Genomic DNA, 121,896 nt, shown 5'->3' with positions numbered 1-121,896 from the left:
TTCGATTTCATTCATTCATTCATGAATCCCCAAAAAAACACAAATTATGGTCATTTAAAAGTACACTAATTTCATGGTTAATCAGTCCAGACATTTATGTGATCATATCCGGGCCTGATAACGTCATTAAAGTCTCCAGGCGTGAAAGGAATGTTCTCCATCAGACTGGAATCAGCTGCAGAACCGCCTGGAGTCCGGTTTAATTATCCTGATTGATATGTTTGGCATGTTGCTAGGCAACCCGTATATGTTTACAGAGAGTGAATCGACCCCCAGATGTGAGGCGCATCTGTGTGAAAACAGAACCACACATGTGTGTATTTATGGGACAGAAATGACATTTCAGCCCATGATTACGTTCCCTTCCAGAACTGAGGTTCTAGTTCTGGTTCTGGTTCCTGCTGGTTCAGGGTGATGGCTTCAGGTTTCAAACCAGATGTGAGGCGTGAGAAATGCTTCCAAAAGCTTCACAACACGAAGATGATTCGGAAGCGAAGCCTGAACTAACATGTCGGACAGGTTTACCTTGAAGGAACGGATCTGAAGCTCAGGATAAAGATCTAAACTGAACCAAACTGGTTGAATGGGTTCAGTCTCAACTTAAAAATGATGCAGGGAAGGAATCCAAATGCTGAATGTTTGGGTTTTTTTTGCTTAAATTGCTTTTATTAAGCTGGAAGTTTCCTCTCAGCGTCTGAAAATATGAGATTAATATATTTCAGTTTAGAAATTTGTTCAACCAAGAAATTCAATGCTAAATTTCTTATTCTGGTTGCGCAAACGTCATCATCTGGAAGATGAAGGAAGACATCATGTTGATGTTTTAACAAAATAAAATGAATCAAGATTGAATATCAAATGACCTTTTTTCACTTAAAATGTTAAACTTTACATTTAGACGTTGCAGTGAATCACAGTTTCACGTCTGATTTTCTACTTTTGTTGGTTTTCTGGCTGAAACAGGATCAGCAGGATTTTAAACCTTCTGTAAAAGCTTCACGGAGCAGAACAACCGCATGAATAACGCGTGATCCCATCGACCAATTGGATGACGGACGGATCTCAGCACCCCCTGCAAACCCCCCCCCCCTTCATCATTATATGTAATAGTTAGATAAATTAAAACATGAATGGACAGGAAGTGTGGAAATTGATCCCAGAAAAAAGACACCTTTGTGTGTGTGTGTGTGTGTGTGTGTGTGTGTGTGTGTGTGTGTGTGTGTGTGTGTGTGTGTGTGTGTGTGTGTGTGTGCTGGTTGCAGTAATTCAGACCCTCAGCTGATTGATGTGTTTCTGATAACTACAGCTCCTCTACTTTTCAGCCTCGACCTCATGTTGAACGCGTTTCTGCAAATAGATTTCATGAGCAGAATTTACCCAGAATGCCTGCTGCTTCCACTCAGGAGAAGACATAGACTCAACACCAGCGGGGATCCTGACCAATCAGGACTCATTAGCTCATTAATCCCCATCCCCCACCCCCCCGTGGTTCCGTTCAGATGATGCTGAAGCAGGTCTAATGTCACGCGCTGCCACTTCTACCCACCTGCTGACCTTTGACCTCTCCTATCTGCTCCAGGTCAATCCACCGCTGAGCCCAACGAGAGCCTCCCCATCCAGGCGTCGGGTGGCGTCGACCTGGGGGGCCTCAGGTCCGTCCTGGAAGACACGGTGTCGCCAGCGTTCGGCGCCACCATAATCATCATCATCATGGTCATTGTGTCCAGCAGCGCCTACCTCTGCTTCCTCAAGTACGTCTGCGGGGGCTGCTGCAAGGCGGCACGCGTGGCCCCCACCGCTGACGCCGACCCCAACAGGGTGGAGGAGCAGGTGTAGCGAGGCGGCCATTCGGGGCGGCGGGGGGTTCAGCTGGGGACGCTAAACGGTATCGATCCGCTGATCAGCAGCCGCCACTGAGCTTGGACTCACCTCTCAAGGAGCAAAGCATTCTGGGTTACGATCGCCAACCGTCTATGCAGAGACGGGGTTGTTTTATTAGTCCTGGGGTAATAAACCTGTGATTCACATCAAGATAGGAGGGCTATATAAGAACAAACTCCAAACTCATAGGAATAAATGACTTTACCTCACCTGGTCAAATCACCATGACGACGCGTTTGATGTTTCAGTTTCCTGGTGTAATTGGTGAAATAAACCTGTTGTTTGTTTGTTTGTTTGTTTGTTAGCAGAAGTAAACAACAAGTCGACCATGAGTTTGGCAGGAAGGGCCACCAATCAGATGTGAGTCCGGAGGTCACCTGACTCTGTGGGTGTGGCAGAGAGTAGACGACTAATGATGATGTCACTCTGAGGAAACCCTCCTGCCATCTTTGTGCTGAGTCATAGTCCATGTGTTAACTGATGTGGATTGTTTACATTTGTTTACAACTTATTTTTTTGAACATAATGCCTTTTGGTTGTGAGACGTCTGAACTCCAAGCGGCTCCTGAACGCAACACGCTGTGTTTACTGCTGTGACGGTTTGTGAGTCAATAAAGTTGAAGAACAAAAAAATTAATGAATACAGTTAAAATAAATCTGTTCTCTGACGTGAGTTAAGAACTTTACTCGGAGATGCGGTTGCCATGGTTATTATCCATCATGCTGGGACTCTGCTCATATCCAGATGGAGGCTTATTTTTGATTGATTGACTTGATTTTTTTTGTAAAGGATCCAGAGACAAAACAGGAACTCAAGGTGCAAAGCCGTCAAGGAGACGGTTTCATAAAGTACGACTCTGTGTGTGTGTGTGATGAAAACAGGAAGTGTGACGACTTGCGGTTTATTGAGATTTTAAAACAGTTCACACATTAATAAAGACAGATTATTTTTAATCTGGTTTCAGACTGACCCGGGATCCAATTGAAACCAATCCGGTGCTGATCCAGGTGTATTATTATTAATAATTCACACGTTCATGCTTCAGAGAGGAAGACGATGACACGCCTGCTTCCCACCACCCACGAATATTCTTTAAATGAAGAAGCAGCAGAAGTGAAGGACAGGAGACACGAACACATCAAGAACAGGTTCGGAGCGGTTTCATCGTCGGAGCCAAGTGTTTCCGGCCCGATCGGTTCCCCTGGGGGGGGAATTGGTGATAGGGCCTTCATCCTCTCAGACTAATCAGACCGCTCCCTGCAGGAGGAAGAGGAGGGGGGAGGAAGGAAACAGAGAGCTAGAAGACGGAGGGAAGTCGATTTGTTTGAATCATGGAGGAGACGAGTTTGAATAAAAACAAATGAAGAATCAAATTTTTCATTTTGTTTGTTTGTCTCCTCATCATAAAACTTCCCCCCCCTCTCTCCAGCTCTGGGTTTACTGTCAGCCCCTCCGGACCACCTGCTGGCTGGGCTGGGGGGCATAGGATGGCTCCTCCGGATACATGTCCGTCTCCTTCGTCTCCTTAGGAGCTGCACATAAACACAAACAAGTAAACAACCATCCTCAGGCTGTTGTGTGCCACCCGTCCTGCAGGAGGCGCTCATCTGACCCCCACCTTTCACTTTGCCTCATCCCTTGGTGCTTTTCTTCTCCGGCTGCTCCTCGCCTTTGAACGCGGCGCGGATCTTCTGGCCCATGGACCTGCCGGCTGCAGAAACATCAGAAAATGTCAAACTGATGTGGAGTCATTTTTCTTTTTTTTGGGTGAGTTTCTATTGTCAGGAAACATTTTATTGACAAACAGCTGTTAATAATAATAATAATAATAATAATAATAATAATAATAATAATAATAATCTTTATTTAACTGGACGTCACAGCCGTTCTACACAGGTGAGTTTATTCCTATTGTCATCTCCTTTGTGCATCTGGAGCTTTTCCCAGTGATTATGTCATCATCATATCTATAAGGGCGTGGAGACGACTGACTAAAATCCCGCTCCACAAACTGGAGTTACTGGTTTTCCACATACTGTACGATTCCTGGCCAGGAATCACATGATTTCCACTGAAACACACCAGGTATAAGAGGAAACGTCTAACAAGTGGGAAAAACAAACACCAACCTGTTCATTAGGAGTTGGAATTAAAATAAAACCTCAAAAACATCAGTTTAAATATTGACTTCTTGCCAGCAGCACAAACCGTCATCTTTATTTTTCTGTCGCTCTTTGTTCGCTTCCAGAGAGAAAAATGCTGAGTCACTTTCTTTCTCTTTTTTTTTTTTCTTGGTTGGTGTAATTTCTGTATATTTAGTTTAATTTTTCATTATTATTTTCTTACTATTATTTATTTTTGCATGTGACTTCTTTTTTTGCGAGTGTGACTTATTTGCAATTTTGTTTTTGTGAATAAATGTGCTTTTTAAAAATAAAAAAAAAGTCCTCTTTCTTTTTTTTTTTCCACAGTGGACTAAAATAAAATAATGAAACTTTCTCACCTTCTTTGATCCGTCAAGCCATTTTCCGGCGGTGTGTGTCGATCTGTGGCGTAGAAAACAAGCGAGGCTTCAGAGGACGATCAGGTTCTGTCGGCTGTCAGCTGTGCTCTGCTGCTGGAGCTCTTCCTCCTCAGGTGAACACCTCCTCGTGACTCCTCCCCCCTGCTCCAGGGGGCGTCGCCCTGCAGGAGAGGGGTGTCGAAGGTTTACTGGAACCGCTGTGCTGTGAAAGGTGTTCCTGCAGGGGAACGGGGTCACAGATTGGGGGTCAGAGGTGCCTTTGGAACCGAAAGCTGAAGAAGTTAATGGGATTTGGGTTCTAATGTTTATGTCAACAAAAACATGTTGACACGTGTTGTGAAGGTGAACAAACGTATAAACGTCATTACTTCCTCACAGCCTACGTGAAGTTGCTGACTCAGCTGTGTGGCCGAAGGAGAAAGAACTAGAAAGCATCTGAGTGTTTACCCCATTATAGAGAAGCGTCGCCCCCTCAGAGTCCTTAGGTGATTCCATTAGCGTTCAGACCTTCAAAGGCAGAAAAATGCGTCCTGTGAGAACAGAGGAATGCATTTCATTTTGGTGTCAATGGAAGCACATATTATCTTAACAACAGAATAATGGAGCCATTATCGCACCAATAATCTAATTTATCAACCCTGATGTTAGTAATAGCAGGAATCATGTCATGTCAGTATGTATGAGTCATACACAACAGACACGTACTCATGGTGTCCAGCTGTCCAGCTGAATGTCAACAGCACAGAGACAAAAAATTAATTAATAGAGTAATGAATAATCAAATAAAATTATAATAAATAAAATAATTATAAAAATAATAAAAATAGTAATGATAATAAAAATAAAATAGTTCAATACTGTATTTTGTATTGTTTATTTACGTAGATGTAGTAGACTTTTCTCTTTATTTTCTTTTTTAACGGGAATAATCAGTAAATATCCTGTTTCTTTTAATTTGGTTCGTCTTCATAAGAGCGTATTTTATATGTAGTTCCACCGGTAGTGATAGGGGTCAGTGTTGCATTATTGAGTTGTTAGCAAGCTGTTATTATTACTCACGAAGAAGAATATACCAAAAATACTCAAACGAAGAAGAAGCGCTAACTCAGGCTTGTCAATGGAAAGTGAAAGCAATCTCAGCCTCTGGACTTGAGAAGGTGACGATAAAATATAAACCATTTTATTATTCTGGGTTACAACGCAGTCTAGTGTGTATTTAAATCAAAGGTTGTCGTTTGTTAACCATTTTCTAGCTTCATACGTCATCTATGTGAACAGGTCGGCTTTAGCCGGACAGTAACTTCATGTCATGTTAGCTAAAAAAAAACCTGCCTAGCTCCGACATAAACAGGAGATCCCGGTAATGATGCGGTTTAAACCCGCATCATTACCGGGTTATTTGACTGAATATATATTCTAATAATGTATTTGCTGTTGTGGTTTAGCTAATTTAGAGCTAGTTAAAATTAGCTGGATAAACCGGGTAACGTTACGTCTGCCATGGTCGAGTTGTGGTGCGAAATAAGGTTTATTAAATTAATTATTGAAGATATTTTTTGATTACTGAATATTATTTAGTTCTTAGAGCGGATCTAAGGAAATGTTACGTCTGTCAAAAAGTTATTTTTTTATTGCCAATATTTCACGTGGTTGTTCTATTTTGAGCATATCTTGAAATCTATAAATCCTTTTTTAAAAATAATTTTAGTTTTGATTTCACAAACAATCCGTTTTGATGTGAATCTGTAAGCTGGTTATCTCCACCTACGGCCATTGTTCAGTCTCGTCAGTTGTACCTTGATTTGTTCATGATTGTGACGTCATCTACAGGCCAAAGCAGAGAATCTGAGGAGCGGCGGGCGAAGCTGGCATCGACACAAACAGAGTCAGGAGGTCTGCTTCGTCTGTGCAGTGAAGGATCTGACACACACACACACACACACACACACACAGGACTGCAGATGGCTGGCTTTCTGGACAACTTCCGCTGGCCGGAGTGGGAATGCATCGACTGGGGGGAGAAGAGGAACGCTGTGGCTTCGATTGTCGCAGGAGTTCTGGTAAGACGTTTAAAGAGGGAGAGAAAATGACTGAAAGACACCAAAACTTGTCCCACCTTTGGCACTGCGGTCCAACGTGGACCCTCCGACCTGTGTCCCAGTTCTTCACAGGCTGGTGGATCATGATTGATGCAGCGGTGATGTATCCAACCCAGGAGCAGATGAACCACGCCTTCCACACGTGTGGCGTCTTCTCCACCATCGCGTTTTTCATGTGAGGTCTTCATGTCCATCTGTCTGTCTTTCCGCTGCTCTTCCTACTGTGTGTGACTTCTGTTTCCCCTCAGGATCAACGCCGTCTCCAATGGCCAGGTGAGAGGAGACACCTACGGAGAGGGCTGCCTCGGCAGGACAGGTGTGTTCCTCATCTTCTTATGTGTGTGTGTTCACTTTTGTGAAGAGCAGATTCTGAGGAGTAACATGAGGCTGATAAAGATGTGTGTGTCCCTGCAGGAGCTCGTCTCTGGCTCTTCCTTGGCTTCATGATGATGTTCGGTTCGCTCATCGCCTCCATCTGGATCCTGTTTGGGGCCTACGTGGTGCCCAGTGAGTGTCGTGCCCCCCCATCCTCAATTCCTTAAAATTTTGCCTTGTTGCCACTCAGTTCTGGAACTTTAGCATCTTTCAGCTCATTGTTTTGGCTTTGAAACTGAAGTGCTGGTGAACAGAGTGGAGTGTTTAGGAGCTACAAGGACAATCATTTGTAAAATAAAGGAGAGATATGGGGGGTTGTCCTCATGCAGGGTTTAAGAAAAAAAAAATATTCACAGCGTTTTGAGTCTTTGTGTTGACGGCAGCAGAAATAAAGCGTCCAAGTGATTCCTGCTGTGATTTTTCTGCTCTGTGTTCTTCAATCACGTCCTGCTGGTTCCTTCTTCCAATCTGATGAGTTTTATTAGTTCCATTATGATCATATCTAACCAAACTCTTATCTGTTTAGAGAAAGAAGTGGCTCCTGGGCTGGCTGTTTTCTTTCAGAACGCTTTTATCTTTTTTAGGTGAGTACAATTGACACTTGATGAACACTGTAGAGCCACGTTAAAAACATCCTGACCTTCAGCTGCACATTTAACGGCCGGAGGGAAAAAAATAAACCACAAGAGAAATAGATTTTTTTTCGCCCACACAGGGCTGTTTTCCTCTGGCAGCGCTGGCCTGATGGGCTAAAGGCCACGCATTACGGAACATAATAGGGTAGAAATCTTAACCGGTGGAGTTGTGGAGGTCTCAGCTGTTCAGGTTGTCACGTCCTCACGTGGAGTTGTTGTCCTCTGTCTCCCTGCAGCACTCTGATCTACAAATTCGGCCGGACCGAAGAATTATGGGGTTAAAACGTCTGATTTCTGCCAGTATTCCAGATTCCCGTTTTTGAGGAGCCTCGTTCACGTCACGCATTCACCCCCCCGAACCAGAACCGGAGTTTGGCGGTCCTTTAAAGCCATGAGGACCAGAGACGTAACGGAACGTAATATTTGTCCTTTTTAGAGCCGTTTGTGAGTTTTGGTTTGTAGATGAACACTAGAGGTGTGTGTGTTTTAAACCAGGGAGCCATCGGTTACGGAGACCAGATTCATGTTGTCTGAGGGAACCAGAAATGAACTAAATTAATGTAGAAATACGTTTTGATGCAGATGTTGTGGGGGAGAACCTCTCCTGCTGTCTACTGAAGCTGCTCATAGTGTATCCATCTCATGCACTGGATTATAACCTCTCAGATTGGGGAGGTTCCTTTTCCTGTTTGTCACCGCCGCTTTGCCTCAGGGCGAAGCGTTTTTAAACTGTTTTATCCTCTTTCAGCTTTTTTCTACCTGTAAAGTGAGATGTAAGTAATTTTTCTGCAGTATTTCGGTAGAACAAACCCAGTGATGCTAAAGAAAAGGTATTAAGGGACTACTTTACATGTGTTCACATCACAATGTGTTTTATAAGATGAACCCTCTACACTAGAACCGCCAGCAAGCTAACAGTCGAGACGATTTATTCACCAGTAGATTTCTTTGTCTTTTTTAGATGTGAATGATCAGATTTTATTCTTTTCAGTTTCGTTAAGACTGGTGTTAAACCAGAAAATGTGTCTGTTGTTGGTTCTGATGTGCATGGAGTAAAAATTCAGGGTCATGTTTTTAAATATTTGTCAAGAGTTTCAAACGTGAACAATAAAGAAACTGATAAACGCTTTTTCATTCAGCTGTTATTATCTTGATGCTAGCAATTGATCTTGCAGTCAAAGGTTAAAGGTCATCTGAACGTCCCACGTCCTCTTTCAAACTCAGCTTGGTGACCTGAAGGAGTTAGAATGAAATGTTGCTGAATGTATGAAACTAAATTTTTTATTCTTTTGACAAATCCTGCGATATGAAACCCACGATATCAAGTCACTAGCAGAGAAAAAAGAAGCTTCATAAGATGCAAAAAAGATCTAAATAAAGGTTTAGAAATAAACAATCAGTCGTTCTTCCTTCTTCCATCCCGTTAATGCTATAAAAGTTAAAGCTGATTCTGTGTCGCTGCTGCTGATAAAAGCGAAGAGTAAAAGACGTGCAGAAAGGGAAGAGCTGACTTTTAGAACCATCCAACATGAAATAATCCATCAGTCAGTGTTTTAGTCGACCAGAGGACTGCACAAAGAAATAATCACTTGTGCAGCAGAGGTTTGTTGCCATGACGATTTAAAATGTGATTTCATATCTGCTGATGCTTTTCCTGCCGAGCCTTAAAAACCAGAGTACCAGCAGCACAGGCGGAGGTGGAGCCGCGATTTGCTTGTCTTTAGCGGTAGCAGCTAGCTGACGGAGCAGAAGTGTTCTCTAGTTTAAAGTCCATCAATCGATGAAAACCACAGAATAAATTCCTTTTTTCTAAATTAATGCAATGACGTTACAGCTAATTTGTGAAAATATATCCACATTTTACACTTGTAGTAAATATAAACTGGAGCAGGTATATTGGAAATGTGTGGGGAAACAATTTGTCATAACCAGACTTATCTGGTTTCGAACAGCTGCTGAAATCAAGGGTCAAACTTTATCAACCTCGATTCTCTCAAACCAGTTTGAACCGGTTTGTGAGGCTGCGTCTCCACAGGGAACACCAAACCTGCTTTGGTGTGGACGTAGCATCCAGCGTGGAGCTCAGGTGTTCACGTGGACTCAGATGAACGTTGTCTAGTTATTAACGTCAACCTGTCACAGGGTTCAGTCTGTTCTCCCCCCGGGGAGGGGGGTTGTGGTTCTGACTCCGGCCAAGGGAGTGGGCCGCTAGCAGCAGCGTCTCCGACAGGAGGGGCCTCCAGCAGCTGCTCCCTGGTTTCTGTTGGCTCCCGTAGGGCGATGAAGGAAATGACGTCGTAATGCTCCTCACAGGGGCCGCTGACAGCGACGGGACAGCGACTGTCAGGAAACGACTCCAGGAAGTACTGGAGGAGAGAGGAAGACGTGAAGTTAGCCTGAACAGGCTCACCATGACTGAATGAGTCATCTGATGGCTGACTTACAGTAACCAGGAAATACACTGACTGTTTTCCAGTAAACACTGGGAGCCGGTTGTGTCTCATTCATATTTAAGTACAGCTAGTCCTCAACTTACAAACATTGGGAGATACGAACACTTCGCACCATATCCGACAATTGTCCTGCAGTTCCCCTTTCTGCCACAACCTGCGTTCATGAACACTCGTCTCCCATTCAAGTACTTGATTCTTTTTCTCCTTAAGGATTAAATTATAAGGATTAAAATTTATCGGAAACTAATCTGGATTAAAATGATCATGTGAATCACGAGTGATGCTTTACAGTAGATAATGGAACTAAATGTACATCTTTTAATATGATGACATGTTTTTATTCTGATTTATTGTACAGTAACAATACTATGAGCTTTTAATGGTTTTCTAGTGATTTTTAGAGTCCAGTATTTGTGGTGGACAGACATTAAATCCAGTGAAATTATGTAAACCTGATTTTTATTTTTCTGTGTATGTTTCTTAAACCGAAGTATAAAATAGTAATGACATTTAAATGACCTCAAATGGAGATTTTAGATTTGAATTTAATAAATAGTATTTCGGAACAATTCAGCTTACAAACAGCCTCTCTGAACCAATCGTGTTCTTGACGACTACCTGTACCCATGAGCGTTTGCACTCACGTCTTCTGGGATGTGGTATCTTGTTTCTCGTAGCCATCGCTTGATTCTCCCGCAGTGAAAGGCGAGGACGCAGGTGATCCCGACAGATAGAGTGGCCAGGAGGACCAGCACCACCACGGTGGGTATGATCCACGTGTGCCCAGGGAATCCGGCTGGAAAAGACACAAGGAGACAAAAGGAGCCGGGTTAAGCTTTTACCACGACCGATAAACGAACTAGAGGTCAGTTTATTTCCTGTCTTTGTGTTGTGTTCTCACCGGAGTCGGGGATGAGCTCGCACCGGGGGCAGCTGGGCAGGCCGACGGGCTGAGAGTAGCGAACATACTGCACCTTAACGCAGTACCGCTGCCCCACCTCAAGCCCGTCGATGGTCACTGAAGACACGTCCTCTTTAAACATCTGGAGAACAAAAGGTCGTAAAAAAAGTGAATATATTAGATCAGAAGTAAAACCAATGAATATATTAGATCAGAAGTAAAACCAATGAATATATTAGATCAGATGTAAAACCAATGAATATATTAGATCAAACTACAAGGAAACAACACGTAATTGATGCGACAGAGAGACGCGCAGGGGGAGGAGCTGCAGATCTGTCTCACCCTCAGCGGCTCGCCCTCCCTGCCGTAATAGACCCGGTGCTTTGCGTGGTCGGCGTACTCCTGGGCCAGGCTGTGGTTGCTGCTCAGGTGGACGGTCAGGTAACCGGGTCGGGCCGTCAGGCTGACGTCAGGAGTGCACCGGTCTCCTGGGGGGGCACGACAAAACAAATCACATGATCAATAGGATCAACGTCTTTGTTGTGATATTAAAAATATCCAATATTTATAATTTCCTGTTTTTGAATTTAATGATGTAATTTACCGTGTCGACTGCAGGCTTCTGCCGGGACGGATCTCAGCCCACGCCTCTCCGCCCGGACCCGCAGCATCACGCAGTCATGCTCGTCTTCGCCTCGGGTCGACACCACGTCACACTTCCTGTCGGGAATCTGCACGCAGGACGGAACATCCACCCACACGTTGCTCTCAGTGCTGGAAATGACAGGTTTGCATCAGGACGGCTCACGTCTGACAGGAAACCTGCGCGTGGCGGTCGGCCCTCACCTGCTGTACTGGACGGTGTAGGTGACTGTCGTCGTCTCCTGCGGGGGCGGCGTCCACGTCATCAGCCACCCATCAACGTGGATGTCCTGTGGTGGCGCCAGGGGCGCCTCGGACAGAACTGGGGCACATGGGAAACCACAAATCAGTTTAACCCTAACATGGTTTACACTGATTTCATGGTAGAAACAGATTTTTTGGGGGGGGAGTCAAGTGACTCCACAATATGAATATGAATAAATGACAACATTAAATTGTTTTCTACTTACACTTCCCTTCATTTAACATAAATGTCATTAGTATTGATTTTAAAGCCAGTCTGTTTTAATTGTAAAGCTGTTAGTTGGTGACTTAATGCGTCATTAATGTACATTTACAATTTTTTGACGTAACATTTCAGATCGATATGAATCATTTCGATGCTACGTCAAAAAAATGATAAAATAGATAGGCGTTGCTAACGCGACCAGCTAAAATGTAGAAAAACAATGTTAATAAATATTTTCACTGACATTCTGTTTAAAAATGTTTAGACGTAAAAATAAAAATTAATGTAAAGCACAAAACAGGGACTCGTTTGCTAGCATTGCCTAGCTAGCAGAGCAACATAAAGACGCTAGCGAATAAAAAACATCAACTAGCGATCGATAATTACCTGTAACGATGAATTGAAGGCATAAAACAATAAAAAAACATCTTGACAGCGTCATTTCAAACACTTATATGTCTGCCAGAACAGATTTACTCCCATTTTTAGCTCTAAAACACCCGTTTGATGGATAAAAACACAGACGGACGGACGTGCGAACCGAAACACTTCCTCAATTCAGGGAAGGACATTTGGGAAGCGACGTGACGTCACTTTTTAAAAATGTAAACTTGAACACGGAGAGAGACAGGCTTCTCCCGTCAGATCACCTGTAAGAATTTAACCGTAAGATTTAACCAGGAAATACAAATTTGAGTAATAATTTTCATTACAATTTCCATAATAAATTTAAAAAATAAAATAAATAAAACCAGACGCTCTATGCTAACTTACCTGTCTGAAGAAGGTCCCCAAACTTTACTCACCCCTGTGATCAGGACTGAATTACAACAAATATCCTTCAGGATGAGCAGATCATGACTGAATTAGAACTAACACACATCCCAAGAATTTCCACTTTCCTTCATGAGTCTTTCTGTATCCCTTTAAAATGTTTGAAGGATGAATAAGACACAAAACGAGTCAGCACAAGATGGTACAAGATGTGGTTTATTAAACTTCTACAATTGTCCATTAAAACACATGCAGGTTCACCAGCTGGTGACGTGAGAGCAGACACAACACCGACATCGCCACAGCTTCATACACTTTCGACGCACCTGACGACACATGGCGACACAAACACGTTTAAGCAATGCAGGAACTTCTGCAATGAGAAACAACCCAAATACCTCCATTTACTGGCAACCAAGTCAAAAGAAGATGGTTGGGGGCTTTTTAAAAAAAAAACTTTTTAAAATGAACAACTGAAGATTTCCTCCTTTTTTGTGTTTTTTAATACAACACGTCGCCTACACATCACAGCACCATGAACGTGTGAGAATAGATGATTAGTATTTGTGGTTATAAAGCAGATGGAAGCTGTTTAATAGAATACATGAACTGAGAGAACAGCATGTATTCACAGAAGGGGTTTCAGTGCTTCTTTAAGTGGACATTGATTAACGAATCGATAACCTAGGCGATGGTAGGAGCAGAAAACGCTGAGGCAGCATTTAAAGAAGCTGTAAGTACAAACAGAAAGAAAATATTTGACACAAACAAAATGTGACAAAAGAATTTAAAAAATGACAAGATTCTATAAGAATCATAAATGGAAGAGCAAAATCAATCCTAGTTTCCTTCAGATACAAAAACATCATTCCAAAAACATAAAACATGATTTTTGTTTTTGCTGGACATAAATATAAGTAAAAACTACCCAGTTTAAAATCCTTCATTTCAAACAGATCTTTCATGAAAACATCGGAGACAACGTTCCTGGTGGTCTCGGTCCGACGGACAGCGACCGGCACTGCCTAAGGCGTCCGATGGAAAGAGTCATCCAGCAAATGTTTGAGGAAATCACTTTAAGATAGGTGGGCTCCTTTTCATTTTTATAGATTGGAATTCAGTAATATTTCTTTAAATCAATGTTTTCATTTAAAAGTGTAAAATAAAAAAACATATTTTTGTCTGAATGATTTGAAAATTAAGTCCACCACAAGGTTTTCACTTTGTCACAAATTTACAATCTGTCAAATTAAAAGTTTCATCTCAAAATTGAGCCAATTATTTGAATAATTTAAAAATTTTCAAATAATATTTAGATGTTTTTAATATTTTATATGGTTTTACATCATGTTTTAATTCTCTGATGTATTTTGACTACTTTTCGTCATCTTTGTGCAACAATGAAAAAACTTAGTTACACTCAGACCTATTCAAAACTTCCTGTTTGTTTGCTTTTAAGTCTTAATGCTAACTAATTAGCATCCAAACGCTAGCTGTGTTAATGCAGCGTGACGATGGAGTGGCTCGGCTGAATGCTGATGCAGATGATGATGAAGCTGAAGCCTCGGTCGTTCTGCTGGAGGGACGGTGACGGGAATGTAAAGCACGTTTGATCCATTTTGGCATCCAAATTCAGTTCAGTACCGTTAAAACCAGATGAGGCGGCGTTAGCGCCGCCGCAGCGGATCAGGTCCTGGTGTGCGTCCGTCAGTCGTCGTCCTGCGTTTGTTTCACAGTGACGGCAGGAGAAAAGGCACGCTGCACATTTTCTACAAAATCTCCAGATCGTCTTCGCCTCACGCTCGTGTGACAGACGTGGTTCACCCTCCCTTCAAACGCTCACGTCTACGATGCCCTCATCTGGGATCACTGGGTGGGCCTTGAGCCCCGGGGTCATGTCCTGCAGGGTCAGCTGGTCGGGGTAAAAGGTGCTCTGCCAGGAAGTCTCCGCCTCCACGGAGGAAAGGTCGACGCCCGGCTGCTGCTGACCGAAGACGCTGCCGTTGGAATAAACGCCAGAGTCTCTGCTGCTGCTGCTGTCCTGACGGCTGTGTCTACCACTGGGGGGCGAGAGGGGAGGTATTATTATTATTATTTTATTCCATATGTCGCTACTCTGGAGTGATGAAACATCAGAGAACTTCCCCACCTGCTGTCTGGTGCCTGGCCTGATGGAGGCGCCACCAGCGCCTCCAGTGGAGGGTTGTGGATCTGCAGGACGGCCTCCGGGCTGAGGGTCACCTTATCACACAGCAGCTCCGACTCAGAGTCCGGGTGAAGGAGACGCGGGATGTCAGAGCCAGGAGAGTCACAAAAATACTGGGGGGGGAGAGAGAAGAGCAGAGAACATGAACCCCTCCTGCATGAAAACAGTGGATCTGTGGTGGGGGGTGTGTGAGCGCCAGCTGTTTCGTGAGACGCCACCAGATGGCGATCTCAACCAGTCCTGAAAAATTCTGACGACATTAAAGGCATCTTCAGCGTGTGGCTGACGTGTGTGAGCAATAAAAGAGACGTGAAGACGAGTGTGCTTCCTCACCTTCCTGAAATGCGGGGGCAGCTGGCTGGGGGGGTAGAATGTGGCTTTGACCATCCTGTAGACCCGGTAGAACCCATAGATGGCGGGCATCGCGATGACGAAGCAGCCGATCAGCGAGGCCAAGAAGTACAAGAAGATCTGCCACCAGGGGATGACACCTGTTCGTGTGTGAACATATATATGTTACCGTGGAAACCAACTGGGACCGCGCCGATCGCACTACCGCGTCTGTAAACACACTCCGTTACCTTCGGTCTGCATGCACAGCAGCGGCGAGAAGCTGCTGCTCTTCTTGTAGAAGTCGGCGCGGGACTGGACCCTCACGCAGTACCACGTCCAGCCCTTCAGGCGCGGCAGCGTCACCAAGTTGCTGCTGCTGTTCAACGACTCAACTCCCGAGGCCTGATGGGGGAAAAAAACACACGACACTCAATCATGAATCCGATGCGTCCCAGACGTCATTCGCGTCGAACTAAAAACACACCGGAACTCATTTACATTCAAGTTCTTCAGAAACATAACGGAGTCTGATTTATTGACATCAGGTTGAGGACTGTGTTGTTGTTGTCTTTGTGTAAATAAGGTCACATGACCGTCATGTCTGCTTCCTCTCTAGTGACTTTCAGGACGTTTACTTTTACATGTGAAACTACACCACAAACAGGAAATGCCTCAACTCTGCACGTCTGAAGCCACACAGCAGGTGTTCTGCTCACAGGACCTTACCAGGTGTGTTCAGGGACCTGACGCGGTTCAGGACACCACAAATCTGTTTGCCACGGCGGGTTCCGAGAGCTAACTTATGGCTTTCACTCACAGCTGAATGACAGGAATCAGAGGATGCTTTGTGCTAGCTGAAACGTGTTAGCTATCTCAGCTAATCCAGGGGTGGTTTCCCTACCGGCGCGCCCGCAGGGCCCTCCCTGTAGACGATGTGGTAGTAAAGCCCTGAAAGCTTCTCCTTCATGGAGACATTGTTGTTGGTCAGCGGGTCGGAGATGATCACGTCCAGGACGCTCCCGGCGGCAGAAAGCTCCACTTTACTGGGAGGACCCACGTCAGCTAGAAGGGGGAGAGAGAGAGAAGGTAAGGCCCGGGGATGGAGGGACGAGTCTAATGACAGATTCACAAATGAAAGCACGAGTTTGGAGCTTTGAGCCGTGAAGAAATCCACCGGAGACGAGGTGTTGACTGCGATTCTACTCTGTGGTTTTGAAGATGTTGCTGCTGAGCTGCACCTCCGGGCCGCTCGGTTCCTGCGGTCTGTGGTTGCAGGGTGGAGGAGAAAAAACAGCCTCATCTTCACCTTCGTCTCGCAGCTCTCACCGTGTTCGTCGGGGCAGAACACAGTCTTCACCCAGTCCGAGTGGCGCCCGTCCAGGTCGGCTCGCACGCGGATCACGAAGATGCCCAGGTACAGCAGGTTGGAATGAGTGAGGTCACATGACCTACGCATTGAGTTCTGACACACCACAGACCACTTCGGTTTCTTCGTCCTGTTCTGCAGCTTGTGCTCCCTGGTGGGACGAGAACAGAAAACAAACTCCACTTAAACATCCTGGATGGTTGCTCCGGCACGGCCAAATTCAGGCGTATCCAATAATAATAACGTGTTCACCTTCTTTATGATTTGAACTTGAAAACACAATCCCTACTTGAATCAAACTATTCTTACTGATAACCGTAAAAAAAACTTCAATTTGAAAAAACAAAATATCCGTGTTGTTTCCCAGTTGGGACGCGTCACTCTCTGTTCCTCTCGTCTCGTAGCAACATGCTACCAGGAAACACAAAAAAATCAACAGAAGCCAAATTCAAGATGGAGAGATCTATGATTTATGACTGAATCTTACTTCACCCATTCCAAAGACAATTACAGACACACACAATGGTATGCTGATCTGAGACCTGGGAGACAATCTGTATCAACACACAGATTCTAGCCTGACATAAAAACCCCATTGGAAACACGACCTCCTTCAGTTCTGAGTTTAAACATGCCGTTGCTCCTCTTCCGCGTGTGTGTCGTCTGAACGTGTGATCCACACTCACGCAATATATTGTGTGGTGAAGGTGGCAGCAGGATCCTGGTTCCAGTCCCAGCTCAGGGTGTAGTTTGTGTTCAACGTCACCAGGTGGACATTCTGCGGGGGGGTCAGCTCTGCTCCCTCTGAAACACAAAAAAAACCGCCATGTTGAAATTTTCCAGCAGATTTTAGTGATGACAGACGAGAAGCCATTATTATTGTTGGCCTGATAGAACATTTAACCCTGTCAATCAATCCGTCATTGATCGGTTATGGATTAGATAGATATACTTTATTTATCCCAAACTGGGAAATTTAAAATTATGTACGATTATGTACGATGAAGAAAAGCAGAGGTTTGGACTAACAGGCGAATCTTTCATTCAACTGTGCGCCGACTGTTTCTGTCGCCTCGGTATTGACGGAGGATCTTTCCAACTGTAACCGTTTGAACTTCACTCCCATGAGCCCGACAGAAGTCTGACAAAACAAGTGTGGAGCTCACAAACCGGGTTTCATGGGCCGGGCAGTGAAAACAGTCCACTTTCAACAAACACCCTATTTAAAGGCTGTCAGATCCGCAGCTGCAGGAAGAACACGACACGCAGTCACAGACAAACCTCACCACAAGAACCGAGAAACTGGATGTGAGATGGTGAATTCTGACCCTGTGGCAAGTTGGAAACGTTTCCTTCACGTTCCACCATTTAAAAAATCATCATAATAATTACTTAAATTATCTGCTCGTTTATAAGGAATACAAATATAACCAGTCTTCTTGAAACGCCAATTTTATGGAATAAAAGTAGAATGTTTGTTGCTATCAATCCTTCAATGTGATCAACAAAAGAAATATATAAAGAATGAAAAAATGTAAAATTCCTCCCATCATTATTTGTAAAGTTAAAAAACCAAGATAACAAAATAAGGAAAATGTTTTTGTTATGTGTGTTACATCTGACGAGACCGAAGGAAGGAGCAGAAGAACTACACCTGCAGCACTCCGAAAGAGGAACAAATCGACAACAACATCACCATGGACTAAATGTGTTTCTCCTGAGAAGGAAACCGTCTGATAGGGAATCAAAAGTAATTGTGAACACCTGTATGAAAATAGATGAAACAAGTTCCTCGTGACTGAGCCACTGCATGAAAACAGGAAGCACAAAATAAAATTGGGCAAATGGACGCTTTCATAAGGATTCAACAGGATGCCGGCTGAAGAAATGATATACTAGGGAAACTATTCCTGTCACTGACTCCATAATTCTTTTCCATTTATTGTGGAATATCTATCTAACAGCAAGTTCGCACCAGCAGAGCAGATTTCACCATACACGTCCTATTCCACCTTAAATAATAACCAAATTGTTCCGTTCTCAGGCTTGATCTAACTCAGAAACAGTTATTCAGGAACTGAAACAAACTCAGAATGAACTGAATGAACAGTTCAGGGTATGGGGTTGTTTTTAACTGTCACGTTATCTTTATTTAATTAGATTATTATTAGTATTCGTTATTACTAGCAGGTGATTATATTCAGCATTTGAAAAAGAGTATGTAATGCATTTATGGTTAGAGCAACTCTAAGAGTTATAGAATGAACTCTTTCCGGATGTGACAAACACGACGTTGTGACACTGAAGGTTCACATCTACACACTCCACACTGTAGTTGTTGTTAGGTCTGAAGGTGAAGCCTAAAGGCTCCTCCATCTCTGATTTACCTTCACATCAAGCTAACAGCACAAAATCTTCTTCAAACTAAACGTGGACTATGAAAGTCTCCTTTTCCCCCTCCAGATAGACTCTACAACGCTTTGTGGCACATCACAAGGACTCACTGAGTAAATAGAAAAGTGAATCCCGACTGCTTTAGGTATGCAAGGTGTGGGTGGAAGGTATGTCACATGATTTGCCAACCATGTCTTATTTAATCACATCACATAGATGCTGAGTCAAATAAGGTTCTCAATAAAGTAAAACATTAAATAAGTCACATGTTTGGACTGCGAAATGACCAGTTCTCTTCTCAAACACCAACAGTTAGACATAAACCTATAGCCTTTCTGGATTAATGTCTGAAAATAACACAACTTCGTTGCAACGCGTGCAACAATATCCAAAACATTTATTCACAAAAAACCCAGAGGATTCAGACAGTTTGTTCAAGGTAACAGATTATTTTAATTGGGGTCCCATCTCTATACTCAGGAAGGGAGTCAGAGATAAGATAACAAGAAATTCAAACATGAACTCCTCCATGAACATTCCTTCATCTCATCCCAGCGACAGAAACTGTTTTCAAATGTCGAGAAAAATAAAAGTGTGACCATCAGTTTAGATGTGAACTGATACCAGCACATGTAATCTAGTACTTTTCCAACTCCTCTTGTTCTTATTTAAGTCAAATTGCATCTACAAATACAAAACTCCCTCTTCGAAACACACTTCACATAGATTCTGCCTCACTTTTTCCTCAATGGTCAGTATATGGTTTAGTCAGATTAAAATTACGATTCTTGATGGTAAAATTACCAGAGATTAAAACTCCATTCTTGATAAATAAAACGAGCTAATTATTAAACACGTATCATAAAAATGATGTAATCTTAATACAGAAGGCGTACTTTCACTTTTGTCATTAGAGCTTTATCGCTATTATAAGACAGCAAAAATGCTAAAATATAGATAGAAATATACCAGGTCGTACAATAACCCAGTTAATCGTATATAAACTAGTCATAACGAAAGCACTTATAATAATAATGGTCAATAAATACTTGCCAGTTAAGCGCGTTAATAATAGATGTATTAACAGAGGTGATTCCAGACAGAAGATGCCATAAATTGAAAGTCAAATAATTTAAGTTACCAGAAATTAAAGTTATTATATTATTGACGCAGCTAACGTAATGTTAGCATCGCGAAGTGGAAGGAAAGCAAACAGCTAGCAAAACATCGACACGGCTAATTTACGATAAACCGAAGATGTTAGCATGCTAGCTAGCTAGCAAAATAACTTACCGGCGTTGTTTTGGAGGAACCAAACAAAAAGAACCGCGATGTTAGCCGTAAACATGTTTGATGTGGATTTATTGTTCGATACCGACAGGTTTTGTCGTTCTCACATCTCAGCGGAGGTTCTCCGGACGCCCTGCTGTGCTGTTCGCTCTCCTGTCTGACGTCACAACGACGGAAGCCTGAGCTCCACTTTCAAAATAAAAGTCCAGTCAAGGCAAAGTTGGAGAGTCACACATGGAATACCATTTCGGGTAAGAGAAAGTAAAGATGCTTCAAGAATTCCATATGAGCTCATTTCTCAAAATGATGACCTAACGTCTCAAAAAGAATAAAGTTGTGTCTCTTGATTCAAATTTTATAAACGTCCATCAACACCTCAGCCCAGGGACTTCTTTTTACATGTCTGATATTTATTGTTGCAGCAAGGACATGGCAAATAGAGTAAAAATGTTTAGCCAGCACAACACACACTTTCATCTAGTTCTTGCTTAAACTACATGACCTACACACTCCAAATTACTATAATTTTTGTGCAAATCAAATTTAATTTTTTTTTCACAATGCTATGGGGAAAAAATCTGCTAAATTAAACTGGTGCTACAGTACATCCTTCAGCCAAATTCTATGGGACAGTTGTTCTACCAAAATAATGCAGACAAACAAACAAATGATCTAACACAGGTTAAAAAAAAACCTCCTGGTTGGAGATACAAATGAAACAACACAAACATACATTAAAATATAAGACTGAATTGTGTGACCACCTGGACCTACATATATATTTTTCAATGACAGTCACTGAATGAAAACAGTAAACAAAATTATCTTGATTATTACTACATATAACCTATTCACTGACAAATGTCAAAATGTACCATTTTTTAATGTAAAAAAAAGTTAATTGTAATTGATCTGTATCAGCATCTGCCTCTTTGTTCTATGCCCACCTCTCATTCCCAGCCTCCCTGAGCTAGGGAACCTTCATGTGGCAGCAATGACGCCATTGAAAATACAAACATGGCTGTCAAATTATGTAGTTTCAGCAGAGTTCTACACAGCAGCTGTCCCAGTTCACTACAGTATGTTTTAAAACTGTGGGAGGCGTCAGCCCTGGGCCTCTATGGTCGTACCAAACAATCACCTCACAGCAGAATAAAATACACCGTCTGTAGGATTTACTGCAATAAAACTCTTAAAATAAGAATAATAATAATCTTAAAGTCATTACAGTCCCTGCAGACTCCACTTGGAGTCGTCACTCCTTTTCTTCTCCATCTCTCTCTTTCACTGTGACGTCAGGCTGCTGGCTGCAGTTGGACTCCGCTGCCTCCAGAGGGCGCCCTTCCTCCACAGGGCTGCTGTCCGTGGTGACACTCACCTGGTGGTAAATCACGTCAGCTGGCTGAGGGTTCCACGTGATGAGGGACCGCGACGTGTCCGGGGGTTCCAGCAGGTACTGGGGAGGGGGGGGGGGCAAGAAGAGGGCATTTAGGATTGTGCTGAGTAAACGTTTATTTTAATCTCCCTACAGTCCATTCCGATTTTGTTTCCTGACCAATGGCCCACCTGTCCAGAGATTTATGGGAATAGGGTCATTTTTTTTGCACGCTAATTTCTTTAATTTTTACTTTTTATGATCATATTCCCTATATTCAAAGTTTTAGGTGTATATTTTAACCACTTCATCTGCTTTGCACAGTTTTAGACAGATATTTGGTTAAAATCATTCTTTTTAGACATTTAATACACAATATGCACTATTACACACAAATATTTCACTGTAATTGTTTTATAAACTCATTTCACCAATCAAAACTACTTGTCCACAAAAATAAGAGAAAAATTTAAAGAATTTAATCTTGAAAATTCACCTTTATTTTTTGGGTCAAAGCTGAGACATAACAATAGTGCTTATAATCTAAATAGTAATTCAACGCCGGGGCCTACAACAACAAAAAACCCTCATTATACTATTAAAGAGATAAAAGACTCCTGAATCCAACCCCAAGGAAATTTCTTGCACAGTAAACTTTTACAATAACCCATTCAGTAGTTTTTCTATGATACAACTGAATCTGAACCGACACGAGTGCAGAAGTAAGAACACACACACCCATGCAGAGACACACACACACACACACACACACACACACCTGCTTTAAGTGCTGTGGCAGCGTGTCTTTCGGACACAGGAAGTGGGTGATGCGTTTCCGGTTCACCACGGCGACAGTCACCAGGGACGCAGCTGCGGCCAGGACGAGGAATGCCACCACCGCCGCCACCCAGGGGGCCCGTTCTCCTGTGGGAACAGCAGCATGTTGGTCACCCCCCCACATCGGATCGCTCTGGTACCCATTAGACTCTCTTACTGTCGCCGGTGGTCTCACACACGGTTCTGCTGGGCACGCTGGGCTTCGGGTTCCTGGTCTTGATCTGGACCTGGAAGCAGTACCTGGTCCAGACCTCCAGGTCGCTGAGGACCAGCCGGTCCTGCTGGGTGTTGCTGATCCGTCTGGCCTGGAGGAAACAGCAGAGGAGTGAGGAAGAGTCTGACTTCCTGTTGTCACACCGGTTGGGGGGGGGGGGGTCCCACCTTGTCCCTCTGGCTGTCCTCCCAGTAGGTGACGTTGTAGGTGACTGACCCGTAAACGTCCCTCAGCGTGGAGACGGAGAACGCCGGGTCCTTGATGCTGACCTCGATGGAAGCCCCGCTGGCGAAGAGGGTGACGTTGGGGGGTCCGATGATGGCTGATGATGATTGAGAGGGAGGGGGAAACAGAAAGGTGAGAAAAAAGGTGAGAAAAACCCCCATTACAACTGATCTCCACTGATGGAATGCCGTCTCCACTCACTGTCCTGGTCCAAGGCCACGGGGTTACTCTCCACCCAGTCGGAGCGCTGCCCCCCCCTCAGGACACGGACTCTGCCGGTGTAGTTCCCAAACTCGCTGTAGAAGACTTTGAGACGAGTGAAGTCACACTGGAGGGAGGAGGTATTCACGCAACCCTCTCTGAGGGGGTGTGTGTGTGTGTAAGAGACAAAACAAGAAAAAAAATGTTATCATTCAGACCTTCTTTTCTTTTGTTCCATCAACTTCAATAAATTCCAATTTAAAATTTCATTTCCTATTTTCATTGTTCAGGGTTCATTCCTTACATTCAGCATCTTATAGTTTATTTAAACATATAAAAATGTGACAATAAACGTGTTTATATTTAATTCTGTTTCAATAACCTTAACCTTAAATCTATCAACTCAAATCTTCTTATTTTCCATTCTATAAATTCTGAATTTTAATCAACTTTAATTGACTCTATTCAAACTTTCCTTCACTTTATTTGAATTAACTCTTCCAATTTTAATTTCTAGTATTAAACTTCCATTGTGTCCCAAGATGCGCTGGCGACATGTCCGGGGTGTACCCCGACACTCGCCTATAGCCAGCTGGGGCAGTAGGTTAAACCGAAGGCTATCTATGGTGGTGATGATGATGATGATGATGATGAAGCCGGGTCGGCGCTGACTCACTTGTGGCCCAGCCGTGTGGTGTAGACCACCATGCTGCTGTTGGGTCCCTCCGGCGGGTCCCACCTCAGCACCAGGTCCATGTTGTAGGAGTTCATTCGGACGTTGGTGGGGCCCCCCAGGGCCACCGATGCACCTGAGTCAAAACGGAACGGGACAAAGAGTCATTGACGCGCAGGCGGAGACGGAACCGAAGGTGACGTTTCATCCAAAACGCGCGACCCGCGTCAGGAGGTTTCCTGTTTAATCCGCCTTTAGGGATTCGAACCAACACACATTTCTTTACCTGCGGATCCGCAGAGGGCGAACAGCGTCAGGATGAAGGCAGGAACACACGCAGACATGTTCCCCACAGCTCCTCTGGGCTCCGCTCCGCGCAGTGGAGTTCACTTTCACTTTGGTTTCCTGGAAACTCAGGGCGGCGGGAGGCGGGGAAACCCGCGATGACGACGATTGTCGTTTCAGAGAAGCGTCCCGGTGCTGCACGGAGCCGGAATGTACCGGGAAAAGAAGATCAGTCGTGCTAGAATGTGGTTTTAATGACTTGTGTTCGGTAATAATAGGTGTGTTTGAGGCGGAGACGTGCGCCGTGCGCAACTGGATGAGGAAGACGAGGAGGAGGATGTTCATCCGTTATTATAGGATCCAGGAAGTACCTGCAAGGGGTTCACCTGCTGGGCAGCACCGTCATCAACAAACAAACAAACAAACAAACAAACAAACAAACAAAAAAAATCCCCATTGTGGGACTAATTTATGGAATTTCCAGGACTACATGAACATAAACGATGAACCTTTGAAACGTTTTAAATGCTTATACATTTTATTAACAAGAAAAAGAGAAATACTTAAAAATGTAAGAATTTTTTTTTCATTTTTATCTTCTTTTTTATTGTGGGGGGGGGTGCAGGTTTTGTTTGGTTCTCTGGTTTTATTTATGCATTTTTATTTTGCTTGACATTCTAATGTGTCGTGTGAAATTAACAAGTGCTTTAATAAAATTAGCTTTAAAAAATGTTTTAATACACTAATGATGTGATGAAAACGTTCTATAGATGGGTAGATAAATTGATACATAGATCATTAATTACACAATGTAAATGTCCTTCTATGGAATAAATGTATTAACATTAGAATAATCACTAATCTATACAGTATTTTATGGTAATTCCCTCCATCTCTCCTAACATCCTATGTGACTGTCTTCCTTCCCCCTCTCAGAGCAGCTCCTCATTGGCTGAACAGGTCTGTGCTCCAACAGGAGGCAGTCAGCTGATCCGTCCTTATGGACCTGGGGGGCTGAGGTCTGACCCGGGCGTCCGGGCGGGGCGGCTCCACCCGTCTGGCCTCGGGGGAGGGAGTCAGACTGGAGACCAGAGAGGACAGACAGGTGGACTGAGTTCAGGTGAAACGACTGATGCTAACGTGCTAACGTGCACCCGTTACCGGGGACGACGACAGGCGCCTGCGCCGCAGCCGGAGGCCCAGACGACACCGGTGGAGGAAGAACCCAAGGAGGAGGAACCCAGAAATGCTGACGGCGCTCAGAACGCCATAGCCCACCAGGTCTGCAACACAGGGGTGTTAGAGCCCAAAGGGGCGACCCCCCCAATGTGTCCCGGGTCCAGCTGAGCCCTACCAGAGGCGGCGGGGGGAGGAGGGCTGGTGAAGGCGCAGTGAGGTCGGCTGGGGAGGGCGTTGGAGTTGAAGAGGGTTTTCACGGCGACGGTCACGCAGTACTCCACACCTGGCTGCAGGTACGAGATCAGGATCTCCTCCTGGAAATGTGGACTGAGTCTGAACTGCAGCGCAAAGCATGATGGGAAAAGAATGACCAAAGAAGAAGAAGTTCAGTCATCCACACATGTTTTGAACTTCAGGTGTTGGTTGCAGGATTGTACAAAAAATTCTGGAGGTATTTCCAGGAATCTTGGAGTTGTGTTGTGGTTTTGTGTCTGTAGGGGGCGCTGTTTCCTGTCTGGGTTCAGGCCCTTTGAGACTCACGTGTAGCTGGCGTGTCGAAGGCCTTACAACACCACAGACGTGAACACACGCTCGTGACAGAAATGGAAAAGGATACAGGCGTTTCCTGGTTGTCAAAACCGAGAAAACTTCCTGCTTTGAAGCGTTTTATGGAACAGGAAGTAGATTTCTGAACCAAATCACCTCCAGTTATCCGATCTAATCTGATCACGACTTGTCAGAAATTAGGCGTGAGGATCGGTTCCTCGAACATGACTCGCGTAAACCACACCGAGGGAAGTTGAGACGTCTGGAGGATAAACACACACACGCGCAACATTCTGATTGGCCCGTTGGGAGATAACAAAGGGCGGACTCTACAGATCATAAACACATGTTTTTGTTGTTGTTTTGTGTTCTAAAAGTCTAAATGCGACACGGTAAGTTATCTCAAATCATCCCAACGCTCAAGGAAAGGGTTCCCCTTGTGAGGAGATATTGCCCACTGATGATTGGTCAGAAAACCAGCTGATCTCCCAACGCTCCTGGTTTCCCAGAAGGCCTTTCTTGCAGCTTGGATCCTTTTTTCAAACAAAAAAACGTGTTTAGAGGTAAGTAATCCCTAAGGATGAAGGGGTTGGATCCATCGCTGCATTGGGTTCTATTACGTTCAATGTTGATGAGCATCCTGTGACGTACCTGAGCTCCATCCCTGGTCCTCTGCACGTGGATCAGGAGCTCCCTGTGGACGTCCTTCAGATTCTCCACAACCACAGACGTCGGCACTCTGAGCTGCAGAACCAGGCAGTTCCCACATCCGGAGACGGACACGTCTGGCGGTCCCAGAATGGCTGTGGGGAGACGGGGTCATCAGAACACACTCATTTGGACGGGTGCATTGGTGGTCGGTGGTTCCTCACTGTCTATCAGCGGCTGGAACAGCCCGGTTAGTGTCCAGTCGGACGTCTGGTTGGGGGCGAAGGCCTGGACCCGGGCTTGGTAGTGACGGAACGGGTTCTTGAAGGCTTGGGTCAGGTTACACGTCTGTCCCACCATCAGGTGTGAGCAGCCAGACACCGGTCTCCATGACTTCCTCCTCCGCAGCGAAAGAAAATGTAATAATTTCAATAATTCTGGATAACAGGAGGAGCTTCCTCCATCAGGATGAACAAATTCTGACTACAGTATTTTCCACACCATAAGGCGCACTGGACTATAAGGCCCACCTTCAATAAATGGCCTATCTTAAAACTTTTTTCATATATAAGGCGTACCGTCGGTTTTTGAGAAAATTGAAGGCTTTTAGGTGCACCTTATAGGGCGGAAAATACTGTAAATTCTAGTGATCTTATGGGTTTTCTGCTCATTTCCCCTCCAATCAGTGTGTTCTGCAGCTCTGTAGGGATGAAGAGCAGCCAGAGTCTGCCCTCTCAGACCACTGTCTGACTACCTGGACCCGAGGATTTCCACGGCGAAGAGGGTCCCGAAGGGTGTGTCGGCACCGGGCGTGAAGCTGAGGGTATGCTCCATGTTGAAGGAGAGGATGGTAACGTTGGCGGGGGCGGGGAGGTAAACACACACCACTACAGATGAGGAAGAGACGTCAGGAACCTAAATATTAATGTTTGTACTCAGAATGACGCAAACGGAAGCAGTTCAGAGGAAATAAAACAGACAGGGGCAAAACTATGGCCCCAGGGCCACATACGGCCCTTAAGCTTTGTAATCCGGCCCTCCAAAAAATTTTAAATTACATATATCATTTTATGTTATAAATGCAGTTGTCAAATAGGTTTTATAATAAGTCTTGCACATTTGCTTTGAAGACCCAAACCTTTTCTAGAACGGTTTTAGCGATAGAACAAACACTCCACCCATTTGCTCCTCTGCTGGCCCTCCACCCACAATGAAAACCTTCCAATTACAATGTCTGACGACTTCTTCCAACATCCAGTTATGTCTGTATCTCGAGATAAATCCACACAACAACATGTAAACAACCCTGAACTGGTCTCGTGGACTCTCCTTTACCCAGATGTAGATGCAGCAGCAGCAGCTCCAGGGACGCCATCCTCCCCCCATGGACTGTCAGGACCCGCCGCTAGCTGTCAAATGATAAGGTTCGTTTTTACGTGTGAGCTGACAGCATATAGGAGGAGTGGGGGTTGGGGTGGGGGCGAGGGGGGTGGGGTTGGGCAACCTATGTTCACGGCTGAGTTTCTATTTCCACTGAAGTCCCTCCCTGTGTTTCACCCTCTGAATCCTGCCTTTAGTTGCGTGGCCAGAGCGAGACCAGAGTGTGGAGGCTGCTGCTCCTCTACGTGAGTTTGTTTACTCTTTTCTTAAAAAACAACAACAACATGACAGTTTGTGTATCTTTATTTGCAGTGAAACCAATATACTGCATGTATAGAAGAGTATTGAGTCTTTACAGGAGATTTGCATGAGAGTAAATGTGTATTCCTTAAAGAATGTGTAACTTTAGATCATATTAATCGTAAATACTGTATGTAAACAAAATAAAAAATAAATAAACATGATGCTTTGTAACACTGATTTGTAATCTTTTAATCTGGCTCCTGTATTCGATATAATGTAACATAAAACAGCTCTGGCTTGTTGTTTGTTAAAAGGGCTGGGACACAATTCTAAAACTATTATATTTATTGACAGATTTATTGATTTATTTCCATAGTTTTTGCTCATGTTTTAGAGCCGTAAAAACATGTTATGTTTAATCAAAAATGGATCAAATTCGATCGATGTCGTCTTTCTTGTGGTTTTTTTTTCTTAAATGTTGGATTATTTTTTAAAAATTGAAGCAAACCAGGTGAAGTTGGATGTTTTTACAGCATCGCGATCAATCAGCCACTGACAGTATGGATATTGATAATTCAGATATCAATAACAAAAACCAAAAATCAGCTACTGTTAGATAAGAGCTAAGGTTAGGATCTCCTTAGCTAACACTGTTCATTAATGTCACACATTAAATCTAATTTAAACTCTCTTTATGATTGATCAGCAATTGGAAATATATTGGTAGTTAAACCCATAACCCCTTAGTGGCTGCTTGACTGTTAACATTAGCATTCTTCCTTTCTGAGCTAACATTACTGTTTTATGATAAAAAATAGCATATATAACATTTTGTTTGTTAAAGTTGTAAAATAATAAATCAAACAGTTTCTGTGACTGTTGTGATTTTTTGAGGTGTTGCTTTGTGACGTTAACAATAAACAGAATGGAAAAACAGGTTTTAGGTTCCATGATAATAAATGTACGAGAACATTACAGACCAGACTGGTTGGGAAGGACTCAGATGCTAATCAGGCTAACATTAGCTCACTTGGTCGATTTAAGGAAGACTTTATCTCCAGATTAATGTGATCATCAACTCTCCTCACGCTGAGGGGAAGTTGGGAGAGGTTTCGTCACCCGTTTCAGGAAGTTCATTACAAAACAGCCTTTTCCTTCACAACTGAGGAAGATGAGGAAAAATACGTTCACAGCAGTTCATCTGAAACATCCAGGACAATCTGTGACTCGTGATTCACCCTAATGATGGGGGTGTTGAAGCTAATCCTGTCTTGATTTTGTTTCCTGATGCTAAGCTAGCTAGCATATATGCATGAACTCTACTGCACCGACTCCCAACACGTGTTTCTGATTGGCTGCACATCAGGAAGACATTAAAGATAAACGTGGATAATTGTAACACGTGTGCAGGAAACAATAATTCACGTCTCCACACATTTGATTTCTACATTAGATGCTAAGCTAACAGCCATTTCAGGCCCACTATTTGACAAAGGTGAATGCATGAAAGTACAGAAATCAACAACCGCTGTACAGAGGCGGATTGTTAACTGGATTATGTTTTTGTTTCATCCTCATCTTCTTCAGTTGTTCAGATGAAGATCCTGAGTTTGACTGAGACGACATTGTGAACGAAATGGGGAGAACTCAGTGTCGACACAAACGCGATGGGAATGAATTCAGCAGCTGCCTGTTAGCTTAGCATCGGTTCATCTTTTATCACATAAACACAACTAAAAATAAAACATAAAAGATGTAAAAGTGCAGATTTTCCTGCTGGAAATGCAAGATTTCTATCATCAGTTCCGAAAAACATACGGATGGAGAATATATCCAGAGTTCTCCTCCTCTTCCTCCTCTACCTCAACAGCAGGTGAAAACATCTCTGATCCCCCCTCTTCTGTTTGTGTGGGCAGGACTGAAGCAGAGTCTGAAGCACAAGAACCATCATCATTTGGCTCCTCCCCCTCTTTCCCCTCCTCCTCCTCGTCCTTCCAGCCAAAGGTTAACGTGAGCAGGTTGACCTCCTTGTCGCCCCCGCCTCCCAACGCCTCCTCCTCTTCATCTGGCTTGATTCCTCCTCCTCCGGTCAAAGTGTCTGCAAGGGGTACTGATGCTCGGCGGTCAGACCCCCAGGGCGGGGTCTCGTTTGAAGGAGGCGGCGAATCGAACGAGTCTGACGTCTGATGGGAGGAGGGGCTTGTTGGGGGCTCAGGTAAGGGCAAGAAAGGAGATGAAGAGGGGGGCAAGAGCTGGTTGAGGTCCACCTTTATCGTATAATTCCCTCCTCCACTCCTCCCAGCGCTCCCATTCTCGCCCGGTTCATTCTCCTCTGTTAAAGTCCGGTCGTTCCACTTGTCACCTGAAGAGGGCGCCGTCGGCTCAACGCTCAGGAGGGTCGTCAGGGTCGTACAGGAAGGAGCGAGAACCAACATCCTGTCGACGTGATGGATGGACGTCTGAGACACAGAGACAAAGATGTTAGAGTCAATCAGCTGGAGAGACACCTGATCAGAACTGACCAAACAACGTCTAGATAGATAGATAGATTATAGATACATTATAGATAGAAAGATAAATAGATTATAGATAGATTACAGATAGAGGGTGGGGCCTTCGCTCTCTTTCTGACACACGATGTGGTTCTTATTCTCTCTCGAGTCTCATTTCAGAAACGATGAGGACTCCCCCCCCGACATTAGAAGAAACCCGCTAATAAAGGTTAATGGTAACTGACGCCCACACACGGAACAATTCTCCACTGCAGGAGTTGGAATAAAAACAACCAGCAGTCGTCTGAACGGTTCACACGACCGGTGGGAGTAAAAAAAACCCCCAAAATTGCACAAAATACAAAAAGGCCGTTCTCTACCGAACAGGAGAGGTAAGGAAATGTTTTTAGAGGAATCCCACAGGATGAGTCCCGATTCAAATCATATCCGTTATTCCCTGAAATGCCTAAACTCACAACTTTAAAGGAAGAGAAGATTTTCAACAACTTCCAAAATAAAACTGTTTTGAAGTGAATCTGAAACAGAAGTGGGTACATGTCATATCGGTTGGGGAGTGTTAAAAACATCCGGTTGAGTTGGATTCTTTAATTTTCCGTGTTTAGTGACTATACGACAGCTGAAGTTTCTTGTCAGCCTGAAGCAGAAATGGGGAGGATGCCACGACCACAGCGATGGAAAACAACACCCGCGTGCACAATGTGTGTGTTTCTGTTCTTCCGCCTGGACTGAAGTTTCCTGTCGATTTACTCAGAAAACATTGAGTTTGAACAGCTTCCTCTCAAACCGCAAATGTTTTGTTTTTTTACTGTTAACCAGCAATGGATGAACAAACAGAAGCATTAAAAAAACTAATAATATAATTATCTGCTTGGGTTTGACTTTTATTTCCTATTTGACTCAATGATTTTAAATCAATTATATTTATTTTATTTGGAGATTCATTCTGCGTCTTAATTTTTTTATGTTGCTATAAAAACTGTTTGAAACCGCAAACACATCATTTTTCCAACATTATTACTCACCAGTATGAACGGCAGCGGCCTCCTCCTCAGAGAGACGTAACCGGTAGCAACCAGCAGCGCCACGACGACCGGCCCAGAGAACACCAGCAGACACAGCAGGACCGACAGCAACACATCTGCAGAGACCATGTTTGAGTCACACACTGGAAACTTCTGAAACACCTCAGAAACTACTTATAGAATCATAAAACAAGCATAATTTATTCTGGAATAGATTATTTAAAATTTAAAATATTTAAAATAAGTAAAATCATTTTAATCCATTCCAGCCTGTAAAAAAAGCCCCAAACCCCTAAATTATGAAAAAAACAACATTTTTATCAACCAATAGAAACACAGACTTTACCTGTGTATATTTAATTATATATAAGTTACGTAAACAATGATAAGGAATGAAAAGAAACAAAAGTCAAGAACACACAAGCTACGTCTTTACTCCACTAATGAGAACGAGATCCGGTCTCACTGACGTTGTATCCATCGGCCAACATGTGGTAAAGAACGAGATCCGGTCTCACTGATGTTGCATCCATCCACCAACATGTGGTAAAGAACGAGATCCGGTCTCACTGACGTTGTATCCATCCACCAGCTAGTGTTGGTGTCCCAAATCTCGACTCATATCTCAAATAACTCGTTTATTGAGGTACTACTTTATAAATTTCTAACTGTGGACTATAAATAACTGTGAACTTCACTCTCAGACTGGTGACTCTTACCTTTGTGGTGGCCGGCAGCGGTGGAAGCGCACACAGGCTGGCTGTAGTTGGACTTCCTGTGCACCAGGATGCCTGAGAAGCGGACTGACACACAGGACCGTCTGCCAGGGGCCAGATTATCCAGAACCTCTCGTCTCATGAACTCGGTGACCTGATAACAACAGACAGACAGACGTGAGACGTGACACATGGATGTGCCGCAGGGTGGCGACCACATGGCGCTCCATACCCGGACGCTCTCCACGCCGTTGGTCTGGATCCGGAGATGGTAATGGAAGGACCTGTAGACGTCGCTGAGGTGCTCCAGGGGGGGCCGGAGGTCCACACACAGGTTCACGTCACACGACGTCACGGACAGAAGGGGCGGGTCCAAGTAGGCTGCATCCAATCAAAGAGAACGTTTGTTTGGGTCTCAAACCCATAACGAAAATCTTCAAAGCGATTGGGTCCTACTCACTGTCTCTGATTGGTTGAAACCCTGGATGGGTGTTCGGCGGGGACGTCCGCCCCTCCAGCACCGCCGTCACCTGCGTCAGGTACACCTGTGTCCGGTCGGAGAAGGCGTGTGTGAGGTTACACCGCGTCGGGTCCTCGACGTGTTCGCAGCCCGCCACAGGCACCCAGGAGGACGACCTGCAGGCCCAGAAGGGAGAGATGTAAACATTTTTAAAGTCAACAACAACAACAACAGTCTGACTGTAACATACTCACGCTGTGGTCGTCATGGCGACACGGTAGTGGACTCCTGAGGGAGTCCCAGGTCCTGGTTTCCATCCCAATATGTGGTTGAAGTAGCTGGAGTTCAGAGTCAGGTCGACCGGCCGGGGGAGTTCACTCATAGCTGGAGACAAAAGGGTTAAATGGCGTTCCTTATTCCAGGAAAGGAGTGTGATCCATTTACTGGGCGGGGCAACCCACAGGTAGAATATTCCAAAAATAGCTAGCAGCAAACCCAATTGTGAAAAACATCCCAAAAATTCTAAAAAAATTCTCACTTTAACTCTGAAAAACACACTCCTGGAGTGTTTGTGCTTGTGGCGCCTGATGATGACGTCACCAGCCCGCCCACTCACCTGCCGACACCTGAGGCAGCCAGGTGAGCATCCAAAGCAGAACAGCCATGTCATCCCAACCATCTCTGCCGATCACCGCGTCTCCATGGAAACGGTTTCACTTTCAGTATGAAGACACGAACCATAAATCTGGATTCACTGGATGCGACACGTCACGTGACTATCACCCGGTCTACCACGCTCGCGTTCTATGGCACCAGATGTCACCTGTTGGGTACAAAAACATCACTATTTTCACTAGTTTCTGACGTGTTTTGTCCGTTACTTTCGCTGTAAACAATCACTTCCGCTCACGTGCGAGTTTATCTCGTTTAAAACATTCACTTCTACGTCCGTTTCCTCGATTAACCGATCAGAAATCGATCGGAACTGCACCGATATCCGCCACATACCAACATAGCTAAACCAGAGCTTCAAACGAGACGCCCACACGCAGGGAACGACACAGCTAGACTAACGGGTTAGCATTGGTGTTGTCGGGATGTAAGATAAGCAGGAAGTTACAAATCAGGAGCTCGAGCGTGTTTTTCATTGGGTACCTGTTCTGAGGAGGGTTTCCCGGTGGTCCATTAGCCGCAGCGGTCCGCTCCTCTCCGCGGTGTGGTCCGGTCGCTGCCAGGGCTACTCCTGGTGCGTTCACGGAACTCACGTTGGAATGGGTTTTACCCTCTGGATGGCCGACGAACGCCGTCAAGGCTGAATATCAGTAGAGGTTTTCACACTGGAAAACGTGGAATCAGTATTAGATTGTAAACGAATATTTATAGCGATAATAATAAAACTTAAACTTGACATCCTAATGTTTTATTATAAAAGGTTTCTTGACATAACCTAGATTACTTTGACGTGTAATTCCATTTTCATTGAGGAAGAATTAAAAGAAAAATCAAGATCAACAAACATAAAAATTGATTCTACAACACTACAGATCTTACAGTGGCATGAAAACATGGGCATAAGTGTTCAAAACAGAGTAAAACAAATATATATATATAAAGATCTCATTATCGTTTACTTTCTGCTAATGGTTTTACTTTTTACGACTAACCCTGAAGGCAACACACTTCCCTGTTTGTGATAGGAAATCACGTGACGTAAAATAATTTGTAGAATCAAATTTTTGAACTCTGTAGAGTTTGTTCACTTGTATGAGAGGAATGGAGACAGGAATACGTACAGACTAAATGTGCTTGATATTATTATCATTACTACTACTATTATTATTATTATTATTATATCTTCTCACCTCCAGCATTAAAAGCAGATTCCTGGTCAAGTCTTATCTGATCGGGACAAAAATTACAAACTGCCTCAAATACGAATTCCTTTAGTTTAGCTGATTTCACAAAATATAAAATATCTTAGTAAAAACAATGATAAATAAGTTGAGAACAATTCTTGCTATTTAGACACACGGTGTCCCTATTTTTGGTTAAATCAATAATTTGTATGTATGACTTAAAAATCATACTAGATTTGTAAACACGTAATGAAACTATGAAGGATGAACAAAGAAAATTAAAGACACACCCGATAATTCATGCTCAGACGAGTTGTTCGTCTATTGAGATCAAATGAAGGGTGAACATGAGTGAATAGATTAATGGTGCAACAGCAATCTGATATTTCAAAAGAAAAGCCTTCAAGACGGCTATTTTATTATAAAATACTCCCAGTTTATTGTTTGAACCTGTTTACACACGGGCTAGCCTCATTCAAACGTTCTGACACTGAAACAAACTACAGGCTGGTTTGATTCATTCACAACGAGGTGTGGGGAAAATGTTCATGCGTGTACAGCAGGATTACTGCACAACCCCCCCCCCCCAGATTCTTCCTGACACGTCCCTTCATTAACTTAAAAAAATGATTGACTTCTTTTAGCTCCTTCAACAGTTCCACGAATGTTTGCCATGAGAAAACAAAGCACAGATGTCGCTGCAGACGACGTGACACGACGTGAATCAAGACTTTTATCCACATTTAAAAATTCAAGTTTGACTTTTCCTTCAATAAAAAAGTCTCTGTTGTGAATAAAATGAGATGAATGTGAACAAATAAACATTTACAATCACAGGAAAGTCATGTGTGTTTCATGTATCCAGAGAACTCCTCTTCCTCCTCCTCTTCCTCCTCCTCTTCCTCCTCCTCTTCCTCCTGTACTTCAGCACCTGTAAAGTCTAGTGTCTCCACAGCTGTCTGGTCACATGACGCTGTCTGGTCACATGACGCTGTCTGGTCACATGACTCCGTCTCTGAGTCTGTGTGCAGCAAACGCTCCACCTCCATCCACCTGCAGTTGTCTGCAGCGTCCTTCGTCTTCCGCTCCTCTTCCTCGTACTGAGTCAACGCTGTGAGGGTGAGTGACAGCAGGTCCACGTCGCCCCCGCTGTCCAACGCCACCTCCTCCGTCACATCCTCCTCTAGTCCCTTTTGAGCCTCCTCAGGGATCAAACAGCCCTCTGATTCTTCAGCTGACTCTTCATCCTCCTCTTCCTCCTCCACCCCCCCGGAGTCTCCTGACGGGATCGGCGTTCTGTTCCCCCATGCGTCGGTGGAGCCCCTGCAGGACGCTTCACCAGAGGACAGTTCTCTGGTTCTGTCCACGTAGACGGCAATCCCGCCCTCCTCTTCATCCTCCTCCTCCTCCAGGTCGGAGCCCTCGGTCTCAGGTGGGGGGTTCTGAGGTTTATTCTTCTTCGTCACCTCTGGAACGATGAAGACCAGGTCAGGAATCGTCTTCTCTGGCATCAGGATGAAGCCTCGGCTCAGGGCCGCCTGCAGTTCCCCAGGTGACAGGATAGGATAAGCTAAGCTAAGCTAAGCTAAAACAAGTTGAGATCAGACAGGTGTGTTTCCTACCACTGGTCCTCTGGGCAGAACTGCCTTCAGTTTACAGATGAATCCGGTTTGGTAGAGAAAACACACCAGCGCCGTCAGGACTCCCCCGACGACAATGGCCACGGCAACAACTGTACCTACAATAAGAGGCCCTGACGACACACACCATAATAGATCAGACAAGCTGGGTGTGTTTTATATCTTTACAGCTGTGTCGGCCGAGCTCACCTCTGCTCGTCTCCACGGCGCTGGTAAACACACACTTCCTGTCCGAGGGCGCGGTGTTCCTGTTCAGGCTGATCACGGGGTGAACCTGGACGCAGTACTCAGTGCCGTGCTGCAGGTTCCTCAGCGTGAAGGTCCTGTCGTCGGTGTCGTAGGTCATCTCCTGCAGGGCAGAAACATTAAATCCACTGGAGGCTGGGGGGAGAGTGAGACAGGAAGTGGACGTCTCACCTTTCCCTGGCGTTTCTGATAGACGACTCTGTAAAGAGGGAAATAGAACGAATGGATGTCGACTCCGGCCTTCGGCATTGAAACATTGATGTGGATGCAGGTTCCACATCCAACCAGGGAGAGATCCGGAGGATCTATTACAGCTTGGAACAAAAATAAATAAACAAATAAATTTAAGTTTGGGCCATTTTTGCTCCATGAGAAATGAAACAGAAGAAATATATAACATTTAAGGTCCAAAAAAGTAAGTCTGACACTGAAACAGGGTTTTCTCCTGTTGCTCAGCAGGAAAGCAAAATCGTGAAAGAGAAAATGAACAAATTTACGTGGTTTTTCAATAAACTCGAGACGATGAACACAAACGTTGAGGCTTCTTGGAGGCTTCGTGAAGCTCGCGTCGCTTCCCCTGCTGCATGAATCTACATCTACAGCTGGTTAACCACAACAACCACAACTGAGAGATTACGACTCAAAAAAAATCCCCGTCCACAAAATTTAACCAGAGATAGAGAGATAAAAAAATTACCACTGAAGTGTTAAAATCAGATAAACTTAATTTAATTTACTCGATCATGTTAAAAAAAATAATTTAAACAGACCATATGTGACTAAAGTGTTACTGCATTCACCTGGAGGTTGGTTTTAGCGCGTTGTCATGGCACAAAAAACAACACAAAAAAACCAAGTACCCAAATCCACCTGGGTCCGTGTATACCTACTGTCTGTGTAAGGTGTGAACCGGACCGTGGAGGGGTCTGAGGTCAGGGTCCGGTTGTAGAACGCCTGGACCATCAGGAGGAACTCCTCAGTGGGGGGAGAGAGGCTCAGCTTCATCGACGTCGTGCGAGACTTAAATAAACGTTTCTGTTTTCTTCCCTCCTTCCTGTATGGGGAAAAAAATCAGATTTATTAATGTTTTCTCTTTGTATCGTTGATAATTAAGAAGATGTTATGAGGTCATTTGTGTTTTATTTTTTGATTGGTCACAAATGAAATAAAAGGCGAACATCTCGATCTGGAAGTGAAACTCAAACTGGTTCAAAGCGATGTTTTTCTTAGGAGCGGCTGAACACCTCCGCAAAAAACTGTCACGGTCAAAGAAAGAAGAGTTGAAGCAGAGGAAAAGTTCTCTGCCCTCAGATATTACATCAACTCCGGGGCCAGAATGCAGCACAGATCGAACAGGACAGACATGCATATGGAAGAACACACATGTACACACAAAAAACGTCCGGAAAACTTTAACCCATCAGTCTGGAGGTAGGTGTGTGTGTGTGTGTGTGTGTGTGTGTGTGTGTGAGTTCAAACCCTCCTTACATTCTCCACCACTTCCTCTACTGAGGCTTCAAGGGTTGAAAATAGTGACCGAAAGTCACAGCGTCCTAAATTCCTATCCAGCGGGGCAACTTGAATGCATCGTCTTCCTCATCTTACTTTCATATCCTGTCGTCTCTCAGATGTCTCCTAAACGGGTCGCTATAAAGTCTGAGGACGCGTTTCATTTAACAAAACACATCTTCTTCTGAAGAATCAGGACTTCATCATCATGACTGTTTGTTTGTTTGTTTGTTTGTGTGGATTTTGAGCCAATCAGGAGATGAAGGCTGATCCGTGTGAAGATGGAAATTGTCTGATTTTTTAAAAATGTTCCTCAATATTCTGCACTTTTTCAATCACTCTACAGATACAAAATATTAGAAAAGGAGTCAATCTAAATGGGAAAAACCAGGAATGTAAACTCAAGCCGTTCCATTAGCGTCCACATTTGTGCAGGAATCCAAATCATAATCCAGATTCAGGAAATTAAACCAATAAAATCTGCTGTAAATGATTTATAAAGGGATCATGAATGTTTTTTTCAGCTGTGTTAATGTTTTGCAGTAATACAGACAATGCTTGGTCGTTAACACCAAATACGTTTATGACGTTCTCTTTAACGCCAGGAAACTCTGAGTAAAGTGACATCTACGCGGCAGAATGTAATGGGGTATTTTCCTACCATCAGGGCAGGAAATGAGGAAATGACATCACACAGAAATCACCTGAACACTTTGTAGCGCGTTCCTGCCGGGGTTCCGGGGCCCGGGGCCCAGTGCAAGACGTGGTGGAAGTTGACGGAGTAGACAGTAACGTTGATGGGAGCAGGGAGGGAACCTAGAGCTGCCAGATAAGAGAGGAAGGCGATGCAGGTGCAAAGACTGTTTGGTCGCCATGGACACAGAGACACAACTGCACATTCTACTCAGTGTTGACCTTGTAATACTCACCAGAATTGAGCAGCAACACCAGATAAGAAACGAGGGGCAGACAGTTCATCCTTTTCTACTCATGAGGCGCAGGAATATGTGTGTGTGTGTGTGTGTGTGTGTGTGTGTGTGTGTGTGTGTGTGTGTGTGTGTGTGTGTGTGTGTGTGTGTGTGCTCGTCTCCATCTATAGACTGGATCATCAGTGCCTGAAAACAAATAAAAAACATCCAGACAAATTAATATGAAAGAGTTTGTTCATTTAAAACTACGCATTGTTTTCATTTTTCATTCATAATATATTTTATCCACTACACTTCCGTTTAAGTCCAAGTGATTAAATGAGTTACATTACATTCATATAGATATCAATAAGTAATAATCACCAGTCCAGTTTGTTTTCTAATCGGGTCGATCTGACGTCACTCGGCGTTCAGCCTGAAATAAATTCAATTACCGGAAACTTAAAATGACATTAAAAGAAAACAAAATCTCTCGTTATCAACAATTACGTTACTCTAACCCTTTATACAGATATAAAGTGGCGGTAGCTCACAGCTAAGCTAACAGTTGTCCGTCGTGACGTCAGTAACTTACCGACAACTTGCTCGCGACTGACCAAAAGACAGAAAAGTGTTTTCCTTTATTCCGTCGTCTCCCCCTGACGTCATGACGTCCTGACGAGTTCTACGTGAAGCTACGCGGAAGTATACAACTACTTCCGGTGCTTCAAAATAAAAGACTGACGAAAGATTACGCCTCAGGCGTAAATGTTGTGTCTCTGGACCTTTTAAAATCACAATAAATCATGTAAAAATAAGGAGAAAGGTAAACAAAGTGAATGAAAATTATTTACAACGTACGCTGTATGTGCGAGTGGCTATTCAAATAATACATATGAAATTAATGAACATTAAATGTCGAATATTCAATTAGTTCATATAAAAACATTTAAAGGAAATATCATCTTTTGTATTAAAAGTAATCCCAAGTTATTAAATCAATTAACCACAAAAACACGCTACTTAAAGTTAACTTCTTAAATTGAACTTTATATAGGAATTTACATGCACGGTTAGAAAAATTAACCAATTTAAAAAATTTTTAATTTTTCGTGTGTAATACTTGATTGTAAGTAATACAGTACATTGTAAATCTTTTTTTTTTAACCGATATTGAAATCCCTTTTATTTTTTTTAAAACAACCATGTATTTCCGGTCTGGGAGCGCTTTCCCAACGTCACCGGGTGTTTTCCAGACTGAGTTGTGATTCTATCTGTTCACCAGAGGGCAATGAAAGAAAAGAAAATGTGTTCCTTCACATAAACTACTTATAGTCCCTGCAATATTCCCACGAAGACTCCAGAGTGACCTGTCATTAAAGAATTATCATTTAAAATATTATTTACCGTCATTTAAACTATGTTATTAAAGCTGTTCACAGTGCAGAATGTATAAAGACATTCACACATCCAAGAGATTGGACATTTGGAATTTGCAAACTGTAACTTGAGAATTGTGAACAGAAAAGATCATGTTAATGGAAATAATCCACAAAACCTTTCCTCAAAAACACATTTTATTACCTCAGATTTTTAGAGGAACACAGTTTGTGGATAATCCACGTCGTCTTTTCATGTTAAACAATAAACTCAAGAGAACTTCTGAACGTCCAAAGTTATTTTCAAACATCTGTTCAATCAACAGTAGATCAGTCACCAACATGTGATAGGGTTTTTAAATCTAGATCTGCAGTGACATCATCTTTGGACTCACAGCCACAGAATCAGAACAAATGAGTGTTTAGGACGGGAACGTCTGCTGATGGAAGGACGGAAGATGGTTTGTTGAGGAGAGAGGAGAAGGAAAGGAAAGGAGGTCCAGGCTCGGACTCTAGAATTCCGTATGGATTTCACGTAGAGGCGTTTTAAACGATCCCACCTGACGACCATTAGAAGGTGGATTGTGGAGACGTGAAATCATCCCTGGAGCAGATGGGAGGATGAAGATCCGGTCGGTTCCTGGGTGTGATGTTGGCCTGAGGAGGATTCAGACGAGTAGATCTTACTCTGACTGCAGCAAACTCCCTTTAATAATGATAATAATAATAATACAAAAGCTTCCTCCAGGTGGATTAAAGTATGGATAGACAGCTGGTGATCATCTTCAGGTTTAACTCTGACAACAACAGACATCGTTTCATCTCCAGGGGATTCGTTCAGAGCTAATTGAAACATATTTGGAGTTAAATGCATGAGGTTCTCCTGGTCCAGGAGTCACGTGATCAGGGCCAGCCTATCCCGTGCGACCTCTGGAAGCGATGACATCATGGGGGAAAGAGGGATTGGCTCTGAGGCCTGGTTTGGTGGACTTTCAGCAAAGTCACGCAACCCGAGTCCTGCAGGATGACTTCACAGCCTGTCGAAGGTTCCTGCAGCAGATTGGCTCTGCTGACAGTTTACACAACAACACATGTCACACACAACCTAAACACACGCTGTGTGTGTGTGTGTGTGTCGATGGATCCCATCATCTGACCTCAATCAGATTCTTTAGGGCGATAAGCACAATGTGCAAGAGGGAGATAAATACAAGCATATGTTCTCACACACACACAGAGACACACCCATAGGCCTACACAGCCTCCAAATGCACACAGACACACACATAGACACGCACACACCCACACACCCACACACACACACACACAGACACGCTGGAACAGAAGTGCTGGCCGCGGGTCGAGTTTGTGGGAGCAGATTTACCGAAGCCTCTCACAGGATATGAGCTGGAACCGGAGAGTCGGAACAGCTTCAGCTTCAGCTTCAGCTCCGTTTCTCCCCACCAGGAACGCTCAAAAGCTCAAGGAGACAAACAGAACGAAGCATCGGCCTCCTGCTTCATTCTGGGAACCCCTCCTCTCCCTCCCGACCCCCCCTAGCCCACAGCGGCCTCCGGGATCCGAACCCGTGGACCAGCGTAACCCGCTCCCTTGTTTTCTTAGACCATCTGCTCTGGACGGGCCCAGCTGGGGCCGGCGGCGCCCCTCCGTTAACTCCACCCACCGCCGACTATTACGCTCTTTGTTCTTCGTCCCCCCCCCCACAGGACCTCCGTCTCCACGGCGATTTCAACATGTTGGGCCACATGTTGCTCTTTTGACACGCGTTACGCAACACGGCCCGGATTCAACCCGTCTGTTGTCTGAGAGGAACGAAACCGCCGCCGGCGAGGGAACGGATTCATGACACGATGAAGAGGAGACTGATGTCATCAAAGATTAGAAATAAAAAGATATTTATGAGAGCAGTTTGGTTTGGTTTTGTCCTTTCCAGGCCGCCGTAGGAACACGACGTGCTTCTCCCAGAATCCTTGAACGAAGTTCCAACACTTTCATTTCCATGAGATTTTCATGAAAAATTGGGACGTATTTTTTCATCAGAAACAGAAAACAGAATTAAATCCCATCCGTCAGGAGACTCAGGAGTCTTTGATTGAGAGGCCTTCATACAGAAGTCCTGCATCCGGTTAAAAATAAATACAAATCCATGTTAACGTGTTAAAGTTCCTCACACTCACATCTGCAGACTCCTGGAACCACCTCCTGATTAAAGTGCTTCGTTTCTGAGTCCATTATTGCTCAGAAATCCTTCTTCCCCCCAAATCAATCCTCATTTTTATTGACAGTTTCTGTCTGATCAGTTCAGGGTCGTAGGAAATTAGAATACTTAGTTGGACTATCGAAAAAAAAAAAAGAACATTTGAACTGCAGGGATCTGTTCAAACTCAGTTTAAGTGCAAATAAATAAAACAGGTTGTTTATTCTGCTGTACAAAGCCAAAGTGCAGTATCTGCAAAAAGACCACAATGAAATTTAAAAAAAAAACTTTAGCATCAATTAAAAAAACACACAAGAGAAGAAAATGGAACTTGAAATCGGGGTAAAACATTTTGCAGATACTCCTCTTAGTTTTGTAATCAGTAATCTGAGCTAATCAGTAATTATGGTCAATACAGGGTTTAGTTTTGGAGATTAAATAAAAATTCAAGTATCGGTCTGCCGTCGGCCACAGGGTCACACTGGAGCTATTTCTGAAGCCTGCAGGCAAGGGTGTTACCCTGAATCTGGGTGGAAGGGTGGGGCAGTTACCGAGAGGGAGGAAATGTTTGGGGCGGATCCAGAAAAAACTTCCCGCATTTTTATCAATTATATAAAAAAAAGAAGAAAAAATAAAGGATATGCCAGATTTTCGGTTGTCGGGTAAAACTGGACTTTGGATCGTCAGAATAAACACACGCATGTAAAATACACACGTCAACACACACAACACACACGCAACCCCATCCTCATCCTCATGTCAGTAGATGAAGGTGAAGAGGACGGGCTCTGCTGCTCCTGGGGGGTCATCGGGAGAAGCAGGAGGTGTCAAATCCAGGAGGGGCAAACCCAGGTGGGGGAGGTTCTGGTGGAGGGTGTGGGCGGTGGGTCCCACCAGGGTGTAGGCCTTCAGGGGGGAGACACCACTGAGAACCGCCAGATCCAGAAGCGTGACGTGGAGGGAAGGGGGGGCGCCGCAGGTGAGGGCTTCTAGCTGTGCTGCCACCCCTACAGAGGGGGTGATTGTCATTTCCTGGTGGGGGTAGGTGGCCCCCGGCGCTGTGCTGTGGATCCTGAGGGTCCTCAGCCCCAGGAGGGCCACGTTCTCGCCGTCCATGGGGGGTAACCCACAGAAGGACAGGTGCAGGTGCCCCACCCTACTCCCGTTCAGCAGCTCCTGCAGCACCCAGCGCTCCTTCACCCACACGGTCAGCCGCTCATGCCCCCCGAGGCCAGCAGGGGGCAGGGCGGAGCGTGGGACGGTGTGGCATCGGCACAGCGCGTTGGCCAGGGCCTCGTCGCACCCCCGCACCGGCGCCGGGCAGCTGCAGTTCCGCAGGTGGTGGGTGGGGGCGCCGCTGTCGAACAGCAGCGCCACGTCGGCGGCCACCGGGGCGACGGGGGTCAGGAGGAACAGCAACCACAGTGACCATGGCAACGGAGCGGAGGAGACGGTGTTGTGATGCATCTCCATGGAGATCCGACGGGCTACATCTTCACCGGGGGGAGGGTCGGGGTCGGGCAGCTGTGGACAGAACAGAGAGAAAGAGTCACATCCCTGGACGTGAGCTCACCCCCCCATGACTCACTCTGACTCGCACCATCACACACCACCAGAGTCCTCCTCTGCGCTGGTGTTTCTATATGTGGAGCCCAGATTGAGCTGAACAGACGGTTGAATCCAGCGTTTTATTTCCAGTCCTCTCTCTCCCCCTCATAATTGAGCCACTTACCCCCCCCTCCCCCACTCCATCTACTTTTACAGGGGGAGGGGTCCCTCCAGGCCCCAGGGCTACCGGGGGCTCCTGCTGCGGTTACAGAGGCAGGTTGTGGATTAATGAAACACTGGCTCCTTTATGTCGTCCTTCCAGACCCGACTGAGCGAGCCCAGAGTTTTTTTTTTATTTTTCCATCTCAAGTGGGTCTGGAAAGAAAAACACACGTGATGCTTTTCGCTGCCGACGGCGACCCATTTTTAAAATTTGAAGTCATTTCCTCCTCCTCCGATTTGATGAATCCAACAAATGGAGCTCTGGAATCCTCCAGGTGTTTGCTTTCCCACCGCAGAAGGGAAGCTGGAAGAGGCTCCGCCCACTTCTAGTTGATGAATACGACTGTTTTCATTTTAAAAGATGCAAACTTCAGTAGAGGTCTGAATCCTGTCAAATCCTAACAAAATCTACTGACCCACTTTTTCGGTCGATGCGGTTTCGGAATATTTGCGCTTCGGTGCGACATAAAGTCAGACTTCACAAAGTCTGGATTATGGAATCTCCCAAAGAGATTAAATAAATCCACATGTCACCAAAAGTTCTCCCTCTTTAACCCCCTCTTATTTTGATCCGTGGACGTTTTAAACATCATCTATAAATAACGCGGTCCGGCTGGCTGGGGCTGTTTACAGGCCGTCGTCTCCACCTAATATTACTCATGCTCTCTCCAGCTGTCCCGGCGTCTGGCTCACCCACTCATTACATCGCTGACTTCTCCCTTCCCGTTGGTCGTCGCTCCTCCTCCTCCTCCCTCCCTCTCTCCTGGCCTCTCCTCTTCCTCTCTTGCCTTCATCTTCATCTCCATCTCTCTAATCCGGGTACGAGTTGCTCCAGCTGCAGCGCCGGATGCTGGGAGGGTGGGTGAAGGATGGAAACACATTCCACAGAACTGGAACTCAGTGTTCTGTTAGCGTGAATCTAATTCTCTCATTTGAGCTCCGTCTCCTTCTGATCTTTTGTGTACGGAGTGATGGAAGGAGAGAGTAGCACGTTTCTGTGACATCATCCACCACCGTCGCCACCCACCCTAAACCCACCTTCAGTTGGTGCTGATTTAAAACTGATATTTTACTCTCTGATCAAAGATTATAAAGACTGATGAAGTCAGTTTCCATTCTGTTCCTGTGTTTTACATCACGTAGCTTTAGCTTTAGCTCAGCTGAGATGCTTCTTGATCTCAGATGTGCTTCTCTGGTGGGTAGACGTTCAGAACAAAACAGCAGATATTTAACCGATGACATAAATCTTATTATCTAATTTTAGTCTCCCTTCTCTTTCACTCTGAGTTCTGCCCAAACAGGGACTTCATGGTGCATTCAAGTGCAGCCCGTAAACTCAGAAACACATCCACTTTTTCCATGTGGCCACTCAAGCTGAACGTTTCAGACTTAAGTCACACGTTTCCTCCTCGTCAAATTTCCACTTCTCTCTTTCCAAACACACACTTTTCCACATGTGTTCCCATCATGCAGCCGTGTCTCAGCACACGCGTGTCTTTTCTCTACATACGTGGACGGATCAGGGCCTCCTGAGGTGACATGCTGCTGGTTCCAGGACAGTCGGTGCAGCTTCCTCGTGCGGCGGCGGCTTCGGCTTCCACATGTGTCTGCCGGTCGGCTGGAAAACCTCATGTCTGACAGCAGGAGAGAGAGAGAGAGAGGATGGAGGGATGAGAGAGAGGGGGGGGGGTGGAGGAGGAGGAAGAGGAGAGAGGTCTTACTGTCTGGAGCCTGACGGGATGCATGTCTGTTCGGCTGTGGCCGCATGGCAAACGCTCTGGGCTCTTCTCATCTTTTTCCCCATTCCCTCACTCCTTGGCTCTCTCCTCCTATTTCTGGACCCGCCTCTCGTTTTCCTAAGCTTTTTTTATTTTTATTTTTTCCCACCACACAGAACGGAAGTGTGTGCTGCCATCCTGTGGTGCACCGCTCCAGAAGCACGTCCAGGACGCCGTCAGGGCCTGAAGCACAACAAACAAACAAACAAACAAAAACAAACAAAGCAGAAAGAGGAGAAAATGTTTGTAATTTTTAAGCTGGGCTTCCAAAATGTTGGACAAGGTGAAAGGTCATCCAATCAACAGCTGGAATGTGTGTGTGTGTGTGTGTGTGTGTATGTCCTATAATTTTTGTGTGTTCTATTTTTTGTTGTTCAAGCCTTACCTTCATCTGTTTTTTGAAACATGTTGACCACGTGATGTCACGCTGTTGCTGCAGCTGTTTTATTTTTGTCCTGTAGCGCCTCCAAGCGGCAGAACCGTGTATAACACTATTAAATACATCTAACAAAGAAAAGGGTTTTTCTGTCAGTTTTAAAACTTCAGATCCAGTTCAGACTGGAAGAGATTAAAGAGATTAACTTTACCTCCTTCCCACCAGAAGGGGGCGACAAAACTAAAGCTACCAGCAGGAGAACACAGCTAATTGGATTCCACTGGAACCCTGAAAACTCAGTGGATTGTTGGCTGTACTGGAGGAAACTGGTTATTAAAGTATTATTAATGATTCTTGATAATAATTATTCATCATCCCCAAAACTTGCGACTGTTGTCATTGTGAACATGTGATGACTGCAGTCAGAATTAAATTGATGCAAATCAAAGTGTCTCCATGTGTAACACAGTCAAGCTGCATATGTTTGAATTTATGCTAAATAGATATTCTATATATGCATGTGTTGTTTTTCCTAGTGGTCTGATTTTTCAGCTGCACAGCCAGTTTTTCTTTCCAACAATCGTTCTCTCCAGGACTATTTCATAGCTATAAAACCATCTTATTATACAGACATGCATCTGTATTGCAGATGGATAACTCTTGTAGTCAGAATAAGTGCACAAGTCTCCTCCTGCAGCTACAGCTGTGACACAGAAAAACACATCACTTATAAAATTTCAATATTATTTGTGAAAATATGAAATTATGAAAACGTTTGACTCATCAAAGGCCCCTGGAGGCTATGAAAAATAAATCTGTTCCACGCAGTTCCATTGAAATATTAATTAAATGTTTTTTCCATTGGTAGTCCTGAAGTTAAATGTAATATCTTCCAGGTTTGGCTTTTATTTGGGGAAAAATATTAGAATAAACTCACAAATGTTAGTTGATGTGTTAATAACAGATATCCCCTCTGGATGTGGCCCCCAGTGGAAACAGTTTGGCTCCCGTCTGTTCACAAGCGTTCGCTGTAGTTTTTATGTAGTCCCGGCTGCAGCCACGGGGGGGCGGTGTTACTCTGCACAACAAGGAGATTTTCTGCATGGGCAGCAAAATAAAGAAAGCTGACAGGGAGCAGTAGGTCGTGTTCCTCTGTGGGGTGTGTGTCTGGGCGTGGTGCCCCCCTCCCCCCACTGCCCTACCTCCACCTGCTCCTCATCATCTCATCAGCTCTTCATCACATCAGGCTCAGCTCTGCTCCTAGTCTTCCTCAGATCGTTCTGATTGTTTCCCCAAAATCTTCCCGTTATTTCAGTTTCTGAGTCATAAATCCTGTATTGATCCTGCATTGATCCTGTATTGATTGTGTGTCACTGACTCCTGACGCCTGTTGGACCTTGAGTGTGTTCTCATTGAGCACAGGTGTGTCAGCCAACAGGCTCGGTTACAGGAACTGAAATCAGGTGCGATGAAACAGCCCTGTTTTTAAGGGGGGAGGGGGCAAACACTCTCACACAGGAACATGGAGGTTTGGATTTTGTACTTTCATAATAAAAGCTTTGTTTTAAATATCATCTTTAATATTAATGTGTTTAGTCTTTGACTGATATTTAAATTTGTTCAATGATGTGAAACACTCTTATCAATCCGCTGACGCCGTCTTCCACAGATGTGATGTCATCGAGGTGGCCTCACCTGACCGTAGCCCCGCCCCCTCACACAGACTGGTCGAAGCAGTTTCTGGAATATCGTGAAAAAAACTGCTTTTTAATTGGAACCGCTCTGAAACAAAAAGGTTTTGTTGTCGTCTCCAGCCCAACACACACATACCCCTGTCCTGTTACCCACCTCCCAACCTCCCCCCGCCTCTGGAGCCCTCTTGCCCCGGTTCCCATGTCTCTGCTGGGGTTAATCCCTGAACCACAGGTGTGATAATCCCAAACCGAATGGCGCCGCTGAACACCGGGCTGACAGCGCCGGGCCCCCGTCCACTTTGATCAGGGGCCCGACAGCTGCACCCTGTTGGTCCACAAACCGGCCCGGGGCCCACCCCCCAGGAGTCAGGGGCCAAACAAAGGCCTCTTGTTTTTGGGGGGGGGGGGGGGGGTGAGGATGCTGCGAGGTGGAGACGACGTGAACCCACCGCTACCTCTGACTGGACAGCGTGATGCTCGGTGACCTTTGACCTCTGAGTGTTTCTACACGCCAACCAATAGAAGAACACGACTTCCTTTAGAATGAATGAAAGAGAAATACTCAGACTCAGTTCCTCTAACATCCATTCTTGGGGAGGAATAAGTACATCTTCAATTCTCCGATGTCAGCCTTCTTCTGCTTCTCTTCATATTTACTTTTCATCACCCAGAAATATTTCCTCCACATCATCATCATCCTCACCACAGCGTCCAGAACGAGCGTACAAGAAGAAGAAGAAGAAGAAGAAGAAGAAGCTCACTTTATAAATGTTAGTGAATAATTTAACCTTTTTAAAACAAGAATTCTTCCTCGGATTGTTGATCCAAACCAGGAAGGTGTTTCTCTGCTTTGTCTTCCTCACAGTCTGAGCTAACAAGGCTAACATAGTTAGCATCATTTACTCCATGGGCCTCTTGAAGACCAGGTTAATATCAGGAACCCAGTCTGGGTTCAAGAATCAACGTGATTGTGGTTTAGAAGTAGGAATGGTTAACAGTCAATAAAAAAAATGCAATTTTCTTACATCTCTCAAATGTCACCATTGTCATAAAAAAATCTAAACAATATTTAACAATTTAAATTTGAGGTTTGAGCTATTTTTCCTTGCCAAATATTGGTTTCAGCACAAAACAAAAGTTTCATCATCTCATCTCATAATGATGACAAAAAACAACAACAGTGTAAATATTGAGAGCATCAAAAACTACATAAAAAACATGATGGCAAAAATAAACATTGAAAGACCGAAAACTGGCCATCTTTTGTTTAACAGAAATATTTAGCTTTTCCTTACATCTTAAACATGTTTATCTGCGTTTTGTTTTTGTTGTCAGTTTGTTTTGTGTGATTCAGTTTTCTTTGCTTTCTTTTTTCTTGTGGAGTTTAAAAATGTAAGTAAAATTCTACAAAAAAAAAAAAAATTACAAAAAAGACGAGAAAACCCAAACAAAGTAAAGCATTTGTAATACCTGTTTTTTATTATCTAAAGATTTCTTTTAATTGTCAATGATTTTTAAAAGTTATTTCAGGACTTATTTTGATTTAAAAATTGTGAGTAATAATAATAACTGTTCTCTGAGCTTCTCTTGAAACAATAAAAACCAGCAACAAATCAATCCTGAAAATTTACAGTTTATCTGTCAATAAAAGACTGTTATGTAAAAACAAAACAAAAAAACCCATCAAAACACACAAAAAAGTTATTTTTTAATGCCTCTTTAATTTTTAATGCCTCTTTAATTTTACAAAAACTGTTATTCACTGTTTCAAATTAAATCACATCAATGCTGGTCATTTCTTTCAAATTCAGGTCAAGTTTTTGATCCAATTCTCCTTTTTTTTTAATGTTTAAGAAATTTAAAACATTCTCTTTCAGACAATTAAAATAATTGTTGAACAAATGTTTTGCTCTATAAATATGATTGATGTTTGTTACCTTGGATAAACAAAGTAAACACGGTGTGTGTGTGTGTGTGCGTGCGTGTGTGTGCATGTGCGTGCCTCATACCGTAAAATTTCTCACCACTAGGGGGCAACCGTCACCATATAATCCATGACCCTGCTGATGAGTGTCGTTTCCTGAGTGACTCCTGATGATGAGATGTCCTGAGTGTGTGTTTGAGTGTGTGGATGTGTGTGTGTGGATGTGTGTGTGTGTGTGTGTGTGTGTGTGTGTGTGTATTCCCACTCCATCAGACGTGTTGTTATGTGAACGTTGTTGGTGTGAGACTCCAATGGGGCCGCCGGGTTCAGGACGAGAAGCCTAATGGTAGGGGTCCAGCTACACACACACACACACACACACACACACACACACACACACACACACACACACACACACACACACACACACACACACACACACACACACACACTCCTGTCAGCTTGTGTTTCACAGTGTCAGGACGGGCCTTTATGTCCCGGCGTGAGCCTCTCCCTTTGATTCCCGCTCTCACTGACACACACCGCAATCAGATTAAATGCAAAACTCATGTGTTCCACAGCGGAGTGTATCCAGCTGCGTGTCACCGTGTGTGTGGACACACACTAGACACACACACACACACACACACAACGGCCAAAGCATCCTGACATTTAGATTATTGAGCGCTGCACGGCGGCGGCGTTCCTGCTCCCATCGTTTAGGACACCAGAGATGGAAACAACAGGTGAGAGAGGATTACCCCCCCCCTCACAAATATCCCAACCCCCCCTACATGATGGAGCTACGCTAGCTGAAGCTACGCGGATGAGACCAGCGTTGCCATGAAACGACCCTTTAACTACTCTGGGATGAAAATGGACTCCCAGGGCTCTGTCCCGGGACAATGGGGCCGGCGTATAAACAACCCCCCCCCCCAAAGGTACTGCCGCCCCCCCCTGCCCCGGGACCTGACCGCTGACCTTTTCATGAATAGGGGAAGATATTGACTGACAGTGCTGTCTGAATAGGAAGCCTGGTTAGCTCCCAGTTGGGCTATCTGGTAAGGCGATACCCCCACTCCCCCCCCCCACTGCCGGGTAAACACCGGCCCCATCGCCCAGAATGCAACAGTGTCTAAGAGGTCATTCTCCTCCAAAGAGACACCCCCCCATTGCCAGTCCCATGTCACAAGGCCAAATCGATGCATCTGACCCCTCTTTCTCCCACAGGTGACCTTTGACCCCGAGCCCGACGGGACGAAGGAGGGAGAGAAACCCCCCCCACATCGGTGTTTGTCGTCTTGTCTCGAGACAAACGGCTGGAGGACGGCGGACACTCGAGGGTCCTGGGGGAGACCAGGGGGGGGAGTGTGTTAACTGACCTGTAAACACGACGGTTTTATAGGAGCTGATGCAGACTGGTCTCCATGGCGACAAGGTCCAGAATCTCTCCGGGTTCGAGGACGGGAAACTTTTCAAGAGGAAAAAATTCCAAAGCGATGGTCAAACTTCATGTGGATTGGTCGTTCTGTAGGTGTGAGTGGTTCTTTGTTTGTCATGTGGCTTCTCAGTGCACCGGCGTCCCGCCCAGAGTGTCCCCCGCCTGGATGTGAAATCAGCGATAAGATACCACAACCTTCATCGCGTCAGCAGAACGACTCCTAAACTATCCGCCGATCGATCGGATTGATCGTGGATCAGCTTCTATCACCTCCACTGACGTTTGTTGGTTTGACGGATTTCCTCAAACGTCCCTCCAGTATTTATTATCCATCGATGCTTCAGTCGGGTGTTTCTGCCCGCTGAGACGGAGAAATTTCCCTGCTGTGGGACCAATAATGGATTACTTAAAAAGCCCTTAGTCGACAGGAAGTCAATTCCAAAGCCTTCTGATTGCCGACGAGAAAACAGATGATTTAATCTGGAATGAAGGGATTAATAAAACGTTTAACACCAGAATTAAATTCGCAGATCGGAAAATTTAAATCCTTCTAAATAGATGATAAAATCTAATATTTTTGACATCAGGGATGCGTAAAATAATCAAACCTATGCGGTTTTATTGATTTGATTTCTGGCCAAACTCGTTCTACAAGTAAAAAAATAAAGATGTAAATTAGGAGTCACTAATTAACACGTGTTGCTTTAATCTGCACCAAATCTGAGCGTAGCAGCAACAAGTTGTGGGGTTATGTGTCACGTTAGCGCTCGGTTGGGAGCAGCGACGTCCTGGAGTCGTGACTGGTTGCCTAGCAACTGCTGTTTTAGTAGCAGTTGGATAGATAGCATCACTTGTTAATTAAAGCTGCGGATTCGAGTGTCAACGCAAAGAAGTTTCAGTCCCAGAATAGAAGAACGGGACTTTTAATTGACGCTAAATTTCTTACAAATAAAAAGAAGTTAAAAAATTCACTTCCTGTGTTTTTTAATAAATAACATGTTTTCATTAGATTACAGACGAATGGGACGCCCCCCACTGGGACGGAGCTTTGGTTTGGTTGTTCTGATGGGGCGACAACGGTGTCACAACGGTCAAAGGGTCAAGGCTGGTGTGTGTGTGTGTGTGTGTGTTGGGAGGGGGTCTAAGTCTCTAATGGAAGAACTGGGATCACATCTGTCCCAACAAATCCAGGAACAACAAAACACTTGTTTACTGTGTGTGTGTGTGTGTGTGTGTGTGTGTGTGTGTGTGTGTTCTCTCGTTCATTTTGTTCCTGTGGGGTGAACGACAGGTGAAGGGGAGGAGAGCAACCAGGTGGATCTTACCTGTGCAGGTGTGACACACACAAACACGCACGCATGCACACACACACACACACACACACACACACACACAGACTGTGTATCTAAAGTCATTTGTTTGGCTGCGTTTACTTTTGTGGTGTTTATGTGCTGTTAAACTTCTCAGGAGTGTGTGTATGTGTGTGTGTGTGTGCGTGCGTGCGTGTGTGTGTGTGTGTGTGTGTAGCCATAAACCTGTAACAGTAGTGGACTTTTACTGGGCCTGTTCGGCTCATTAAAACTTTAGTGGACGCCTTTCGTTCCGACACGTCTTCCCCCTAAACAAGCTGTAGCGTGCGTGATTGTCTGTGTGTGTGTGTGTGTGTGTGTGTGTGTGTGTGTGTAGGGGGGGTCAGGTGGGTCAAGAAAGCGACATTCAGGCTCTTGAATGCCCCCACCCCAACAGGCCGATGACTGACCTTGATCTCCAGAGGAACTTCTTTACCATCTGGAGGACGTCCATAAAAACCAGGAACACAAAGGAGATCAATAAAAGCTTCTCTGGAGACCCAGGAAGCAGTAAATACCAGAGTGTGTGTGTGTATGTGTGTGTGTGTGTGTGTGTGTGTGTGTGTGTGTGTGTGTGTGTGTGTGTGTGTATGTGTGTGTGTGTGTATGTGTGTGTGTGTGTGTGTGTGTGTGTGTGTGTGTGTGTGTGTGTGTGTGTGAGGAATCCTCTCCTTTGTCCTCTTCCTCCCGCTCGCCCTCGTATCTTTGGATTATCTAGTCGGTTTCACGCTGCGCCAAACGTAAATCAGGGAGGCACAGGCGCAGGAGGAGGAAGAGGAGCGATACGATCTCCAGGAACAATCCTCCTCTTCCTCTCTGAGGTAAGTTTACCCTCATCGATCAGACGCTGGGGCAACAGAGGCACAATGGTGGTTAGTGCTGCGCCGCTGTGCACACAGGGCTTTGTTGGCTGCAGACACACACGAGACAGCGGCGCCATTGTGCGCAACATTGATTATTGATCGGGTCAAATATTTATTTAGCTCCTCGGCCAGCGAGGGAGGGGTTAATATCCAGGTTTGAAAACATCCAGAAAGGATCTGTGGATGTGTTGATGAAGATGAAGGTGAGAGGCGGAGTAAATACATACACTGCACCTCTTCCCCAGAGAGGTCAAAGGTCAGGGGTCGGCCTGTGTTTCTGACCAATCAGACGCCTGATTATTTAACACTTGTTTAACTGGATTAAAGTGTTTCTAAACTACCTTATCATATGGTTGCGAATCGCTCCGTCCTGATTGGTCAGAGTTCTAGTAACTATTGTGTGAGCAGAGGTTTGAGTTCTCTGAGTGCTTCCAGAGGGAGCGTTTGCGCCGCTGCTCGGTTATTATGGGCTGTTTTAACGGATTGGAGTCGTTTCTCAGCTCCTCCTGAGCTGCGAATGTAAACCGATACCACCGCAGAATGAGCATCCCATAAACGCCTGGAACCGGCGAGACGCGGCCCGGGGTGAACCCGGTGATGACATCATTAACCACCGTCGACTCGCCAATCCAGACCTGAGAGGGTTAATTATGACGAACGCTGAAGGAGCCAAACCACTGGAATGGAATGGGCCCGCTTTGTGTCTGTAGACACAAAACAGTCTGCACGTGAAGCTTTTACAGTGTGTGTGTGTGTGTGTGTGTGTGTGTGTGTGTGTGTGTGTGTGTGTGTGTGTGTGTGTGTGTGTGTGTGTGTACAGTTTATAGACTGTTTACACCTGAGAACCAGACTGCACGTCTTTATCACGACTGAACAACACATCCGATGGTGGTAGCGTGGAACCATTGTGTGTGTGTGTGTGTGTGTGTGTGACCGGGCGCCGCTCGTCAGACGTGTGGTGTTTGTGTCAATGTGTGTGTGTGTGTGTGTGTGTGTGTGGGGAGTGTGTATCAGAGGAATGTTAATGCACGGCGACCACCAATCATGGCGGCGATTGGAACAATGGAGACTGGATGAAGGAAACACACACACACACACACACACGCAGGTAGAAACCGTCATCAGCGTCCAGAAAGCACCAAAAAGATGAAGGGTCATACATCAAACGGAGCTCCGCCCACCATGATGGCTCCTCCCCCCTTCATCCTGAGCCTAATGAAGGTATCAGAATGTCTCCTCCTCCTCCAGCGAGGAGGTGGAGAGAAATGAATATGATGGGGGGGGTCTCCTCATGGAGGGAGGGGGGCGTGGCCCCAGTGGGAGGGGAGGAGAACGCGTCGCTTCTTCTGTCACTAAATACAGGAATGACAGGAATGGGGCGATGGACTCCGCTTGGAGGTCCATTAGTCACACACACACACACACACACACACACACACACACACACACACACACATACACATGCAGACGCACACACACACACACACACACACACACACACACAGGCCCTGAACTTCACATGACAGGCATCACGTTACCATGGCAACATTGATGCTAAGAAATCAATACTGGAAATGTTCTTAGAATGAATTAAAAAACAGGCGAGAAGAAATGAAGCAGCCACCGAGCCGTTAGCGGAGAGCTAATCGAGCTGACCTCTACTTCCCGTCTACTTCCCGTCTACTTCCTCTCTACTTCCTGGAAGTGCTTCCCAGTGTCGCCGAAGACGCCAATGAAGATACATGTTTAGCCGATTCCCATCAGCACCACCTAACCCCACCCCTGAGACGTCCAGGAGCTCCTCCCACTTTGTCACACACGTCGGTGTTATCTGTGTGTGTATTTGTGTCGGGTGTGTGAAAGTGTTGACAAAGCAGAAAGGAAGCAAACGTGTGCGAGTGTGTGACAAACTTATCTGTGGATGTGTGTGTGTGTGTACATGTGTGAGAGGGCAAAGGTCACGACCACAGCCCCCCAGGGTGAGGAGTTCAGAATCCACCCAGCTGCCCCTGCATCTGCCTGATGGCAGGGTAAACCTTCTCCACCCCGCCTTGCTTTCTCTTTCAGTTAGCCGCTAACTGCTAATAGCTGTTTTTTTTTTTTAAATTTAATTGCGGCGACCCGTCGGCGTGGGAACGGACTTTTTTATTTCGCCATGTTTGGGAATGAAAACATCATTCTGGCCCTGAACGCAGCGTCCTGCTTCTCAGGCGAAGTGTTAATTAAAGCTTCTCTATCACATGTTTGTTCCACTTTAAAGAGTCAGCAGTGAAGTTTCTCACAGCGACCCCCACCCCCCATCCTTCCACCCCCCCACAACAAAATAAGGTACAATAACAAAATTAGAGTGCGATAACAAGGAGACTTTATTTTCTTTGGCCGCCGCTAAACAAAGTTTGAACTGAGCGACTCCCCTCGCTTTCTCCCACAGAAGAAGACAGGGGGGTGGGGGTTGGGGGGTGGGGGTGTCGCCGACCTCTCACCTCACCCCCCCAAGGCCTAAAGCCGCTCACGTGCGACGTGGATCGACGAAGGTAACGAAGGGAAGGAGGGGAAGAAGCGGAGGAGAGATGACGGGAGGAGATAGGTGGAGACGGCGGCCGATGGAAGGACGGAGGAGGAGATGGAGGCGGGGGGGGTGAAGGTGACTTCAGGTGGGAGGTTCAGCTCGAATGAGATTAATGTCAGGAAGGCGAGGAAGAAAAGATTTATGAGTCAAAGGAGAGAAAACGTGTTTATGACTCCTGCATCGGACGAGGAAGAGGAGGAGGAGGAGGAGGAAGGAGGAGGGGATCAGAGAGGGGGAGGCGGCTGAGACACCACCCAACGGTTAGCAAAGTTAGCCAAACGGGTGAGATTTGATTCATTTTAATATGAAAGAATTGCCAGAAAAGTCAAATTTTTGGAAAAATAATGGCAAATTTGTCAAAGAAATTACAAGAATGTGTTTATATATGAGCTTTAATTTGAATCATTTTTGCTAAATTTAAAGGTTTATAAAGTGTTTTTGCAGGGAAAAAACAGATGCTTGTGTCTGATTGTTTACATCAAGTTTTTAGCAGAAATTCTAGCAACAAAATGTGAGAATTAAGCTGATTTTGGTGACACAAAGTTCTAAAAATGTAAAGTGTATTTTCTCATTATGAGGAAGAGGAGGAGAGAGCAGCAGACAGACGAGGAAGAAGGGAGGATTAGTTTTAGGGGGAGGATAGAGAGACGAGGGAGTGATGGGGGGGTCAAAAAGAGAGAGGGGGGGGGGTTCAAAATATTTAATACCTGAAAACATTTTTCTCATCCAAACTTTATTAATAAAGAGAAAGAGAGACAGGAAACGGTGTGAGGCTCCACAAGGCCTGGGAAAACGTGAAGCTGTGTGTGTGTGTGTGTGTGTGTGTGTGTGTGTGTGTGTCTGTGTGTGTGTGTGTGTGTGTGTGTGTGTGTGTGTGTGTGTGTGTGTGTGTGTGTGTGTGTGTGTGAGCCCTTTTGTCCCTTTGTTGATCCCACACTGATAACGTCTGCCGGTTCAGGAAGAAGCACAATGCCAGGCAGGCCCCGAGGAAAGAACACACACACACACACACACACACACACACACACACACACACACACACACACACACACACAGACATACAAAACTATATCCATTGAATTTTGGTGGAGATTCTGATTAATTCGACACAAACAGATTTAAATCAAATGTGACTTCAGGTGTGAACAGCGAGGACACGCCCCCTTAATGCCCCGCCTACCAGAGGGCGGAGTCAAGGCATCTATGTGGCTTTAAACATCAATTACATATCACAACGTGACGTTGTCGTCCCATTTGAATTGCTCGCCATGATGCGATCAAAGCCCTCAGGATGACATTATCATCATTATCATCATCATCATCATTATCATCATCATCATCATCATCATCATCATCTCCTCAGAGGATTGACACCTGATGGCGTTTTGACAACAGAAGCTTTTTAACTTCTCTGACAATGAGCTGATCTGTGCGTGTTAGTGAGGGCCTCAGATTAGGGGCCCCTGACAAGAGGCGGCGGTGCAGAAGGGACACCCCCTCACGTTTAGAAAGAGGTCAATGGAGGAGCTGTGAGGAGGGACCTGGCGGGTTTAGCTGAAGGTGTTACAGCGGCGTTGATCCTGGATGATCTGATGTCATCCACAAACAGAAACAAAGCAGATCCAGGATCAGCCTCCAGAGACAAACGAGGAGTAGAGGGTTAATCCGTCTGCTAAAGCCCCCCAACAGCCCCCAGAGCACAAACAACACAAAAGGTGGGAATGTGAAGAAAAGGAGGTCAAAAATATGCCTGAATAAAAGTCAATGCTCCGCCCCTTTGGTTTAGATTCACCAGAGGACCAATCAGAGATCAGGGAGGTCAGGGTAATGCATCACTTAAGCTATCCCAGCATCTAAAAGTTACCCCAACGTAGCCATGTAAAGGGGCGGGGCTTCTGCAGGGTGTGACCAATCACAGACATGAATGAGCGCCGTTCCTGCTCCATCACATCGATGCCCCCCCACCCCTCACTCGGCTTTACCCTCATTTACCGATTTAAAATATTGATCGATCACCAAGTTGCTGATATATCACCAGTGGTGAGGGGGGGTTAGGTGGAGGGGCATGGGGGGGTTGTCAATTTTACACAGGCACAAGCTGCGATCATCAATACGGGCAATTGACAGAAGAACAGCAATACACGCAGCAAAATCTGAAGAATCAAAACTTTATGCTTCTCTAATCTGAAAGACGACAATGTCATCAGTCAGTAAGGGCCTGAAACAGACCAATAGGAGCCTCACAGATGCTCCCAGGTTGCATTATGGGAAATATACTCAGCGTATGGATCAAGAAAGACGACTTCAGCTTCCTGTTGGTGTTTCGGATCCATCCCGTTTGCCTCCTTGGCCCCTGGCGCGGTCTCTTTGTTAACTCGGGGGCCATTGGGCCCCGTGGGGGTGTGTGTGGGGGGGGGTCGTTGGCGGGCCCTGAGATTAACGGCACAGTAGAGCCGGACAAAGACCCCCCCCCGTGGATAAGGAGGCCAGAGAGGATGAATCGCAACTGTATTGAAACGGGTCGGAAATAGAGAGATATAATGTCTATTGGGGGGGGGGGGTTGAATGAATGAATGGGGGGGGATCGCGATCCAAAGGGAGCTAATGAGATAGCATTTGAATCCCAAAGAGGGCGGGAGATAGCGGTGCGTTGAGGTGAGGCATGGTGGGGTGGTGGGGGGTGGATTCCCAGGGTGAGAGCTGGTGAAAGGGGGCGACCCCCTCCCCATGGGTCGGCGCTATTTGCTCTGTGTTCGCTCCCTTTCTGCCCCTCTGCTGGTTTCCTCCTTCAATCAGATCCATTCTATTGCTAATCCAGCAAACGCAGGCTGAGAAAGTCCCTCATTAGCCCCCCACCCCCCACCCCCCCGACCATCTGATCTTAAAGCCCCCCCACAAGAGCCTGGAACTAAAGGACGCTTCCACTCCAGCACCATTCACACTCATTATTTGTGAAAGCTGCTGATTCTGGATCAGTACAGTTACTCATGTGAGTTTAGTCAACATCATTGTCCACATGTGACCTGTGTCACCACATTAGCCAATCAGAACACAGCCAATTAGAACACAGCCAATCAGCTGTGAATGTACGTTGGTATTAGCATCAACCCGTTAAATAGTTTCATTCTAGTGTCTTAAATTCTTTTTAAAGCTGTAGAAAAGGTGAAAAACGTCATAAAAAAAGAAGCTTTTTGTACTTAAATGTTTAAAACGTAATTAGTGCTAAAGCGCTAACAGCGTAGCGTGCGAGCTAGCTCCAAAAATAGTGATGAAATGTCATATTTTGTGAAAACAATAATGATTTAAAAGTAATAGCAATGAATGTAAGGTGTTATTTTCTCACTATAGGAAATGCTAACACACACTTTTGTTGCCTTGTTAGCATGAATTTGTTGATTAGCGTAGCTTTAGCTGCAGGACCAATCAGAAGACAGAAGACGCTAAAGTCAGAAAATTATTTAGACCACGCCCCCTAATGACATCATTATCTGAGCATGAACTCAGTCCCGCTTTAGCATCTGATATCATGAACACAGTGTCTGTATGAAGTGGGTTCTGCAGCTCAGATGGGTGTGTGTATTTGTGTGTGTGTGTGTGTTGGTGGTGGTGGTGGAGTTTAAGGGGGGGGGTGCTCTGAGCTTTGACCCCTAACAACAACGCGGTGCATTTTTACAGCGCAACACCATTTGGAACGACTTTCCTCACTTAAGCAAAGTGCTTTTGGGCTGATTAGCAAAGTGCTAACGGTCGCGGCTATGCATTAATCACCTGCTGCAGCCATCAGCTGTGTGTGTGTGTGTGTGTGTGTGTATGTGTGTGTGTTAGTGGGGGGGGTGAGACTTGGGGAGGAATGGGGAGGATCGCTTGAAGAAAAACAGCCTAATAACAATGACCATTGAACCGCTGGGTTGATGTTTCCCTTGGGAAAGCTTAGCAGTCCTTTCCTGCGATACAACAGAGTGTGTGTGTAAGTCTTTAGTATGCGTGTGTGTGTGTGTGTGTGTGTGTGTGTGTCCACTCAGTGATGGGAGAGTGACATTTTGACAAGTAAGATCCACAAACTAATTTATATTTAAAATGTAGCTAGCAGCCATTAGCAGTTAGCGTCAGTTAGCAGCTAAATTAAAGAAGAAAAGCAACCAGAACATGTCTTCAAATGAAGGAGACGGTGTAATGATCAGAATGTTATTATTTATATAATAATATTGTTATTTATATAATATTATTTATATAATTATTCATATAATTTAATAATAATAATAATAATAGAATAATATTTACATAATATTATTATTATTCATGTAATTATATTTAATATGATAATATTGTTTACATAATATCAATATTTATATAATAATATTCTACAATTTATATTATTACTTTTTTTCTTCTTCTAAAGCTAAACTAGCGTAGCTCTCGTTAGCATGTCCAACCACCACCAGGTGTCCCATGAATCCGTTCGGTGTTGTCTAATTCCTGGATCTGCATCAGTTTGCACGACCCTAAACATCACCATGCTCCTGATCTCTGGACATTACCTGTGTGTACCTGGTGTGTGTGTGTGTGTGTGTGTGTGTGTGTGTGTGTGTGTGTGTGTGTGTGTGTGTGTGTGTGTGTGCACCACCTGCTAAATGCATTAACCGGGCCACAAAGTGTCGTGTCTTGAAGCGAGTGGATCGACTTTCATCAGCGCTCACTTTGAATACACACACACTTTCTCTCCGTCTCACCTTCACACCACCATCCAGAACACATTCATCCAGTCACTTCAAGGGGAGCAGAAGTGTCAGAACTTAAAAAATCTGCCTGGGGGGGGGTGTATTGCTGGTCTTTTGAAGCCAGGCAGACACACACCTGAGGACAAAAAGCTTTTAGAGAGGAGGAGAGCAAGGCGGTCGCTTCATGCCGCCCTGCTGGCGGAGATGTTTTGACACGACGGGACAAAAGGCCTCGTCGGCGCGGCAGCAGCAGAATGGGTGTAGATTACCTGTGTTAAACGCCCCCGCCCCTGAATCACATACCGGAGCTTTGTTTGCATATTTGGTGTGAATGAGTCCTCGCCACAGAAAGGACAGTGAATGCATCACGGTGACAGTTGACGGGATCGACGTTCTGGTGTTGAAAGTGAATAACGGTGCATTCACATGAAATTTATTTTGTCTCAACATAAAATAAACTTGTTGTGACAACAGACTTCAAGGTGCGTTCAAGGCATCATGTAAATACAAGAACTCGGCAGAAAAGTTGTGTTGGAAACATGCAGGATGGATGATAATTTATGATTTATCTTTGTCCCAAAACAATAAAAGAAAAAATAATTTTCAGATTCAATCTGGGAAGAAATGGAATTTACAAAATATGCCTCAAAAACCTTTCTGTTGTTGTCCTGGAAACACAAACATAAACCTTTTTAAATCGCAAAAAAACTCCTCTCAACAATCAAACCAGCCTCCAATCCTGTGAAAATTTAGCGACCAATGTTTTCTCACAAAAGTACTTTTTGTTTTTTTGTTCGTCTCCAGTAAACAAACAACTTCAAGATGCGTTCAATGACACAACGACAGCTGTGTTGTTGTAGATCTAATATCGATCAATCGATCAGATGGAACAATCAGGTGTGACACCGTGGGGCTGTCCCTGCCCGGACAGTCCCCCCCCCCCCTGAAGGCATCCTGTGACGCCCGGCGTTCCAGACCGGTGACTCTCCTTTCAGTCCCACCCCCACCTGCCAGTCGGGGGCCCAAACCACACATGGACGGGCTCCTGTTGATGGGTCCACTCTGTCTGGCCCCCAGCTGTTTGACCACAGATGGGGGGGGCTTCCTGTCAGAGTCTTTTCCAGATGTAAAGAGTTTTTTTCTCTCCTTTCTCTCACCGCCTTTCTTCTCTTTCCCTCCCCTGAAGTGTTTTGTGTGTCTGTCCCGAGTCATCAGAGCTCATACTCCCGGTTTTCCCCGTCTTTTCCTCCCCCCTCCACGCCCCCGCCTCCCCATCCTTTAGTGTTTTAGTGACTGTGACAAGAAGAATTCCGAAGAAGGTTCCTCCTTTTTATCCCTTTGGATGAAAATCAGGAACAATCTAGAACGTGATTTAAAATCTGAAATTTTCAAAATTCGAATCAAAACATCCTTTTCTTTCCATCCATCCTTCAGAATGGGGGGCGGGGGGGGGCACTCTGCCATATGGTTCAACAATAGATAAACGTGTTAAAATATTAACTCGCTCTACCTCATTAAGGCGCTCTATGTCATAAAGCCCTTCTGTGAGGTGGCGCCATAAACCTGGGTCCAACCCCCGGCCCTCCCAGCCCTGATGCTCGTCAGGCTGGAGGGCCAGCAGGATGCAACCCCCCCAATACCCCCCCGGAGGATGCACAAAGGCCAGTGTGGTTCGTTAATGGTGCATGTTGGCTTAAAATCGACCTGCAGCTTAGCAGGAGATGCTCTATGGAATGGCGTCTAGAGAGTCAACAGGGGGCTGTTGTGTGTGTGTGTGTGTGTTTGTGGGGGAAGGGGACTCTGATGATTTGCACATCCACATATCATCTTGAACATGATGGAAACGTGAGGAGCAGATCGAACGTTAACGCATGTCACATAACATCCGGTTCCAACTTCCTGACTCGGGATGGAATCTGAGTCGGTGGACGTCGGATGTCAGTGGACGTCGGATGTTGGTTGATGTTGGATACTTCTATTGGGATGAAGGCGTTTTAGGGTAACAGTTTCTAACAAGTAAGAGGAGATGGATCCAGGAAGTGGATCTAAAAAGAAGGAGATACTATAGTCTGTGATCAAGGACCATCGGAGGACGTCCCCCCCTGGCCGGACTCCCCAGGAGCGATCAACGCTACTGATCCGGTATCGGAGGCCTCTTCTCGAAACATAGAAGAGACACCATCGGCTTCATCAATACACCAGTGGGGGTTGGGGTTCTGACCCTGGGGTCTTTGGACATCGGGTTGTTTCTCTGATGACTAAAATCCTTAATAAATTAAGGACTGAGGTGGAAAATAAGGAAAGGATCATCTATCCACCTCTTCTCAGTTGTCCTCCTTGCTTCGCCTCCTCTTCCTCGTCACGGATCTCTCTCTCTTTGACGCTCCTCAGCCTCTCCATGACCCAAATGTCAATCAATAGTCTTTCCTCCACGCCGACCCGCCCACACTCCTCCGCCTCCTCCACCAGCTCCACCTTTCTCCGGTCTTCTCATTGAAACTCGGATGTGATCTGGATTCCCAGCCTGATCATTCAGTGAAATCTTTATTTAACTCGACAAACAGGAGTCATTAAAGTAAAGGGATGCAACTAAAGGAGGAACCGAGACAACCCACCAGGGTAGGGGTAGTTAAAACCGGAAAAGCAGGAGGCAACAGATAAAAGACCAGGGTTAGGAGATACAGCAGAGTTTAATGAGAGGGCAGGAACGATCTCCAACGCCAGTGGAGTAATGATGAGGTGTGAACGTTCCGTTTGACTGTCAAAAAGCAGAAGGTTTTTGCAAAACTTATTGAGCTTATCAGCTGTGGTCCAATTACGATTTGAACACAGCCCAAATAGCCCAAAAGTTTGGAAGCTGTCCTGTCCCACGCATTAATGAGGATGCTTTAGAGGACGTTTGTGTGAACTTGGGTTTGACAAGTATCCCAATCTGCATCTGACTGTCACCGCTGCTGGAAGCCAAGGCCACAACTTTTATACACTTCACACTAAAACAGTGATTATAGCAGTAAATTTAACTTTGGGACTTCTAATTAGGCGAGGTCTGGAGCTCCCAGCAGACGCGGTGCTATCCAGAGTGCAAATCACCACATCGCTCTGGACCCTTTCCTGATGTTTGGTTTGGTGTTTTCAAAAATGGACCACAGTTGGGGTAGGGTGGAGAATTGTATGAGCGCTGGTCTAAAATGAGACATTCAGGAGTAACAAAAGCAAATTCAATTTTGTCAATTCAACATTCTCAATCGGTCAAAGAGCCAATTGATTTTGCGTTGACCAACGCCAACGGTCTAGAACCCTGCCTCGAATTCAAGGAAATTCTGAAGGTCTTTCTGGTGACTTTTCAGACTTTTATTAAAGAGGGTCAATGTGAGAGGATCAGATTGACAAACATAGTCTTCCATATCCTGAGAAATAGGGAATTTCGAGTTGAGACGTGGGTCAATACAACCATCCATCTATCTCCTTGCCTGAAATACTTTTCAGCTCATCCCCGGGGATTCCTGGGGCGTGCCGTGATTGACGGGGTATGTACCATAATCCCTCCAGTTCTGGTTCTACCCCAGGGTCTCCTTCCTGTTGGACACACCTGGAAAACCTCCAACGGGAGGCAACCAAAAGGCGTCCAAACATTTGTACTTCATAGCTGATACTCGATTAGAAGATGAACCCAACCCATGACTGAAGTTCATCTATATGTTGACGTCTGTTGCTTGATAAAGAACGTAATCCAGACCCTGGACGTCTGATAAAAGCCATTGTATAAAAGTCACATCCGTCATTCCGATACAGAAACAGGAAGTTCCATCAACTGCCCATGAAGAGGTGTTAATCCGCTGAAAACCACACTACTTTACGGCCTTCTATTCCTCATCACATAAACACTTCTTCAGACCTGGACGTCCACCCGGGCTTTGAGACCTCCGGCGACACCTGTCCTCCAAACCTGAAATATATTCTGTAAATCCTCCCAGATTGAGTTTTCACTGTGTCTCTAACACAACAGCTGTTCTTTCAAAGAAAGAAAGAAAGAACCCCCCCACCACCCTGTCTCTGTCTCTTTTCCACCCTCACTCCTCCTGTCTCCACCTCTTCCCTGGCACTGATCCCTGTCCTTTGAGAGGCTCTTTCCCCTTTTCCCTGAGCCATTGCTCGGGGATTAACTCCCCAACTGTCAATCAATAATGTTATCCTTTCTCTTTCACCCCTCCTCCACCTTTCTTCACACTTTTAATTGAACATCAAGTCTTTGCAAGGAGGGGTAGGTTGTTTTTTTTATCCTCTTCCATTCCAACATTTGATGCCTCCTTTCCTCCTCCCTCCTCCTCCTTCTCTTCATCCTGTTGAGATGTTTGCTCAGTTCTGGGTTGCCGACTTTGGAGATGGAGAGATGACGACGAAGAAAGGGAAGAAGGAGAGCGACGACAAGGTGTCGAAGTTTAATAAACATCAAGAGCTCTCGCTTTTGAGAGAAGGATGAGAATTGTTTCCGTTGCGACGCCGAGGCGTTGCCCCGGCAACCTGGCTTCTCCTTCTTCTTCCGTTGTCGTCCAGAAACACGTCGTGTTCTTGTTTTTAATTATTCACCGTGATAGACGAGATGGTTTCGCACGAATACGCCGATGGCGCGCTCGCACGTATTTCGTCATACACGGATGACAAGGTGCAAATCCAGCTGATGTGTTCGCTGACAGTACGCACAAGGGGAACGGCGCCCAGGAGCGCCAGCTAACACAACCCTTATCTCCTCCTCCATGAAATAAAAAGATGTCAAATGTTCGGCGTTGTGGCAGGAAACGGTGGTATTTACATTCTCGCAGCTTCATTGCACTCTGACCCTTTCATGTTGTTTCTTTCCAAGAGGCCAAATATTTACTTTCTGCTTTCCAGAAGTGATTTCATTTTTCATTTTCCCACTATTTGACATTTTATGTTTGCGTTGGCCGCTCTCTTTTTTTCAATGGCTAGCAGGCAGAGTGCCTTGTGATGTTTTGGCTTGAAACAAACACCGCTTTGAAACTAAACACAGGTCTCAAACGAGCTTTCAAACAGAATTCGAGGTGCGTTGTTCCCCCTAGAAATGCTTGTTTAATCTCAACACCGAAACTCCAGCTCCTACCGGATCGGCATGCAGGTTAGACATCAACGAAACGCCAGGAGAACAATCAAAAGACGCTGATGGAGGTCCTCAGAAGATCAGGAAACAATACCTGTTGGGTGGATTCCACAGGTGAAAAGGTCATAAGGTGAAGTCCTCAAAAGGCGCTAAAGCTACCAGGTTCTGGTAAAGATGACCTCAGCTAAATTAACTTAGCTGTTTCCAAATGGCATGTTTGTCCGCGCATATGATCATTGTTATTTAAGAACTTCATCGGAAGCGATAAGAAGTTCAGTATTGGGTTTGTCTACCTAGATGTCTTACAAAAAGTCAACAGTCAACAATCGCTATCCGAGTAAATACGCATTTCCTGTTGCGCGATGATACAGAAAGAATGTAGGGGTTGACTTCCTGTTTGACTTCGTGTGTTGATGATGTCGACCAAAAAACTCAAAACTCACATGGTAAATAAAAGTTCGGGACTCTCCTCTTGTATTTTATTTGTTTTATATCTATAATAAATTATGTTACAATGGGTGTGTCCATAATAAGGAACGCCTCCTAATTCATAAATATGATTGGCTATCTGTCCAGTGAGAGGCGGGACATAAGTCTGGATTAAATATCAGAGAAATATTTTTGGAGGTGTGTTGATTTCTTTTTTAATTACATACCATATAAAGAAGTTGTTAGTCTGATTACTTATCTTTAAAAATAAAAAAATAGATAAACAAATAAATACATAAATAAATACATGAGTAAATAAATGGATAAATAATCGATTTAACGGCTGATGTGTCATCGTTTCCTTTTCCAGCGCAGGTCCAGGGAACACTCCAGGTGTGACACCAGATATGTTCTCCGTTATCTGCCCTCCTGAGGGAATCATTACATCTCCCTCTGCTTCCTGTCCATCCCAGCTGACGGCCTCCATCACTCCATCTGGGATCATGTTCCCGTCAGGAAGCTGAGGTCAGCGGCGAGCGATCCGACAACACCGGCGTTATCACACACATCTGACCCCTGCTTTGATTGTGGGCCCTCTGCTTCTTAAGTCTCCTGCGGCGTCGACAAGCAGCGGTGTTAACACTCCGGATTCATCTGAAACTGTCTGCTTAGTGCCCAGCATGTTAGGAACCCAGATAACCATCAATGCTGGATCAATAGCAAATCAATGGCAGCTAATGGCGGGGAGCTTTTCCCCTCTTAAAGGTCAGCCCTGCTTTGTGGTTTGCTATCAGACCATCAGCAGCATCACTGGACCATTAATCCCCGGAGACGCGTCTCCCGGGAGACATTATGAAGCAGATGTGTGAGTTCATCACCTGGCGATGGCGGATCCGTGATGCGAGCGAAACGCGCGTCAGGATGTGGTTAAACGACGTGGGCGAATTGCAGGAGGAAGAGGAGGAGGAGGAGGAGCGGCTCCTGCAGCGAGGAGTTGATGGCTCGCTGGTGAAACACGAAGATCCCGGCGGAGATGACCTCCGCGTCTGCAGAAACGAGGCCTGCGAGGCTCTGGGCCCTCATTTCAAAGCAGCTGTGTGTCGTTACCGTGTGGGCAGCGTATGCAAATGAGCGATGTCCGACTACTTTAAGTTCCCCCGCCGGTCGGTTGTCGGAATGCGTCATCTGGAAGACTTTTGGAGGCTGCAGGCTGTTGTTCAAACTGCAGATTTGCGCCTCCACTATGGGTGTGTGTGTGTGTGTGTCTGTGTGTGTGTGTGTCTGTGACACACTTGTCAGATACAAACCATAGTTGCGTTAACGAATGCACCTCAGTGTCATTCTCTCTGATGATTCTCAAGTGATATTCGACCCTTTTTGTTTTCAGAAACTGATTTTTGTTCTTTATTTATCTGCAGATATTTTAAAACTAGGCTACGAAGCAGAGGAGTTACAAAAACCTCCGCACAGATTTCAGTAAAAACTTGGACAAATGGGGCATCTGAAAGTAATTTTAGTTTAGGATTTAGATTCAAGACGATTTTATACGTGTTATTAACCAAATGAGGGATTTTTTTATTTATTTAAATTGAACGTTTTGTGAAATTCGTTCATTAATATTAGAGAAAAATATGAGTCCTGTAAAATTCCCATAGATGAAAATTATTATAATCCATAATATTATTTTTATTGTTACAAACAATAATTAAAATTGTTAAAAAAAATGTATTGTTAAAATTGAACATTTTAATAGATTATAAAATTGTATTAAAAATATTTTCATTAAAATTATTAAAAATCATTTTAATTATTATGGATAATAATAATTAAAATAATTAAAATTAAGATGGGAAAAATGCCTCATTATGTTTAGAATGTTGAGGTGTTTATCATCTTTTACATTCGATGTAGAATTTGATATTCTATAAATTCTGTGATCATGATGTTATCACTGATTGATAATTGATCGTCTGGATGTATTTATAGAGGTGATCGTTGTTTTTAATCACTGGAAGGAAAGAATTTATGATGGTTTCTGTAATTTTTTTTACTTCCCAAACAAACAGGAATAAACAGTCTTCTTCATCCGTCCCTTCCGGTTGTGTTCTCCTGGCGCTGAAACCTTTCTCTCGTGTGAATGGTGTTTTTTTTTAGGTGATGTGTTCCAGCTGACGGGATCCAGATCAGAAAACACTCGCTAACCGTGTGTTTGTGGACGAGAACAAACAACATCCAGCGTCTGGTTGTTTGGTTTGTGTTTCACAGATCACAGATGGTTCTGATGGAGGTTCGACCCACGAAGACACCCGGGGTTATTACGGGTCAGGACGATGGGGGCGGAAGTTCATCAACCACTAGTGACATCATCAGTAGGATGCTAACGTCAGACGGGAGGAAGATGTTCCTCATGAAGCTCCAAAATCACAGATAACTCCAACTTAATCGAGATGTCAGATAACTCAGAGAACAGGCTCCGCCCCCTGGCGCCGCCCATCCTGAAAGGCCGCATTAAAGGTCGGTTTCATGGGTGTAACGCTGATCTGAGCCGCCGTGTGTGTGTGTGTGTATGTGTTGGGATGTGTACCTTCCTTTTAGCACTCATGTTGTGTGTGTGGTCAAGGTGTGGAGCATTTAATCCTCCTCTTCATGGCCCGGAGAGTCGCTTTGTTGTCTTCATCCCCGAGCAAACGTCAGGAGGAGTCTGCAGGAAAACACACAGCGTTGTGAAACACACACACACACACACACACACACACACACACACACACACACACACACACACACACACACACACACACACACACACACACACACACACACACACACACACACACAAAGACACAAAGAGCACAAAAAGAGCTGTTTTTAGAAGGAAAATACCTTTTGTTTCTCACGTTGTCGAAGAAGTCGGAGAAGAATTCCCGGCTCTTGCCTTTGATCCGGATCCGTGTCACCTGATCCCAGATTCTCTCGGAAATCCATTTGGCAGCTTTTGCTTTTCGATCCTGCTGAGAAACAAACAAAAAGTCATATGACCTCCTCTGATAAGCTGATCATCACATCGTTCTTTAAGGATGCGCTAAACTGACTTTTTCTCAGTTGTTCTTAATTTTTAAAAAATCTGACATCAGATATTTCAAGATCTCGACTTTTTTTTAGCTCAATTTCTTTCTTTCCATCCAGACTGTTGGTAATTATTTACAGCGCTAATCACAACCATTCGGTTGCAGCGGCGGCTGTTCAGCATCTCACAGATGACGGATGGATGGAAACGCTGCTCTGCCAGCGGACCCCTCGAAGGCCGTCCACATCCGATGCGTAAACCACATCATCCCAGGACGCACACGCGGTATACAAAAGCTCCTCTGTGCACACAAACACACCGTTAACCTGACACACACTCCTGCAGGCAGATTCCAGCCAGCTGCAGGTTACAGACGTGGATGTAAACGCCAGCGTCGTTTCTGTTAGCATGCTATCGCGTAATAATCTGCTCGCTCAACGATTTCATCCCCCGAGCCGCTCCTGAACGCAACGCGCAGCAGAGCGTGTTTAGATTTCGCCGCAGTAAATTTACACTGGGGGGGTAGCTCTGTTTTTACTTTGTCATAATTTGGGCTAGCATGTTGTTACAGCGAGGCCATTTGTTGAGGCGGGAGAGCGGACAGATGCGCGGCTGATTGGTTCCAGGCCCGCCGTGCTGATTGGAGTGATAAAATGGGTCAATCTTCGATGAAGGCGCACTTCAAACGTGATTCACGGAGCTGGAATAAAGAGTCCCTGATGAGGAGCTCAGGCCGTATGTTGGGAAGAAAAATGAGAATCACTCCAGGACAGCATGAGCTCATTAAATACGAATTAGCACAACACTTGTACTGCGTACCGCAGGGTCGCGTCCAATCAGGGTCAGCGTGTAGACTCTATCTGAAGCAAACTCTAAAACGGGATAAAATTCAGCTTTAAAGGTTAAATATACAATGTTTAGAATTTAAAGTGCTTTTATTAGACATATTTTAGGATCATGCTTTGAAATGAAAGTTTTCGAAACCTGCAAAAATCAGCAAAACATGTCTAATGCAGCAGCATTGGGTTCTAACAATGATTTGGAAAGAACAGATTAACTCAAAAAATAGAAAAAAAGAGCAGATTAACACAAAAAATACAAAGAAGAGATTTACATAAAAAATTGAAATGAGGAACAGATTTAACTTCCTGTCATGTGACAGCAATCTTATTCTCTAATTTGATGATCCTATTTGAAGAATTTCTGTTTGACTTGTTTCTTATTTGAGTTAGCTGCTAGCTGCTACTAGCTAATGAAATCTGTTTGCTGGTTCGTGTTCAAAACATTCAGGATTTCTCCTTTAAACTGAGATTCTGTTTGGTTTATTGTGAGATCGGAGGAAGAGGAGAGGCTGGATTAGCAGTAGACACAAACAAGGAGGTGTCCGATGGATGAGAGGAGAAACAAAATGTGAGAGGTTTAATCCTCTTATCTCATTGGCCGGGAGTCGGTATGCTGAATCCCGCCAGTTTGAACAGGAGCATCTTTCAGTTTACTGGCAGGAAGTAACATCATCACGCATGCACTACTGACAAGTGTTAGCTCAGCATGCTAACAGGATGCCTCAGTCGGGTCGGCTCTGTTACCATAGCAACGGCTAAAGCAGCGCTAAAGTGGGCAAAAATACATGATGGATAGAGATGCTTGGAGGAGGCCACGCCCAAAACTACACCGCCAGTTTGAAGGCTCCGCCTCCCATATTTTTCATTTAACTATTATTGTTTTTATTGTGTAAAAGACTGAAATATCAGGATATTTTTGAAGGACTTGAGATCAAAATAATCAAATCAATCAATCAATCAATTAAATACTAATTTATTTAAACATGATTTAATGCAGAACTTACTTATCTGACTTCAGTCGGTCGTCAACATTTGGTTTAATTTGACAATAAAAAAACAATTATATTAATGTGTTTCTATCTATTAAATTGTTATTCAAATTTTGTTTATCTTTCTTTTGTCTCGTCATTAAATCCAGTTTAATGTCTGTCGTTTGTCACCAGTCATTCACGTTCATTTCTGTCTGAGTGATTCATCAATAAAGTTTGATTAAGTAACTTTTTAACAGTGAGCCTATAATGAACCCCTCTTATCATAATTTTGTTTTTATTTGTTTTTTATCTGTTTGTTTTTAAGTCTTAATGTATTTATGAGTCTAATAAGTTTCACCAACATCAGATTCTCGTTTTTCCACAGCTGGATTTATTTGAACTATTCGGTTTGATCCTCCAAAACTGAAGCGTGTCGCCGCCTCCAGCCAATCAGAAACCTGACCCAATGCCCTTTCATTAATCGCTATCTGATGCAAGACGAACGGCGGTGACATCGGCTGACGGCGGCGTCGTTAGCTGTTATTGAGGGGAGCTAAAGCTAATCCACATGAATGCTACGACATGCACACGGGCCATCCCTCACCGCCGCGGGACGCCGCGTCGATAGCGGCGCCCGTCGCCTGATGGACGCCTCTGGGGAATAATTCAGCCGAGGTTCCAGCAGGAAGGAGTTATGAGGAAACAGCGCTAGCCGTTAAACATCTTATGTCATCACTGTGACATTACATTAAAAAAAAAAAGTGAGCATTAGCATAATCCAGCTAACAACAACTTGACAATGATCATGTGACGCCTCCACGTCCTCTTGCCTGACGCTCGTCTGTCAGACACGCCACAAATGCATCATGGATGCGTGATGGGACGCCATGTGAAACGTGTGTGTGTTCAGTGTGTGTGTGTGTGTGTGTGTGGTCTCATTATCCTGCTCGTACACACAGATGCAGGCGGAAGAATCTTCCTCCATCGATCCGCCTCCCTGAGTGGGACTCGTGGAAACGCTGATCGATCGGGAGGAATATCTCTTCGCTGCTTCATAACGACTTCACATCCGTCGTCCGACGCGCTTGGCGTTCTCTTCCCGTCTGATCTCAAATCTTTCTACTCGTTACCTGTCTGGGTTTGTTTCCCTGGGGAGGGAGCAGGAGAATTCCACGCTCAAAGTATTCCTGAGAGCCTTGATGTCGTCTGCGAGTCGACCGCCGCGCTCCGCCCTGAGTGCTGACACAATTAGGACGGCAAAAAACCTGGCAGGAGCGCCTGTTGGCCGGCGTCGCCGTGCATGACCAGGCATGAGAAAACGAGCTCAGAGAGAGACTGAGAGGATTATTGGCTGAGGTGAACCTCCAAAGTCAGGGTCAAAGGTCAACACAAGCAGCGGTGGGGACAGGCAGAGGACGGAGGAGGACGTGGGCGGTGAATACGAGACGAGGAGGCGGCTGTAAGACGAGACTCGGGGCAAAACGGATGTTTTGTCGCATCGGATGTGTCCTCGGAAGCTGAAAAACCCTACAAACTGCTGAACAACAAATGCATCAGGGTTTAACTTTTACTGCGAATTTCAGTCACCTTCAAATATTTTTACACAAAAAACAAAAATAAGAAGTAAAACGGTGAATGATGCGTTCACTGACCCACATGGAAATTTTCCTAAAACAACACACACACAATATAAAACCACGAAGTTAAGACGATGCTTGATGTTGACGTGTGGCGTTTGGTGAAGCTGGGATCTTCAGACGTTCTCATAACCCTTCAAGTTGAGTCTTCACGCCGTTTCTCCATCGGCGACTCCTTTAAACGAACGTTCCTGAGTCGGTTCATGTGAGTCGTGAATTCTCGTCCATCGTCTGAAGGAAACTGCGGATCGTTAAAGCTGCACCACACATACTTTCCGTCGGGCCATCCCGACTCGTTTCTCGCAGCGATAGCGGCCTTTACGGGACGCTCACCACGCCAAAGTATGAAGGGTGTGTTTAAATAGACGTTTATACAAACTGTTTACAAGTTTTATTAAAGTTGCATGAAGTTGTGCATCTGATATTCGGTTTTTCCTACACTTTGGGACGTATTTGGACTATCCTCGTTAGCTCATATAGAGATAGATGATAGATAGATGATCGATAGACAATAGATAGACGATAGACAGATAGGTAGTTGATAGATAACGTAACAACATAAAACAACATTCACACCCATTCGTGGGCGGAGCTTCAGACGTGACTCTGATCTCTCTAACAGGTTTGTCCAAAACTGTCCTTGAATCCGTCCAATCAGAGACTCTGACAAGACGTGGGGACATCCTGACCTTCAGACGGCGTCGTCGTGTCTGAAGCAGACGATCACACGCTTCAGCCTCGAGCCGGACGGTTCTCCAACTTCCCCTCCGTGGTCACGGGCGTGACCGTCCTTCCTGTGACGGACCCTCATGACGTTATCGTCATGTCATCGACACGGAACGCCTCATCTTCCTCTCTTTTTTAAACCAGGTTGTGCGACATGGTGAAACACTTAACCACCAGAGAATCCACCTCTCCCCTCATCGTCTATCTGGACATCAGATTTGTCTCTAATCAACATTCGGGGACCTAATGGCCCCCCCTCGGGTTCTGCAGGGGTATCAAATGGGGGCAACGGGAGGTTTTAATCTCTCCAATTACCCCTGGTAATACGATCGGGCCTCGCAGGCGCGATGGCAAACCTTCAGCGACTACAAATCAGAAACAAATGCCCACCGATCGTCGCGTTTGTGCGATCTCAGCTCTTTGCGGGAGGGAGAGCGGGTGAGGGAGGGGGGGAAAGAGAGGGATAGATTAGAAAAATCTCCGATGAGGCAGTCGATAAAAAGTTCCTTTTGGAGAGGAATTCCACACCACCATGAAATAGGATTTTCCGCCCAGAATCAAGAAAACGCCGGCACTCCGATCGGCGTCCCCCTCCCTCCCTAAGTCCCCCCATTCCTTCTTTCTCTCCTCTAATCTAATATGAAGGTTTTAATGGGAGCAAGGAAGCGATTTGGGGCTGGCTGGATCTCGCTCAGCTCATCTCCTGCGTTTATGAAAAGTGCTTTCCTCGCGGGTGAAACGGTGGTTTTGGACGGGGAGGCCTGGAGCTGGGGGCCCTCCTGGCACTGCCGCCGGTGGTGGTGGTGGTGGGGGCAGACCTTTAGCTGTTAGCACCCGCCTCCTGACTCACCTCAGGCCGGCGCCAGAACCGCAGAGACCATCGCAAGGAAAGAGTGCGAAGAGAAAACAAGTGAGGGTGTAGACGGAGAACGGTCGGCGAGGAAGGAAAAAGTGACGGGCAGTGAATCAGCCGCCTCCTGGGGTCCTCTTCCTCCTCCTCTTCCTCCTCCTCTTCCTCCGGACTCAACTGGATACGCTCAAGGCCAGAAAATAAATCCTCCCTTTCCCTCCTGCCCAATGACCTTCCATCACTCCATCATCGCGCTGTCGTCACGGTAACCTTCCCCTGGCTTTGCTTCGGACTCAGGTAGCGCGAGCATAAACCATTATGATTGGCTGTCAGCCCGACTGGCTGGGACGAGCTCAGGGGTGAAGACGAGACGGTGAAGAAAGTACGAAGGAGAGCTAAGGTAATGATTGCTAATGCTAATTGTAGCTACTGCTAGCATTTTCACACAGATAATGCTAACATGCTAAATAGCTGACATTGTTTTTTCTGCGTCTTAACAAACTTAAACTAAAACCTTCAATTATTTGAGTTATTTCCTGTTTTATTTTGTAATTTCTTTGCCTTCTTCTCTTGATTGGTTTCATCTGATTCATCCTCGTTCCGTGATTGGTTCACGCTGTTCCAGCCGTTTCATTTTCTTCTGGATTTGGATTTATTTCTCTTCGTTCATTCATCAGCTACTTTAAATAAAGAATAAACCAGGAATTAGGTATTAAAGAAGGTTATAAAAAAAAACGGTGGGGGCTGAGGAAACAGGATGAATGAGACAGAACCGAGATAAAGGAAACGAGGGTGGGGCGGTGGCGGACAGACCGCGAGGCGGGTCGAACGCTCGGCGGGGACAATTCATCGGTGACCGTGGCGACGGTGGCAGAGCTCCAGGTGATGCTAATTACTCCCATCCGTCTTCTTTAGCGCCACTGCTAAAGCGTATTAGCAAGGGCCTTGGAGCAAATCACAGCGAGATAAATAAATAAACTGGGGTGGGGGGAGATAAATCCCCTAGGCGGCGAGGAGACACAGCTCAGGTGTTTGTCATCCAACCGTTCAGGTAGACGGTGTATTTGAGGTCCCTGGGTGAAAACCCCGTTGACTAACGCGATCCGTACGGATCTAATTCTCTACCTGCCACGGCGGCGGGCGTCGATCACCGCGAACCGATCCATCGTTCACGCCTGCGGAGCGATAACTCCGCCTTAACACCGCCTGGATCACAAAGCGAGCGGCGGCGTCGGACGACGCTCGCGACGTCCGGCCAGATTAGAAATCGACCGGGCGTGTCCGTCGATGGAGAGCGATGGAGTGCGAGAACAAAAGCCTCCCCAAGACAAAGAACGAGACTCAAACACACATCCTTCTCTCCGTTATCACTTAATAAAACAGCTACGGTGTCGTCCGCGTATGCTAACTGACTGCTAGCGCATCTAGCAGCTATAAGGAAGTGGTTCTGCTGCCCCCACCCCCATCAGGTGCTGCACAGTGAACTGATGGGGGCGCTTCTTCGAAACATTAACTCTCATTACTGCTCTGCTGGACCGCCTGGCGTTAATATGATGACCCCCCCCCCCCCCCCCACAGCGACACCCGGACCCCCCCATGCATACGCCAGCGGACGCTACGCCATCATTTACGGATGTCTCTCATTAGCAAACCGGCGGATCTGATTGCTAAAAGGTCTAAGTGCCACCCCCCCATGTCCGCGGATGGTATCTTCCAGCCTGTAATTAGATTATAATCCTGGATGTCCAGTTCCTGGATCGGCTAATAGCTTTAATCACGTTCAGAAGGATCTGAAGCTGCAGCGCGGAGACGTGGAAGGTGTTTGATACGATAGATCGGTGTTAAAGCGATAGAACGATTTTTTTAGTCGGGCTCAGTTTAACGTCTGGGGGCCCAATCTGGGCCGGCTGTGAACAAACTGGGTCGTCTCGTGAGAGAAAAGCTCCAGAATGTACTTCACACTGATTGATGTCGCTCAAGTATGTGAGGGAGGAAAAGCTCAATTAATGTGTGTGTGTGTGTGTGTGTGTGTGTGTGGGAGAGGGCAGCGTGTAATTGAGTTAAAGTCTCCCCGGGTCAGAAGTGAATTAAGAGCAGATTAGAGGTGAAGTGCTGGGAGTGTTCCCCTCCGGTTTTGGTCTGGATCCCTCCCCAGTGTGTTCCCTTAATGGTGCTGAAAGACGATATGAAATGAATTTGGTTTTATTTTCACTTCCATTTACACGCGCTCACCGAGGAGCGGTGTGGATTCTAGATACGAGAGGATCCAGAGGGATTTTTGTGCTGGCTGGCGATCAGGATTACACAAATACTCCGAGGAAGAGAAGCCATTAAATCTTGGTGCAGGTCCGGATAACGGCGCAAATCCAGGGAATTTTTCCACAAAGATAAAAAGACGTATAAACTGAACCCACTCCCACCCACGCAAAGAATCTACATTTGATGCAGATTTGGTTCCCAATTTAAAAAAAAACAACTTTCCTATGATTATATTTATTTTTGCTGGAACTGCTGAACTAATTTCCATCAAATCCCCACCAAATATCCAGATTATTTGTATAACACTGCGTTCTACGTTTAAAACAGCATTAATTAACATCTTTATGGATGAAATATCATCCAAATGTTATCCTGCAACAGAGCAACAAAGGATCTGACGAGAATTTTGACTTTAAATTTTGACTTCGCTAACTGAAGAATAGCAGAGGATTAGCAGCTAATGTGGCTAATAAAACTGTTACTAATCTACTTCTAAAGACTCATACGTAATTAAAAGTGATCTATAACTTTGTTAAAACCTAACATTGAAGTTAATGTGGCTATGCTAACACCTGTTTTTGCGTATTTTGTCCAAAACTGGTCAAATTATAAGAATACAGGAAACATAAATGTTGGAAACTAAGTCTAATTTCTGGAAACATCTTAATTAAACCAGTGAAAACTAAATATATCAGTTGCATCATGGGAGATTTGTAACACCAGAAACATTCACAGAAGAGGTGATGCTTTCAAATACGTTTGTATTTTTAGTGGTGGCTCATCTGTAGTCATAGCAACAGGCGCCCACATGTGATGCAGGTTTAACCATTAAAAGTTTACGACTTAAAACAAACGTTTAGTAGTTTTTATATATATTTACATAAAAGTAATTACTAATTAAATTAAAACCAGTCGTCTTTAGTGCACACTTGAGTAAATCAGAGGGGCTTTATAATAATACTTAAGTGAGGCCTTTAGCTAAGTGTTCTTTACATTCCAGAGCGTCTTAACTCCGACTGCGTCTGAACGAGTTCCTACTGTGGAGAATGACCCAGCTGGCCCATTCAAGCCTTAAGTGCACACCAGGTGCCTGGGAAGACAAAGAGAGGGGATACAAAAACCCACATCTCCTAAAACACTCACAAAAGCTTCACATTCCCTTTGCAAATCTCTAGAACCGAGCAAGTCAAGTAAAAAAAAAACAAACGGTGTGACTGTGTCTGCGGATGATTTTTTTTTTGTGCAGACTGCTCCTTTAACACCTTCATTAGCAGGAAGGTGTCCCTCGCTGTGCCTGCTTTGACACCACACACATGTTAAAACACTTTAAATCCTCCTCCGTCTTCCTGTTGACGTACCGTCTACAATGGTGAGAATATGAGCGCTGCACAAAACGCAAATAAGGCATCAGGCAGTGATGATGTCATCGACCCGCCCTGTGTTTTGGCTGTGAATGCACCCAGTTTAAATGTGTTTGGCTATTCCTGGCGGCGCTCGTACGTTTTTCTTCCCGTCTTTGTCCCCGCCGGGTGACAGTCGGGCTCCATATCACCTGCCCCTGCCGCTGAATGAGCCATAAAAATGTCCGATGGTGAATTGATAGACAGCTCGGGTGGGTGCACTTGATTTGCGTGAGTCACCGGCATGTGTCGCTGAAAAGAGTGCGCTGGAGAGGCGGCCCCGGGGCCCATTGTCCCGTCCAGATGTTTCCCCGCCACCCAAAGAGCCGAGTCGGAGAGAGAATGAAGCCGGGACCGCCGAACGCCGTAAAGCCAGGCTGTAAATTCGCTTTATGCCACGGACGCCATTTGCACCTGAATGGGGCCGGGTGGTTCGGCTCAAGTGGTGGATGGGGGGGTGATCCGGGGCCCACCACACACACACATTCACACACACTGGACACACACTGTTTTCCAAAAGGGTGTAGGGTTTAAACTCTTTGCATGTTTTCACCCAAAAAGACGTTTCCTTATGAACCGATATGACTGGATAATCTCTGGAGACTTTAGACCTCAACTTCACTTTTTTAGGTTCCCGAAATAACAAGAGTTTCATCTGAAAACTGACTCCACAATCTCAAAAAACTTCCTTCATTCTTGTCCTGTTAGGAGTTGCAACCAGCGTCTCATCCTTTTTCCATTTTAGATGAACGCTCGTATTTGATTTGACAAAGTTTTTTATGCTGGATGCCCTTCCTGCCGAAACCCTCTCCATTTATCCGGGGCAGACCCAAAAAGAATCACAGGTAAAACTCAGAACTAAAGAAGAAGACAACTCAAAGGGCTTCAGGCTAATCAGCCTGATGAGGCACAGGTTAGGTGATGAGCCTCTTGTCTACGAGTTCAGCCCCGCCTCCTGCCACGCCCCAACGCTACAGAGTACCATGACACAAACATCACAGAACCAGGACACTGACATGGGATCAGACATCAAAGTCTTACTTTTTTCAAACTATCTCCACTCATGAATGAAGGAACTATTTTGGTGCTTAAAATGAAAATTGTATAATTTTTGTGTCGTATTTGTCTAGGATTTGACTCAGAGTTAGCTGTAGCTAACGCTGACTTATTACTGGAGAAACTGATCGTGTCTGACTTCATCGTGTCTGTCGGATCACATTGATGTCATAAAAGTCAAAGTTGCTTTGATATTCAGAACCTTTTATTGCAAGATTGCGACGTTCTCTATGTTACCTGCCTCGGTTCTTACCTGTGTTGTAATTCTGGATCCGCAATCTGACCTTGTCCTTCCTGTGTGTTAGTGGCGGAGTCAGGTTGGTTGATTCATCAGCTCAGGGGGTGGGGTCTACTTGTTGTCTCCGCCCACATTGAGGATCCGGTTACAACCAGCCGCCACGCCGCCGCGGTCCTGTTTATCTGAGCCGTTTGACATGAAACGTCTGAGAATGAGAAGCAGAGACCGTCGATCATCACACCTTCAAGCTGTTTGAATAAAGTTTGGGATTCAAACCCAGAATAGCCCAATGTGTTCTAGCTGGCGCCTGTTATTTCCCTTTTAATCACACTTCCTGGCGTTCCGTCGCTCCCCCCGCCCAGCCTGTCTGGTTTGGCGCGTATGTTTACTTGGCGTAGTCGTGCACCCTGAACGCCACATTAACTCCGTGTTGTCACTCGTCGCTCAGTGGCGTTAACTCCGTGACCTCTCAGCAGCAGCCTGACGTATCGAGGGCCCGGGAGTCCGGCTCTGGTCCGTTAGAGGGAATCGCTCCCTGACGGAGGAACCTGTTCTCACGCAACATAACCACAAGTCGCCGCTTCATCAACCTCCACATCAGCTGGCGTGCGACCGAGGATGCAGGGCAGCTGATCAGGGGCCCGGGCCTGGGACTAAGGCGGCCCCTCAGGGCCCTTATTCCACTTTACGTCCTTGTCTTAAATCACTCTGTTCCAATCACAGACGTAACGGCGGAACATAAAACAGAAGTTTCCATACAGTCAGAGCTGTGACGCCGATTGGACCCCTGCTGGGCCCTCAGACCCTGAACCGGAGCATCCGGGGCCTCCATCAGCTCCAACTCCCATCCGGTAAAACCAGTCGCTATTTTTTTGTTGGATACATTTTCTGTTTGGGCTGTCGTGAGATGAAGAAAGGATTTATATCTTTAGTCACATGAGCTAATTCCTGAGCTAGCTGTAAGCTAACAAATGAAAGAAAGAGTAACTGAGAAAGTTCTGATTGTTAGCATAGAAAAAGATTAATTGCAATTCGAAAAATGTTATTGGTCCCCAAGGGGCAATTAAAGGCACGTAAAGCCGGATTGGTGCACAAAAAAGAAAAGCAAAGAGCAAAAACTAGATTTACTAAACAGAAAACCAACACTAACACTAAAATACATAATAAACAGATGTGTACAATATAAACAGGTTTGTGCAATGGTGTAATAAATAAGATATCAAGACCCTTCATATTGTGGCAGCATTACGTGTGTTAGTATGAAGGGTGTAAAAGTGCAAACATACAGTGTAAAGATAAACAGTGTAAACATAAATAATGATCAAATAATATCATAAATACACTGTTAAATAATAATTCAAAAACTAGTGAGTTTAACACCTAGTTAGTGAGTTATTTCAAAACCTAGTTAGTTTAAAAACCTTGTTAGTTAGTTATTTCAAAACCTAGTTAGTTTAAAAACCTTGTTAGTTAGTTATTTCAAAACCTAGTTAGTTTAAAAAACTAATTAGTCAGTTGGGTAATTAGTTAGTTCAAATAGTTAGTTTAAAAACCTAGTTTGTTAGTTCAAAAACTAACTAATTCGTTGAGTCTAGAACTCAGGAATGAGTCTTATTTCATCCACACTAACATCTGGACCCACTGGATGAGATTGTGGCCCTTGAGGGCCCGGAAGACGATCCGTGAGATGCTCAGCGCTGCTCAGACGACACAAACCCACAGAGTGGATACACACACACACACACACACACACACACACGCACGCACGCACGCACGCACACACACACACACACACACACACACACACACACACACACACACAGCAACACAGCCACTATTTCCATTTTGGAAACAAAACTCACACGTGCTTGTGAACAAACGTTAGCCATTGCACGTTATGTTGCCGCTGGCAACGACCACGACCGCAGTCTGCATTCTCATTATGACACGTTTAAATCTTGCCTTGGGCCTGTTAGACATGTAAACATCAATGCTGCCAAGACAAACATCTTTTTATAACGACGGCCTGTGGACCGCCGCGACCCATCCGGAAGCTTCTCCTCTCTTCATTTAAATCAGATAGCCGTTAGCGTTACCATCAACCCCCAGCCAGCCAATCACAAGAGGACAGCAGGAGTTACGGCGCGAGTAATGTCGGGTCAGGAAGCCTCTCACATTTTATTCACTGCTGACGTGACGCTAAATTCAACTTAGCACCTTTAGCCTCCGGAGGAGTTTGGCGTTAGCATAGCGGGGTCGCCTCGACGCCGGCCATGAACCGCAACATGTTTTCCATTAAAGAGCTCTGAATCTGATACGGCACATTTATCAACAATGGTGAAAACAGACCAGGTCCCTGAAGTGTAAGAGAATCACCTCATACATAAATCAGCCGGAGCCGCTGCTTAAGTTTCCTAATTGAAATCGCTCAGCGCTTTGAGGAGGTTTTTTTTTTGTGATTCGTGAGCACCTTTTGCAGAGGCAGCAATATCCCTTCATGATTTAAAAGCAACAGGCTCGGGGCGCTGCAGGCCAGACATGGATTACAGGGCAAAACAAATGCTTTAGCCCCCGGTCGGCGGCTAACAAAACAGCCATTAGCATTTCCGCAGCTGGTAATCGCTGGCGTTAAGAAAACAGCGAGGAAGCCCCCTCAGCTGGCTTCCCACACATCAGTGGGCTCAAACATGCCTGCCACTCACGTATGGACACACACATACACACACACACACACACACACCGGATTCCATGCCCTCAGGACGCGATGGGTTCCCAGGGGAAGATGGAGGTGGCCAGTTTGAAACCAGTCAGAAAACAATTAAGTCATCAGCGTAGAGGAGGAAAGGGAAATTGGTGGTAATAATTTAAAACGGGAAATGGGATTCTGAGCAGAACAATGAGACGTCCAAACGTCTGAAACCAGCGGCTCCTCCATCGATGCGGCGTCTCAATCTGCGGATGATAAACTGGAAGCGCTGGCGAACGTCTGGAGTCCACACTCCTTCATTTTCACGTCTCTGCAGCCTATAATTCACATTCTTGTGGACCGAATTTGATTTATTTCAATCCGCCTTTTAAAATTAAACTGTTAGTTGATGTATTTCATTCATGAGAATGTTTCCTCGCTTTGTGATTCAAAACTAAAGCCTTAACTTCTTATTTACACTTCAAAATGTTATTATCTGGAGCACATTGTGATGTGTTTTTTTTTTTTTTACATGAAAGCTAGTATTCACCTAACTTTTGATTTTATTTTGCACGCTAAACTTTTCTTTTGACGCATTCAAAGCGAAGGTAATCTAACACACATTGCTAAAGCGTGTTCAGGTGTGTGTTATGCTAATGTGTGTGATAGCTCTTAAAGGGTGCCAAAACACACACCGCTACACGCTACGAGCACACAGCTTCAGGTGGGTCTGCGCTGCCCCTCGCCGCCTCTTTGAACTGCTAATTGCTAATGACTTCAACATTTCTCAGACAGCTGAGAGGCTCGAGGACATCTGCGAGCGCTTGAGCCGCCGTCCTTTGATGACGACTCTGTTCCTGGCATCCAGGGACCGAGTCAAGGAGAGGCTAACCCGCTATCCTGGGATCACCGCTGGGTTTCCAGGGGGGAGAAAAACACCAGTGATGACGGATTCCCAGCACGTGTGATGTTTAGTGACGTGAACGCGCGTCGGGTGAAAACGATGACTGTCCAATCGTTGTCGAAGAGCTCCTCCCCACCATGTTGGCCACACCCACTAAAGTTAGCTGGATTTAACAGATATGCAAAGAGTGATGATGTCATGTCAATCAGAAAAAAAAAGTTACACGTTAAATGATTTCATGCTGCAGACGTGTTTTATTGCGTGTTGTGTTCCACGTGTATGTGTTGTGTTCCACGTGTGTGTTGTGTTGCACGTGTGTGTGTTATGTTCGACATGTGTGTGTGTCAAAAAGCTGTCCAGGAAGAACATGTGTTTCTGTAGCATCACTAGCAATATGGCTGCTGCTGAGGCCTTGATTTAACTGTTACTGAGAGGTGTGTGTGTGTGTGTGTGTGTGTGTGTGTGTGTGTGTGTGTGTGTGTTTACTGAGAGTCTGTGGAGACGGCTGAGCCATCTGTCCTCGCCATGGTGGAACTGATAAAGCTGTCAGACCATCGCCGTGTGAATCCCTCCTCCTCATCATCACCTCTATGTCACTAATTATGTGTGTGTGTGTGTGCGTGCGTGCGTGTGTGTGTTTATTATGTAACTCCTCTGGGTCATCTGCAGAGACGTCAACGGAGAGGAAAAACTGATATAGAGGATGATGAACATGATTTTAGTGTAGAGAAGTAGAAAGTAGAGTCTTCATGGTTCATCACACCGCCAACTAGTGGACAGGCATGCACACTGCAGGCGTTTGCAGCTCTATGCATGAGGATCATTTTCAGAAAGTTTTCCAACAGATGCAGAATGTTTTCATAAAGTAAAAGAAAATGTTTCTGGTTTTGGGAACACTCAGAGATGAATGCAGACGAAAGAAGTCGAGAAACTTTCAGGGAAACTTCAGATTCAAGGCATCAAAGATTGTCTGATAGTTCCTCTAAGCACTGAAATCCCTTCATCTGTGTGTGTGTGTGTGTGTGTGTGTTTGTCAGTGAGTGCATGCACTGACTAGCGAACGCATCACAGATGGTGACATCACAGCAGGGGGGGCTGCTCTCCAAAGCTGCTAACATGGCGGGGGAGGCGGAGTCGGTGAAGAAACGGTGACAGGTCCTTCGCCACGGGAGACGGATCCACCCTGACAACGTCCTTCCCACCTCAGTCACACACACACACACACACACACACACACACACACACACACACACACACACACACACACACACACACACACACACACACACACACACACACACCTGATATCCGTTCCTCTGGCGTGCTTCTTCAGGTGCAGTCGTAACTTTTCAGATTATGCGTTATCAACCTTTAGGTTTGATGGTGTTCTTGAAGGGACTTAGCTTAAGTCATCTGCTAACAGGCGACAGGTGATTAAAGGTTTGTATCTCGTGATCTCAGAGGAGAACAAATTCACGGACCTGTTCCTCATCAAATTGATGAGTTCTTGTCCCTTCATCGCTCTAAGGAAGTCCATTCAACGGTTTTTGAGTCTTCCTCCTCGGTTTGAGAGTCTTCTTCCCCCAGTGGAATGCTCAGCATCTTTGTGTGTCTTCAGCGATGCTTGGCGAGGATGTTTACTAGGTAACAGCGTTTATTTTTAACACTCACAACAAACATAAACAACTTTTTTGCCAACAAAACAAAAGTAAAAAACAAACAAACCATCATCCGTCTGTCTGCGTCTGAGGACGGATAATGTCCACGCAACGCTGCACGCCGCTACAGGAGGAGCCCAACCCAAAACACCTGTGATCATTAGCGCCGTCTCCCTAATCACCCCACACACACACACACACACACGCACACGCACGCGCGCACGCACACGCACACACACACACACACACACACACACACACACACACATTTCTGTGGTCTCAATCCCACACTTGGGATTCATGGGATTAATAAAATCAGTAACCCACAACTTTGAAAGCAAACACACCAAAGAAGGTGAGCAGGAGGGAGGAGGTCATACTTCATGGTCGTCATGGTAACTACAATTCGTTTTAGATTCACCTCAGCATTGGAATATTCAAATAAAGAGTTGTTACGTGTAAAATAAATGCATAAATGCATGTGGACATGGATTCAAACCTCTTTTTATGGCAAAGATATTAACTCTGTGCGTGTGTGTGTGCACGTGTGTGTGTGTGACTGGTGGGAACCTGAGTGTGTGATTGTCTCCAAGGTCACTTCTCCTCCTCATGACTTCACTCTTTTCTCAGCGCCTCCGTCACAATATGACTTCCTGTTGGGCAACAAAGGGACTATTTTTACGGACACAATGATCTTCCTCTGACAGACACACATAGAGTCACATGACCCGCTGGGTCACGTCAGGTGTCTCATGACAGCCAGCGACACACATGGTCACGAAAACACACAACAATCACACAACAAACAGGTAAGCAAGACCATGAACGTTGACTGTGGTGGGCTTTGAACCTGTGATCAGCTGCGTCTTATTTGTCTGGTTTCCTGGAGCCGTTTTCGACCAATCACGGGGCGTCCTGGCAGAACGTGCTCAGCTGTTCCTCTGGCTGTGAGAACTTTGCGTTTGTTTCTTGGGAAACGGACGATCACGTGTTGCCGTGTCGCCGAGGCTCCTGGAAGAAAACGGCAAAACAGAGAAGATAAATTTTATCTGGACATGTTTGCTGCAGAATAATGAGGGAGTGCTGTGGGAGCGTTTGAATGCATTATCAGGACACCTGCAGTAACCCTGGGTGTGTGTGTGTGTGTGTGTGTCTGCACAGCACTTTAAAGGAGCATTCCACCCGCTTCAGGTTGGGTGACATTCATAACGTTCCACCGTCCTCCTTGATGCATTCAAATGTAAAGAAAAAAAAAATCATGCATTCACGCATTTTAATGCTTCTTCTTATTTAAAGTTTATTTCAATACTATTTGCAATTTTATTTAAAAAAAAAATTAACTTCTGATGATTTTGTTTGTGTTCTTAAACTGACGTGGCCTTAAGGTGAGAGACATCTTCAGGAGTAAAGATGGAGGGGGTTGTTGGGAGGGGGGGGGGTCTCCCATCATGCACTTCTCTGATTGGGGTTCAGAGAACAGGAAACACAGAATCGGGCGTTGCTCCTCTGCTCAGGGATGAACACATCGTTTGTATTCTTTTTCCCAGAGGCGGCTATATTTATGTCTATTGTTTTGGACAGGGAGCTCCCCCGCGTCTTGGAGGAGTGTGTGTGTGTGTGTGTGTGTGTGTATGTGTGTGTGTGTGTGTGTGTGTGTGTCCATCGTCTCTGACTGTTGGCTCAACTCCAGTAATGACAATAACATAATGACCAGAGGATGACCGAGGCGGCTGATGATGACAACACTTTCCTTCGCTGTCTTTTGTGGTGACGCCGATTCCCACCGCCGGTCAGTAAACAAGCTGTAAACAACACCTGGGAGGGGGCGCAAAATATCACTCCGAGGGCCGCAATTGGCCCTCAAACCCCCAATTCTAGATGACATACGGTGATTATTTAATATGGTATAAAATAACACTTGAGTTGGTTTATATTGTTTCTAAGATTATTTAAATTTTATTATTACTTCCAGAACTTGACGTTGCCGTGGCAACTAAAGGAATGCTATTCAAGCCTAATGGAGGAATTCATCTTTTCTGGCACGTGGCGCCGAGACAAGGTCGAGTCTGGAGTGACGTAGGCTCCGCCCCCCGGTCTGTGACGCTTTATTAACGCTGAATAGTTCAGTTTCAGTTGGTTTAAGGTGGATTATTCTAATTTCATTAGCTTCATATGAACAACCTGAGCGCTGCTTTTATTAATCCAGGTGAACCTACAGGGACAGCAGCTTTTTCACAGGTTTTCACGGCGTCTGATGTTGTTTTTTTGGTAGTTTTTCTCAATCATATTGTTCAGCCGTATCCCATTGGACTTCTTGGGAGTAATTTCAAATTAATTTCCTTTTTTCTCTGAGAAGCAAACCTGACTCATATCTCCTCCGCTGCTCCGAACAACGATGACGTCGGGCCTTCCTGGCTCTGAACTATTTCCTGTTCTTAGAAATAAAGGCGTCGCTGCGACCCCCCCCCCCCTTCCCGTGTGAAACCTCCGTGCTCGTCTTTGTGCTGCTGCAGCAGTTTGAACAGCAGATTCAGGACGACTTTAGTGCAGATTTTAGTACATATGGAACACAAACAGCATCTTTAAATAGAATCAATGGGATAAACATCTCCTCCTTCCGCAGCAGGAAAACACTTGCATCATCTGTGAGCAGGAATCAGCTGTGGAAAATAGTTTGGGACGGTTGGTGCATATTTCAAAGAGTTTGTTTCAAACAAAAAAAAACAAACCTTAATGCTGTTAAGTTGTTTTTGAGTTTGCAGAAAGTCTAAAAATGACGAAATTTATAGAAACCGCAACGCCTTCTGAAGTTGGGATGCACTTCAGCGTTTTTTCCGATTCCTCGCTAAACCCCACGGCGAAGATTAACGACGCGTCTCTCTGCTTCATCATCACTTAAAGTGAGGGAAGTGAGAGTTGTGTTGGTTTGTTGTGTTCTCACAACCAGGAAGTGAGAGGAGGAAGAAGAGGAGGAGGAGAGGCTCCGTACTAGCTGCTATTATTAGCTATTGGCTGCGACTACGGTGGCTGACGAGGAGGAAATGTCACAACAAACACGGGCGTGGAGGAAGAAGGTTAAAGGCATCGTCCTCTTTCTGATTACTGTTTCATTTAATTCACATGTGTCAAACTCAAAGCCCGAGGGCCAAATGTGGCCCTCCACATCATTTTATGTGGCCCGTGAGAGCATAAAGGGTCAGAGTGTGTAAAATAAATAGGTCAAAAGTGGGATTTGACCAAAACTACATTTCCCTTAATGCAACAAATAAGCCCATTTTAACATTGACAAAAACTTTTTGAACAAAGTTCATATCCTAACTTGTATTTGATGTTATTTTTTTTATTCACCTGGATAGTTTGATCTGTCATTGATTTTCATGTCCCGACATATTAAAAGGATTTATTTTATAACAGAGAAACACATTTTTTCTGTGCTACTGTAATGTAACTTGAATAAGTAATAAATTAAGAGTTATAACATGTAGGAGTAGTTACATTTGTATTACATTATATTGAGTTACATTTAGTTACATTTGTAAGTTACATCTGACCCTTTGAGGACAGCCATTATTCTGATGTGGCCCTTGGTTAAAATGAGTTTGACACCCCTGATTCAAGGGATCAATAGCAAATAAAGTATTGATCTGGATCAGCATTAAAATCTTACCTCTACCCGCGACCCCCCCCCCTCTCCCGGGTTACAAACGTGGGTTAAAAGCCTGGAACCTCTGCTGGTGGGCTTCGAACCCACGACCACCCACCCTGATGAGGACCACTGTTATCTCAGGATGGTCCTGTGTTGTGACAGTGTCACAGATCCCCCCCTGTACTGAAGATGGGGGGGGCATCCTCCCAGAGGTCAGGCTGTTGTGATTGGGGAGCGCTTGTTTGTGTTTATCTGGTAAATTCGGCTGTTTAATTGATTCTGAGGAGGAGGTCGCCGTCGGGGCGTGAAAACAGGAGGATGCAGTTGCTGATGAGGCGAAATGATGGCATCCTTGGGGGGGAGGGGTCTGGGGGGGGTAGACACACACCTTATCTCATTGTTACACTTTAGGTGTGTGTGTAGGCGTTGCATCATGATGAATGCTCCCATTGTCGTGATCGGTCTTCCTCTACGGACAGCAGATTGATCCCCCTCCCTATTGATCGAAGCTCGTTCTCCTCTGTTCGCCCTCCTCCCCTCTCATCCCTCCTTCTCCCATCATCCGCTCTCTCTCTTCCCCAGCCTTTACCTCGTTTCCTGAAGATAACCCGGGTCAAGACTCTTTATCCAACCAAAATGTTCCATGAAAGTGCCAATACCGGAATCTTGAGGAGCTAATGTTCTCAAGATTCCAGTTTCACCTGGAATTCTTCCTCTATCTCCCCAGCTTCCTGCCGGGTCGTAACGTCAATCCCAACAGCTGCAGGTTTTACTCCATGACGATTGAACGTTTTCCAACCTTGGCGAGCGTTGTGTCCTAAAGACGTCGATCCATCACGGTTGTCGAGCGTGAGTGATCGTTAGTTCAAGCAATCTTCCTAATGAGTTAAAGGAAGCTGTTCGGAGTTCTATTTGTCAAATTTTACTTTGTTCCTGCAACATGTGATCTTCAGACTTTGGGGCTCTTTCATCAATCACCTCCAGTCTGCCAAAAGCGTCGTTACTATAGTCCTGGCATTAGTCCACAAAGCTGGGACGCCCTTGACGAAGAACCGGGATTAGAAGGGTTCCCATGTAAGACATTCCCCCCGGATAAACCCCGTGACGGAGTTCATAAAATCCTTGTTGTGTATTTGCATCTTGTTCTCTTTTGATCTTAATCTTAATCATGAGGCAGTTCTGTGAACAGTTTTCTCATAAGTATGACCCAGCGGGGCCCGAGGCCCAACAGGCCTCTGTAATTCAATCAGACCTTATCCTAAATCAAACCCTTTAACCACGATTACAGGAAGACTACCCACCAGGAAAATACTAGATCTGCTGGATTCAGGTTTACTTCTAAAGACTTTCCTCATGTTGGTAGAAAAACAAAGGGAATGTGGGTTTACTAATTATTTTACCAAAAGGAAGCATATAAAATCTGAATATTACCGGTCCGAACATGAAACCTTGTGGAACTCCGTGACTTATTTTTGCATGTATGGAAGAAAACTCTCAGTTTAAACAACAAAGCTTGGTGGACGTGACCATTTTCAGGAATTATATGGTAAACTACAGTGTGCAACAAGCTAATGCTACCAGCTGGAAACATGCTAACAGCAGATGTCTCAATGTCTGTGCAGAATGTGGCCGAAAAAGGTAAAAAAAAACTTTCGATTTTGGTTCTGAATAGGTTAAAGGGGTGAATCCTGGAAGAAAAGAGGTGGGGCTCCGGTATAAATAATTCATGTCGGATGACAGAAGTGTGTTCGACACCTTTTGGAACCCATTCCCACTAACAGAGGCTAGCGTTAGCAGGACTGTCCAGTGTTACTTTGGCTCTCCGTCTGGTTGCAGAGGTAGAAACCAAACCTGGAGGGGGGGCGGTGCCAGCTGGTTGAGGGATTATGGGTTTTTCACTGGGGGGCTGGATCTGCCATAACACCTCCCAGTTTAAATCACCGGCCCTCCCGTGGTGGAAGAACATGTCAGCTGGTATATTTAGATTGCCTCCCCCAGTCAGGACTGGGACTAGAGGTGAAAACCAGTGAAAGTCAGATGAGATACAGTTCACACGCATTCCCCACAAGTGTGTGTGATTGACTGCAGCAGATGGTGGCGAGACCTGAAGGGATCCCCTGCTGGGGTCTCCAATGACCCCTCCCACTGGGTGGTCACCAGTCTCACAATTAGAGATGATGGAAACCCACTTTCTATCTACTCCGTCATTAGCAGAAGGTGATGGCAAAATTTAAACGGTTCATTTAGAGGTGACTGGGGGTGATGGGGGGTGTGTGTTGGTAATCATGTAATAATGATTACGTGATAGCGTCTGCATGCTATGCTAATGACGTTCCTACCAGTTTTCCTTGACTGCTTGAGTAATTCAACATTTCCAGAGTGGCAAAATAAAAATTTTAATTTCGTGTTTTTTTATCTTAGGTACCTTTTTCAAAATTATTTTACCAAAATTTTTGCTAATTAATCAAATTATGCTTAAATTAGATTTTAGGTGACAATTAGCTTTTGGCTAATTTAAATGCTTCAAGTGTCGAAGGTAACAATGGGACAGCTTCCTGATCTTATCAGTAACACAAATGATAATCAATGAATTTATATTCATGTCATTACTCAGTCTGATCTTATTTAAGCTTTTATTTTAAACCCATTTACATTATTAAGATAACTGAGGATGTGTTTTATTGTATGGAAATGCTTTTGTGTGATTTTGGTCTCACAGAGAACTTGATATTAATGATGATGGCCACAACTTAAAGAAAGAGGCCAGCAGAATGACCCCGGTCAAAAGTACAAACACCAGCATTTAGCAGCTAACGTTGAAGCTTCTTCAAACACCCCCCACCCCCCCGTCTGAAGGCACGACCCCGAAGCCAGCGAATGTGCAGTGTGTGAAAATGAGAAAACTGCTGTGATCCGTGAAATTATTTGTCTTTTTTTTCCCCCTCACAAGAATGCGTTGGCACAGGAGGCGCCTCCAAATTGATATTGACCTCATGCTGACTGCATTATCAAAAATCTTATTTTCCACTACAATTTGAAGTTATTGCCTTTTCCATTTGCCGAGCAGAGACTGTCCCTTTGCCTCCTGACTCATCTCATCCACAGGGCGAAGGACGCCAGATGAAGTTCGCCCCGCTTTCTTTTATTGCAGGCGTTGTTATTATCAGTCCTGTTGGAGTGTTAATGAAGGAGGGCTTGTTAACTCCTAATTTAACGCCTCTGGAATGTGCCAGTCGGGGCAGTTATGTCCTTATCAGCCCCCGGGATGTGGGAGGGCTGAATGGTGGACATTCCCCACAGGCTGAGCAGCTAACCTGGGATGCAACGGTGATACAAAGGTCAACAGAAGACCACATGAGGGAACGCAACGCGAATATTTGTGGATCAAAAAACGGCGACAACATGCAGAGAGAAAAAACATGATGAGGAATTGTTTGTGGAGAAGAAAAGATGACAGAAAAGTAGTTTCCATCACTGTTGGAAATGAAATAACTTCTTGATGACTTGCGTGAAGGCAATGAAAGGCAGGGGCAGCTTTTCCGTGACTCGCATGGCGTCGCCAACTAGCAAGAGGCTATCTGGGGTCAGACGGGAACGGCGAGAGGCAAACGTCCGCACACGGGCCAGATGGTGGAAGTGTAGTTACAGTAGCATCGCCTGCCATCAGGGGCGCCGAGAGACTCGCCTCACTAATTAGATAAGCCAACGTTTGCCAAGACTATGAAACGAGAAAAGAGGCAGTTTTGATCAAGGGCATGATGTTATATTTGATTAAATCCCGGTGATAAATGGTCGTATTTGCAGTGGAGACAATCGGTATTTTTCAGCATTATGTCTTTGCGGAGGAAGGATAATTGCACGGCTGTTGCCGTGTTCCATGCATTAGAAGATTGAGTTTGTAAACCAGTCGGCATGTCGGGGGGGTACAGCTGGAGGTCGGGGGGGTGAAAGGCGATACGGTGACAGCAAAGGCCCTTCTCCATGTCTGAATTTATTTAAAACAATGACATCCGCAGCGCTTTCTAGATAATAAATTAACAAAGTGTTGCCGGCATAGCATGGGAATTTAGCGCACATCTAGAATGACAACTATTTACTACTTTATCGTTTGCTAGGATGCTAACTGGTTTTTGGATGTAGCCTATCCCCCCATTATTAGCAGATATTTTCATTCCGTTTTCTTCTGATTGGAGCTAGCCGCTAAATGCTAACTAACTTCTGGCCTTTAGCTTGGACATATAACCTCACCATCATGACTCCGCCTTTACCGGCTGTGTGTTTGAGCGCTAGCATGTGGCAAGCTGACAATGCTAATCAGCTCATGTAAGAGTTCATTGGGTGTCACAAGGTCACTGGGCGTGCCCAGATCAGGGCATGCGCCGCTAAAGAGCCATTGTCAAGCCGATCATCTGCCCCCAAAACAGCTGTCAGTCAACGCAGCGCCGCCTAAAATAAGACTTGAAGGGTGGGGCAGCTGGGGTACGGGTGGGTGGGATGCGGGAAACACGTACTAATCAAATTCCAGTGCCAAGCTGTGGGATCGAGGGACCTGGTCCCGGTCTTGTTGGAGGGGGTTCCAATTGAGATTCAAGGGAATGGAATGGAGTGGAAGTGTGCGAAACAGATGTGTCACGAGAGTCTGAGGCACAAGAATTGATTAGTCAAAGGTTCCCAATCAAATCTCTCCAGCCTGGAATTGATTTGTGCAGACGTCTGATCAAAGATACAGCCGTTCTAGAAGGGACTGCAAACCTGACAGCTGCGGTTTACGTGTCATCACTCCATTCTTACCGTGCTAGCGTTAGTGGCAGTGCAGCTAGCAGCTGATTTTTAATGCAAAGCTGCTTCGTTCTGCATTTTTTTACTGGTTTTAATTACAGGATCTGTTTTGTTTTTGCAGAGGAAGAGGATGATTCAGCTGTCAGTAAGATCGACCCGACAGACGAACCCAAGGGATGGTAACCCACAAACAAACAGAGCACCGCTAACCCTAGCGGTAGCTTCCTCTGGATTATTCAGTGGTTCCTTTACTATTTTATTTTGGTTAAATTATAAAAACAGAGGAGGAATTTTCACCTAAATATACTGCGATAACCGTCGTTGAGTGACTTCCTGTTTCCGCTCAAACATCTCCTTTTTTGCTCGCAGGACGATCCTTCCTGGATCAGTAAATAAAAGACTGTGTATGTGTGTGTGTAGGATTTATTTCCTTTACCCTAAAAGTGACTTTTCCAGCTCAACCATCCCCTGAAGACGTTTACAGACCAAAGCACACTTGCAAACACCCGAATCAATCTTCCGTCCTGGACGTCAACATCTTCAGCTCCCGGGCCTCTTGGGTAATATTTTTACAGACCTCCAGTTTTCCTTTCCTCTTCCGATTGACAGGCTTTATGGGTCCGGGTTGGGGTCACATGTCTGACCGGGCGTTCAGAAGGTTTTACACTCCGAGTCAAGGGTCGGCTAAGTTTAGCTGCCCCCTGGAGGGGCAGGCGAGCGATTGGCCAGAGAGACTGATAAAAGCGAGCTAACTCCTGCAGGAGCGGCTAGCTGCACATTGAATGTGAATTAGGGCGGGGGCCATCCATCCCTATTGTGTGGATAAAAGAATGGCTTTGCTTTCATGTGCTGGAGTTTGAAGCCCTCTGGGTTTGCTGGTATCAACCCGCCGGATCTGCCTCCCGCTGCAGGTTTGGGGGGGGCTTTAAAATGAAATAGTCGCTGATAGCAGCAACGTCTTCACTAGCGCCTGTTAGCGCCGAGCTCCTATTTTCCATTTGTCCCTGTCCTCCTGCATCCCTCTCTCTCCTTCTGTGCTCTTATGGAACTCATTACCCCCCCCATCCGTGTTCCCCAAACACATCGGGGTCACATCGAATTATCCGTCCGGTTGTTTTTTAACCAGGTGGGACGGGATGGGGGTTGTGTGTGGTCACCGCCACGCTGTCAGAATGATTTTCAGCCACCTTCCTGTGATTGTCTCCAGACTTGGCACTGGCATTGTCTTTTTCTTTCTTTTTTTTTTTTTGTCAGACACTCCACCCGTCTGGCACGCCAGGCAGGTTAAAACAAACAGCCAGAGCGATGCAAACGTTATTTGACCCACTTCTTTTCCTACGTTCTCTCTTTATTCCTCTGTAAATCGGCGTCTGTCGCACACAAACACATCTTTGTTGCCCTTTAGACTCGACTTAGATGTAAAGGAAGCTGTGAGGAAAAAATAACATCAAACCTGACACGGTTCACATAGTTTCCTCCAGAGGAATCCAACGACGGTGACGGGACAGATTTTACAGTTTTGGAAAAACCAGTTTGAAACCGGCAATGACAACCTTGTTGTGTTGAAAGAGGACAAAAAGCTGACGAATCAGTTTTAATTAAATTCTTTAGGATGGCGAGATTTTGTGTAAACAAGAACAGAAACGATTTTGTTTCCTCAGAATAAACTATAATAACTTCTGTGATCTCTGACTTGCCTTCAAATGCTACCAAGAATGTCTCTATTGTTAGCATTTAGCCTCACGGAGCTATGAACACAACAGGCGAGTCAAAATGCATGAATGGATTCCTGATAGAACACAATGGGCTTTTTTTCAAACCGCTGATTATAAAACTGATTAAAGGGAGCGATCGATGACCAACAGGCCCTTAATGCGAATCATCTGGTATAACGGAGGAGACAAAAATGAGCTTTGAAATCGTAATGTACAGCTGAGATTTAAAAAAAAGAAGTTAGTCCACAAATGTCTCTGGAGCAAAATAGTTTTTAAATTAGTGAAATTATTTCCACCGCCAGGAGCCCAGAAATCACAAATAAAGTTTTTATTTCAAGCTGAAAAGTGTTTGGATTGCACGTCCTGTAACTCCATCGGTCGTCTAAAGCTCACCTCTGACCTCACGCACCTTCCTCAGAGAGGGCGGGCCTAATGCTTGTTACCTGGAAACCACATACCATTGATGTTGCACGTTTTAAATCAAATCTAGACGTTACTACGAGGTTAACACGATCGGAACTGGATTGTCGTGAGTGGGCGAGCTGCTCACGGGAAGATTCAGTCAGTATTATTTGTTTTGGTGTCTTTCTGAAAAAGGTCAAAGGTCACAGATCGCTGTCAGACACATGGATTTGGCTGGATTCGGATACGAATGGAGGTCGACCTGGCGACGGTGGGGTGTCCTCCGCCAGCTGTGAATGGGCCCCCGCTGGGACACAAGGCCTCCATACATGAGAGGCGGGGCCTCCTGCCGTTAACTGAGGGCCCGCTAGCAGCGCTAAGGGAGGCTACTGTTTCTGCCACTGTCAGCGAGATGGATGAGGGGGGAAACGCATACAGAGGGAGGCTCTATTTAGGCCCGGTGACATCTTAGACCGTGTTTGACACCTGAAGAACAAAACCTCACAATCCCCCCTGACTCCTCCCACCAGCGCACAATGAACATATGGTGTCCCCAAACACCTAAACGCACATGCAAAAGAAATTAGATCACTACTGACGATGAAGACCGAATTAGGTTTGTCACGCTCTCACGTGGGAATAGAGTGCTTTGCACACACACGTAAGCACACATACACACACACACACACACACACACACACACACACACACACACACACACACACACACAGACACACACACACACGTGTGCACCACAAAAGAGCGGCGGGATGGCACCCCGCAGTGCCAGCGACAGGCGGAGTGATGGATATGATGGATCAATCACCCTTGCCATTTAATCAGGACATCAGTCACCAAAAACTGAACGGAGGGGTGATGGGCGAGATGGGAGGGCAATTGGGCCTCAGAGGGAAGGATGGGGGGGGCACCTGGAGGCTCTTTATGACCACATTTACCCCCTGATGGGGATCTTTATTGATGCCGTATATTTAAATGACCAACAGACAACTGCTGGAGGAGGAGGAGGGGTCCAAAAAAATGTGGAATCGGTGCAGAAAATGAAGTCATTCTGATTCAAAATAACTTTATTCATGACGTAAATTCAGTCGCCATGATTACAATGGATTACAGGACGAAACCTGTTGCGGTTCAGTTTGGTTTCGGCACCAGAAACGTGTTTCGGGGTGAATAAATAACGTGTGGTTTTATTATAAGTATGAATTTAAAGCAGCGTTTTCTCCTTCGGGAGATAATTACATCGACAGAAAATGTAAATATAATATCTGTTTCTTGTGTTAGGTTATTCTATATGCACTTAGCGTTGTGATTTCCATATTCCTAACATCCTGTCGGTTCCGCCGAGCGGATCGGAACCCATCAGGCGTCTGAATCATGAGTTTCTAACATTTCCAGCTGCTTCGTCTGACAGCTGAGACAACACTCGTCTCCATGTAATTTGTTTTTATGTATATTGAGTATTGTTTCCCATTTTTATTTACTGCTCCATTCAGCATTTACTGTTACTGACGACTGTCTAGCAGCCAGAACTGCCCTTCTGGGATATTAAAGCCGTCTCTGATGGGCTCCCATCATTGTTGGATGAAATGTATTCATTTATTTTTTATTTCCGTCATCAGACAAACATGTTTGGAGTAAGTAAAGCTCACACGCTGGCGTCTCTATTCACAATCAATTAAAACAAAAGAGCCTATGAATTTGTTAAGTCTATAAATCCACCCATAATGCCTTATTTTTAAATGAGATGTGCATTGTTCTGCACAGGGAAGCTGGACTTTTTGATTTTTGCATTTGTTTCTGCATCCGTCTAGGTAGCGCCAAAGTAAAGACTTCGCATGAGAGGCAAAACGCAAAGCTCATATCCCTTTTTGCACCAGTTTATGCAGAAACTACAGGAGTAGGAGGCACTTTTGGCCTCCGTTCCCCGGTGAACGGAGCGACTCCAACGTTTGAGCTCCTTTCTCACCGTCGCCAGACGCGACCTGAACTCGTACAACCTTGCCAGAATTTTGTCTTGGGAAGACTGTCGGCAGCGGAGCGTGGGCGGATCGACGCGAGGTGGCAAACTATTCCTGTTAAGCACGACGGCTGTCAGAGCTCTGCGGGGAAGACGGAGCTCTTTCCATTCAAAGCTTGATCGAGATGAGAGATATTCCCGACGAGGAGAAGCGCGATCCTGACAGAGCCTGAGGGGCAGAATGCCTCCTGATGTTCTGCTTGTTGCTCGACAGATATCAGACTAATAGAAGGAGTCTGAAGCCTTTAGCGGTTCATCTCAGTGTGAATAATTACCTCCCCTCTAACCTGAGAGGGATGCATACCAGTCAAGATGAAGCGATTCCTGAACAGAGTCTATAAGAGGGGAGACAGATGGGAATCAGTGATGCTGATTAATACCTGCTGCATTCAGGAGAAGAAAAGCAACGCGCTGCGCCTTCCCTCGCTAAATATTAGCGTAGCTCTGAGCTGAAGAACGATGAAGCTGAGCCAATACGAAAGCAGGACCTTCTGAGTAAACTGTTCAGACCCCCGTCTCCTTCCTATTGGCCGTTTCGCCGTGACCCCGGACCTCAGGAAACATCCATTGTTAGCGTGGGGAACAGTGGCAAACAAGGAGAGTGAATTGTGAACGGTGTGTGCTGGGTGGTGGTGGTGGTGGGTGGATGGGTGAGGGGGGTGGGTGCGTGTATGTTTTTGTGATGGATGTGTCTTACTTCCTGTTTGTAGTTTCTCAGGAGCGCTCTTTTTTCCCATGCTGTGAGTCGCAAAAACAGGCCGCCGTGCTTTCTCAAGGCGACACGAGAAGAAAGAGAGGAGGGAGATGATGGGGTAAATCTCACCCCCCCCTATTCAGACCCGACGATATGCCGACGACACACTCAGGAGGAATGGCGCCTTTTAAGTCGGATTCTTTATTCGCCCTGTTTTGACATAAATCTGCAGCCTGGGTGAAGGCAGCGCGCCGGCTTGCGGCTCATGTTCCCGTCAATCCTTTGCCCTTTCATGCGTCTCTGCAGTCGAGCAAACACGGACCGGCCCTGTCTGGGTTCTGGCTTCCATCGCAGTTTTTAATTCCAGCTGATAATTGCCCTGATACCGAATCGTTGCCTTTGACCGGTGGGACCTCCGGGTCGCAGCCGAAAGACAAAAACAGAAGCCGACCCCTCGTCTGGGATCAAGTCGAAGACAAGAGCTTAACCAGATCAGCTTCCCCATACTTCAAACCCGACCTTTGACCTCTCTGTTTGGCCTGTCAGAATCACCTGTCCTCCTCTCTCTCTTCTTGTCCCGCCCTCTCGAGAAAACGATCCTGGGCACTGACCAGCGCTTGTCACTTATACATGGTAGTGACAGGCGAGTTCCCCCCAAGTCTTTGTCGGGGTGGTCATCTCTGAAGCTCCTCTAACACTTAATTACATCTCTTAAGAGGAAAGGGGGGGGGGACCGTGGTTGACACATGTGAGACGGATCCCGGCCTTTTTGGCCTTGACGCAAACAAATCGACAGGATGAAGACATTAGGCATATGTCGGTCGGAGTGAATGGGCAGCTCTTTTAAGGGTTACTGGTTTTGAATTGAGCGACTCATCAGGACGGCTGTTCTTGAGTAATGGCCAGTCAGTGGTCGGACATCTGGTCAGTAGTTCAGCGAAGGTTGTCGGGGGTCACGGGGTTTGACGGATGACAGGGAGAAAGTGGCAGAAAAAATCAGAAACAGGAGTCAGAGATTGACTCGTACTTTCTCACCGGCGACGTTCCCCAACATGATTGGGCGATTTTTGGTCTTCCCACCAGGAAAGGACATTTTCGTCCATGAGGATCTGGGATAGAATCTTGCAACCTGTCTTTATTTAGCTTTGAGGGTTGTTTTATCTTTAAATTGAATTGAAACTAAACCGTATAAATAACTAGTGCTTGCTCTGGAGGGCATTGTTAGCTTTCCATCTGTAAAGCTCTCTGAAATGTCTTCAGATATGATTTAGCGCTATATAAATAAAAGTTGATTGATAAAGTTGATTGACTAGTGCAACTTAATGTTCGCCCACTGGTACAGTGTCACAATGGGTTTGAAGCCAAGCTGAATCCCGGCGTTCCAAACGGTACAGGAGGGCGTTGTTGGATGAATGGTGTTTTCATCCAACAACATCCTCCTTACAATCACCCTGTATTCAATCAACTTTAAATCTGACTGAACCGGACCAGCAAAGACCCGTCAGAACCTTTCCCGACCCGGTATGTCATGTGAAGATGGACCAGCTGCTGCTACGTCTCCTGTCACCTTTGGAGATGGAACCTGAAGCATTCTCATTCATTGGCTGACTTGCTGGATAAATTTTAAATACAGGCTTCTTCAGATTTGCATCTTTTGATGAAGTGCATCCTGTAATTACAATGTGATTACTGGAGAGATAAGTGACGACATGATTGCAGCCGTTTGCCTCCAGAAAACGGATTATTAGATGACTCTTGGATGTGCTCAACTGCGGATGGTCTGGATGGTTTAACCCCAGTCAGTTAATAAATAATTGGTATCCTCGAGACTTGTGATGCTTTAAAGTCGTAATAAAAAGTACTTCAAGTAATATATAGAGAGTTTTATCATTAATCTGTTGTGTAAAGCGAGAACGACTCAATTAAAGCAAAGAAGAGCTTTAATAAGTCGATGGTGATTGAAGCAGAGAGGACGGGTTCCTGCAGACCAGGAAGACTAAGTACCCCCCTATCCTAAAATCTCCTCCTCCACCGGCCTCCCCTTCCTCCTCCTCCTCCTCCTCCTCACCTCTCCCATATTCAGCCCGAGGTGAAAGAACAGCCCTCATTCAGGGCATTGGGGGGGGGGGGGACTTGCTTTCAGGTCCCCCTCTTCAATGGCTCTTTATGCCCAGACCCCTGGGCCATCAACATGACAATGTGACAATGTGGTGGGGCTTTTTAAAAGAGATCCTGTGTTTGTTAAGTGTTTTTCCCCCTGAAGAGCAACCACGGGGCAGGGTCAGGAGACCCCAAAAGTGCCCCTGAAAGACGAGGACCGTCTTTGATCACACGATGTGAAAGGGATGAACTTTTTTGATTAACTAAAGCCGGGTGATCTAGGTTCTGTCTCCACAACGAGTTCGAAAGATAATCTGATTCATCCGACAGATAGTTCAGAAATACAATTATAAAAATAATTTACGTGCAGAAATTAAATGGTTTTAGTCGCAGAAACTGAGAGTGACTCCGTGGGATTCGAGATGGGCTGGAGCAGAACACTGAACAAAAATAGTTTGCAGACTCATTAACAGCTTCAGTTTGAAATGTTGACTGGTGAGATTACGGAGGTGTCCCTCAGGGCGAGGAGGTCAATAAACTTCAGAGGAAGTGAAGTAGGTGTCGTCTTTCAAACTGTTCAAACTGTTGTTGCTGAGGATTATGCAAAACACAATGTTATACTAACACAGATACAACAATTGTGTAGTCTATTTATGCTATTTGATGTTATATTATTAAATAGGTCTATAGTTGTTAAAAATATAATTTTTGCTTAAGCATCGGTGGGGTTTGACTCGTCCACCCTTACGTCTGGAGTGACATGTGATTATTGCCGATACATCCCAACCGTTTCTTCTGAGATTACCTCCGCGTGGCATCTTTTTCAAAAAGGGATTAGAAGAATATGAAACCTGCCCTTTGGCTCCTAGAATCCATCTCTAACAACCCCCCCCCCCCACCTCGTGTTATTACCTCTCCTTTGACATTCACTCCAAACCACCCAGGAGCAAAACAGACAAACTTTTATTTTTACTCATCCGTTGCCTCTCCGGTTGGACTGGAGTCTTACTGGAATTCTCCCCCCCACCCCCACCCTACATGAATCTGTTCTATTATTCATCAAAAACAGCTTTTAGTACCTCTGTCTTCTCATCGCATGCGTAAAAAAACACGACATCTGTGGCTCTCCTCTCGTCTCCAGGAACAGAATTTGTGAATCATTAAAGTCAAACACAACCACGAGTTACTGAAAATTGATTCTTTGGCTTTGAGCAGAAAAATGAGGAATAGAGAAGAGGGGGATTGATGAACTAAGACTAGACAAGAATTTCTGGCATAATTTATCTTTATTTTCATTTTGAGGGACTCTATCGCCGTGGCGACACTCGCTCGGCCTGACAGCGCGGGCACACGGACGAGAGAAGCTTTTCATCTGCGTGGCAATGAAAGTAGCTCATCTGTCAGGCATTATCAGTTCACCAATGCTAAAAGCAATCCTTATCTGGGCTTGAAGCGGCACGCTGTGTGACTTCATGTGAACAAATCATTTCTTTCAACTAAAATTAGTTTCAGAGGCTCTGGAAGCTGCAGGTAATTAGAAAAATCTAAATGACAAAAAAACTCCTTCTGAAGTAGCAGCACTTTAATTTCTAGCTTGAGTGCTGCGACCTTTTAAGTTGATTTACTGGGCTTTTGAGTTATGTGTTTTTAAATATAGTAATGCCAGTTTATTTCGAGCGCAGCGCTCCGGGGAGAGTTATCACAATGGCCTCATTTAGCAAGGATGGAAATCTTTTAGTGCAGGACTGTGTCATTGTCAAATTCTGTTTTTTTTTCTGGCTGTCCGTCGATTATCTGATGTTCTCCCGCCTATATTACAAACTCTGATAAAAGCATCATTTTAGCTCCGTAAATTGAATGAAAACAATATTTATAAATGGACACAAAGCTAAACAGGAGTCAAACAGAGACGAGAACTGAGATCAGTGCCAAGACTCCCTTGTTAACTGTCACAAGAGACCGATTAAGGTTCATTTCTGTGAACGACTCAGGTTGTGAATTATTAGAAGGTGAAGCTGTCTTTGTCTCTGGGGTGTTTTTCTCTTCAAGTCAGTCCTCTGAACGTTTATCTTTTCATTTTAATGTCAAAGGAATTCATGAACCGTTCTAAAGTAAAAGGAATAGAGTGATAGGAACAAAAAATTCTCTTAGAATCTAAGAGAAATGCTCATTTTCATTTGAAATGTAGATTTTTCAGTTTACGTCAGACTCAACTGGAATCATGAGTACTGTTCAGAGTTCAAGCATTCAGTTACAGCTTCAGAGAAATGTGGTTAGCTTGTTAGCAGATTTCCCAGGATGTATTGCTTGAGCATATATTATAAAGTGGAAGATTCCCCCTATGTGTCTGTGTGTGTGTGTTGTTATCTTTCTTTTGTACAAATGTCAAGAATGAAGTCTGTTGAATTCATTCCCAGTTATATCAGAGCCCCTCTGACAATAAAGCTCCCCTGAAATTATCCATATTTTGTTATACGTATATACATGAATATGTTATTATTTTTCAAACATGCATTTTCATTATTTTTCAAACATTCAGCAGCGTCTTTGGTAAACACATTTTAAGCACCAACCAATTCATCCATCAGAGTAAAGCAGTGTTTAAACAAGATATTTGAAACCTGAATTTTAGGGGAAGGTGGAGATCATGCTGTAAATTGTGGTACAAAGCACTTGTATAAAATGAAATGAAAAATGCCCCGGTAGCATTTTAAATTGGGAATTATGAAAACAAATTCAATTTGGTTTGAACCGGCATCAGTGGGTTTGAACAGATGTTGATTTAGTTTTATTCCTCAAGGAAATCCAGCAGTGAGTTCAGTCAGTGGGGGGCTGTGCATTTCACACCGAAGCCTTCAGTCAAGTTCTACTTAGTCAAACTTGCATTAATACATCCCATAATACAGTAAGCATCTCCTACCACTGCCACCAATGTAGCGTTCAGGACTAAGGCGTTTGTAACGTGTCTCAAATGGAACAAAAGCCAGCATCAGCCCGACTCCTTTATATCATCAGTCACACAGAAGAACCCCATGAACACACCTTTATAGATGACACACAACTACGTCGCAGAATAAAACCGACTGAGATGACCATCATTTATGACACCACAGCACCAGAAACAAAATATTAAAATACACTAACACACTACTAGATTTTGCGGCACCTCAATCGTGTAAAACACAGGCTATTTTCCTGCAGCTAAATAATGAAAAATGTCTCTTTGTATTTCCACAACAATCACACAGCTGTGCAAGTGCAACATTAAACACTAACATTAAATATGAAAAATGAAATCCATAAAATGCTTGTACTCACCAAAACAGCTGTTCAATCAGCTCATTGAAACACAAAATCCATTTCTTTTCCTTATTTCAAGAACGCTTCTTTAGCTAGTTCAGGTTAGCTAGAACATGTTAACTACTTGGTCTAAGCTAGCTTGTATTCAAATGTGCGTCTGCGTAACCCCGCCTTCTAAGAAGGGAGTATCCAATCATAGGACACGTCCATGCCAGGTCAACAGAGGCCAGCTAGAGGGCCTTGCAGCGCTAACTTGTGATCTGATTGGCTATCGCACCTGTCAATCAACTATACATTCAAGTTAACTCACGGCGCAGATTTTGAATGCCCTGGGCAGATTTCATTCTACCTGGCAACACAAGCTAGCTGAATTCTGATTGGATAAAACCTCTCTAACCTGAAAATAGAACACTGACGAAGGCCTTGCACTTGTGTTTTCATTATTTTTCAAATATTCAGCAGCTTCTTTGGTAAACACATTTCAAGCACCAAGCCAATTCATTCACACGAGTAACGCTGTATTTTAACAAGATATTTTAAAACCTGAATTTATAATATAAGTATAATAATCTTGTTAAACATTGTTATAGGGGAAGGTGGGGATTATGCTTTAAATTGTGGTACAAAACACTTGGATAAAATTAAGTGAAAAATGCCCCGCATAGCATTTTAACTTGGGAAAATGAAAACTCCAATTTGCTTTGTACCTGCATCAGTGGGTTTAAACAGATGTTGATTAAGCTTCATACCTCAAGGAAATTGAGAACCAAGTTCAGTTAACTGAGCAAATAAATTTACAAATAGTTCAAAGACCATGGAGAATTTGTACATAATTTTAAATTGCTATTATTATTATTATTGTATAGATAGATCGATAGATAGATAGATAGATAGATAGATAGATAGATAGATAGATAGATAGATAGATAGATAGATAGATAGATAGATAGATAGATAGATAGATAGATAGATAGATAGATAGATAGATAGATAGATAGATAGATAGATAGATAGATACTTTAATAGTCCCAAGGGAAATTCAGGGTGACATCTGCTCACAAAGATAGAACTAAATACACATAACAGTGACTGTCACAGACAAAAGACGTTGCATAAATTACATAATTAACATAATGACATAGTTACAACAGAAAAACAGAGGGAACCTAACATTAAAAGGAAGTATAGGAACATGAAAGAAGTATTATTATTATTATTATTATGTGTGCTTTTTCTGTGTTCTGTGTGTAGTGCGACGGAGATGTCAATTTCCCTGACGGAACCTCCTCAAGGGATCAATAAAGTTCTAGTACTACTTACTATTATTATTATTAAGAAGAAAGTCCACTTTCTTGTCTCCTACGGGGAAATATTATTATTATTATTATTATTATTATTAATAAAAGTAACTAGGGGCTTGGTTAGCGTCAGACACGTCTGTGTTCAATCTTTTGGCTGCAATCCCGAAGAGTTCCGAAAGATTCCGAAAGCCGCGTTGCCTTCTGGGAAACTACAAACTCGCGAAGCCGCCATCTTTACAGCGAGTTACTAGGACAAAATAACAACCACTTTCGAATGCTTATTTCTCCTAAACAGAACCGTTGAAGCCATCCCGCCTGTGCGGTTATCGTAGATAACACGTTTAAATCGGAGCTGGCGGGACTCGATTCCAGATTCTGTTCACATAGAAGCCGCAAGACCCGGTTGGTTTGGTGTAAGCGCTCGACTTGTGGAGGTGGTCAACATGGGCCGCTCACGTAGCCGCAGCTCGTCCCGGTCCAAACACTCTAAAAGCAGCAAGCACAGTAAGAAACGGAGCCGGTCGCGGTCCAGAGACCGGGAGCGGTCCAAGAAGAGGTCCAAGTCCCGGGAATCGAAACGGAGCCGCCGCAGAGAATCCCGTTCCCGGTCGCGGTCCACCACAGCCTCATCCCGCAGAGAGAGGGTCGCCTCCCCGCCGGAGCGCATCGACATCTTCGGCCGGACGCTGAGCAAAAGAAACGCGCTGGACGAGAAGCAGAGGAAGGAGGAAGAGGAGCGGAGGGCGGAGATGGAGAGGCAGAGGAAGATGTGAGTGGCTCCAGGGACGTTACATAAGGTCGCCCTTAGCTAGCTGCAAGACGGGATGAGCTAATGCTAAGCTAGCAGCGTTGGGTCAGTGCGGTAACGTTAGCAGGCTAATGCTAACAGACTAGCCGTCGGGGCTAACGTCAGCTGTGGTCCTGAGGGCCTGGAGCACCTCAGCCTGTCACATTTAAACCCCTTTAACACCCAAAACAGTGTTTTTTAAATCGATTTTCCAAATATTTTACAAAAGAGTCATGTTATTAGGTGATGAGAAGCAGTCTGAATGACTCAGAATGCACATTTCTAGTCTGGTTGGTCAATTTGAGGAACACATCTAGACATGGAACATAATCTGATTAGCATTTCTTTTTAGAACCTCATCAGAAAACAAAAAAAATATATATTCACGATTATAAACATGTAAACATATAACCTCCTGTCATTCCAACCATCTGCCAGTAGTAATTATTTGTAATGCAGGTGTAATCACAGTAGAAAACTTTCACAGCTTTAGATAAAGTCATTCAAATGGTTTTAATGTCATAAATTGAACATTGTAGGTATTCAGGAGGTCCGATTCTAGTGAATCATACCGTTCTGCAGCCTGTTGTTAGACGTTAAAACTTGATAAATGTAGGAATATGAATGAAAATAATCTAGAAGAATGATATAACTGCATTGCGTTGAAGTGACACCGTTAGTCTTTCTTCTGCTGTGGCGTTCAGGAGTCTTGGATCAGCTGCTGCTGCTGCAGGAGACGCTGATCACACACACACACGTGTTACTCTGCGTGTTGGATCCTGTAGTAAACAGACTCCCGGCAGGTTGTGTCTGTCGGATGGGGAAGCTGTTGTAGTGAAAGTGTGTGTGTGTGAGCCAGAGATGCAGAGACACCTGAGACCTGAGTCTCAGTCAAACACCTGGCCTCCTGAGCGTTTTTGTATTCCCTTTCTGCTTGATAGCCGAAGGGCCACTTCACCGTTCACATACACGTTAATATGACAACAAAGCGCTGCTGTAGATCAGGAACGACTCGGGTCCGGGTGGGGAAGGTGTCTGGTTTCCCAGTGGCTTACGGGTTGAAACCAAATCCAGGTCGACTGTCTTGTGTGTTTACAGTTGTGCTGAAGGCGATGTGGCGGCGCACCTCCCAGCGCTGTTGCCTTCCTGTTTAAGAGCAATAGAGTAGAAAAGAAACAATTTGAAAGCATTTCCAAAAGGGTAAACAGGACGACAGGTGATCTGTATCTCCACACACGCCCAGCAGTCATTGGTGGAGCTGCGTTCAGCTGTCCTGTCAGCGAATCAGTTAGAACGTCAGTGGTTTGACCTGCCGAAGGGTTCTGTGTGTTTTTAACAACACGTAGGAGGTTAAATATTGTAGAGTTGATTTTTAAACACTTAATTTGACAAAATGAAGCTAAAAAAATAAGAAAATATTTGGTGTAATTTGGTGATTGTGAGTTATTTCAAACAAAACTTGATCACTATGAGTCATCGCTGAAGTCTGTTCTGGATTATTGAAAGATGGGCCATAATCTGTTCACAAATTATTATTATTACGCTTCCAACTGTGTGTCCAACCCTCTTGTGTAACATTAGCATTGCATTGTGAGACGAGTCTGCATCAGCAGCACACACACGAGCAGGTTTAGTCACATTTCCAGCGCGGCGCAGCCTGAAAACCCCCTTTAGCGTCGTTAGCATCAGCGGTGGTGAGTAACGTTTGGCTCAGCTCGTCTGTATTCAGCTCGTTTTGTTTTGGGCTGAGGTTTTTTTCGCTCACGCTGGAGACGAATGCGCCGATTTCCTGAGCGTGATTTACACCGCCTCCTCTCCTCATGCAACACACACCAAAACACACTCCTTCACTTAGAGCGATGATGTCATGTGACTCATTAAAGAAGTTTGGAACCGTTTTGCCAAAAATTTCGTTTCAGCCATCCCTCATCACAGTTACGAGCTGAAAGCAGGAGCAAATGGTTGCTAATGAGCTACAGAGCTGCTGTTTCAGTTTACGACCACACAGAGGCGAAGGCGTCGCCGTCTTCCTCGCCGAGCGCGTTACGCTAAATTTTTAAGGCCGAGAAACAATTTTCATCAATCTGTGACTCCGTTTCTTTCCTCCGTCCTCCAGCCGGCAGCAGGAGATCGAGGAAAAGCTGATCGAGGAGGAGACGGCGCGGCGGGTGGAGGAGCTGGTGGCCAAGCGGGTGGAGGAGGAGCTGGAGAAGCGAAAAGACGAGATCGAGCGGGAGGTGCTGCGGCGCGTGGAGGAGGCCAAGCGCATCATGGAGCGGCAGCTGCTGGAGGAGCTGGAGCGCCAGCGGCAGGCTGAGTTGGCGGCGCAGAAGGCCAGAGAGGTAACGCTCGGTCGTTTGGAACGCACCCCCTCCCCTACATACCCCCCACACCCACTTACCTCTCCGTCCTGCACCAATCACCTGCCTACGGGACGCGGTGGAGGCTGAGGGACACCCCCACCCCTCCTGATTCACATTTTAGAGTGGAATCTGGCCATGGCACAAGTCTTACTGCAGGGATGGAAGAGTACCCCCCCATTAGTATTTACCTCCACCAATAATACCTGTTTGTACTAATGCTGGCCTGGAACTGCAGAATTTTATGAAACAGCTGTTCTTCTGTCGTTCTCTCCGGGGTCAAATGGTTTCCCTCAACTTGCCGGTAAACTTTTGCCGTGGCTGAGCTCCAAACTTTGACTTTAAAAAAATAAACTTTTTCTCATTTTTTTCTCCCCTTTTTGTGTTTTTGTTTGATTTTTAATAAATAATACGATGACGCTTTTGTTCTACGTTCACAGTTGCCTTACGTCTATCGTGATTCCAGTATTCGCCCCCCTCCCTCAGGGAAACCCACTCCTACGATGGGTTTTTATGATGCGGCTCTTAAAGGAGCAGTTCACCCAAAAAATAAAAATCCAGTCGTCTCTGTTATCGATGCAGATGGGGGGGCGTAGAGACTGGATTGTAGTTTTTGGATGTGTTCCTTTAAAGCTAGCGTTAGCTTCTGTCTTAAGCGTTTTAGAGAGAGGGAGGCTAAGCCCCGCCTCCCCAGGTTTGTTTACAGTACCCTCTGGTGAGGGAGGGGGGCAGCTAAAGCCTAGTGACCCTGAATTGTGCACCCAACGGACTGGCACAAATTGGGAGTGAAATGTGGGCGGGACCCGTAGCGCTAACCGCCTCAAACTAGCTGAGTTAGCATCAGCTAAAATGGACAGGGGGGGGTCAGATTGTCATCAAGGTAACTGCAGAAATGTTTCCAGGTTGTCCAGGACAGGTTCTCTCCACTCCTCCACTCCCGTCTCTTTAACAAGCCTTTTAGACTCCTCCCCCGGACGCGGCGGATGCTCCGTCTCCACGGCGACGCGGTTTCCTGTGTGCTCTAACCTCACCTCTACCCCCCCTCCCTCCACACTGTTCTGTTCTCATGACTCTTCTCCTGTAGGTTTGCTGCCATGTTTGATATCTTGTCATTTTTTTTGTGAAAACATCTGTGTTGTTGTTGTTGTTGTTTTTTGTTACCGTGGAAACACAACTCACCATCCTAACTAGCTTTGACCTGAGCTGGCCTGCAGCCTTTCAGCTCACCTGTGACTCGTGTCCCGTCGCTGTAAGTGTACCGTGGTTCGGCCCGGCCCGGCCCACCTCGCCTCGATCACGCACACGCAAACACACACACACACACACACACACACACACACACACACACACACACACACACACACACACACACACACACACAAACACACGTCCAAGCCGCTAAAGTGAAGGAGAACCATTAAAACAAACGTGAGCTCCGGCTGCAGGCGCAGGTTAATACACAGATCAGAGGCGCAGTACGGCAGAACCCCCCCATACCTACCTACCCACCCACCCCAGGAGCGCTTCTCTCTCTGCTGGGGGCCACACAGTCGGAACGGGACAGTAAATATTCAGTTGTAGGTTCACAGGAAAGGAAATGCGTAGGTATTCATGCAGTGGTGAGCCAAAACTATTATCGTATTCTTTATTCTCTTGCTTATAATGATGTAAAGTTTTCTATTTTCTTCTAGAATGTCTCACTTTTGTCTGTCTTCTATTTATGAATGTGATGAATGCAACCCCCCCCCCATTTTAAAGTCTTCTTTTTAAAGCCTTCCCTTAATTGTAACGTGCGCTAGGTGTGGCTTTAGCCTTTAGCTTGTCTAGGATGGTTTTATCAGCTGTTGTTGAAGGAGGCAGAGGGAGGGGGGAGGGGGACTAGCAGGTTAACCCCCCTCCCCCCCGCCACACAGTTTCTTTAGGTCTTTTTGCCCCCATTTGTGTTTTTTTTTGTATTTCTAAAATGATTCAGGCCAAAGAATGCCAGTGTGGTGATGTGTGAGAGGCTAAACAAGCTGTGGTGTAGTGTGTGTGTGTGTGTGTGTGTGTGTGTGTGTGTGTGTGTGTGTGTGTGTGTGTGTGTAGCATTGTGTTGTGGTGGTGGTGTGTTCGTGCGCTAACATGCAGCCGTGTCGCCCGTCTAGGAGGAAGAAAAATCCAAGCGGGAGGAGCTGGAAAAAATTCTGGAGGAGAATAACCGCAAGATCGCCGAGGCTCAGGCCAAGCTGGTAAGCCCCGCCCACCTCCCTCGCTTCGCCAGCCCAATTTAGGACCCACAAAGTTCGCGACCTTCGATTCGGTCGTCTAGTCACACACACACACATACGCACACACACTCGTCCACGCCGTGATACGTTTGTAGTTCTGTTTGCATCTCGGAAAAGTTTTTCCCAGAGATTTAAATCCCGGAGTCGTCCGCTGAGGCGTTCGCTTGCACTGTGTAAATCTGACACGCCTCCGTCTACTTCCAATGTTATTGCACACATCCGTCCTGGAGGGGTTCAGGGCCCTCGGGAACTTTGAGCGCTCGAAGCGTCTTTATTTGATTCAGACGGCGCCGCAGACGGCAGGGAAACAGACATGGGATAAAGTGTGTGTGGGGGGTTGCATCCTCCTGTGACCTGACTGTGTCTCTGCGTGTTGTGTTCTGTGCCCCGCCCCGCCCCCCCCAGGCCGAGGAGCAGCTCCGGATTGTGGAGGAGCAGAGGAAGATCCACGAGGAGCGCATGAAGCTAGAGCAGGACCGCCAGCGGCAGCAGAAGGAGGAGCAGAAGATGATCCTGGGGAAGGGCAAGTCCCGGCCCAAGCTCTCCTTCTCCCTCAAGGCCACCGAGTGATGCCCCCCCCCCAGTTCATCCACCTGCCTTCACCCGCCCTCCCCAATCTGCCTCCTCTTCGCTCGACTCCACTCTTCCTCTTCTGCAGAACACTCGCTTCGTTTTTGGAAGTGCTGAAGCCAAGCAGAGGAAAAAATGGGGGTGTGACGACTTCTCCCCCACCCCCAAGACCATCACCCTCCCACGGCGTGAAGAGGAGGCAGCCTGTCACCCCCAGAAAGACCTGGCTCCGCTTCCCCCCCGCCGCACAGACGACTCTTTGTGCTTTTTTTTGACTTTTATTTACATTTTTAGGGAACTTGAACTTTTGATGTAGAACGCTGTAACAAGCCCCGCCCCCCCTGGGGCCGCCGCCCCCTTCAAGTCTTAACCGTGGGCCTGAATCGCCCCACCTGAGCGACCACCGGCGTCTGGAGGGGGGGTGTCACCTTCATGAGCAGCTTGGGAGTCCAGACCTGTGGTTCCCATTGGTTGATTCCTATCCGACCCTGACCCCCCCCAGCTGACGCGGTGGTAACCAATCACAGCGCGGCGTTTAAAGCACAGCTAGCTTCCCGTCCAGCTGACAGGTTTGTGTCTTCCTCGCTAGTTTGATTTTCTGTCTGGATGGGTTTTTTTTCGTGAAGGACCCCCCCAGGTCCGACGCAGGAGATTCCCAAGCTGCCCATGACCCCCCACCCTGACCCCCCCAGCAGGATGTGTGTCTGCGATAAGGGGCTCTGTGGGAAATGGACAGAAAGGACGTTTCCTGTGTGATGTAATGTTATTAGCCTTGCTGTGACTCCTCCCCCCCATAATCCCCCCCCCCCTCAGTTAGGATTGTGTTATGAAATCGATCCACCAATAGGAAACAAAAAGTCACGATACTGTTAGCTTTGTGGGACCGCCCGGACCCCCGCCCCAAATGGTGGTCGTAGTAAATTAAGACGCTTCTAGACGACGGACGAGTTCAGGTAAGATCAGGTGAGGTCAGGTGTGTGTGTGTATGTGTGTGTGTGTGTATGTGTGTGCGTGTGTGACACGCTGACCTCAGGTGGGTATGCTGACTTTTTGTTGTCATGGGCTTTTCTGAATTTGTCATGTGATCCCCCCACTCCACCCCTCCCTCCCAGTTGTCAAGGGACTGAACAATAAATGGTTAAATGCCTCATGACGTGTTTGTCCTGCTGTTAACCGAATAAACAGTATAATTCCTTCAACTGCTGTCCATTAATAAAGAGATCATCACACACACACCCGTCTGCTGTCATTATTCCAACCCCCCACCCCCCCAAAAAAACGGATTGACATGTTTCCACCAGTGGGAAAAGAACATGATCCAAACCTGTCACACGAGTTTATTTCTGATGGAACAATAAAGTCAAAGAAAATTTATTCTGAAATTTCTGGTTTTTCTTTTCTGGAATTTTAATTTTTCTGGGATTTGATTTCATCCCAGCGGTCAGAAACCGTCCCGGTAATCCACGGGATTATCCGTGCTGTTGGTTAGACTGGGATCATTGGGATCGACAGTCTGGAACCAGTTCGGTGGTGAAAAAAGTTTTTATTCCGCGGGATATCCAAAACGCGTGAAGACGCGCACCGGTATTTAATCCCACCGCGCTGCGGCTCCGCGTGTCGCGTTCACGGGACTGTTGGTGGGGACGGACCCCCGGTGCGCTCCTGAATCCACGCCGGGGTGGAGGCGCCTCCGCTTCGGCTCCACGGAGCTGACAGGAGACGCTTAATCCGGTTCGACAAAAAAACAAAACAAAAAAAAAAACAGCCTAAAAACTCTAAAACGGGTTCCTACACACCGGAAAGTATTTTAATTGAGAATAAAAACGCAAGTTTCATTTAGGAAAAGTTAAAAAAAAGTTTTAAATATTATTTAATACAAATAATAAAAGTTTATTTGAATGGAATTAATAAAATCGAGGGGATTATAATTTAACTATTTTTAAGGAGGAACTGAAGTGATTTTCTTTTTTGAAGTGTGTGTGTGTGTGTGTGTGTGTGTGTGTGTGTGTGTGTGTGTGTGTGTGTGTGTGTGTGTGTGTGTGTGTTTCCCCTCCGGCCGTCACGGTCCGACGGCTCCAGGGTCTCATTTTAGCCGCGAGGAAGGAAGACATTTAAAAATTATAAGAGAAAAAACTAAAAACTTCCTCAGAAACGTCAAATTAACTTTTTTTTTTTCTCAAGGACGCAAAAAAAAAAAAAAAAAGACAACTTGACGCATCATTTAAATGAAATCATTCCCGTTTCGGGCACTTTAAACAAAAACCGGACAAGAATAAATCCCAGTCAGGAATAAAACAATCAAACGATTAAAAATAAATTGCGGTCTTTTTCTGCCACTTTTAGACAGACGTAAAAACTAGAACCCGCCCCCCCCCCCCCACCGCAAAACATAAACCAGCATTAAAGTCTCTGAGAAAACTTTTAGACTCATGTGAAATATTGGAGAAATATTTTTCCGAGGTCTTTATTCCAAAACCCAAACTCTTAAATATTTGGAGAAAGTTCCTCGTACGCGTGTCGGTCCCGTTAATCTAATCCACGTGTGTGAATTAAATTAATCTGAAGCCGCTGGAATAAACATCCAGTCTGTGGTGGGGAGCCGGAGCCCGGCTCGGTGTGGATTCCGCTCCCGGACAGGAGAGCCGCGCGTCGGACTCCTCCGTCACCATCAGCCCGGTGGAACAACCAGAGAGCCCCCCCACCCCCCCTAAATGAAAAAACACACCTGATCGAATTAAGTCGTTAAAAGGTGTCAAAACTCCACACCTTCGATTCTCTCTCTCTCTCTGTTTGTGTGTGTGTGTGTCTCTCTGTGAGTGTGTGTGTGTGTGTGTGTGTGTGTGTGTGTGTGTGTGTGTGTGTGTGTGTGTGTGTGTGTGTGTGTGTGTGTGAGTGTGTGCGCGCTCATCAAATTAGCGACCACAAACTAAAAGTAAGCAGAAAGTGTGAATGTTTACCGATTCAATCAGGCGTTTGGGGAACTTTAAAGCGCGTTAAAATAATGTTTGAACAGGAGTTAAGAGGATTTTTTTTAAACGTCACAATTCAATGATCGATAAGACAGCGAAGAAATAATCAATTTACTCCTGAAACAGAAAAGAGTGAAGCTTTTTCTGACTTTATAAAGTTAATAAAACACTTCAACAAACTGGAACCATAAATAAAATAAAGTCTCGTTTCATTTGTAACCACTTCAAACCCGCCTCTGTGTCTTTGCGGTGACTCTGGGTGCACAAATCGAACGGACCTCTATTGTTCCAGACGCACCTCGGGTCTCCCTGCTGCGTGTTTTCCGCTAGTGGGCGCTCTCGTCTTTCCTAAAAACCCTCCAGTGTGCACATCATAGTGAGTCAATGGGGGCTCCATCGTCCTGCGTACGAGCCCGATGGGAGCTTTTCATTACGGGGGTGGGGTGAGTGTGCGAAAGACGCGCGTTACGCGCTGTTTAGGATGCGCAACGCTTGGAGAGGAGTTTAAAAAAAAAGACGCGTAATTTACATTTATTCTGGATTAGAGTGGCAGAAATTGGGGAATCCACCTTTAACGGACTTTTTAGCTATTGGGCTAATTGTGACGTCACGTCCTGCGTGACGTCCTCATTATGTCATAATTAGACCGGTTACACTCTTATTTATCCACCTGACAGAACTGTAATTCCTCCCAGTTTGCTCACCCGACTGAACCAGTTGCCCTCCTTGACAGACAGTCAGAGCTGAGGGACCAATCAGCGGCGGCGAGGGGCGGGGCCTGACCAAAAGGAGCTCGGGCAAATATTCCCAGTCGCCGTCCCTTCAGTTACTTTCCACGCAGGTTTCGGAGCAGAGCCGTGGCATCACCACCCCGCTTCCCTCGCTGTAACGCGGGCGTTCGGGACGGACGGATCTGCTGGAGGCGGCGCGGGTGTTTTTTTTTTTTTTCTTCTAGGGGGGGGAAACCTCTAGTATGAGAACTTCCATCCCAGCTCGTTTGATTTGTCTCATCCTCATCTTTGCTCATCTTCTTATTTTTGATCATCCGACTTCATTGTTTCGCCCTTCTCATCCTGCTGCTGCTGTCACCTCCACCTCCACCCCCCCCAGCTGAACGGGGGACCCATTCCACCACCGGTCACCGCCGTCCTTGGATTGTTGGTGTGCGCTGCTTGGACTATAACGCAGGGGGATTTACATTTGCGTGTTTTCTGAGGGATGTATTCCAGCGGGCTGAGGCGTGCGCTCTGAGCGGGGGGAGAATATTAACGCGCTGCTGCTAAACTACTGCTGTGCGCCTTTTGGAGCGATTCTCTCATCTGGAGATGCTCCGGCCCGTCTGATCTGGGTTCGCGGACCCCCACCCACCCCACTCTGGATCGGGATATAAGGTGAAGAGCCCCCCCCCTTCTCTTCTGGAGCGCTTGATTCGCTTTTGTGGACATATTTGGTCATTTATTTAGAAGGATTGTGCATCCAGGCGGAGGCGCGCAGGCTCACCATGGGGGACTCGATGTGGAGATATTATTTTGGAGTTCTGTTCATCGCCTTTAAGGTGGACTTGTGCCGGGCGCTCATCCTGGAGTCCATCTACTGGAACACAACAAATACCAAGTAAGTGCAGCCCGGGAGACGCACCGATCCCCGGAGCGCCGCTCGCTCCTCTGCGCGGAGATTCCACCGAAATAAAAAAAAAGGAGGATTTCATCGGCGGGTCCGCACTGATTTGCGTGAAATTAAAGCAGTTTAACATTTGAGTGGAAGTCGGATTAAATAGCTCCATGAAGGTGCGGTTTATATTTTATTTTTACGACCAGCTGTAATTACTTTCCCTGAATAAATATCCGCTCGTCTCCGTGGAACTCACTCCGATATTTGAGTTATTTCTCATCAGAAAAGCGCGCAGGGATAAAAAAACAATCCTTTAAACACCTGTCAGGATCACAACCCGCGTTTAGCTTCATTACTGGACTGATAGGTTTAGTGTTTGCGTCTCTCCTTCGTTGCGGGGGTATTTACGCGCAGGGAGCGGAGGTTGAGGGCCGCTGAGCTCCGGCCGGCGGCTCCAGACACTCACCCCGTCCGCCCGTTTCCAGGCTGTCGTGGGGGTGGTGGTGGGGGGTCCAGTCACGCATGTCGTCTCCGTGGGTTCTGGGACGTGGGTGGAATTTATTCTGAATTTACCGGCCTGGTCGGAACCCGGACTAGGCGTCGTTCCTCCTCTAACAGGTCCGGATCAGTTCGGATTGAGCTGCAGGGAGCTCAATCCGAACTGATCCGGACACTTTAATCCCGCGGTGTTTTTTTCAAGGGATTAACTTGTTTTATATTTTTTGTTTTCCGTGATAAAGAATGATTTTAAAGGCAGGAGAGAATCCCCGGGGCTCAGTGGAGCCGCCGGGACGCTCCCGTGGGCCTCCGCCGTGTGTGTGTGCGTGTGTGCGTGTGTGTGTGTGTGTGTGTGTGTGTAGATCATCAAACAGTCAGTTGAAATATGATTATAGGGAACATGATCGATGATCTAACCTCGCCCCCCGCCCCCCCTTTCATACTGTATCTGCGTGTGATCGTCAGCGCGCCCCACCAGACGTGGATCCCAGGATGTCCCACTCGGGTGTGTTTTTCTAGTCGGGGGGCCTCCAGGCCACCTCCACCCTCCCGGCGGGTGAACTCCTTTATCTGGGAATAAAAAGTTGTCTTTTCCCTCCCTCTACACCCCCAGTCCCATCCCGGCGGGGGGGCCCCTCTTTGTGGCCGCTTCGTCACGGCCAACGCGCTCAATAATTCAGCTTTTGGCTGCAGAACTCCTCTTTCTGCTTCTCCCCGGTGGAAAAACCCGCAATGGCGGCGCTCTGGTGGGCAAACAGGTGTCCGTGGCTGCGTGGCTGGAACTGCGTGTGAAAACTGTGCGCATTCGGGCCTCCGTTGGAGCGACTTGGGCTTTGCGCGCCGCAGCCTCTCGGCCTCACGGACATCTGCGTCCCGCTGCCGCAGGATCCACGCTGTGCGCCAAATGACGCGCTAAATGCGCCACATTTAGAGACGGAGACGCGTTTAGAAGTGTGAGGTTTGTAGGACATTTCACCCACTGTGGCACCGGTGTGTGTGTGTGTGTGTGTGTGTGTGTGTGTGTGTGTGTGTGTGTGTGTGTGAACATTTGCTTTTAACGAAGAGACAAAAACAACATCCAAAAAATGCGCAAAAGTAGCGCGCAGAGAAAATCTACGCGGCAGCAAATATTATTATCACCGCTGTGGATAATTATTGATTAGATTGATAGATTATAAAACTCTTAATTCTACTTTTAGAAACCAGTAACGCCCGGTTGTTTTGCGCGCTCCTGAAAATCGAACCTCCTCTATTTTGGATCTAAACGCGTGTTTTTCCACGCAGCTGTGCGTCACTGTGGATTTTTTTTTTATTTTTTAGAAGGAGTTATTAAAAAACAAGCAGAGGAAGGAGAGCCTGTTTTTGTGCGGCCTGATCCGTCTGGGGGGTGAGGAGGTCAGCGGCTGGAGGAGGTGTGGGGGCCTCCAGGTGGAGCAGAAACATCTCAGGTGACTCCTGCTGGGGTCTCCGTCGTGGAACATCTCCTTTCTGACGACACGACGTCCTGAAGTTGTTTGAATGCGGCCTTCCTCGCCCCGTGTGCCTCCTCTCCGGCAACCCCGAGCCCCCTAGAGCCCCCCGGCACCCCCAGGCCCCCCGTACCTCCACCGGGAGGTCGTCTCCTCGCTCTTGGACAATTCAGATGAGGATGAATGTTAGAAATGTGAGGGCTGTGGGCCAGTCTGATGCCTTTGTGTGTGTAAGCTGGAGGAGAGAATAAAGACCCCCCCCTATACTAAGTGTGCATCTATCAAAAAAAAAAAACCCTCCCCAGGCCCACGGATGTCGATTAAACCTCATTGTTTGCGCTTTAACTACTTTACTGCCCTCCTATGTGAACCTCAGAAGAAAAAAAACAACAACTAGAGAATGACCCCCCCTGCCCCTGCCCCTGCCCCCCCACCGACACACACACCTCCTCCTTGTGGTAATCCATTTTGTAGTTGGGAGGGAGAAACAAAAGCGAGGCCTGCTCTACACGGCGGACGCTCCCGCTCCTCCAACGCCGTTCATTAAGAGATTACATGCAGGCCTTTGTGACCGGGCAGCGGCGGGGGCACCTCTGTGGGTCCTTTTGTGAATGCAGGGGGGTTAGAGAGGAGGAGGAGGAGGAGGAGGAGGAGGGGGGTGTGCATAGAGATGCAGGTCCGTCATGAATGACTGACGAGGCCTTGTGCTGCAAAGATGCCCTCCAAACATCCCTCCATCCAAACCCCTTGCAGGGGGAGAGAGAGAGGTGGGGGGGTAGAGAGGGAGAGAGAGAGGGGGGGGGGGGTGAGCTACAAGTGGAGCTACAAGCTACAACGCCACCATCTTGGACGCGGCGAGGGCCCGGAGGCTGACGTGGCGCTGTGTTTTGATCGCGGTGGAACGACGGAACAGGAAGTGGAGGAGAAGTGGGAGAACGGGAGGGGGGGGGGAGGTCCATGCCTCTGCGGGGGCAAAAGAGGGTAATTACGTCCCGGCTGGCTCGGCTCCTGTAGGACTGGTACACTGGGCCGGACGGCGGGGATAGGGTGACGCCGGTGGAAACCACCTCCGTCCGCTCGGACGGCGGAGGGAGACGACGGCGGATTAACCTCCATTCCGTCTCGGCCTCTTTTGTCCCACAAATCCTTGCGTTCGTCCAACCGGCATCCGCTCGGCCGCCTCGGCACGTCGGGGCCGCAGGAGCAGGACGAAGGGATTAGACGGCAGTGTTTAAATAGAAAGTCTGGTGGTGGAGTGGGGGGGGGGAGGCAATGGGTGAGGGAGGGGGGAGGTGGATGAAGATGTGGAGAGGAGGATCTAGGTTTCTTCTTCTAGGGTTTTACTGGCGACAGATGCAGCGGTCGTAACCTGTCAGGACGACGAGGCCTCCTTTATTCCTTTGGCTCCTTTTGGCCCTCGACTCCCCATAAACTCACCCCCTAAATAAGACGGCAAACCCAAAGGTGAGGGGGGAGACGGGAGAAAACAGATGTCCCCCACCGGGATGGAGACACAGGCTGAATTCCAATCAGTTCAGTTTCCTGTTTCGATTTGAAAATAGTGTCAGTTGTAAAAAAAAAGAAGGAGCTGAGGAGAGGAAGAGGGGCAGATAGAGGGATGAAGGAGGGGACAGGAGGGGCAGATAGAGGGATGAAGGAGGGGACAGGAGGGGCAGATAGAGGGATGAAGGAGAAGAGAAGTGTTTTTGTACGCCTCCCTCGCTCCTTCTGTCACCTCCTCTGATTGGTCGTTCTGCGGTCGCCCTCGCTGCGAGGAAGGGCAAACGTGACACGACAGCACGCTGTAAAAAATCTGCTCCCAACGATTCTCGTTATTTCAAAATAAAATTTTTTAATTAAGATTAAAAAAAAAAAATCATTTATTCAACGATCGGCTGCAAAAAGTTTCAACGTGTTCATTTATAAATCAGAAAAAAAGCAGCAGATCAATCGTCACTGATCAACAAAGTTACGTCAAATTAATTAAAAACTTATATTTTTACAGGTTTCTGCTACAGAATATTAAAAACAAACAAAAGTGAACCTTAAATAAATAAAAATCAACATGATTTATTTTAAATGTGAAATAATCAGCTGAGTTTTCGTCTTTTGTCACATTTATCTTTATGAACTCAGGAAGTATTGATCCGTCCTCACTACAATGGTTATTTTACTTGATTAATTTTTATTTACATATATTTTTATATATTTTACATATTTATATTTTTTCCAAGCAAACCTTTGAATATTCTGTAACGTCTGTGAGGAGTCCATTAATGTCTGATGACAAAGCGATCAATCAGTTTAATTAATCGATCAGCGCTGCGTCCGTTTATGGTGCCGCTTCTGTTGGGGGGGGGGGGCATTTTGGAGTGGGGGGTAAGTGTGGCAAAGGGGGTGAGTGGGGGGGGGTCAAATGTATTTACAATCATGAGTTTATGAGCTTCCTGCCGTGTCCTCCTTTTATTCCTCCTTTCTTTCACGGTCCTCCTCCTGCTGGGGTATCTGGGTGGTGGGGGTGGGGGCAACAGGGGGGTACCTGTGTAATAAACCTGGTGTTCCTGGAGCGGGAGGGATGACGGAGCGTCAATCTGTCTTCATGTCTCCTTTTTCCTCTCGGCTCTTATTTCTAAAGAGATAATCCAGAAAGTGTAAAACATTTTTCAACGTTTTTTATTCTTTTTTTTGTCAGAATTTATTGATATTTTATTACTTTAAAAAAAAAAAAAAAACAGAATAAAAGAATAAAAGAAAAAAAGCCTGACGGAAGAAATGATCCTTAAAGATTTTAAAAGTACAGAAGAACCGAAGGAACGAAATACAATCTACTGTTTAGTGTGTGTGTGTGTGTGTGTGTGAGTGTGTGTGTGTGTGTGTGTGTGTCGTCACCTTATGACATCATAATTCCTTTTTTTTTTCCCCGTCACAAAGACCAAACAGCTCATGCTAGCTTTGTCAATCATGCTGCGCTAACACTCCTTACTATTCATGTAAAAACCTGTTAGCGGCCGCTAGCTGCTCCCTTGTCGCTTCAGCTAACATGCTAACTGTTTCCCCACGCTATCAGCTAACTCATGCTCTCTGCTAACACAGCAAACCGTTTCCTCGTGTCTTTTGGTCTAACCTAGCCCATTACCTTTAGCACGCTAACCGTTTCCTCATGTGTTTAACCTTCATGCTAATCAGAACGACGTCTCTGAACTTTGAACACTCGGTGTCCCTGTGGCGTTAGCTCTCATGCTAACCCATTTACCTGAATATTTAACCCTTTAACTGTTTCCCAATGCCTTCAGCCTTTATGCTAACGCAGGCTAAGTCATTACCGTCTAATTGAATGCGCAGACACGCGACTAGCGTTAGCGTTAGATTTCAAGCGACGGAGGAATTCTAGCCGACTTCACTTGTTTTCTGGATGCTTCAAGATTCACCTCATGGGGATAGATGATGGCTAACACACACACACACACACACGCACACACACACACACACACACACACACACACACACACACACACACACACACACTAGCGTGCTCACATGCTGTACATACATGTATTTAATATAAGCACATGCATGCATGCTTTAACCTCTGTATAAACACACACGCCCACTTGCACACATGAAAGGATGTTAGAACGCGCGCACACACACACACACGCACACACACACACACACACACACACACACACACACACACACAAACACACACACACACTTCCATGGTGTTTGTGTATAAGTGAAGCCCCTCAAGGCGTTTCTGAGGACCTCTCTCTCTCTCTCTCTTTCGGCGCTCTACATCTCCCCTCTCATCCTCCCATCCTCAATACACACACACACACACACACACACACACACACACACACACACACACACACACACACACACACACACACACGCAAACATGCACAAGTTAAGATGATGCCAGATGGTGCTGCAATGCATAGACATACATTCCCTGTCTCCCCCCCCCCCCATCCCCTTCGCTACCCCCCACCCCCCTGTCTCCCCCCCCGCCCCCCCCTGCCTGTGTCCATCACCGGACACACTGTACCACCACTGAGTGCGTCCCCTGGGGGGCAGAAACAACTTTCGCTCGGCCTAGTTTGATGTTGTGCAAGTGCGTGAGCTCATGTGATTGGGTGTGTGTGTGTGTGTGTGTGTGTGTGTGTGTGTGTGTGTGTGTGTGTGTGTGTGTGTGTGTGCTTGCTCGCCCTGCATGCACGCGCTCAGGCCAGCAGGAAATGATGCGTGCTGCTGGAGTGGGAAGGAGGAATAATGTGTGTGTCTGCAGCCGTAGGTTTGAGAGACAAAGAGAGTGTGTGTGAGAGAGATAGAGCGAGGAAGAGGAGGGAGAGGACGAAGAGGAGGAAGAGGAGGGAGGGTTTCTTCTTCTTGAGAGCTGGAAGCTAGTTTGTTTATATATATATATATATATATATATATATATATATATACA

The 121,896-nt window shown here is 45.6% G+C and overlaps 9 protein-coding genes and 2 long non-coding RNA genes across 13 annotated transcripts in view; 3 read left to right on the top strand and 8 right to left on the bottom strand.

Moving 5' to 3' along the window:
- Window positions 1–2,747: 2,747 nt before the first annotated feature.
- On the bottom strand, window positions 2,748–6,223 carry LOC137604931 (uncharacterized). The gene is made up of 5 exons (XR_011037681.1): window positions 6,203–6,223; window positions 4,854–4,936; window positions 4,386–4,623; window positions 3,501–3,593; window positions 2,748–3,414 (listed from the first exon to the last, which is right to left on the bottom strand). It is a non-coding gene; the product is annotated as an uncharacterized lncRNA (long non-coding RNA).
- On the top strand, window positions 5,476–7,886 carry LOC137604930 (transmembrane protein 50B). Its single transcript, XM_068329176.1, has 7 exons — window positions 5,476–5,563; window positions 6,237–6,466; window positions 6,568–6,680; window positions 6,754–6,821; window positions 6,920–7,012; window positions 7,407–7,464; window positions 7,752–7,886. The coding sequence occupies exons 2-7, from the start codon at window positions 6,368–6,370 to the stop codon at window positions 7,795–7,797; spliced, it is 477 nt and encodes a 158-aa protein (XP_068185277.1). The 5' UTR covers window positions 5,476–5,563; window positions 6,237–6,367; the 3' UTR covers window positions 7,798–7,886.
- On the bottom strand, window positions 7,750–12,542 carry LOC137604929 (uncharacterized). The gene is made up of 7 exons (XM_068329175.1): window positions 12,371–12,542; window positions 11,719–11,836; window positions 11,477–11,646; window positions 11,215–11,360; window positions 10,870–11,011; window positions 10,613–10,764; window positions 7,750–9,881 (listed from the first exon to the last, which is right to left on the bottom strand). The coding sequence occupies exons 1-7, from the start codon at window positions 12,423–12,425 to the stop codon at window positions 9,606–9,608; spliced, it is 1,059 nt and encodes a 352-aa protein (XP_068185276.1). The 5' UTR covers window positions 12,426–12,542; the 3' UTR covers window positions 7,750–9,605.
- A 410-nt stretch (window positions 12,543–12,952) lies between these two features.
- On the bottom strand, window positions 12,953–20,527 carry il10rb (interleukin 10 receptor, beta). The gene is made up of 8 exons (XM_068329267.1): window positions 20,350–20,527; window positions 17,349–17,466; window positions 16,623–16,813; window positions 16,198–16,358; window positions 15,545–15,698; window positions 15,297–15,454; window positions 14,907–15,076; window positions 12,953–14,817 (listed from the first exon to the last, which is right to left on the bottom strand). The coding sequence occupies exons 1-8, from the start codon at window positions 20,402–20,404 to the stop codon at window positions 14,589–14,591; spliced, it is 1,236 nt and encodes a 411-aa protein (XP_068185368.1). The 5' UTR covers window positions 20,405–20,527; the 3' UTR covers window positions 12,953–14,588.
- Window positions 20,528–20,735: 208 nt separating this feature from the next.
- LOC137604984 (interleukin-10 receptor subunit beta-like) lies at window positions 20,736–24,420 on the bottom strand. Its single transcript, XM_068329272.1, has 7 exons — window positions 24,158–24,420; window positions 23,875–24,007; window positions 23,199–23,356; window positions 22,940–23,094; window positions 22,716–22,863; window positions 22,500–22,645; window positions 20,736–21,802 (listed from the first exon to the last, which is right to left on the bottom strand). Exons 1-7 carry the CDS (start codon window positions 24,213–24,215, stop codon window positions 21,602–21,604), a joined length of 999 nt encoding a protein of 332 aa, XP_068185373.1. The 5' UTR covers window positions 24,216–24,420; the 3' UTR covers window positions 20,736–21,601.
- Window positions 24,421–24,662: 242 nt separating this feature from the next.
- Window positions 24,663–27,980, bottom strand: LOC137604983 (interferon alpha/beta receptor 2-like). 3 transcript variants are annotated; one of them, XM_068329269.1, is made up of 7 exons: window positions 27,865–27,952; window positions 27,284–27,444; window positions 26,754–26,926; window positions 26,533–26,684; window positions 25,511–25,673; window positions 25,318–25,439; window positions 24,663–25,237 (listed from the first exon to the last, which is right to left on the bottom strand). In XM_068329269.1, the coding sequence occupies exons 1-7, from the start codon at window positions 27,913–27,915 to the stop codon at window positions 25,055–25,057; spliced, it is 1,005 nt and encodes a 334-aa protein (XP_068185370.1). In that variant the 5' UTR covers window positions 27,916–27,952; the 3' UTR covers window positions 24,663–25,054. The 3 variants fall into 3 exon arrangements, with proteins under 3 accessions (XP_068185370.1, XP_068185369.1, XP_068185371.1); XM_068329268.1 differs by having other exon boundaries at window positions 24,668–25,237; window positions 26,754–26,929; XM_068329270.1 differs by having other exon boundaries at window positions 24,672–25,237; window positions 26,754–26,929; window positions 27,284–27,416; window positions 27,865–27,980.
- A 201-nt stretch (window positions 27,981–28,181) lies between these two features.
- On the bottom strand, window positions 28,182–39,611 carry LOC137605509 (uncharacterized). The gene is made up of 14 exons (XM_068330229.1): window positions 39,407–39,611; window positions 39,044–39,229; window positions 38,819–38,936; window positions 37,496–37,659; window positions 36,777–36,919; window positions 36,549–36,708; window positions 36,342–36,472; window positions 35,570–36,257; window positions 33,118–33,544; window positions 32,864–33,039; window positions 32,636–32,784; window positions 32,407–32,557; window positions 31,688–31,803; window positions 28,182–30,611 (listed from the first exon to the last, which is right to left on the bottom strand). Exons 2-14 carry the CDS (start codon window positions 39,090–39,092, stop codon window positions 29,952–29,954), a joined length of 3,132 nt encoding a protein of 1,043 aa, XP_068186330.1. The 5' UTR covers window positions 39,093–39,229; window positions 39,407–39,611; the 3' UTR covers window positions 28,182–29,951.
- Window positions 39,612–42,300: 2,689 nt separating this feature from the next.
- On the bottom strand, window positions 42,301–46,298 carry LOC137605263 (exosomal polycystin-1-interacting protein-like). Its single transcript, XM_068329812.1, has 3 exons — window positions 46,111–46,298; window positions 45,900–46,023; window positions 42,301–44,143 (listed from the first exon to the last, which is right to left on the bottom strand). Exon 3 carries the CDS (start codon window positions 44,090–44,092, stop codon window positions 43,379–43,381), a length of 714 nt encoding a protein of 237 aa, XP_068185913.1. The 5' UTR covers window positions 44,093–44,143; window positions 45,900–46,023; window positions 46,111–46,298; the 3' UTR covers window positions 42,301–43,378.
- A 22,236-nt stretch (window positions 46,299–68,534) lies between these two features.
- LOC137605289 (uncharacterized) lies at window positions 68,535–87,815 on the bottom strand. The gene is made up of 6 exons (XR_011037723.1): window positions 87,667–87,815; window positions 85,788–85,948; window positions 85,508–85,590; window positions 79,705–79,894; window positions 69,527–69,651; window positions 68,535–69,347 (listed from the first exon to the last, which is right to left on the bottom strand). It is a non-coding gene; the product is annotated as an uncharacterized lncRNA (long non-coding RNA).
- A 17,292-nt stretch (window positions 87,816–105,107) lies between these two features.
- On the top strand, window positions 105,108–112,092 carry arglu1a (arginine and glutamate rich 1a). The gene is made up of 4 exons (XM_068329266.1): window positions 105,108–105,678; window positions 107,813–108,038; window positions 110,201–110,284; window positions 110,729–112,092. The coding sequence occupies exons 1-4, from the start codon at window positions 105,353–105,355 to the stop codon at window positions 110,891–110,893; spliced, it is 801 nt and encodes a 266-aa protein (XP_068185367.1). The 5' UTR covers window positions 105,108–105,352; the 3' UTR covers window positions 110,894–112,092.
- Window positions 112,093–114,704: 2,612 nt separating this feature from the next.
- Window positions 114,705–121,896, top strand: part of efnb2a (ephrin-B2a) — a 20,240-nt gene continuing 13,048 nt past the window's right edge. Inside the window, exon 1 of the mRNA XM_068329504.1 lies at window positions 114,705–115,476. Coding sequence (XP_068185605.1) covers window positions 115,364–115,476 — 113 coding nt within the window. The 5' untranslated portion in view covers window positions 114,705–115,363. The remainder of the gene's footprint in view (window positions 115,477–121,896) is intronic.

The sequence above is a fragment of the Antennarius striatus genome, chromosome 12 (genome assembly GCF_040054535.1).
Source record: "Antennarius striatus isolate MH-2024 chromosome 12, ASM4005453v1, whole genome shotgun sequence".
Taxonomy (NCBI): Eukaryota; Metazoa; Chordata; class Actinopteri; order Lophiiformes; family Antennariidae; genus Antennarius; species Antennarius striatus.
This window is presented reverse-complemented; position numbering and strand designations above follow the sequence as displayed.

Excerpts from the sequence above, each read along its gene's own strand:
- il10rb (XM_068329267.1), bottom strand. The coding sequence starts at position 20,404 with ATGTTTACGGCTAACATCGCGGTTCTTTTTGTTTGGTTCCTCCAAAAC. Across the intron at positions 16,359-16,622 it reads GTTCTGCCCCGACGAACACG|CTGACGTGGGTCCTCCCAGT; the intron begins GTGAGAGCTGCG and ends TCCCCCTTCTAG. Across the intron at positions 15,699-16,197 it reads AGGGCCCTGCGGGCGCGCCG|GCCTCGGGAGTTGAGTCGTT; the intron begins GTAGGGAAACCA and ends TTCCCCCATCAG.
- LOC137605509 (XM_068330229.1), bottom strand. The coding sequence starts at position 39,092 with ATGAACTGTCTGCCCCTCGTTTCTTATCTGGTGTTGCTGCTCAATTCT. Across the intron at positions 37,660-38,818 it reads ACGCGCTACAAAGTGTTCAG|GAAGGAGGGAAGAAAACAGA; the intron begins GTGATTTCTGTG and ends TTCCCCATACAG. Across the intron at positions 31,804-32,406 it reads CGCTGCCGGCCACCACAAAG|ATGTGTTGCTGTCGGTCCTG; the intron begins GTAAGAGTCACC and ends TGGTCTCTGCAG.
- LOC137604983 (XM_068329268.1), bottom strand. The coding sequence starts at position 27,915 with ATGGGGGGAGGATGGCGTCCCTGGAGCTGCTGCTGCTGCATCTACATC. Across the intron at positions 25,674-26,532 it reads GGACCAGGGATGGAGCTCAG|TTCAGACTCAGTCCACATTT; the intron begins GTACGTCACAGG and ends TTTGCGCTGCAG. Across the intron at positions 25,440-25,510 it reads TCCTCCCCCCGCCGCCTCTG|ACCTGGTGGGCTATGGCGTT; the intron begins GTAGGGCTCAGC and ends CCTGTGTTGCAG.
- LOC137604930 (XM_068329176.1), top strand. The coding sequence starts at position 6,368 with ATGGCTGGCTTTCTGGACAACTTCCGCTGGCCGGAGTGGGAATGCATC. Across the intron at positions 6,681-6,753 it reads TCCACCATCGCGTTTTTCAT|GATCAACGCCGTCTCCAATG; the intron begins GTGAGGTCTTCA and ends GTTTCCCCTCAG. Across the intron at positions 6,822-6,919 it reads GGGCTGCCTCGGCAGGACAG|GAGCTCGTCTCTGGCTCTTC; the intron begins GTGTGTTCCTCA and ends GTGTCCCTGCAG.
- arglu1a (XM_068329266.1), top strand. The coding sequence starts at position 105,353 with ATGGGCCGCTCACGTAGCCGCAGCTCGTCCCGGTCCAAACACTCTAAA. Across the intron at positions 105,679-107,812 it reads ATGGAGAGGCAGAGGAAGAT|CCGGCAGCAGGAGATCGAGG; the intron begins GTGAGTGGCTCC and ends TCCGTCCTCCAG. Across the intron at positions 108,039-110,200 it reads CGGCGCAGAAGGCCAGAGAG|GAGGAAGAAAAATCCAAGCG; the intron begins GTAACGCTCGGT and ends TCGCCCGTCTAG.
- LOC137604984 (XM_068329272.1), bottom strand. The coding sequence starts at position 24,215 with ATGTCTGCGTGTGTTCCTGCCTTCATCCTGACGCTGTTCGCCCTCTGC. Across the intron at positions 24,008-24,157 it reads CGCCCTCTGCGGATCCGCAG|GTGCATCGGTGGCCCTGGGG; the intron begins GTAAAGAAATGT and ends GTTTTGACTCAG. Across the intron at positions 23,357-23,874 it reads ACCACACGGCTGGGCCACAA|AGAGGGTTGCGTGAATACCT; the intron begins GTGAGTCAGCGC and ends ACACCCCCTCAG.
- LOC137604929 (XM_068329175.1), bottom strand. The coding sequence starts at position 12,425 with ATGACGCTGTCAAGATGTTTTTTTATTGTTTTATGCCTTCAATTCATC. Across the intron at positions 11,361-11,476 it reads AGAAGCCTGCAGTCGACACG|GAGACCGGTGCACTCCTGAC; the intron begins GTAAATTACATC and ends GTGCCCCCCCAG. Across the intron at positions 9,882-10,612 it reads GATACCACATCCCAGAAGAC|TACTTCCTGGAGTCGTTTCC; the intron begins GTGAGTGCAAAC and ends TCTCTCCTCCAG.
- LOC137605263 (XM_068329812.1), bottom strand. The coding sequence starts at position 44,092 with ATGGAGATGCATCACAACACCGTCTCCTCCGCTCCGTTGCCATGGTCA.